Source organism: Macrotis lagotis, chromosome 8 (assembly GCF_037893015.1).
Source record: "Macrotis lagotis isolate mMagLag1 chromosome 8, bilby.v1.9.chrom.fasta, whole genome shotgun sequence".
Classification (NCBI taxonomy): domain Eukaryota; kingdom Metazoa; phylum Chordata; class Mammalia; order Peramelemorphia; family Peramelidae; genus Macrotis; species Macrotis lagotis.
In genome coordinates, this window is record NC_133665.1 from 149475030 (window position 1) to 149619208 (window position 144179).

Here is a 144179-nt window from a genome sequence, read left to right on the forward strand (position 1 = left end):
AGATTTAGCAGTTCAGCCTCTGAAGTTCCTCCAGCAGATTCCAATTATGATTCCTACCTATTAGCTTTCAAGGAAGGATTCCTGTCACTGAGACACCAACGCACACCTCCAAGTGCTCCAATATTTTGGGTTATGGAAGCTGGTCCTCTTATTGGTCATAGACCAATGGAAGAGTCATATCTCCCCTGACTAGGTACCATCTTCCTGGAGCTTAAATTCAGCCATGTCAATAATAATACCTTATATTTGTAAGATTTTCCATAGTGCTTTCACATAAACTTTTTTTTTAATTTAAAAGAAGCTTTAGAGATAGTTGATCATCTCATTTTACCATTGACTTTTATGAGGAGGTCCTTGATGAAAATCCTCCTCCCATGCTTCACCGTTATGTGGGTGAGAATTCTAGAAAGCTCTGACAGAAACAAACCTGGGTGGTTCCTGACAAGCTGGAAAGTCCTTGCCTGAGCCCTGGTGACAGCCCAAGTCAGCTGAATTCTTAGTTTGAAGGACTTGTCAGGTTCTTTATAGGACTATAGGCTTGGCACCCACTGACTGCTGTCTCCCTTGTGTGATTTGGATTGTTTCCTATTTTCTCCATCATCTTGTAGTGACACTATCCTTTGTGATGCTGATACCATGTCTCATAGGAATTTGAAGTTTCACTCCTTTGCAATCAGAATTTCAGGGCTCCCAGCCTCCTGGGAAATGTAGTTCTAAATCAAAAGAAATCAGGTTTGTTTCACAGCACACTGGGAAGTGTAGGCTTGACTTTGTTCAACTTCTATTGTGCCTAAATAATTAAAAAGACAAAGGAGATACCCGGGAAAGAGGTTTCTGAAATAAAAAATAATTAGGGATATAGTCAAAATTAGACCCATCACAACATATACCTCTTGTCTCCCTTCACTATGGGTAAAAAAGGTCATTCATCCATTGTTTCTAATGTCATGCTACCTTTCCCACCTAGCCTTTGATTTCCAACAGATAGGACAGAGCTAAGAAAGAAAGTGCTCATGAAAAAGTATCTAGGAATTTTTTTGGTGGATTAGTTATCTCTCATTTTTCTAATCTTCAGAAAGAAAAGGAACAAAACTATACTAGGAAAGACATTGTGGCAGAATAGATATAAAATTGAACTTGGAGATAGGACATGAGTGCAAATTCTGATTCAAAAACTTAATTTAGTCTTTGGTGCCTTCGTTTCATAATATGAAAAATTAAGAATTTGGACTGCCTTTCAGCTCTAAATCTCTGGGTTTTTGAATTGTGGGTACAAAAGTTAACCACCAAAAATCCCTAAGGGTCTACCAAAAGTAGACAAAGGAGAAGGGAGAAATATACAACATATAGTATATGTAGGTATTTATGGTACATTTATCAATGTATGTGTGTGTTCAAAGCAGCTCTGCTACATTTGAATAGTAAGAGAGACCTACCTTTGAGAAAAGTAAGTCATTGACCTTACTGAGAAATGAAGGGAGGAACACAAAGGAAACCTTTATCAATACCACTTATTGCTCCTATGAAAAGAGTGGAAAATACTAGAGAAAAGAGTATCTTGCGATCTTTAGCCTGAATGAACAGGAGGTGAGGATATTGCTAACCATGAAACTGATATTCCACTTCCTAAGAGCAATGGATGAAACATAGGAGAGTTTGACAAAGTCCTTTGGAGAAGACCTCATCCTAGGTCATAGTTATTGGAGCCAAATCATAGGGTCATAATGGCTAAGAACCAGAAGGGACCTCAGGGGTCAATGAGTCTAATTCCATCATTTCATGAATGTGCAAACTTCAATGGCACAGAGAGGACAAATGACCTGTGTGAGGTCACCCAGATAACAAGTAGGGGAATTGGCTTTCGAACCCAGACCCTCTGATTCAACATCTGGTTTTCTTTCCATTTCATCGTGTTTGCCTATTTATACTGTCCTTTCCTGTAGCTGGTTGGTCAATCTCTTGCCTCTCTTTTACTACTAAACTTATAGAGAAAACAGTCTATCCTCTATGCCTCAGTTTCCCTCATCAACATTCTCTTTCTTGGTTTCCAGTGGATAGAGCACCAGCCTTGGAGTCAGGAGTACCTGGGTTCAAATCTGACCTCATACACTTAATAATTACCTAGCTGTGTGGCCTTGGGCAAGTCATTTAACCCCATTTGCCTTGCAAAAACTAAAAAAAAAGAAATTTCACACTAAAAAAAAAACCTTCAATAATCTATTTTTTATTAAGAATTTAATTTCAACTTTCATTGCCAAGTATGAGTATCTACAACTAAATCAAAGGAGGAAATAGAATAAGAGGGAAATAATTTAAGCACTTTATTTTCTAACTTCCATGGATCTAAGATCTGCTTTGTTGGTCTAGGTCTCAGCTGATTCATACCTTTATTTCCTATGCGATCATCATCTGAATTCTGCCACAAATCCACAGAAGATCAATTCAACATATTGGAGACCTTTCTTTAGAACATTTTATGTCCCAGTAGAGTACTTGGAGATGTTGATCAAACTTGACTCTTCTTTCTAATAATCATATTTCCTCAACTCATTAATCAACAAAAAAATGAAACTTAAAAAGACATCAGAGAAGATTCTATATGTACCCTCTAAACTTATTAATAAATTTCAATGTTTAAAAAATGTAGATACTAACTGAAACTGAAATCATTCAGATTAAAAATGAAGATATTTATTCTACTTATCATCACTTCTTAGGGAAGATTAATAGTTATGAAACCCAAGTCCCAATGCTGCTTCAGCCTCTTCTGGCTTCCAACATCAATGGAGAAGATAACATTACCAACTTCACTTCAAGTTGCTGAAGGGGGAATAAGGCTCTAGGAAGAAATTAAAATGAGAAGAGCTGGCAACCTTCATCATGTCTCTACATCTCCTTCTTGCTACCATAGAGATTTGAGGGAGTTTTTCCCCTTGGATGAGATCTGAGTTACTCTTTTTTGGCTGAACTGAGTTACCTAACTCCCAATGGGAATATTCCTTCATTCTTTATTATTGGGTACATATTCTCCTGGGAAGCTAGGTAAGATGTAGATAGAGTTCAAGACCTTGAGCATGAAGACTCATTGTTCTGACTTCAAATCTGGCCTCAGATAATTACTAACTGTGTGAGACCCTGTTAAAGTATCTTAACTCTTTTTTGCCTCAGTTTCTTCATTTATAAATGAGCTGGAGAAGAAAATGGCAGACTGACTACTCCAGTATCTTGGTCAAGAAAATTCCAAATGGGGTCATGAAGAGTCAGATATGAATGAAAGACTGAACAATATTCTCCTATGAATAATTCCTCTGATTTTTATTTTGCTATCAACTTAGATAAATTAGTTTTCTTTACTACTTACTCTGTGTTCCTTGTAGAACTGGTATTTGGTGGCAAGGGAATCAGACATTGAATATAAAGTTTGTGTCTTCCTTTCCCCATTACAGTAAAGCAACCAGAAGTTTACCCTGGATCTGAAAACTACATCCCTAGAGTAACTAATGATATTTAAGGGAATAGATGGAAGCATTCTAGCCTAGTATCCCCCCTCTCTGATAGGAACAGAATGGAGGAACAGAATGGATAGCCTCTTCCCTCCACCTCCTACTTCACTCCTGGCAAGAATTAGTTGCTCCTGGAGAAGGGTTGGGGGAAGAGACTAGAGACATCTATTTTACCTCCCTTTAAATCACACAATGACACTGCCATGCTATGTATAAGGTACATCCTTATTATAGATATGACATAGTCATATGAGGAGACCAAAAAAAAGAGTTCCAAAATTCTTTCAGCTGACCAATACATAGGCTTCTTGACAAGTAGAGGTGAAACAGCTAAGAGTAACAATAAATTGGAATACATATTCATTTATAAAGTGTTCCAAAGGTATGTAATGAAAGATTACCAACTGTATTGCCTCATAACACTGTAAGGCACTGAAGGAGAAAATTAGACTGCAGTAAGTTTGGCAAGGGAACCAAAGGGGCAAATGGAAGAAATGTTGTGGAGGTACAACTAAAATGACTCAGCAACTAATTAGATAAGGGGAGGACGGCAAGAAGAGAGAGCAGGAAGAATAGTTGATGACTTCCAAGTTTACAAACTCAGCTTACCTGGGATGTTGATACCACCATGATGATGATGATGATGATTGATGAAGAAACTGATGATGATGATGTTTCTCCTTCATTCTTAAGGAAGATCATGACATCAAGGACCTGATGTCATAACAAGCACATGAATTGGATTTGAGTGATATGGATCCAGTGGCCAAATATGAATCAGGATGACTGGAGATGGCCCCGGATGCATGGCAATCAGGGTTGAGCGACTGACTCAAGGTCATACAGCTAGTAAGTATCATGTGTCTGGGGCTGTATTTGAACTCCCATCCTCCTGACTCCAAGGACAGTGCCCTATCCACTGCACCACCTAGCTAACCTGATGATACAACAACAGAAATAGAGGAAGAGTGGGTTTAAGGAGGTAAAATGGTAGATTTAATTTGGGACATGTTGAATCTGATGTGTCAATAGAACATCTAGATGGATATATCTAACAGAGTTATGAAAAAAGATTGAGGATATGTGTTTTTGGGGGGGTTTTTTGTTGTTTTTTTGCAAGGCAATGTGGTTAAGTGACTTGCCAAGGGTCACACAGCTAGGTAATTATTAAATGTCTGAGGCTGAATTTGAACTAAGATCCTCCTTACTCCAGGACCTATCCACTGTGCTATCTAGCTCCCTGATTTGGGATGCATGTAAAGAAATGGGTGTAAATGTATACATAGACATGAGAGTCATCTTTAGGAATGATTATTGAATCCATGGAAATGGAAAAGATTAAAAAGAGAATGCTTCCTGATAAAAGTTCAGCAATAGAGGCAATATTCCAATGGAAGCAATGACCAGAGAAGGGGAAGGTTGAGCTGGATAAGAATGAGAATATAAGGAAAGGGAAGGGTTTCCAATAGGTCATTCACACCCTAATTCTTAACAAATTACCATAACTAAACAGGTGTACTGGAATAGCCCAAAGACAGTTAAGCTATAGAAAAATCATGGAGTACTGTGAAAGTATACTAGAAACAGTCTCCAATATTCAACATTCCAATATGGTAGAGAATCATATTTTACAAAACAAAGTAATTGTCTATGAGTTTTCTCTTCTCTCCTATTCCTCATCTCATATCACTCAGATATCTTCTTCCTTTATTTCTGTCTCACATGAAGAGGTGACCTTACTCCTCACCAAGTTCAGTCCTCCTACCATTCTGTCCCCTTTCCTCCAACAGATTGCTCCCCTTGCCATTCCCACCCCATCACGTATTTCAATGTCTCCCTGTTTACTAGTTTCTTCCCTACCTTACAAACATAGCCATGTCTCACCTTGTCCTGAAAGAAATCTCATTTGTTCTTTCCATTCCCACAAACTATCCTGTCTTCTGCCTTTTGTGGCTAAATTCCTTGAAAAGGTCACATACAATAAATACCTCCACTTTCTTTCCTCTCACTCTCCTCAACTCCTTATAATCTGGTTTCCAACCTCCTCATTCTACCAAAATTGCTCTTTTGGAAGCTATGAATAATCTCTTCATTGCCAAATACAATAGCCTTTTATCTCTTCTTTAATACTATCTTCTCTCTTTTCTGTTTCTCCTGTACCTATTAAATTGCTCCTTATCAGTCTCCTTTGCTGTATTCCCATCATATCCCTTCACCTAGGCAAGAGATTGAACTCAGGTTGTCTTCCTTACTCCAAGTGCAGCATTCTATCCATTGCACAACTTAGTACTTGTAGGTTTAAAGTGTAAGGGAGGATATTGTGAAATCAATTTGCAAAGATAGGTCAGGGTCACAGTATAAAGAAATTTAAGAGATAGCTTATTTTCTCTTAAAGACAATAGGGAGCCCCTGGAGCTTCTTGAGTTCATAGTGACATAATTAATCCAAGTTCTTCAAGAATATCAATTTGGCAGATGTGGAAGATCAATTGGAAAGAGGGGATTGGACAGAGAGAAGACCAATTGGGAGGCAGTTGTAAGATCTGAAATTTTAATGTTTATAATTTGTAATAACTGTAATATGAAGCTAATGAGGGAGTAAATTAAGGTAGAGACCCTGTGAGAGGACTAAAGGGAACAGGTATGACAGGAGCTTGGAGAGAGTATTGATAAAACTTAAAAACTGATTAAATGGGGATGGAATGCTCAAAAGAGAGTGAAGATCAAGGCTGATTTCAAGGTTATGAGTTTGAGTGAATGAAAAAAAAAATTGTAGCCTCAACAGAGATAGGACAGTTAGAATGTTGAAGGGCAAAGATTTAATGAGTTCTGTTTGGGGATATTTTGAGTTTGAGATGCCAAAGGCACATCTAAATAGAGATATGGCATGTCAGATTTGGGATATGTAGATTTGGGAGTCATCTATGTAGAGGTGATCATTGAACCAGGGGAACTGATGAAATCACTGAAAAAGAATCTAGGGAGAGAGGGGTCAAATCAGAGTCCTGGGCTACACTCAGATCTAGTGGTAAGACAGGATAATCAGCAAAGTAGATTGAGAAGGAATGGTGAAACAGATAGGAGAAGAATCAGGTGGGACCAGTGTTATGAAAACCCAAGAAGGGGAGAGAGCATCTAGGAGAAGGAGGGAAAGATTATGAGTGTCAGATTTTGCACAGAAGTCAAAAGGCTAAGATCTGAGAAAAGACCATCATATTTAGCAATTAAGAAATCATTTGTAGCTTTGGTAGGAACAGTTTAATGAATAATGAAGTCAAAAGTCAAATTGCAATCCATACTATACTAAGTAATTCACATGTTCATGTACAATCCTCTTCTGTACAATAGGCATCTGGAAATGCTCGTTTTACATGTAGTGTTTGCTAAATTAAAAATTAAGAAACTAATTCAGATTTTAAAAAGTTAAGAAATAAAAATGAGAAAGTGAGGGTAAAGAATGTAAACAAGCATTTTTCTTTTCTTCATTACATTTTTCTCCTAGGAGGGCCTCCCAGACTGGTCCATGACATAATCCAGTCATGACAAAAGGAGAAAACCCTGGCTTCTAATTTTCCCCACCACATTTTACACACTGGCTTGGCAGATGTATAGTCATTTTCCTGCCCAAATTATCCAGATAATTGCTTTGCTTAGGAAAGGGTAGATATGCCTAAAGAGGAAGCACACTGTGATGAATTAAAAACCCAAGAGAAAAAATTTCTGGGTAATTAATAATGAACGTATTAATTAAGCTAGCTAATAAAAAAAAAATTGAGGGTCAATAATTTCTCTTGGTAACCAAAGCAATGAAACTGAAAATCTTATTATTTAGAAAAGGGGTACCCCTGAGAGGTGAAAATCAACCCTAATTAGTGAACAATTGATGAAGGAGTGGGCTTATTAATGACAAGGTAGCTAAAAGTCCTATAGAAAACTATAACTTGATCATGACACTCAACAGCCTCCAGGAATATAGAAAGGGAAATCCATCTCCATCCAGACCACTCTGGTTGGTTTTCTCCTTTATAAGATGGGTCAACCTATATTCCAATGGAGGGCACAAGGACATTGGCACATTGTTTTGCAATAGGAGTTTACCAAGATTAGATTCTTGTTACATTCTAAACAGAAATCAATTCTCCTAGTCCAGTGGTATCTCCTTTAAAGCAAGTACAGGGGTGGGGGTGGGGGGAGCAGCTAGGTGAGGCAGTAGATAGAGCACTGGCCCTGGAGTCAAGAGGACCTGAATTCAAATGTGACCTCAGACACTTAATAATTGCCTAGCTGTGTGATTTGGGCAAGTCACTTAAAAATCCCATTGCCTCAAATAAATAATTAAAAAATAATAATACGGGGGTCCAAAGGTGCAGAAAATTACTTAAAATGTAAAAGATCAATTTTGCTGAATAATTTTCTTTTTTTCTAAAAAATGTCTTTGTTATCAAAGATAACTTTCAGGAAAGAAAAAGGAGAAGAAGAGAGGAAGAAATGTAGGTTTAGGTTAGGTTAAAACAAAAATAGAAAAATAAAATAAATTCATTGTGACAATAATTTGAGTGTTTGACTTAGCTTACCACCTCTAACATTCACTAGCTGTTTTGATGGACAAGTCACTAAGCCTCAGGTTCCTCATTCATATAATGGGTATAATAGCAGTATCAGCCTAAGAGGGTTGTAATAAGTCTCATATGAGCTAACACATAAAAATTATTTTACAAAGTGCTATATTTTGTTGTTTCAGTGATTTCAAAGAGTGTTCAACTCTTTGTGACCCATTTGGCATTTTCTTGGCAAAAATACTGGAGTAGTTTGTCATCTCCTTCTCTGGTTCATTTCATAGTTGAAGAAACTAAGGTAAACAAGGTGAAGTCATTTGTCCAGGGGTGTATCCTAACCTAATAAGTGTCTGAGGTCAGATTTGAACTCAGGAAAATGAGTCTTCCTGACTTCAGGTCTGAAACTGTGCACTATGGCTCCACCTAGCTTCCCCAAAGTGCTAAATAGGAGTTAATTATTATTATTTAGTACAATTCATTTCATTCCAAGGCAAGAGCATTTTCGCTAGGTTAAAATCAAATCAGCTGTGTGAACACTGAAGCCTATAAAAAGATCATTTTTTTCTTTTCTAAAAAACCTGGGCAACAAGCACACTAGTCCATCATGGCTCACCCACCTAGCTTGAAAGTGGTCATTACCCACCCTAGGAAGGTGGTGTCAAGCAACTTTTATCAAATAATGTATATAAAAGAAATATGATCCTGATGGAAAAGTCCTTTAAGAATGCAGTGTCATTATCATAGTTACCATTATTCATTTTTCAATTAGCATAATGTGTCATCTTTAGCCAAAGTGGTAAAAGACGAGATTCCAGAGAACCATGAAATTGCATTTTTGCACACTGTGTTTTAAACACTGCCAACACTATACCACTGTACTATTAGGTGGTTGAGCCTTTAAAGACGGACAGTATTGCAAAGAATGAAGCAATAGTGGTCTCTTGTGGGAGAAAATTGTATTTACTACTGAAATGTGAGAGAGAGAGAGAGAGAGAGAGAGAGAGAGAGAGAGAGAGAGAGAGAGAGCCTGAGCTATTTAAATCATAAATACATAGAACCAAAGAATAATCATTTAGACCTGGGAAAAACTCTTGGAAATCATTGATTTGCCCAAGGTCATGTAGGTAATAAGGGTCTAAGCAAAAAACTCAGTCTGACACCAAAGCTAGTAAGGGCTCCTTTTCTTTATGCCTTCTCATCTCTTTCTCCTTCCCTCCCCTTCTTCTCGTCTTTCCTCTTCCCCTTCCATTCCTTTTCTTTTTTTACCACCCAGGTAGGAAATCTAGTGACCACTCACTGACCCAATCTCATTACTGATCAGCATGAGAGTTTTGACCTGAGGTCCTCCAGTCCTCCAAACTACACCATTCACCCCCCTCTTTAAGCCAGGACTCACCATATTAATGCCAGATTTAGTCTGGATTAGGACTGGATATTGGTTTTACTTACTACAACTCGGAATTTCTCAGCTTAAGTGATCTATCAGCCTCAGCCTCTGCTAGAGAAGGGATTACAGAGATGGACCTTATTTCCACATTACTATCCATATGAGAAAAGTAATCAATTTGATGATTAGACATTTTGCTTACTGACATATTTATCGCTCCAGTTAAAATTAAGAGCCGTTCAAAACCATTAGTTATAGGTGAATCTGTCTGCAAGTAAGGAGGATAGATAAACCCCTAGTCAAGTGGCATTTCAATCCAATTTAATTCAAGACCATGGAACAAGTGTAAGATGTGTGGGTATATAAATCATGGCTCAAAGGAGCACCACAGTAAACCATCTCAGCAGCCCAGTTAAACCAGAACGGGAATAATGACAGGCCTAAAACCTGTCTGAGTTGATTAAGATTAACCATTATAAAGACTTCCCCTATCAGAATGGGCAGGTAAGAATAATTTGTTACAACAGTCAGAAAAGCAACTGAAATGGGTTCTGTGGAGTGCAGTACTTGGTCAGACACTGATGATGGCAAGGCTATCTACTGCATCTGGGCCATCCCAGTCATCTCGACTTCTGTCTTGCCAGTGGATATGGGTTATTGTGGAAAAGAGAGGCCGATGACTTTGTATAATTCTAACTCACTTAAATCCAATATATGCACAATTCAAGAAACTATGATATCACTGATCCTCTTCAAAAAACAAAGGACCAATAACAATAGCTCAAGCAAGAAATAATCATTGAAAACATGGGAACAGTTGGCATAATGTGTAGTACATAATAAAAGCTTAAAAATTGATTAACTGAGAAAAATATAAAAAAAGGAAAGGAAAAGGAAAGACTAAGGACAGAGCCTCCACTTAGAAAACAGGAAGAAAATGATGAATCACTGGAAACTTAAAAAATGGAGAGCCAGGAGAGAGCAGTGTCATGGGAGTAGGAGGAAAACAAAGGTAGATTTGTAACAATAGAGTGTGCTGGGGCAGCTAGGTGGCAAGTGGTTAGAGCACCAGCCCTGGAGTCAGGAGAACCTGAGTTCAAATATGACCTCAGACACTTAATAATTACCTAGCCATGTGGCCTTGAGCAAACCACTTGACTCCACTGCCTTAAAAAAAACACAAACAAAAAAGTGTAGCATGCTGAAAAATCATCAAAGATCGTGAGGACTTGAATTTAGCAATTAGGAGGATAAAACAATAAATTGATGAGTATTCACTAATTACAACTATGAAAATAAAAGTACCTCAATAGCAGCAAATCCCAGCATAAATATATAGAAAAAAATTTAAGAGGGAGGGGTGTCACAAAAACATGATTAAGTTAATATACGCAGATTTATTTATACATTAAAATTTATAAATAAGGTTAAAGGACACATCTAGAATCTTTTACAATCTTTTTTGTTTCATTTGTTTTTTATTTAATGGGTTGATTCAAAATCATTGAGGAAATAGTATTTATTGAAAGGCTGAGTTTGATCAACATCAAGGTGTGGGTATAAGAGGTATAGTAGATGGACAGTCCAATACTCTATTGGTACCTTCCAAATGTAAAACACTCTAAAGAAAAATCCACTTTATATTGGGTTGACCCTCTTGGAGGAGCTATGGAAGAATACAGAAAAAAATACTGAATCAGTTGAGAAAAAGACCACCAAGGTAGATCTCAGTTTCATAGATCTAAAATAAAGTGTGTAAGTTTTTTTCCTTATCTTGTTTCTTCCTTGATTATAGTTGCAGATATTCATACTTAACAATGAAAGTTACTTAAATTCTTAATTTAAAAAATAAATTATTGAAGACATCAGTGATTACTTTTGTTCATGTAGTGAGAATTCCTGAAGAGCAGTAAGAATGTAAATCAAAAAGGAGAATAAAGCTGGTGAGGTAAGTTGAGGATAGGGGATAGACTTTTGCAATACAAGGGAAGTGAGACATTGGATCACAGGAAAGGATGGTACAAGCAGGCAACATGGTGAAGTGAAAAGAAAACCAGATGTGATATGAGATGATCTGGATTCAAATGTCAGTTCACTCACTTGTCACCTGTTACCTGGGTGAACTCAGACGGGTCACCATCCTCTCTATGCCTCTCAAGTTTTCACATAAAATAATGCAATTGGACTCAATGTCCATTGAGGTACCTTCGGGTTTTTAGTCATTATGATCCTAGAAATTTGAAATTTGTGGGTCTAAATTTGGTGCTGGTTCTGCCAATAACAACCTGGAGGACCTTGGTCATTTGATCATTTTACTTCAGGTTCCTCCTCTATAAAATGAGGCGAAGCATGTGACTTCTACTTTTGCTTGCAGCTATAACCCTTCAGTCTAAAGTGAGAATAATTTCTTTTTTAAGGATAGAGGATACTTGAACAATGTTTAATAAGCAAAGGGAAAAGAATTAGTAAGAAAAAAAGAAATTAAAGGGGATGGGGTAGAGAGAATGGAAACAATGGCAAATGATACAAGAGCTCAGAGAACATGGGAAAGGATGGAGGCAGGAGCAACACAGAATCAGTCTTAGCCAGGAAGAGTCACATCTTCTAAGACTAAAAGAGAAAAGGTTAAGTTAGGTACATTAGGAGGTTACCTTTTCTACCTCATGTTATACTATGAAGACACTAGGTCACTTTTCATATACCCCCAACCCTAGTCCAAGGCCTTGTCTCACTAAATGCATGAGGACTGAAGTCAAAGTATAGATCAGAGGAAAAGAGATGGTCGATGGCTTCAGTGTTCTCAGTAAAATAGGAGATGCATCTTTTGCTAAGATTGGAGGCTGCTACTGTCCCAAAATTGGTATTGTTACTGATCTGCCCAAAAACTCCAGGATTATGATAGGAAAGAAGAGTGAAGTGACTGCTCCACACACACATAGTCCAGGAAGAGGCCTCCAAATGATTTGGCCAACCACAAGTTCCATCAATTCTCCTGTCCCTCAACCATTTCTCTGGTCAACTGTAACTCCATCAGTCTCATGCTTATTAAATTCCTCTTTCTCTGTGTGTGTATGCATCTGTTTCTGTCTCTTGCTTTGAATTCTCTCTCTCATCTGTCACACACACACACACACAGACACAAGTTCACTGAGTCCACAAGTTAGTAAACAAGCCCAGAGAGAACAAAACTAGTAAATATCTAAGAAAGGACTTGATCCTCAACAAACCCAGCACCCTAAGAACTACACCATCCCCTCTCCATGGATTGAACTAATGGAAAGGAAACAAGAATTGAGATTTAAGATCTCTCTGCCATAATCTAGTAAGAATCTTGGGGCAAGCCAAGGTCACAGACTAGCAATAGTGATAGAGGCACTTCCTGAGCAGGAATGGTTCCAATTTTCATGGATCCTGGGTGGAAAGATCTTTAGAATAACATAAAAAGAAAATCCAGCATTGGAAGAATGGGGCGGGGGGGATGGCAGAGAGAGAAAGAACAATTATCTGATACTGTAGGTTCAGGAATGCAACTATGCCCATACATTCACTGTTATCTGGGAGGCAGTCTGGTACAACAAATAAGAATATAGATTCTGGAATTAGAAGCTTTGTTTGGAAATTTGCTATAAATCCGGCTTTGTCATTCATTACCTGTCACCTTGAGGTCGTCCCATCCAGACCTTAGTTTCCTCTCCTATAAAACGAACTTGATGACTTGTGCTGTTGACTTTCAGCTTCAAGTTTTCAATTGTTTATATTTATTTGGCTGTTTCTATAGCCTTAATGATGTCCAGCCAAGAGTAGGTGGATTAATATCTCTTCCAATTCTAAGATTCCGGGGTCATTCAGTCCAAACCACAATGAAACAGGAAACCACTCTTTAAAACGTCTGTCAAATATTCCTCCAGTCTCTGATTAAAGACCTCCAGAGAAGGGGAAATTCGCCTCCTGAGCCAGCCAGTCTTTTCTACTTTTGGACAGCTTTACTGATGACAAACTTGTCCTTATGTCAGAGTCCTTTTCCAACTAGAAGGCTTCCTGGTTTTATCTTTGTGCATTTAAGTGATTTTGTAGGGTGTGGATTTCCCAAAAAGAAACAGTTTACTTAAAACAGTCAAAGAAGATGGGGGTGAGTGGGTGGGAATGGAGCGGAAACATGACTTTTTTATCCATAACGAAAAAGAAGGAACTCTAAATTCTTGGCCAGGACAGGCTTCTAGGGACTCTGGCAACAGCCAATTCTGGACTGTGACTATTATCTCTTTTTATGATAGATTTTTCTCACTATCATTTAACTAGAAGTCATTTTTAGTACCTCAGGGGTTCTTCTCCACTATTCATTTCCCCCCCTCATAGAGTCTCATTAGGACCAGTTAATTTATCAGTTTGACTCAGTTCATAAATCTCTGCCACTCCCTTTGAAGACCAGACTTGCTTAATGACTGTCTAGGAAACTTGAACTTACTTGTAACCAAATTCATGATACAACAAAATTCTCATATAAATGAATGCATAAAGAACATCCCCCCCCAATTCTATTATTTATTAACTCTTCTGGAAAATTACAGAGTATCCCAAAAGTCTTAGGGCTGTTTTAGCTTTACTAGCTATTATTCCATTATTCTATTCTAAATCTCTAATAGTTCCAAATAGAATAAAATAAAAAAGAATGAAAACTTGAACAGCTTTAAATGGCCCCAAATCTTTTGGGATACCTTCTATTTGAAAGTCCCAAGTCATGAAACAGTTTCATAACAGACATTCTTCAAAGAATATTATCTTTGAGTCCCAAACACATCAGAGAATGACTTAGATTTCATATTCTCAGGGACACAGGTTCAAGTACTGCTATAACCAGGATAGGGCAGTCCAACAAGGAGACCACCTGAAACAATGAGAAGAAGACAGGCTCTAGAAACAGGAAGCTAGGTTTCAAAGCCCAATTTTGTCAGATCTTTCTGGATCCTGACATATTTTTGGATAGGATTTGGGGGAGAAGTCAGGACCCAAGAAAGGGTGAAGGAACAGGATCATGAGTCAGAAGACAGCAAGGGGCAAAACTACCCCCTTTCCAAACAAGTATTCAATGCCATTACCACTATATCTTCCTCTACAAGCCCTGGTGGCTTTTGTCCCTAGTCAGGAAGTGTCTGGTAATACCTCTGGGTGCAACTATTACTAAACTGCCCTCTTGAGTCAGCAAGAAGACAACTCCACCTTACTGAGTTTTGGGATGGAAATTGCAGGAAGGCAAGTTCATTTCCAATTTTTGGTTCATGACTATATTTTGCACCTGTATGGGAAGCAATTCCTCAAATATTACAAGGGATTATGTAACCACATTGATCCAACAGGAAGCATGCCAGATTTGCAGTCAGAAAAGCTGGTTGCAAAATGTTGCCTTTGCCAGTCACTGCAGTCCTCCACGCCTATTTCTTCATCTATGATTTTGGTCTTCATAATCTTTAAGGTGCTTCTGATTCCTACGACCCTCTAATCATTCCTTGGTGTTCATAGAATCAATTGACTTCTCTGAGTTGCATCAAGGAGCTAGACTGAGGGTTCAATGTCCCACCTTGTTATGGGAACTGAGGCCCAGAGATAACTGATTTACCCAGTCACACAGGTTGCAAGTGGCCACAGTGAAATGTGAATCCAGATTTTCTGACTCTTAATCTGGCTCAGGATATTTACTCTTCACTACAAAATTAAGTTAGGGCCACCGAAGCCAAGAGAACTTATCCATTCATTCATAGTGAATAGAAACCATCAAGACTTCTAGTCTAGAAGTTTAGACTAGATTCTGTCTCTGTAAGACCAAATCAGCAAGAACATTAATTCGGCAGGCTGGTCTAATATTCTCAGTGTTCCTGGAAACAGGAAGGATTTGTATCATACTCATAGGTGGGAGCACCAGGATTACTTCTTTGCAGGAAACTAGGTCAGAATAATTGCAAACAGCTGAAAGGAACTGAACTCCTCAAAAGCAGATGCCAATCTCCTTTCTTCCCTCCCATTTGCAAGGAGTCAAGTAACAGGATTGAGGAGCTAGACTCTAAGACCCCTTGATGAAGCCAACATGGGGTCATGAATGAAGCTCCAGACTTGGAATCTGCTTCCCATATTCTGGAACTGTCAGACTCTAAAACCTCTGGCTCATACTCTAGTTTCTCTTCAGATCAAATAAAACCTCTGGCTCTTACTTGCCTCACCTATGAAATGAGGCTGCACTTGGAGTTTCTTTCCAGCTCTATGACCCACTACTTTACAAATGAGAAAGACAGAAAATGAAGATGTGAATTCATTTGTTTACCTAGGACCCACAGTGACAGGTCTTCTGACTCAGAATGTGGATGGAGGGTCCTAAGTGTCAGCAACTCTCATTTTGTATTTGCATTCCTAGCATTTGGCACCACAGCTTTGCACAAAAGTACTTAATAAATATATATTGATTGATTCCGACCCTTTTAACCCTAATTCTAACCTTGCTTCAAACTCTCTTTCATACACACACACACACACACATAAAAAAAGGTGACAACTAAAAAAAATCTTTTAATTGAAAATTGTAAAAATTCTAATAAATTTCAAAGAGCAAGATATTCTTCAGATAGTTATAAAAGAACATTTGGTCCTTTTACAAAACAAAAAAGCTCCCCATTAATTTAAACCCATTTCTTATTTACATAGATTAAACATATCATTTATAGTTGCAAATTATATTGCACATTACAGAGTGAGAAGCACAACAGACCTGTATATTCCAACAAGTCGCCCCAGCCGTTTTCAATTCTCAGTTTTGCAAAAACAGATTTGCTTTTCTAGTGCATAATAAATAAAAATGTGCCCTATGATTTGCCATTTAAAAAATAAACAACACTTTCCAAAATGCTTCTTCCCCACCTCCCTCACCTCTAAGAATCAAGAGTTGAGAAATAGGCCGTCTTGGGAAGTGCTACAGCTACCTGACATTTGACCAATTCACATTCATTTCAAGTGCGGTCACTCTTCAAGGCCAGCCCTGTGGCCCCATTGGTGACCAGTGTATACCCAATTTGATCTCATCTCAGTTGGCTTGCTTATCACTTATGGAATGGGGCCCAGCGAATGCCTGAGCCTTTTACTTCTAAGGAGGGTTGTTTAACTGCAAAGCAGAGGCACAATGGTGGGAGTCAGAGGACTGGAGGCAGAGGAGAGATGGTTATGGCAACCAAGACAGGAGAGCTCCTTGGACCTAGCAGCAGACTTTCAAACCTTCAAATTAAAAATATGTATGTACATGATACACCCTGGAATGGCTAAGTGGAAAAGATGCAAGATACCAGGGTATGGACATTCACAGCACAACATGAAGAAAGACTTGACAGTTAACTAGTAACTGCAGCTGGAACGATGGGCAAGACTACCTACCCTACACACCTCCTATACTCAATTCTGAGGGGGGGAAACATACCACTTATAGGTACTGTTAAACTATTTGTATTAAAGCATTCAAATTGGATAACTACTAAAACTTCCCTTCTTAAGGAATTGCATACAATTTTCTTTCATCATTAGCACTTTTTTGCATGTTGGTTTTTTTTAAAGAGAAGTCAGCTAAAGGTTTCAAAACAACTACATCCTAATGCACTGTCACAACTAAGAGATTAAGAGAGGCCACTAAAAGCAGTTGAGAGGAAGATGACAACATGAGGCCCCAGTCAATATTTGATATTAGGAAAGTTTGATGGCACTGAAAGAATGTTTGAAAGTGCAGTGGGTCCTAACTTAAGGTAAGTGCACTGCAAAGCTGGAAGACACTTTTAAAAAACTTAAAAAATATAATTTTCACCAAAAAATTTGGTCATGTTTACAAGAACTGCACACTACGTGCTTTGGAACTTTGGGCAGTCATTTACAAAACATGTCCAGATGTCCAGATGAGAGGACACAAGGCCAAGATGGAGACTAAGACTGTATCTTGTGTCAGCCATCAGCCATTCATGCTTGGTGACTGCCCCTTGGCTCCAGACATGACCTGAAACATGGTGTATTGGCACAATCAGCATCCTCACAGTGACCACATGGCACACAATGCTCTCTGTGGCCAAATCAGGAAGAACATGTCCTCTCCCTGGCAATCACCTTTCTTCTGCCTTCTGAGAGCTGATAACATAGTGAAAGAGGATGGTTAATGACCATCACAAAGTTGGGGCCAGCAACATTCCTACTTGTCTTGTACTGGCACTGACAAAAGGAGAAAATGAAAGCAAGTATACCAGATTCGATTAATACTGTGTCCTTTTTTTAAAAAAGCTATTAGAGATTTGATTCTGCCCTTCCCAATGACAAACCAATGACCCTGGGCACCATAACCGGGGCCTTCCAGAATCAATATTTGAGCCTAAACACCTAGCTTGCAAGGACCTTTAGGATTGGGCAGATCTGGAACACTCAAGGCTTTTGTGAAGCCACTCACTAATCCTCACTAATACTTCTGCACAAAGGTGCAATCCTGGGAGTCATTTCAGGATTGGGGTAGATTAAGTCCCTGAGTTGCATAAATAGCTCAGCAGAGGAGTGGATCGTGACGTCGGGCAGAGATTCCAACAACAGGAGAAGATAGGAGGCGTCAGATCTGCTAGAATGCTGGGAAAGGAAGACATGCAGAGTAGAGGACTGGAAGAGGATGTTACAGTGGCTGTCTCCCACTTTGCCATGGAAACTTGGGATGCAGCAGGGACAAACCCAAAGGAAGGGAAAGCTGGCTGTTCCAGATAACACACAGTGCCTGCTCCTTCTCGTTTCCATAAAGGTTTTTAATCACAAAATTGGGTGGAGAAGGCAATGTGTGATAGCAAAGGTGAAAAAGGAAGGAAAAGTACATGACTGTGAATCATGGAAGACTTTTTTTTAAAGCACAGTATAATAATTGAATGTTCCATCTACATGGCAAATAACTGCAGATCATGAATCAGAAGAGAATAAGGCTTTTGAAAATTAAGCAGTGAAAAGAGCAAAAATTTTACTTTCTTGCTTTTTTAAAAAAGTATATTCTATGTCATAGCAAAGAGTTTTAAAATGAGCTGATGGGTTTCTGAACCACATTATTAAAAATATCCAAGAGTTGAATCTTATATCTAATTCTTAAACACCTAAAACTTATAAAATTTACCCCCAAAAAAGGAATGAAAAATTCCCCAGTTGGTCAATAAATGTGAGAGTTTAGCTATCAATCTGTTTCCCTTTGGAAAAAAGGGTGAAGAAAACTTGAAGTGGGTAGCAGTAAATTAGCAGGAAATACCAAGTCAGGTTGGAGCTCCCTGTGTCTGATGGCCCAGATCACTTCTAGTTTGAATTCAGGAAGGAAAAATACTACCACCAGAGTTTTCTTGTTGTTTCTCGTCATTCCAAAAGTTAGTCTGGTTTTCTGCCTACTTACTTCCCTGGCATAAAATACTGAAAGGCCCATACTATCCACAGCTCCCACCTCCACCACCACCACCAACAAAAATCATTCCTAAGAAATAACATAACAATAATCTATCCATTATAAGGAATAACAATCTATCCATTATTTCATTGTTTTATTCCAGGCCTATCTGTTTCTATGCTAACACCATGAGATCCTAACACAAACTGAGCCTACTAAAAATCAGAAGCAGCTTAGATTTCCAGTGACTCAAAACTGAGTCATTGTAAGGCACTAACTGAAAACTTGGGCGGGAAAAATGCCTAAGAGTAGCATCCTGGTCATTTTTTCTCCCCATCTCCATTCAATGAGCACTAGAAATGAAAATGAACCAAAAAAAAAAAAAGAAATAAAAGGGGGGGACCTTTTTTGTAACCCAAATATGGACAGGATCAAGAAACATAGCCAGCAAGCATGACTACAATCAAAATACTTGAAATCATGAAAAGCCTTGGAGGAGTACTGGGTTTGTGCTCCACCTCAAAGCTCTGGGACTACAGGAGTTCTCCTGGAGAGTCCATGTTACATTAGATTTTAAAACAAGGTCATTTCTTAGTTCCATGATGGGTTCCTTCAGAAGGCATTGGTTAGAATTCAGACATGGCAGTAATGATTAGCAAGGGTTATTAATGAGGGTACACTAGTGGCAAAAGATGGATTTTCTTTCAAAATAAATGTAACCTAAAATCAGGGCAGACAATGGCTTATTGTTGAGCTAGGAGAAGACGGTCTAACTATCCCGCAAGAGAAAATATTGCTGTTTCAAGAAAAGAAGTGATTCCCAGTAAACCCTTCTGCAAATGGATCTTAACCACAATCCCATCACAAAGAGGTAGTGGCATGTCTCTCTGACAAGCAGCCACTCAACACTTGCCTTCTCAAGCAGTCTACTGTAAAATAAAAGTTGTCATTTCAGCTTTGCCCAGTGACTACTGTGGCCAGTAAAGGGACAATCTACAAGCTAATTTTGATTTCAAATCTTAATAAAGAAATACAGGGGACTAAGGTTGGTTGTGTTTTGAACTAGAGAGAATAATTAAAATATTCAAGAACAGAGAGCAAGTATGATGCTGGCCGGACCTGCCATCATCTTCATTATTCATGGTCAGACTTCTGTAGTCCTTCCTCTTCAGTTAGAACTCTGTGTGTGTTTAAATGTCACTGATAGCTCAAATCAGGCCAACCATCTGATCAATCTGTCTCATGTAGACACTCTTGAGGGGCAGAGAATACCTTCTTTCATCAGGAATACGATTGCACTAGGAGGAAAAGAAAATCAAGGGGAAAATTAATTCTGAATTCCAATTCATGGTGCACCAATCCCTCACATAACATGGTTGGTTGGTTGTGTAATTTTGTCCTTTGATACAAAGAAGCTACGGAAGACATAGCTAATAAACTAGTCAGTGTAAGGTGATATCACAAAACATGGGCTGAAAGGGATTTTTGAGAATATTTAAGTCCAATCCCTTCATTTCAAAAATAAGGAAACTGAGGCTGCAAGAAGTCAGCTTATCTAGATCATGAAGCTAATCGAAGACCCAACTGGAAAGAGAAACTGGTTCTCCAACGCCACAATAAAGTAGTCATTCTAGAATTTGAGATGGCAATTCAATTGTCTAAAATCATTCCCCACCCCACTACTTCCTCTATACTGGAATGTTTCAAGTTTCTTCCTTTTACCATTCTGACATCCAAGAGCTAGAAATTGTATGTTCAAACACTTCCCACTGCTATTTTGGAGAAAAAGAGAGGAAAAAGAACAGTACAACAATGGGTGGATTTATATCCTTCAAAGTTTTCAATACATAATGTGATACAGCTATACAGTCCCAAACATTCAGTAATGGCATTATATTGACAAATAGGTTTTTTCCTCTTGTGATCAGATGTGAAGAGATGGAACAGAGACATTCAGAACAGTATGGAATTAAAAGGCTGCATAAGACCCTGATTAAGTCTGATTTTTGAAGCTACCCCATCAAAATACCTCATTCCACTTCAGTCAAATTTAATCTCAAAGATATTAAGTCTTAAAAAATCTTAATTTTTCTACCTTACTCCTATCAGAACATCACATTACATTAAGAAAAGCATAGTTTTAAAATTGGTTTATCACACCAAAAAAAAAAATCACCCCCAATTTAAAATTCCAAGTAACAGTCATTGCTTCCTTGTCCCTCCCTCCTCCAATCTCCTTAAGAACTGATCATCACCAACATTTTTCCTACCTTTCAAACCTCCCTCTTTGAAAAATACTTACATTTAGGCTTGAATTGATGACTTTTAAATCCAAAGGCCTGGGTCGAGGCACATGTTTTTCCTCCTGGTATTCCCCTCCCTCTTCTGAAAGGGATTTTTTCCAGGGAGAGTTTCGAAGATGTTTGTCCACAGCCACAATATGCCCTTCCGTAGTAAACATGTATCTGTTTCCAGACTGGTGCACTGGATTTTCTTCATCAAACAACTAGGGAAGGACATGACACACCCCTTAAGTCACATCTCCTACCCTCAACAAGCCCCATAAAGAAAAGGGGGTTTTTCTTTTTGCTCCGATTCTTCTTTTACAACATGATTAATATGGAAATGTTTAGCATACCTATACACGTGTAACCTATATTACATTGCTCTCTGTCAGGGGAGGGGGGGGGAGGAAAGAGAAGTGGGAGAAAATTGTGGAACTTACCAAAAAATAGTTAAAAATTATCTTTAATGTAGTTGAAAAAATAAATATATTATTTATTAAAATTTTAAAAAGGCAGAGGGGAAACAATAGTAGCAATAAAAATGCATCACTGAATGTGTCTGCTATTTATTTCTAGCACTGTAGTTTTATAACAGAGAGGACAATCATAGGGAGGAGAAGGCAACATGAGACTTTCCCTGAAGTTCATCAGCTTGGACAATGGTGAGAATCAGAACCCATAGAATCATAGAATCTTAGGGATAAAAGTGAATTTAAATTCAATTCAACTCAACAAACACACATAGAATCTTATGAACCAAGCAATATCCTGGGTGATCTTACACACACACACACACACACACACACACACACACCCTACCACAAAAGCTGGTTTACACTTACTACATCACAGAGATGACAAGCAAAGTGACTTGTGAAATTTGAGGAAGGAAAATACAATTACTGCCTAATTTGGAAAGGAGCAGGAGAAAAGATGAAGGTGGGACAATTGAATTAATTTTTTTTTAGGTTTTTTTGAAAGGCAAACGGGGTTAAGTGGCTTGCCCAAGGCCACACAGCTAGGTAATTATTAAGTGTCTGAGACCAGATTTGAACCCAGGCACTCCTGACTCCAGGGCCAGTGCTTTATCCACTACGCCACCCAGCCGCCTCCGAACTAATTTTTATATATAGGATGTGCAACAAGGCTCTCCAGAACATCAAAAACAAAGACATAGAGGAGAAACAATACCAGGAGTTTATATCAAGTTAATCAGCCTAGTACAGAGTATAGAGAATGAAGAAGAGAATAGTAAGAAAGCAGAAAAAGTGAAGTGGTCATTAAGCCAAAAGGTCTCACATTTATCACATGGAAATTAGAAGCCCAGGAAGGGCTCTGAGCAAAGAAGTAGCACAATCAGATTTATGCAAAAGGAAGGGAAACCTGACCAAGTGACAGAGGGTTACACCACACCAGTAGAAACAATAGATCTAGGATGGCTGATTGAGTGGATCCTGAACAGTCTAGGCAGGGAGTAATGACAGCCTAGGTTCTGGCAGCAGCTATGGGAACAGGGAGGAGAGGATACATGCAAGCTATTCCCAAGATGGAATCTACGTGACCTAATCACTGATTACAGAAGAGAAGTGAGGGAAAGGAAAAAGCAGAACCCCAAAGGAGACTGGGCAGCACAGTGACAGAAATGATCACATAATAAGGATAAATAAGGTTAAGGGGGAAAGCTAAGCATAATTATGGACATGTCTGCAAGACAACCAGATAGAAATGTGCATCATTGAAGGGAGAGGTCCAGAGCTCAGGCAATGGGTTCAATTTGGAAATCAGATATTAAGGTTATGTAGTCATGATCATCAACAGAGAGAAGGAGAGGGGAAAAAAATAGGGCAATACAATTTAGGGCTGGAAGCATTCTTGGAGAATCTACCCAAGGTCCCAGAGGTAGTAGCTAACCGTCAACCTGTTCTTTGATCCCAAAGGCAATGCTCACACCATGCCCCCAAACTATGTCTTCAGACTTAGCCAAAGAGATAACAGAACAAGCAGCAAATGGGTACCAGAAGAATCACTGAAGATGAGAGGAAGGAGCATCCAAAAAGAGAGAGCCTGCCAGTGTGTCAAATGCTGACAAGAAATCATTAAGGATGAAGATTAGAGTGGGGGAGAAGTATGTCATATTGGGCAAATGGCAACCACTGCAAGAGGGAGGGGAATTATAAAGCAGATTTAAAATTGTGGAGAAAGACAAAGCATCGGAAAAAGAGATTTTTTTTTCCCAGTGAAGAAGGTAAGATGAGTTAAGATTGTGACAGAAGGATTAATGAAGACTTTTTATGACTAGAGAAACCTTAGTGTTTGCAAATATGATAGGAATTCAATAAAGGACATATTTTTTTAGTTCAGAGATGATAAGTCATTTGTTCAAGATGATCAAGTTAATTTGTGGCAGAACCAGAACTAGCACCCAGTTTCCCAAATTCCTAGTCATGTGTGTGTGTGTGTGTGTGTGTGTGTGCGCGCACGCATGCACATGCACACTCCTGAATGCACTTGTATCTAACTTAACTACTTGCTAGCTGTGTGACCCTAGAGAAGTGTCCCTCATTGTCCTCCTCTATTAAATTGGGATAACAATACCTTTTCCCCAGAATTGTTGTGAAAAATCAAATGAGATATTTATAAAGCACTATTATCAAAACTATGTTCTTTATGTTGGGGGTGGGGAAAATAAGGGAAGGGGAAGAGTTATAGGGTAAAAATTTATAACTGGATGAATGGATGGTTGGAGTATGTCTCCAAAAAAGTTTAGAGATGGGTCAGGAACCAAATAAATGTTACAAACACTGTTCATAGCTTTATTGAAAATGTTATCATTGAGCAAATCCTTTTTGAATGCAATACATACCAGATACAAGTATTTACAGGTCTCACTCAGAAAGAAACTTTCCATCCGGTCCTCTTTTGATTTGTCTATGACATGATGCAATGTAGCATAACCACATCTGCAAAAGAATTGTGCTTTTAATTATTCTCTCCAACTAACTACTAAAATAAACTTCAGAGCTTAAATGCTCTCTAGTCTTATTTGAGAGGGTAGTAAACATACCAATTGGCTAATCTAATGCCAATGGAATGGGCTGCACTGTAGACAAGACCCGGCTTCACTTTTGACCTCCATTCTTAGCTGGAGTAATAAAAGGCTTTTAAGAAGTTTTTTTACATGTAGAATTTGACTGAGGAACAGTAAGTAGGTCTTAACTGGTAACAGACTGTAACTTGAAAAGTAGGCACCAAGAGCAAGATGATGGTACTGATTGCAACCTGAAAGTTTACAAACTAAAACTGAAGATCTTCTACCATGGGATCATGGTATTGTCAATTACCTTCGAAGCCAACAAACTAATATCAAGAGAAAAGATGGAAGTCCAGTTTTGCCCACAGTTCCAGAACTGGCCAATTGTAGAGCCTACATTAGAACTCAAGCCCTCTAACACCTAAGACATTCCATGCCTCCCCTTTTATTTTCAAAAGCAACATTTCAAAGACCAACTCAAAACAGGGCCAAACAGTGGCCAACAAAAAAGAAAGGAAGAAACTTTAAAACTCACTTGACTTTTGTATACTTTTCCAGGCTCTGAAGAATATCCATTCCTACATGCAGGTAAAAGGGATTCTTGGTTGCCTAAAAAGAACAACCAAAAAAGGGAAGACAATCAAGCAAAAGCAATAGAAAAAAACACCTCAAAACATTTATTAGAAAGCCTAGAGCATTAAGTATGGAGATACTAATATTGATCAAAGGAAATTAATCAGAACAAAATTAATGTTTTGGGGTACTTCAAGAATATGGAAGAACTGGGGAAAATTAATTTTTTTAACATGACCATACCCCACATCTATAGTCTGTTTTAAATTTTCAATAGTCTCAGAACATCTAGTTTCAGGGAAATTGACTTCGGTTCTCTGGAGAGTACAAGATCAGGGTCAAAGACAAAAACACAACAATGCTCATTCACTCTACTCATTTCTTACCAGCACAGGGCCAATAGGGAGCTAGACTTTCATTATCTTGAAGGTCAAAGCCAGGTTCTATTTCTCTTTAAATTATTGAAAAAATTAAGAGCAGACAAAACAATACTTCCATCTCTAACCCAGGTAACACCCTAAAAAAGGACACAATCAGGCTCTGGTGACAGCAGGAACTAGGCTTTCCAAGAAAACTTAAAATCAGGTTCTGTTAGAAGTCAGAATCATTAAATTTTGGAGTAACAAGAACTTAAGAAATCATCTTATCTTCAAAATTTCCTTAGAAGTTTCCAGAAAACCTGAGCTCAGTTGATTCAGAGCTTTCACCAACAAATTACTATATTTATACTAAGGGACAAGCTGCTACTTTTCTAGTCATTTAAGGTGAAAATCAAAGGTCCTAATAAATTCAGACACACATGTCATTCATTTTTTTTTTGCAAGGCAATGGGGTTAAGTGGCTTGCCCAATTATTAAGTTTCTGAGGCTGGATTTGAACTCAGTATTCCTGACTCCAGGGCTGGTGCTCTATCCACTGAGCTACCTAGCTGCCTCATATGTGCCATTATAATGTCAAATATGATAGCTTTCTTGTCATTAATAACATGGATTCATTAGTTAGAGGTAAAGAGTTTGAGAAATGCTGTTTTTAAAATGTCATGGATGCACTTGACAAGGGGCTGGGAATGTCTGGCCAGCAGAACATTAAGGTCTTGGAAATCAGTTGGTCTGGCACTGCCACAGCAACCACAGGAAGGACTCAAAATTCAAAAAGTCTAGGAGCTTTTTAGGGGTTAATTAAATGATTGACCAAATACAGCAGGCTAAGTTGATAATTTTGTCTGTAAATGTTGGTAAAAGTATCCAACTGGCTCTTGGAAGAAAAAAGGTTCTCCACTCCTGCACTAGACAAGGATTTAAGTTTGAAAAAGTTAAGAATAGAAGTGAGGAATTAAGTAAAACCAAGAAAAAGTATATAAAGAAAAAAATCTAAAAGTTGGGAAGAAATAAAATTGACACAAAATAGGAAAAAACAGTCTGATGCCAAGATAATCAGTTAAAAATTTACACTTTTACATTGACTATAGCTATTTATAAAAAAAAACTTCAAAAAATTAAGGGAATGGTGTGATCATTTAAAAAAATTGTTTTTCTTTCTGTTAATAATTTAATACCCCAAACCATTACACAAATCATCACCCTCTCCCTCATACCAAGCTCAGGCTCACTTTCTCCATTATTTAGGCAATGGGCTTTTAAAATGTGTGTATCCTCAGAAGATACATCAAATGTAATACACTGGAATAAAATTGCAGCAGGGATGACAGGTCATAATTAAGACTACACTCTAGGTGACAAAGCAGTAACTTCAAAAAACACTGTAACTATCTTTAAACAAGATTCACTAGTGTACTTCTGAAGAGGTGGTTATTTGTATATATATGTATTGTTGTTGGAACTCTGAATTAGTACAATTGTTTTGTAAAGTAAACTGAAATTATGCAGTGATTAAAATGCTATGCTCTTTAATCCAAAGATTCTAGCAATGGGCATATTTTCCAGAATGATTATTGATTTTAAAAAAAGCAAAAAAAACCCCAAAGTTCCCATATATAACAAAATATTTATAGCAGCACTTTTTGTGGTAGCAAAGAACTAGAAAGGAAGCATATGCCCATCAATTGGGGATAGAATAGAATATTACTGTGCTGTAAGAAATGACAAATGTGATAAAAATGTAAGCACAAAAAGACATACATGAATTGATGATGGGTGAAGGAAACAGAATCAAGAAAACAATGTACACAATGACTACAAAATGCAAATTGGAAAGAACAATCACAAAACAATGTAAAATGAATGCAATAGAATTACAAAGACAACATATAGCACCCAAAAAGAAATGAAAAGATATCTTCTCTCATTACTTTACAAATGTGGAATTACTTTGCACATTACACATTACATTACTTTGTACAGGTGGAGAACATTGCAAATCTTCATGTTTTTAAAATATATTTATTTTTCTTTTTTCTCTCATTTTCTTTAAAAAATGTTATATGAGATGATCCTCTGGGAAAGGGAGAAGCAATTTAAAGAGTAAATTTAGGTGACATAAAAAACAAAAAATTTCAACAACTTCTAACAAAAGAAAAAAGATTTAAATAAAAATACTGAACAGGAATATTCTAGTATTCCATTTTGATGGACACAAAAAGCAAAGATTTAGTTTTCTCTGTCTGAATATCCATCTCATGCTAAAACACAATAATGTGGGTGCTTTATTCTGTTTAATATAAATCAACAAATATTTCCTGAAGGCCAAATTTTCACATTAAGCACTTGATGCTCTGTAAATATTTATGGGTATGTGCATTTTTATTTCAGGTGCATATGTATGTATAAACACACATACATGATACATGACAGAATACTGAATACTTGAGAGGAACTCTTTCCATTTACCTAGAGAAGCCCCAGGGAGTTACCTAAGACATAAAAGTGGATTTGTCCAGGGTCAAAAAGTCTCTTTTTTGAGGACTAGATTTAAATTAGGTCTTTCTGATTATAAGACCAGCACTACTCTAGCTACTACAATACACTGTTCTCTTTCTCTCTCCCCCCAATACACATACATATAAAAATATGTGTCCATATATATGTCTACGTAAATATATATATATATATGTACAAGCATATGCATATATAATCCTAAATTATATAATAATTATATTGTGTATAATACATTCATAGAGGGCATTTCCTAAACCAACTAGCCCAGGTCAACTCATACACATTCAGATAATATTTTTACCTGTGAATACATACACACATATATTTTTTTGTCTTCTAAGATGAACTTGCATACCTGGTAAAGGAGATAGGTTGATTCTACTAGCTCTGGCCTCAGTGGGTAAAAGAGAACATCAGGGGCCTGAAGTTGCCAGTTGTATCGCTCTGGGAGGGCACCATATCGCTTCCAGATGGCATAATAAAAAGCATGAAGGCAGATGGCATCTTCCACATCACCTATTAATACCTAGAGAAAAGAGTGAAAGGTAATTTGATTATCACTTCCCTGGGTTGAAAGCTCTTCACTCCAATATGACAGGAATGATCTACTCTCTGTAAGCTTTGCTGTAGCTCATCTACAGACATATTTGGAGACATGCTTCTGCTTGTGAGGAAGCTACACCAGACATCTGAACAAACAGAATTATGTATCCACATTTCATTAAAGAATTTCAAATAGACCAGGAAGTTTTCAGAGGATCTACAAATGAATGGAAAAGCATCTCTCTCTTCCTGTTAATGGAAGAATTCAAAAATTCCATCGCACCAGCCTTTGGAATGCATTTTTGTGGTTATCTGAAAGCGAGAGCATCCGCCATCACCATTGGAGAGAGGGGATCATTTTAAAGTCATACTGTGATGCTAGGTCTTCTGGACTGAGGAGGAACTAAGAAGCTCAGCTTTTCCCTTATGTCAAACGGTTTTACCAGGGCTGATTCTCTGAGCCTGTCTAATTGCCTCCTCTCAAGTCTCCCTGGAAGCTCAGCTTGGGGCATTTTGACTGCAAAGAGCTTCTAAAGAGAATATGTGAGAGAGACAGATGCTTCACTAAGTGCTTTAAATACAAACAGAGGCAGCACAGCATCAACGATGACTGGTTCTGGAAAAGGGAATAACCGACTGAGGAGAACTTTTGTTCTCGCCAACTAGACCTCCACCAATCAATGCAGGGCTGCACTGGCTCTGAAACTGAGGTCCTAGAGAGTTCTCTGGAAATCTGAGAGGTTCAGTAGTTTGTTCAGTAGTTGTCAGCAACAGTGACAGCCTGCTCCAGCCTCTCTTAGTGCAATGGTGCTACAGATGAGATTATAGTTCCAGGGCAAACTGACAGGGGCAATGGGGACTGCCTGCAAGTTCTGCCTTAGATAGGCTGGCCTCTGAAAATACAGAACTATCAAATGAAAACTATTTTAAAAGGAACTCACTGATTTCAAGTAGAACAGGAACAAATCTAAACCTGGCATATAGGAAGTGCTTAATAAATGATGGTTTCATTCACAGGTAGTCTTAGTTATCAAAGTTCAAGCACTGAAAGGAATTAAAGACAGACTGTCCACCCATATATCCAATGGAGGCCTCTGGGGCCTCCCTGATAGGTGGCCTTCTCTATCTCGCCTAACCACCTCCAGGGACTGGTAACTCACAACTACCCTTATGGGGCAGCTAAAGTACATCAATGCTGAAATCTTCCTCCCTCTACTATTCACCCATCATTCCTAGTGAAATGCCTATAAGCCAAAGTACTCCAAATATCTGAACAATGATCAGGCTCTCAGGAAGTGACTATCCAGAGGTAAGCACTAAAAATTCTGTCTTCTGTGGAGATGCTATCCAAGCCAGCACAATCTCACCATGTTTATATACCTGTGACAACATGAGCAAAGATCTGGCAAATCTGTTTATCCAGATCTCATTACCTTGGATATTCTCAAAATTCTCCTGTCTCCTCTCAGCTTCCAACAACCACTGGGTTCTGGCAAATTAGATCAACCAAACCTTAAATGTCCAATCCTGTCTCAATTCAACCAGAAAAGTCAGACCTAGCCCTCATTTTTTAACTATACACTTTGTGAACTCCCTGCAGTAACTAGGGGGCTCCCTTTTTGCCCAGGCCTGCTGTCAGAATTACAGATCTAAGATAGGAAGGAGTCAAAAGGATAGCATCAGGGCCAAAAGGTCAAGTGTCTCAGATATATTTCAGAGATGAAGAGAAACAAAAATTTACTTGTTTGATGTTATTTATATTTATCCCTTTTCTACAGTTGCAAATATTTTTAAGCTTCCCCAACTCCAAGATACATCTGAAAATGCTAGCTTCCAAATTCTTGGTGACTGCAATGGCATTGCCTCAAACTAAATCTTAGTAAAGATATTAATTTAGAGAGGCCAAGGATGACAGGCATCCCAAGTCATCACCAGTCATCTTACTGAACTCCAATGACTCTGGAGTAGAGAGAGGCTAGTGACTGTGCAATTCTGCCTCACCTAAATTCAATTCATTTGCAAGTCAAGCACCATTGTGATATCATTGGTCCTCTTTGAGAACAAAGGACAAAAAGCAACAATAGTTTCCAAACCATTCTATATTGGCTATTCTAGACAAAAGGTTGAAAAAAATCCCTAAACCAATTCTCAAAGGTCATTTTCCTACTGAGGGAAGAGCGGGTAGAGGAACCAAATCCATCCCCAAAAAAGGACCAAACCAAAACAAGGAGTATTCACTCCTTTAGAATATGAGAATTTAACATGAACCTACCTGCAATCCTGGGAAAAAAGCCTGTAGAGAATCAATCCAGGTATTCATCAGTTGCCCACTGAACATATTCACATTCACATATAGTGGAGGGTCTCCTTCACCTTCATTACAAGCTTCCCGGCTACAAAATTAAACAAAGCAACAAGTGCTTTTATAGAACACACAATTTCTGAAGAGTTAAATGTTTATCAGTTAAGTTACTTACTATTTTCCTATCAAAAACATATCCATGGGAGCAGCTAGGTGGTGTAGTGAATAGAGCACCAGCCCTAGAGTCAGGAGGACCTGAGTTCAAATGTAACCTCAGATACTAAACAATTATTTAGCTATGTGAACTTGAACAAGTCACTTAACTGCCCCCCCAATTGTCATGCCAAAAAAAAAAAGGCAGCATCAAAAACACACCCTTTTGAAACTAACTTTCATACTTGGCTTCAATTATTTTCTCTAGAGAAAAGAATTTGGTATAATGCAAATTCAAATTAGACTTCACCCAGAGATATGTCAGGTTCTCTTCTCAGGAGGTCTGAGGAGTTTGAGTGCTAGGTCTATCATCAAGTAGTTTTATGTCCTGGAGTCAGTCAAGGCTTCTCTGAATTTCAATTTCCTCAAATCTAAAAATTCTAGAGCTGAAGGAGGACCTAACATATATACCTAATTCAGGAATCATTCAGGTCCTGTGGCATGAACCCAAAGAATATGTCCTGGGAGCAGTGTGGTACACTAAATTAAAAGTCAGAAAACTTGAGTTGTGGTCCAAATTCCTGAAAAAATTAACTCTGTGACCCTGAGAAAGTAATTCCTCATCTTTGGGTCTCAATTTCTTCTTATATAAAAAGAGACTATGCGTCTTTACTTAGATTCCTTCAAATTCTCAAAAACTAGGATGCTCTAATTACATAAGCAAAGCTCAAGTTTATTTCCCCTTTTCCCTTTCACTGACAAAAATGACCAATCCTAGTCTGTTATAGTATCATATCCCACCTACAAATAGAGCAATTTAAGAGGAAATTCTTACAATAACAAAGATAAATATAATAATAAGAAAAAAAAAACCTTAATCACCACCCAGCAGACCATGGAGTCAGACAGGGTCCACACAAAAATGTGGGCCAAGGAGGCCTCAAAAAGGAAGCCATGACACCGTGGAAAAGGGAAGGGGGAGGGATTAAGCTTTATGCACACTACTTATGTGCCTGTACCTGTGCCAAGAACTTTACAAATATTACAAGTCAGTTAAGTTCTCCCTGGCAATAACCTCCATAGAATAGGTGTGGTTAAGTCACTGTGTAGAGAAAATGTAGATCACTTAGATAAATAATGAGAAGTATCTAGAATAATCTTCAGCAGCACAAAAGCAAAGACCAAAAGAGCTATCAAATGTAGAAATGGAAGGAGGTAGGGAAAGGGGAAGGGAAAATACAGGGGAAAGAGAAAGGGAATAAAGAAATGGAAAGGAAAGATGATGAGCAAGCAGGAAGGGGTTGGGCAAGGGGAGAAAGGAAGGCAACAGCTTGAGATCTGCAATTTCAGAACACCTCTCATTTGTTTTTGCAAAGGCCAAAAGAATTGGGCATTAGATACACATACCCTCTTCTTAAATAGCTCTGAATACTCCGATAGGCAGCATTAAACATCTCTAGGTCATCGTCTTCTCCAAAGAGAATGTAAGATTTCAAGAGGTATTCATAGAAGGAATCCAACCCAGCACCAAGACCACTCTGCTTTCCAACCCAGTGGCCTGTTTGGATGTTCACAACATTCCCTGAGAAAATATACAACATGTCAAGGTTTCATTATCCATGTCTTCTCCCTTTCAACACTCTGTCATCTGGCCTATCAGGGGTAAACCCAGCCAGTGAGAGAAGGGGCAAAACTTTGGTCATTAAAATTTAATTCAGCATATAATTCAGAGGGTAATGAACACTAAATCTGTAGTAAAAGGAGCTAGGTTTAAATTAGACTTCACCCAAAGATGTTTGGTTAGTGAAGTTCATGTAAGTCGGGTTCTCTTCTCAGGAGGTCTGAGGGGTTTGAGTGCTAGGTCTATCATCAAGTAGTTCTATGTCTTGTGTAGCTCTGCTACTTGTGTGATGTTAGGGAAGTCACAACTTCAATTTCTTCATTTATAAAATGAAAGAGTCAAACCAGATAACATCAGAGGCCCATTCTTTAAACCTAGATCCCAAATCTCCAATCAGTGACAGCCCTAATTCTCAACTCTTGGAGAGAGTTGGAGTTGGAGAAAAATAACAGATCACCTGTCACATCAGACTATAATAATATGTATGATATAACTACAACTGGGGGAAAGAGACTATTATGAAGTACAAGAGGTGACTAAATTGTTTTTTTCAATGACTAGCTGTGGTTCACAAGCATCCAGGTCAAGAACAACAAAGACTATATACTTGAAAAATATTTTATAATACAAAGCAATACAAAACACATGTTATGCTTTATATTATAAAATATTTCTCAAGTATATAGACGTATGTTTTATATATGTTCTCACGTATATAGAAACTAAAACCCATTTCCAAACTCCATCTTGACCACTTAGACTACAAAATACATACACACCCTTCAGATTTAAATCAGTCTAGTACTTGAGGTTTGGATATTCCCCCAAAAGAGCAACATCCTTGCCTCTACCAGTACCTATTTAAAATCTAATTTTGAACCCACAGAAAATTTCCTCAGTCATTTCTTTTTATAGTACCCTCATTTATGAGTCATAATGAATTATTTTTTTTTTAAATACTCAATGTCAATTCAGAAGAGAGTCCTGACAGATCTCTCAGCCATGTTCAAGGCAAAAGTTCAAGGGGAAAGAAACAGAGGGGAAATCCAAAAAGATCCTTCCTCCTTACATTCCAATGGTCTGAGGAGAAAATGCAAGGGAAAAAGAGAAGTGAGAGGATAGAGATGGGGAAAATCCAGAGCAGAAGAGGAAAGGAAGAGCAGTCACCACACCTAAGAGCCCAGTGTCGTTGCTGCGTAGATTCCACAGGGCCTTTACGGCTCGCCTTGCCACCCACTCAAATGTCGAGTCCCCCAGCAGTCGGCTAAGAATCCCAAACTCCACCAGCAAGGAGCCAGCTCCAGCAGTGCAAGTCTCATTATTGCTGTCAGGAGGAACACCACTCTTGAGATTCACCTGGAGACAGAACAGCACAGGGGCTGGGTGGGCAAATCTATTCAACAAGACTGTGAAAAGTGTGACATAAAATTATTAGGAGGCCCTGACTTCTGATCCCATTGAGCTACGTGTCCCTGATATTCACCTGCAAGGCGTCCTGAAACTGAGATCTCTGCATACCAAGCTATTCTCAGCAAGATCAGTACCCATACTGAGATATTAAGCTACTAAGAAACCTTGAACCTCTCAGCTTTGTGAAATTATCCACCTGTAACCTTGCTTGGTTCTGGGAAATCCACATTATTTTGCATAAAGAAATATTCTTGGTATGCTTGTACCAGGGCTCAGCTATTCTTAGTCCTACTAAAAAGCACCCTCTTTGCAGATGGTTGAGCCACCTCTAGCCACAACAGGTATAGAACCCCTGGATGGGAATCCCCAGAGAAGGGGATGGCTTGCTATCATATATGCCTGCACCCCTTTTCTGTGAGTATGACCATGTAACTTTGGCTATTTCTGTCCTGTCTTATTTCCTTGAGGTTGCTGGTTATGCCCAGACTCTAGTCCTAGGTCCCCTTCCTCTTCCCATGACCTCACCCTGCAAACAAACTGCTTGCTGAAATATTAGTCTACCATTTTAGGTTTTTATTTCACAGAAATCCTGAACCCCTCCACACTTTTCCCAGTATACTTGCCTTTAGCCCTGGGTCAATAAGAATGGGTTCAAAGCACAACCAATATTTATGTGATCCACAAAGAGATCCCAAAAGGGAAATTAATGAGAAATCTAGACTTCTATATCAATAACAAGAAGCTTTAGGGGAATCATTACCATGCTACTTGCTAAACTATATCCCTGCAGACCTGGTAGATTTCCATGGTTATAGGGAGTCTGAGCACAAGGATCCAGGAAAAAGAGGAGTTATAAAATCCCAAAGAATTCATAGGGTGTTAATGTAATGCTCTAAACTTATTCCCATTTATGTCCAGCACACTTTATTTCATCATCAGTCAGGCTCTAGATTCTGACAGTTCTCATTACCATTCAGGTGTCTAACTCACCCCTCCAAAGGAAGCAGCTCAGAGATGAAATGCTACAAAGACAGTTCTCATATTTAAATCATTAGTGGGACAGTGGATCTGTTGGACTGTATAAGCCATATCTGAAAGAAACTACCCTTAAGGCCTTAGTTTTCAAATCTAAAAAGGGAGGAAATCAGATCAGACGGCCTCTAACTTTAGTTTTAAATTTATAATCTTGAACTCACTCAGCAACCTTTAGCTAGAACCTAATGCATGCAGGAGTATGCTAGGAGGGTCTAGAATAGGTAAGAGTGTGAAATCAAGATACTTGCTCTCAGAAGATTTATTAACAAGTGAAAGATACACCGACACATGAAATGCCTAAAAGACATCCAAAGGGCAATGCAGGCAAAATTAAACTGTAGCACTGGAGGGAAAATCTCCCAGATATATTATTCCCTAATAATTCCCTCCCCTTATTCTGCTTCCCCCACCAAAAAGAAAAGTTTTCAAAGAGTAAAAAGGTATGTTTCATTTCAAGGAAAGATTAAAGACCAATAGAAAGGTGTTCACCTACCCGAGGATAGGGAATTCCAGTTTTTGTATTTTCAAAGGCAGGAAGCAATCTCAATGCCAGATCCCGAGCCATATGCAACAATTCATTATCATAATCCTTAATTGTCATGTCACCAAAAGGCTGTTTGGAGTCAGTTATTATTCTATGAGCAGAAAGGAGACTTCCAAGGACCCTGAATAAGAAAAAAAACAAAGATAGTCTCATGTTATACATATGAATATATACTTATAACCCAAAGGAACTAGACCTCAGTTTCATTATCTGTAAAATAAAGTGGTTAGAGTGGTTGATATCTATACTCCCAGAATAAAATCTGTGATCACTCAGTAGTAGCAGAAGCCTAGGTGTAGGGTTCAATCTGGAGTCAGAAAAAAGCCCTTGTCACCACCTCTGGACATCCTAATGAAACACACTATATTCATGCTGATCTGGGTCACTCAAGTGAAGAAGAGCTGGTTCATGGATAAATCAAAGGATACAAAGTATCAAGAAAGGTTTCACAAAGAAAGTTCAAACTGAGTCTTGAAGGAAGAAATTCTATGGGGCAGAAGCGAGCGGGCAGGGCTGGAAGGTGGGATACTGTATATATAAGGAACAGTGAAGTCAGTTTGGTGGCGTGGGGAAAGGAAATAATGTCTAATGAAGCTAGAAGCATCGGCTAACATTAGTACATGAAAGGCTTCAAAAGCCAAAAAGAGCATTTACATTGATCCTAGCAGTAAAAGAGAACCACTGGAGGAGAGAGAAAAGTGGCAAAGAGGCAAAAGTGGCAAAAAAGATCTGGGCCGAGGGGTAAAAGACCAGTGGGCAGAAGCAGGACAAGACTTGAGGCAGGAAACCCAATCCTGGAAGGCTAGTAAAGTTGGTGGTGTCCTTAAATAGAAATAAGGAAGTCTGGAAAAGGTTTAAGAAAAAAGTTAACGAACCTGCTGTTTTTTAAGATGTCTTTGAGACATCCAATTTGAAATGTCCAGCTGGCAATTATGGATGAAGGCCTGAGAGTCACTGGAGACAAGCTGGATCTACTTATCTCAATCAGCTACATACACAAGACAATCAAACTCATGGGAGCTGATGATGTTATGATGAGGCCTGAAACTCACTGGAGACAGAAGCTGGATGTATTTATCTGAGTCAGCTACATACAGAAGACAATCAAACTCATGGGAGCTGATAATGTTATGATGTGAGAAAATATGGTGGGAAAACAGAAGAGTTTAGAACAGACTTTGGGATTTCACAAAGAAGAGACAAGATATGGAAGAAAAACCAGCAAAAGAAAGTACGAAGAAAAAGTTACACAAGGTAGAAAAAACAGTAGTGAGTAGAGTGAAGACATTCTAAAGAAGAGCTAGTGCTCAGAAGAGGGTTGTCAACACCATCAAATGTAACCCAAGGTCAAGGAGAATGACCATTAGGAAAACTCATCAGATTTGGCAATTCACAGCTCATGGAAGATGGAGAGAGAGGAGTAGAGGAAAAGTCCAAGTGGATACCACAAGAAGTAAGAGAAGCTTGGAACACTTTGAAAGAAGCAAGACTGAAAATCAATTAGGGAAGAATAAAAAGATTGCCTTACGACAGTGAGGGCCCAGACGAAGCTGTTAACGTTTACTAATAACATACCCAAGTAAGCACAGGCTGTAATTTCCTCTGTTTGAAGTACTTTGCAAGTAGGAGCATAGGAGAGGAATAGTGGGAGTCACCCAGGCTGAGATATGGCAAGGGATAGGCAGCAGAGGACAAGGGGAATCAGGAGATTTAGTGAGTCTGAGGGAGCATCAACATGCAGGGTAAGGTTCCCCAATAAATGGGAGGAAATTGTAGAGGATAATTCAATCTTTTTTATTAAAATACTCCTAGTGTGAGCAATAGGATTTATCTTCCTTGAAGCACTAACATATTTCCTCAAAAATTAAAATGCTCCTCTCTGGAAAGAAAAACAGAACTATGCTGTCAGCTACAAAAGTCCATCTCCCAGGGCCCACCCAGGGAGTCTGGCTGTGCTGATAAACAGTAGCTATCTTCTTTACCACTGAGGATGAGCAATTATAAAAAGGAGAGGGAGAAGTGAAAAAACTGACTTCTGAGAAGATTGGTGTTCTCTAATTTAACTGGCATACATCCGGTAGCCCAGCGGTTTCTCAGAATGGGTCTTCCCATGACAAAATTGAAAAAGGTACTTTAACTTAAAAATAACAATTCAGCATGTAACACGTATAAGGAAATGCTGGTCCACAGTCTGTAGTCCTCCTTAAAGCTAAAGGAGGCAATGCAGAATCAGAGATGCAAGGTTTGCAGAGGCCAGGACCCAGAAGGACTTGGGCTGGTGGCCTGTCCAAGCTCTGAGGTAACAACAGATGTGTCACTCACTTCCCTTCTGTTAAAACTTGAATTCATTAACTATGAAAGGAAGATTTTAAGACTTGTCTATAACCCATGGCTGTCAAACCAATATGTCTTTGTAAGCCTTAAAGCACTAGAAAAATGAGCTATGATTAGGAAAGTAAACAAGACTAGTCATCAAGGGAAGCAATCTAAATTGAGCCATTCTTCAAATCAAACAAAAAACATTCCTCTTATCCCAATCCCATATTTAGCTAGTTTGAAACTTCTGGCTTATCATTTGGTAAGTTATGTGATATTTTGGCCACTTCAAATAAGGCAATAAGGTAGCCCAGTGGTTATCCCAGACCTAGAGTCAAGAAGTTCAAGTCCAGCCTTAGATACTGGGTAACCCTGGGCAAATCATGTAATGGCAGTTTGCTTCTACTTCCCAACTATAAATAGGAATAATAATAGTACCCTCTTTCCCACAGTTGCTGTGAGGATCAAATGAAATAATATTTGTTTAATTGTTTCAAACAGTATCTGGCATGCAGGAGGCACTCCATAAATGTTTATCTCCTGCCCCTTCCTTTTACATTCTCCACTTCATAAATGGGGGCACTTTTCATTCTACACAGAAAAAAAGTGTCTTCAATCAATCTTGTTTATGATTACCTGATTGTAGCCTCAAAGACTTGGACAGTGGAGTCTTTGTCAAAAGAAACTGTGTTGATCACTAATTTCACGGCCTTCTGGAACTCAGATGAGTTTCCCATTATCTTGAAAGAGGAACATAAAAAATTAAAACCACTTAAACTGAAATGGAGGCTGCAGATGTTTTAGACAGTTGGGCTCCTCCCCACATAAGCATCTGGATGTGGTGTTGCAATCCATCCAGGCAAAAACAAGAAGTTGAGAATTGCAAAGGGTTCATTTACGTAATATGTCCTATCAGAAAGTTAAAATTCATCCTCTTGTGTATCCAAGTCCTTTTTCCAAAAGACAAAAGCACAAAATTACTCTCCCTTCCCACCCACCCATTCCCTCATACTCAAGATCAGTCCCATCAAAAATGCCTGGCAAACAGAGTCTATAAACAAAAAAATTTAATATCTTGCTTCTTTCTCCATAAATAAATTTATAGGCTATGTCTAAGGGATGCCAAATATCTGGCCTATGATCTTAGAGATACATCATCTAAAAGAAGGGGAGATTTCTTTTTAGCTTTTTATCTAAACATATGGACATCATGATAACAATTAATTGCTACTTTATGTTGTTTAGAGGTTTTTTTGTTTGGTTGGGTTTTTTGCATACCGACCAAAATTCCTAACTCCTTTTCTTAAAGAGCATCCTACAGTACTCATTTCATGTTGTCATGAAATAAATAGAAATTCATTTGCTCTACCAAGAATTTCATGAAATATGTCAGAGGTGTTACACAACCCAAAATCACTTATCCACAGACATTCTTTTCAATTCTGGAATCTGGAAGTGTGGTGGGCAGAGCAGTGGGACACAGTCAGAGGGTTTAAGTTTGAACTCCTAGAGGGGCAATTGTGTAACAAGTCACTTTGTCTTTTCTCAGTTTCCTCAGCTGTAAAATTTGGATAGTAATACTTGAGCTACCTATCATGCAGGGTTAGGATGAGATAAGTGCTTTGCCAAATCCTAAAGTCCACAAAGGCTGTAAACCTTAAAATGTTTATATGAGTGTTCTATTGTTGATGTGATTATGCATTACGGTCTGTTTCTAATTCAAGACAACCATCTTCTCCCCCATAAACTTTTCTACTTCCTCCTTTAACCCAAGTAAAGAAAATAATTTATTTTTTCAGTTTTTATTCCTGCAATGGTGTTAAAAGTCATATAAAAATGAAATCTCTGTGGAACTATACTAAGAAAAAAATAAACTAATATTATATTTGTTGTATCTGTATTTATTTCATTAAACATTTCCCAACTGCTTTTTAATCAGGTTCAGACTGCACTCAGAAGGGAGTGAGTGGGGGATGGGGCTGGTGGTGGGAAGGGAACACTGATTTTGGCACCTCTGCTTTATCAAACCTTTGTGATCAGCTATTTTAATCTTATCTTAGAAAAAGCTAACCCCCAAAGAGAGAAAGTGACTTGTCCAAGGTTACATCACTAATGAGAGGCAGATTCAGGATCTGAACAGAAGCCCTCCTGTTTCCCAATCCCATGTACTTTTCACATCAAGAAGAAACCAGCTTTAATTATCCATGGATCATTATCCCAGAAAACCAGGAATGATCTAAAACATAATTGGAATCAGAATTCTTGTGCCCCCCCCCAATTCCCAGCACTTTGCTCGTTTCCTCTCTTTAAGGACTGTGAAGCAATATCAAGGGGAATTCCCAGACTATCCCCACAATTCATTTGTGAAGTTTCTATGACATTACTAAACAAACCATGGGTGAGAATCATCTCAAAAGTGAAACTGCACCTGCAAATTAAGTATAATTTCAAATATTTAAAGCCCTAATGTTCTACCAAGAAAGCCACCTAGAGAAGGGTTTTTGATTTTTTTTTTTTAAGGGACTTTTGTAAACAGAAGTAGATGGCTGGAGTATGAAGCATTTTGTTTTGTTTTGTTTATTTTTCCAACTATATGCAACAGTAGTTTTCAGCAATCATTTCTTATAAGGTTTTGAGATGTACATTTTTTTCCCTCCCTCCTCCCCTGAACAGAAAGCAATCTACTGTAGGCTGGAATATAAAGAATCTTAACCAGAATTTAAAATGACTCATCTGGATGCATCATCATCATCCAGGGGAGGGTCTGGGTGGCACTTTTCAAAGAGCTGAAGTCAGATGGAAATGAAGGAACTAACAACAAACAGCCTTTGGAAGGGTCACTTTCCCAAATGGATTTCCTTCTGACTTCCGCTAATCAAACATTTACCTAATCACAGCAATCATTCACCAAGCACCTTACTATGGTAAGCACTTATATCTTCTCATTAGATCCTCAAAACAACCCTAAAAAGGAGGTGCTACTATCATTTCTGTTTTACAGATGAGGAAATTGAGGCCAACACAGGCCAAGTGACTTGTGCAGGATGATACAGCTAGGAGGGGTCTTAAGATAGGTTTTGAACTCACATCTTCCTGACTCCGGATCCAGTACTCTCTCCACTATCCTAGCTGGAGAAGAAAATGGTGAACCATTTCAGTATCTTTGCCAAGAAAACCCAAATGGGATCATGGAGAGTCAAACAGGACTAAAACAACTCAACAACAACAACAACAACAACAACAACACCACCACAATTATCTCATTTATTCCTCCCAATAAATCTATAAGGTAGACTCTATTAACCCCCATTTTGTTTTTTAAGGGGAGAAATGAAGGTTTTGAAAGGTTAACAAGAGTTGTTTTTTTGCTTGTGGTCACATAGAGGCATTCTTTAACTGTCTGATTTTCAAAGTTCTCTTGACTCTCACTGTCACACTGTCCTTTTCAACCATCGACCAGTGGTGACAGCAGTAACTGCCCAATTTTGTATTTGTGTTTTTGAGTGTATTGGAAGGTTCTGGATAACAAATGACTCAGGGTCATAGTTAATTTAAAAAGATATGAAAATGAAGTTGTTATGAGTATACTGGTTCAATAATGAAAGGTGAATAAGAGTGGATAAGGAAAAGAGCTTTGGTAGTGGGGATGGGAACTAAAATAAAGGTACATATGATTCAACAAAAGCCTTTCAAATTCCCCCAATCTCTCCCTCCTAGCTGGATAATGAACAACTCTCTCCAAAGCTTATTCAGACCCCAAAACTTCTAACATACCCAAGGCCTAAAAGTAAATGAGTTTAAACTATGAGACTTAATCAAAGGAAGTACTTTCTGATCATAAATGATAAAATAGAAAAAATGGCACTTTGGTTTTCAGATGACAAACCATCCTTGGAAACCATGTCGGAAGGCAGTCTAGCTTCAGAAAATAGACAAAGTAAGCTACCCTGTTTCCCTTCCCCTATTCAAACATCATTGTTACTATGTCACTATATCACTACAGCCTTCCTGAACAGAGATTCCATCTGTCACAGACAATGGTCCTTCCCAAACTCAGGTTCACAGAGTTTGTGTACTTGTCTGTTAATAAAGACTAGTTCCTTCTATAATTCTGAAGGCGAGAAGAAAAGTCTTTCCTTAGACCTTTCTTATCAAAGTACAATAGAGGTAAGATAAGAGAAAAGGGTGCTCTCTCAAAATCTAAGCTATTTCATTTTTAACATGTTCCATATTTCACCTCTCCTTTAAAAAATTTTAAAAAATTTTTTCAGCTCCCAAATTTTTCTCAGCTCCCAAAGAGCAGCAATTTTAATGTTGTGTAGCTGTCATCTTGGCTGGTTTTTGTTCTTATGTTTAAGACATCCTTTGGAAAGATATAATATAATAAAAGTACTACTGAATACCAACTCCTTAATTTAGAGGGTTTAAAAAAAAAAAGTTAAGTTAGCCACTTACTGCAAGTGTATCCAAGGCATCAACCAGGGTTAATGAATAGTTTCCTAGAACATCATTGATGTTCAGATTCGAACTGAAAAACAGAAATACAAACAGAAATAAAGCTGAAGATTAGAAGAGTCACAAATAGTACCTTACATTCATATAGGGATTTACATCTAAAATACAATCATTTTTACAGATTATTTCATTTGATAACAACCAAGTATGGCCAGTAGTGAAAGTACTATAGCCCCTTTTTGCCCAGTAAAGAAACTAAGGCTCAAACAAATTAATCAACTTGCCGAAGAATACAAAGTTGGGAAAGCAGCAGGATTCCAATCCCAGGCTACTGACAAATACAAGATTTTCATTTTTGTTTTAGCTTTTCTCCCAGCTGGTTCATCCTGTATCTTGTTAAGCTAGGGACTTCAAAACAAAAACCAAACACCAAAAACTGCAGGTCTCTTCCTGACAGGCCACTGGCTAGTTCACAGGACTATACCAGCAGTACTCACAGTTAATCAAATCTGGAGCCACATTTGAAGCTGGTGGAAAGAACACTAGATAGCAAGTCAGAAGACTAGCAATCTTGTAGTTCCAGGTCTGTCACTATCCTCTTTGTGAATTGGGCTAATCCTTGGGACTCAGTTTCCTTATCTGTAAAACAAAAATGACTAAACTAGGTCTCCTGGATTTCCTCTCCCTCTAAAATTCTATGATTCACCATCATCACATGTCTATTAAATTCTCTAGTTCGATATCTAAAATCAGAATGTCTCTAGCTAGTAACACATGAAAGAACACAGTGTCTACCACTGTGATTTGAGCATCACCACACTTTTCTGGCATGAACATAGCATAACCTTATGGTTATTTCAGTTGTAATAATTCTTATTATGAAGGTTTTTCAAATAGTGGCTATGCAGAGGTAAGGGTAGTAGGCTCTCACTGGAGTGCCCTACCTAAGTGGGTAAAGGTATAAACAAAGCCTAATAGATACTTGTTGAATGTAGTAAAGATGATCTAATACCTCTGGTTTCCCCTCACTTCCTTTTCTACTTGCTTGTTACTGGACACATCCCCATCCACTTATGTTTGTCCACATCCTCCCAAAGAGTTTCCATTAAAATCTGATCACAGTACACAGAATGCCTTCTTCTAAATCATTTGCCATCTCATGGGTACCAACAGATGGGGACCATCTGTTATCCCAGCATCTCACGCCATGACCAACATAACCTTTGGTTCCAACCTGATGAGTTGAAGGGTAACTAAAGTTCTCCTTTGGTACCCCACAATGGTAGGAGTTGACCCTGGGTTCTCAAAAGTAATGCCAGAAATACACAACGACTGGCTAATTGATTTGCCCAAAGTCACAGAGGTATTCAAATTTAGCTTTTCTGACTCCAAATTCAATACTTTTCTTTGTATCAAAGATCAAATGAAAAAAAGCTGCCAGTTTTGGTGTACCACAAGAAGAACGTAAGTCAACTAACTAATGCAATCTTAGGTTGCCTTAAAAGAAATGTCTTATGTCACCAAAGTTAAAGAACAAATCCCTCCTGTGAATGAAAGATCAATGTTTTCTGAGCATATACTTTGGGGGGGGGGGGGTTATGGTAGAGATACTGGGGATTGGTTGAAGTGTCTACAATATCAAAACAGAACATATTTTCTTGGGAATGTTCAGTATGGAAAAAAGCAACAAACAGTTCCCTTGGTTGCCCTTCACCCTGCCCAGGTCATATCCAGAATACAATGTCCAAGTCTGAGCACCACATCATGGCAAAGGAAGGTGATGAAAAATACTCTTAAGAATAAGTTGAAAGAAATGAGAAGATTTAGACGGGGAAAAAGAACTCAAGAGTAGTTGGGGAGGTTTGTCTTGAAATATTACAAGGGCTGCCGTGTGAAGATGGGGGAGAAGACTTGGGAGGGGTATGAGAAGGCAAATTCTGATCCAAACATCAGACATGTTTGAAACAAGGTGATCCTTCTAGCAGGAGATGGTAAGCATTTTAAAGGGCAAGAATCTTCAGCTGTACAAACTCTGGATCACACACCTGCAGGAAGCGTAGTCTCCATTGATCTTATTAAACAGACTAAACCAGTAGAATTTGAAACTGGGTTTGCAACTTAATTACAGTGTGTCAATTTATTAAAGGTTTTTTTTTTATTTTTGTAGCCCCACTCTTTGGCACACTGCCTCCAAACAGATTTTTAATAAATGCTTGTTGACTTGAAAAATTCGAGAAAAATCTTTGTTTCTGATTAAAGAATAATTTTGAGTAACTTGTCATCTTGATGAGCACTGATTAACAAAGAGATCCTGGACCTTGTTATTAAGAGGTAGGTTCAAGTGTTGCCAGTGACCTACACTGTCCCTGTGTCCCTTGGCCAGTCACCTAATCCCTGGGTGCCCTAGGAAAACAAGAAATTGTAGACAACATACAATCTGTTAGAAGAACTCCCTAGGCACAGGAGCTCCCAAGCCCAATAAAAAGTTTTAGTGCAAATCCAATAAGAATCAACCAACAAAAAACGAAGAGCTTTCAATGCTAGAGATATTTGGTACAAAGCTTTAAAAAGGGAGGGGACTGGGACAGATATGGGCACATTAGAAATAGTCTCCTGGTCTCAGGTGGCATTGAAGGACAGAAGCAATAATGAATTCTATTAAAGAATATAAAGAAAGGCACAATTAAGTGTTAAAATGCTTGGACCTTAAGTTCAATTTTATGAGGAAAGGAGACTCATAAGGAATAGTCAGGGAGAATAAGCTGAATTGTGAAGGCTGGAGAGCACTTATTAGGTTCAGAGGAGGGGGAAGACATCTCAGGCAGGGAAAGCAACCCAAGGAAGGCAGGACTCTAAATCTAATCCCTCTTCAAATACTTTGAAGAAACAAATCAAGTCCCTTTATAAAAAAAAAATAGCTTTGGAGGAAGGGGGGGAGTGAAGGGAGCATAATTCACAGAATATGATGATCAATAATGAAATTACAAATCAACACTTGCATAATTAACATCAAACTATGCCAAAGTGTCCAGAAGTACTACTTCTGTATCCAATAATAACAGAAGCGTTTTAAGAACAAGCTCTGTGATAAGAGCTCAGTTGTATTTCATCTCTGCATTCCTGACACCTATGCCAAAACTTGAATGAATGTGTCAAGGATTCACGATTTATAAGTTTTGGGCATTCTTTCCATTTAATGGATAATCACCCCTGGAAAGTGTTACTGACTCTGGTTCAAATTCTGTTTCTAAAAACCTAGTAACTCAGTGACTTCCCTGGGCCTGTTTCCTTAACTAAAATGAGGTTCTCTTCCAGATCTAAATTTACAATTCAGTAATCCTATAAATTAGAATTCAGGAGTTGACAGAGCCTACAATTGACATGAATGCCAGCAGCAAACCTTTCTGATGTGGCAGCTCCTGCCTATCTTATGCATGCATCAGGAAACTAAGGCAGCCCAATAAATCTTTTCTGTTAAAGGCAGTTCATGTTAGTTTAACTGAATGTTTGTAGCTGTGTTAAGAAGTCAGGTGAAGTGGAAAAGATCTCTGTTAAATGGTCAGGGTCTATTTACTTAATACTAATCTTTCCATTCTCCCCAACTCTAGCAGATAAATACCACAGAAAATGGTAAGCCACAGATGCAGCTACATATTTTTTAAAAGAGGGCTTGCACTTTTAACTTTATGCCTCAGTGTTGTTGCCGTTCAGTCACATCTTCTTAATCCTGTGGACCATATTGTCCATGAGGTTTTCTTGGCAAAGATTCTAGAACAGCTTGCCACTTCTTTCCTTAGTGGATTAAGGCAAACAGAGGTTAAGCGTTGTGCCCAGGATCACACAGTTAATAAGTGTCTGAGACTGGATTTGAATTCAGGTCTTCTTGACTCCAGGCCCAGGGCTCTGTCCACTGTACCAAATAGCTACTTCAACATGACTGTTCTTTTAAATTTTCTTTAAGTTAAAGAGAATGCATTCTAGGCAATAGTTACATCTTAAGAAAAATATAGTGTTATTACTCAAACACAAAGAAGCCCCTTTTTTGAAGGGAGAAAGGGATTCTGGATAGCTCTATTTGAACCTCACTCCTTGGTACAAAAAAGGCTTAATGCATCTCAGAGAAAAGTTTTTAAATGTATTAAGAGTGAAAGAAAAGGAGCTTCCATTACTCTAATCAAAAGGCTTAATGCATCTCTGAGAAAAGTTTTTAAAAGTATCAAGAGTGAAAGAAAGGAAGGAGCTTCCATTACTCTGATCATGCAAAGATTGGCCTTCTTTTAAAAGGGGGAATGGAGGAAAAAAGAACTCCAACACTGACCAATTCTGAAAGAGTGTTTGACCATATGTCAATACGACTAAAAACAAGTTAAACAACTTTGCCTTAAAATAACAATCCATTTTATCAGAACTGTTCTTCCAAAAAAGGATATAACTAGTCCATGAATCTGCCACATAATCATATAATCTTACAGACCATGGAATGTTTAAGGTTTTAAAAAAAGAGATGATGGAATGCGTCAACTGATAATGGGACCTCAGCAACCCAAGTCCAATACCCTTCATTTGGCTGAGGGAGGAAATTGAGTTCCAAGAAGTTAAATGACAAGTGGTTTGCTCAAATATCACTCTCCTTAACTGGCAAAACCTGGACTAAAATTCAATTTACTTAATCTTATTTAATTTATTTAAATGTATTTAATACTAACCTGTAATTGCCCATTCCTCTACCCACTTTATCTGAATAAAAATTCAATTTGAGCTATCTGCAAAACAGGGTAGGGAAATGGTATTAAGATATTCTGTTCCTTAAGAATAGGAACTTCAGCTTTTGTCTTTGTAAACTACTTCCTTCCGCCTCAGTCTAACACATCTACACCCCAGCAAGGAGTGGGGACTTTATAAAGCTGGTTGATGCAATGAATCATGGTTTACTGAATTAAAGATCTGAATCAAAAAGTCTGTGAAGTCAATACTGGCCCACAAATTCACGTTTCAGCCAAAATCTTATCCCAACTTAAATCAAGCAAAACTATCTGCACATTTCACTCCTAATCCCTTGCCTTTTACGGGGAGGGCAGCAGGGAAATGTTGATAGTAAACATAAAACATTCATTTTGGCAACGGAAAAAAGGTTTTCCCGTACTACCCCCCCCAAATGAGAGAAGGCTTAGCAGCAAGACGGACGTGGCTGGGTCAGGCCGAACCTCAGGCCGCTGAAGGACTCGTGGGCTTGAAAAAGGGGCTCTCGGAACCAGGCTCGAGGGGCTCATTCTGGGGTGCCCGGAACAAGTTGGGGGCGGGAGGGGGCGGTGCCGGCGGCTCCACGTCGGAGAAAGGCTGGGGAAGTGTTGGGAAAGGGGCCCCGAGGGCCGCCCGGCCACGGCCTCGCGTCCCTGGCCTCCGGGGTCCGCCGCGGCCAAGCGGGGCCGGCCGTCCCCGGGCCCGGCCCGCCCCCGCGGCCCCCACTCGCGGCTCCCCCACTCGCGGCGCCCCCACTCACGGGTCCCCGCGGCCCGGCCCCCCACTCGCGGCTCCCCCACTCGCGGCGCCCCCACTCGCGGCTCCCCCCACTCGCGGCTCCCCCACTCGCGGCTCCCCCCACTCGCGGCGCCCCCACTCGCGGCGCCCCCACTCGCGGCTCCCCGCGGCCCGGCCCCCCACTCGCGGCTCCCCGCGGCCCGGCCCCCCACTCGCGGCCCCCCACTCACGGGTCCCCGCGGCCCGGCCCCCCACTCGCGGGTCCCCCCACTCGCGCCCCCACTCACGGGTCCCCGCGGTCCGGGCCCCGGCCGCGGCAGTGGATGGGGTTGAGCTCGTCCTCGGGGAAGGCGTGCGCCATGTAGTTGTCGTAGCCGAAGGCGAACATGCCCCGCGCCAGGTCGCGCATGCGCGCCCGCAGCTGCGGCGGGAAGGCCCCGCTGTAGCGCCGCTCGTACTCGTCGCCCCCCGCGGCCCGGGCCCAGGAGGCCTGCGGGCACACGGGCGGCGGCGGGGGCGCGGCGGCCCGGGCCGCGGGGGGCCGCCTCAGGTAGTGCAGGGCCAGGCCCAGGGGGAAGCGCGGGTAGGAGCCCAGGGCCAGCCAGAGCGCGCCGTGCAGGCCGAGCCGCAGCAGCAGCAGCCCCAGGACCAGCGCCTTCCATTGCATGGTGGCCCGGGCTCCGCAGGCATTCTCCCCGAGCGCGGGGCCTCCCCGCCGGCCCGGCGAGCGCGACACAGCGAGCGAGCGCGCGAGGCCGCAGCGGCCGCCCAGCCGCCCCTCGAGCCGCGTCCGCCGCCCGCCCGACGGCGCCCGGACACTTCCCCTGGAAGCGCCGCCCCGCGGCCAACCAGGGACTCGCGCGCGCACGGGCGCCCCGCCCCGCCCCGCCCCCGGGGCGCGGGGGGCGGGCCCGGCCGGGAGCCCTCGGGCCTCATAGGTCCGGCCGCCGGTCGGTCGGCCGGCCAGGCCCCGCCCCCTCCAGGGCAGCGCGGCCCCTCGGGGCGGGGCGGGGCGGAACGCGGGACAGGGCTGTCGTGGCAAGTTGTAGCCACTCGGGCAGCCCGGCCAATGGCGGCGGCGGGAGGAGGCACGCCCCCGGGGAGGCGGGGCTACCGAGCCCATGGAAAAGGAAGGACTGCGCCGGGTGCGGATGCCGCGAATGCATCTTCGCGCACCCGGCAACGAGGCTCACAGGGAGATGCTATCATCCCCACTTTACAGCTGAAGAAACTGAGGCAAACGGGGCTACCAAGTGACGCAAGACTTGATCTCGGTCTCCCAGACTCCAGATCCGGATACGTAACGTGGTGCTTTGCAAACCTTAAAACACTATAAATGTGGGTTATTGATATTACTGTTGCCCAAGCTCAGTCCCCCAAGACAAGATACAAAACTGAAATGTTACATCCAGGCTTGAATGCCGTTTCATCGCTCTCCACCCAGAAGGCCTGGGTTCAATTCCAACTTGCCCGGGTGAAAGCTTGTGCAAGCCACTTAACCATCTCTTTATACCTGTGATATAAAAAAGGTCCACTGGATGACCATCATGTTCTATACAAAGCCAAATACTTTTTAAAAAATTAGGCTAGAGCTAAGAAACAAATGATATTTAAGTTATGTGTTAAGAGTCATTTCACACATTTACTAAGATTTTCCTTTGGGCCAGGCTGAAGGCAGGACAAATGCATGCAGGAGCTCGGGGAAATCATTATCTTATTCAGCAGAATCAAGCTAGTGAATTAGTGGGTCCCTCATGTCTCCTCCTGTCCAAGATGTGTAACCACCTCCCAAGCCAGAAAGGCTGCATCCCTGAACCCTGGCCTGAAAGCTTAAGAGGTGATTACAAGAGGGATGATGGGGCGCGGTTCGAGGAAATGCCCAGTCCCACCCTGGGGCTCAAAGGCTGCTTTGCTGCATAGGACTGGCAGGGCAAAGCACATTCTTCTGTGGGTTGTGTTGTACCAATTACAGTCCCATAATAAAGCATGTCCTACTATGACACCAAGTGCACACCCACCCCTCTGGAAACAGAGGCCGTGTCAGAAAGGCTCTTGACCCAGGATTTGTAGGCGCTGCCCCTGCTAGAATTCCAAAGGCCAGGGATTTTAAAGCGCATCATCATGCCTTTTGCTGGATGCTTTATGGTGTGACTGACTGAAATGCAACTTAAAATGTAAACAGCACCCAAGAGAAACATAGCAGTTTATATACATTAATGACGCAGGGCCTATCCTCACCAGAGGACCAAGCTCTAAACAATAACATATGAAAATACTGGATTTGCAAAAAGAGGATCCAGTTTTGAATTCTATAGCTACTTGGGGCAAATCATTTTAGTATCTCAGGGCCTCAGTTTCCTTCTCTGTAAAATCAGGGAAGGAACCCTAAATGTTATGCTCCCTCAGAACTGAATAAAAGAACTATTTTTCATTTGTAATTCATAAAGGTTGACTGTATTCCTTAAAAAAAAAAAAACTAATAGTACTCTGCAGAACCCGAACTAGTTACTACCTCAGAATTTAGGTTCAAAGTCTGAAAATACAGGCTTCTGAAACTGAAGCCAACAAGAATTATTTTTAAAATGGATATTATTAGCTATAAACTCTTTGACTGTGAGAGTATTAAATTTACAAAATAAGAAACAGGTTAAACAACTTTTCCAAGTCATCAAAGTGGCAGAACCAAAACTAGAACCCAAGTAATAAGAGCTAGCATTTGTACAATGCCTATTAGAGGTTAGACACTGCTTTATTGGCATTCTTATTTTGATCCTTAAAACAACCAAGCTGTTGATCTCCACTTTACAGCTGAGAAAACTGAGGCAAACAGATTAAGCAACTTGCCAATACACATTTTATACCTACTTGAGGCTGGATCTGAACCCAGTTCTTTCTGAATCCAAGCCCAGAACTCTATGCACTGCACCACCTACCTGCTGGTAAAGTTTTATGGGACAACATAAGATATAAATGCTAATCTTTTAACATCAGGAGACCTGGGTCTTCTTCCCAGTACAAAAACTCCAGGAAAATAAGCTACGATTTAATTTAATGAGTTAACCATGAAGCAAAGTCAGTTAGAATTTATCAATATTTACCTAGCATACTTTAATGAGTTGCACAAAACATCTAATTATGAAATGCATTATTCAAAGAATATATCAACTGGTAGAACCAGAGAAACCCTGGTTACTAGAATAATATTCTCTACAATGAATGGCAATGATTCCTAAAGCTAATCAGAGCCCAGTTAAAGTACCTCTTAAGATCATGCAACCTCTCTGGCTTGGAGGCCACACTCATCAAACAAGCTTCAATCACCCAATTCAACTTACAGGAAGCTAATACCAAAATTAGGGCACACCTGCTAGCTAGGAGTACAAGAGTCTGAACTGCAAAAATGAAATCTGTTTGAATGATCTTCGTCTCATGAACTTGGCTAGCACAAACCCATTCCTCAAAGTCTGATTACTTCAGAAAGGCAAGTTTCTGAGCATATAAAATAAAAGATCTTGGACCCATGTTAACTCCATCCCGATTGGGTGCTTCAGGCAGAACTTAACAGTCCTACAAAGATGAAAATTCATCCTAGCAGAAGACATCAGTTGCTATATGATTAAATGAGATAAAATAGACACATTGCAAACCTTAGTAGTTATTTTTTTTAATTCACTGACAAAAACTTTATTTCTAAAATTTTTAAATTTTTTTCTTTTTTAAATGTTTTCCAAAAATGTGAATTTTAAGCTCCTTTGCACTACTTTCTACAAGTCCTGAGGAAATTAAAGCAAAAATACACCAATAAAAGAGGTCTTTTTTTTAGTAGTCCCTATGCAAATGATAACTATGGCTAATTGGTGCTTAGTAATGCATAAGCATTATTGAAGAGGACTTAAGTAGGTGGCTTACTTGGCCTTAATTTGAATGGTGAGGAAAAAGCCAAGAGCTTGCTGAGTAAAAGCAACACAACGTTCTCAAAATAATTAAGTTGTGGCTAAATAGTTTAAAAAGAAATCAGGTAAACTTTTTCTGAAGGACAGAGGTATAAGTACAAGTACAATTTTAGATGTTGAAAGAGGAGAGCTATATAATTGTGACTTGATGTGAAACATTCAGGAATGGCAGAGGTTATAAAGTTACAAGAAACCTAGCTGAACCAGTTATGGTAGACAACACCTTGAGTTACAGTCCATTGTCTACTGTCCATACTACAAACAGAAATCTATTTTATCCTCTCTGATATTCTGAAACCAAGCATTTTCTTACCCATTGTTCTAGAACAGTCTCAAAAGTGAGGGTTTCAGTGAAATGTATTCTTCAGAACCTGCAGTCTCCCTTTTGTTCTCATTGCCTTCTGTATTATAAATTACAGTGAAAGGGCTTGAGCCATTTGAACTACAAGATTCACTTTATTCCATGTGGATCTGCTGTGGATGAGCACATTACTCAGGAAGAAACAACAGTTTTAAAAAATAATAGACAAATTAAACATCCACTAAATATCCACAAAGTCAGTTAAAGTATTATACAATACATATATACTTGTGATTCCCCCCCCCCATCCATTTACTCATGATAGGGTTTAAAGCTAGATACATTGAAATAAAGCAGCCTAGGTTAATTGCTTAGGTTTTTCTTTTTAAATCCTGACAAAGTGAAGAGAAATTTCTTAAAACAAGTGGCTTACTCTATTTTCTGCCCCAGGATATAGTACAAATGTCTCTAGGGAAATTAATATCACTTAATTGGAAAATAAACTTTAAAATTATAGAATCTTAGAAGTCGCTATGTACCTCGAGAGTTACCTTGTTTAACTCTGTCATGTTATGTAAGTAAGGAAATTAAGACCTAAGATGAGTTATGGAATACAGGATGAAACACTGGCTTTGGAGACAGGGAGCCCAACCTCAGACACAAAGTAGCTGTTTAAGGCCAGACAAGTTGCAACCTCCCTGGACCTCCCTTTTCCCATTTGTAAAAATAATAGCACCTATCTCAAAATAGATTCTGTGTAAACATTATACATTTTAACACTGACATTGTAAAATGATCATCTAGGAATTCCTGTCAGCAATTCAGTGATCAAGAACAATCCTGAGAGATCTCTTATGAAACTGCCACTTAAATCCAGACCAAAAATGGAGTCTGAATACAAAGCAAAGCATAGTATGCTCACTTTTTAAAACTTCTTAAAAAAAATAGCTTCTAGGGGAACTAGGTGGCACAATGAATCTAGAGCACTGGCCCTGGAGTCAGGAGGACCTGAACTCAAATCTGGTGTTAGACCCTTACTTAGCTGTGTGACTTTGCAAAAAAAAAAAAAATTCTCTATGTAGAGGGTTTGACAAACCTGAAAGCTAATTCCTAGGAATATCAAAGATAAGATAAAATATACCAGGAAGCTGTTTTCATGACTTTAAATAGTTTCTGCTACCAACAAGTACTAAAATCATCTATTTACAAAACATTTGCAAATCGCTAAATAGGGGCAGCTAGGTGGCGCAGTGGATAGAGCACCGGCCCTGGAGTCAGGAGTACCTGAGTTCAAATCCGACCTCAGACACTTAAAAACTCCCTAGCTGTGTGGCCTGGGGCAAGCCACTTAACCCCACTGCCTTGCAAAAAAAAAAATCGCTAAATATGAAATGACAAGGGGCTATATTTACTAGTTATCAGCAAACAGCTGCAGTGAAGTATCCATCTGGCCTGGTGAGGCCAAATCCATTAGACAGCTTAAGCTCCCAGAATGAAATTGGAGGGATCATGGAGATCAGCTGGTTGGGAGGAACCTTAATTTTTTTATGTGTTGTGAGAATAAAATCATTTTTTTTTCAGATTTTTGCAAGGCAAACAGGGTTAAGTGGCTTGCCCCAGGCCACACAGCTAGGTAATTATTAAGTGTCTGAGACTGGATTTGAACCTAGGTACTCCTGACTCCAAGGACGGTGCTTTATCCACTATGCCACCTAGCCACCCCATAAAATCATATTTGTAAAGAACTATATAAATTTCAAAGCACTGCATAAATACTAGTAGTTTATTACTTTGGGAGTCTGGAAAAACCTATGGATCCTTTATCAGAATGGATTAAAATAAATGAGGGAAATAATAGATTTCAGTTAAGGATGGAGGGAAGAAAGACATCCTCCCCTTCCTCCACCCCCCCCCAAATCTATACATGAATCCATTGGGACCACAGACTCCAAATTAAGAACCTCTCATGTGGTTCAAACCACTCAGTTTGCAGCTCAGAGTACTTCTTGATTCAAAGTCACAGCAATAATACATAGATGAAAGAAAATAGCAACAGCCTAAAAAAAAAAATCACAGTACCAGTTTGATGGGTTATATATCTTAAAAGGTTTATTTCCATTTTTACTGGCCTACAACCCAATTTCTTGGAGGGCTAACAATCTTTCCAACCCTGGATCTCTGGACCTTGTGTTAACCGTGTCTTTACATCCTTTCTTCAATAAAGTCAGCATCATCCATCATGATTCACATTTTGAACAATTCAGCAAGTTAAAATTGCTAATACAACCCTTGAAACGCAAGTTTATTGAATTAAGCTGAGAAATGCAGTAAACAGACAGATGCATCCACCTAAATAAAAAAGTCACTTATTTACAAAGTTCAGTAACTATGTAAGTTTTCACATGCAAAGGTTAATAAATGCACAGGGAAACAGTTGGTAATAGTAGTGTCTGGATGCCTTAAAATGCTGAAAAGCAATGATTTTGACACAAACACTTCAAGTTCGGCTATAGGTCAGTTAATAAAATGTGACCTGGTCCCCACAAAGAGATTCACACATTTTATAGTTCAGTTTCCTCCTTTTAGGCACAAGCAAGTTGCTAAATTAACTGTTGCAATTCATAGAGAACATTAAAGATGTTCCACTATAGCAGCAAGTTAATATCCCCATATCTAACAGAACCCGAACCCCTACCCAAACCCACACCTCGCCAAAATCATCTGGGAAGTATGCAACATGCTTTAAGGGGGAAAAAAAGGACAATTTCATAAAGCCCCAATTTTTCTCTTTTAAAAAAATGCAAATGGAGTGAAACCAAGTAGTGTCTGTGCAACATGGTGCAGTAGTTTGTACAGAATATTAAGGCCATGGCAGTCTATAAATTAAAACGGGTACTCATTAAAAGAAGTCATTGTTGACCACACTTTTGAGTGCTCAACGATTTTGGAAATGCACTGTCTATATTTAAGTGCTGCTAAAAAAAAAAAATCACACACAGTGTGAGGCAACACATAAGCAGGTGTACCAGAGAATTTTATCTCCTACAGTGGTCTACATCAATATTTTACAAATGAACCAGAATTAACAAGTGTGTCCCTTTAAATATATGGAGATCTCTAAAGCTACAAAAACATATCCATTTTTAGTTTTTAACCCACCCATCTCTACCTTATAGAAGTGAATCAATTAACAGGATCAATTAATCAGCTCTCTTGTGCTTAGACACTTCTGTCTCAGACGTCCTACAACCTGTCAACGTGGCGCATGATTACATTACAAAAGCAAACAGGTCTAGAGTTGTCACAATAACCAAGATGTCTGGGGGGAACCAGGCAGTGTTGCCAGGCCTGAAATCAGAGAGAAAAAAAAACCATTTTTTATAGGTTCCTTTTGTGCTGAAAGTCTTATTATGACTGGATATGAAAATTCAATAGTTTGAAAGTCATGCAGCAGCACTGACTTATTGACATGGAGATAGAAAAAACATAGGGCTTTGAGCAGTAACATTCTTCTTCTTAAGTTTTATTTGACTGGAATGCTCTAAAACCTTGGAAGTTTTAGAGGAAAGTCAATTCCCATTCCCTTAAAAAGGAGTTAAACAAACAAACAAAAAAAAGATACAAGTAATGATCTGGACAGCTACAAAATGGTATGCCTTAGTTTCTCCCCCCCTCACAACCACTACTTGTGTGGCTACTAAGCATCACCAGAAAATAGTTTATCTCTAAAAATCCCTGGGTGAGATGCCAGGAGAGAAGAGAAATGGTGACATTGACCTTAACGAGCCTTTTGTGCTCCCTTTGCAAACAATTTCCATTTCTATGGCTTAAAAATATATATATATTTCACATGCATGTGTGAGATAAGAGAAAGAAACAATATTAGGTTTCTATCCCACAGGAGTCAGGCTTAAAAGGTTTCTAAATACTGTAGGTGGAGCTAGAATCCTCATGCTGTCTCAGTATCAAGCTATTGAAATCTAATTAAATATCATAAACACTTGCTGAAAATCAATATAAAAATCTGGCCAGAATCAGCCAAATTGAAATCTGCAATTTCCTTGATTTCAGATGATCAAGACAGCTTTCCACAGCTCTTGGGGGCTGTTGGGGAGCAGCCTTTTTTGTGCTGACTTTATCATGACAACTCTAGGTGATGCTTTGTGACAGGTGAAGGATACACATCTCCAGCAGCGCACAGGAGAAATTAACTCAGACAAAAGGCCATTTCTTGGATGGAGGAAGGACCATATTCTGGGTAGCACGTCAGAGGAACGGACGACAAGTCTGGGATCACAGCCAGCGGGGTAGGGGGTGGGGCTCCAGAGGGTGAAGACCTCAGCTTCTTCTAGATTTCGAATGCTGAATAAGCCACTGAAGAGTGATGTCTAAGTGGATAAAAGAAAAATGGTGTTAAGACAGAGAAGTAAGATCATTGAAAGGACTGAATACAAAGTAAGAGGTAAGCATGGGAACACTGGAACAATGTCTCAAAGATGTAAAAATCAAACCTAAATTAGCTTGAACATCTGAACTCAACTTTTAGAAACATGAAGCAAGAGGCAAAACAAGATATAAAATGCTGACTGGGAGACTCTTGAAACATTTTGCCAAGTCATCCTCCAAAGCCTCACTGTATCAAGAAGAAGAGGTTAGGCTGGACGACCCACTCTTCTTTTTGCAATCAGGGTTACGTGACTTGCCCAGGTCACACGTGTGTGATGCTGTATATTTGAACTCAGATCCTCCTGACTTCAGGGACAGTGCTCTTATTGACTGTACCACTTAGCTGCCCCCATGCCCTACCAAGAGTCAGAGGCAGCTCTTTGTGATCACGACTTGTTTTTTCTAGATGTTTAATAGCTAACCCTTAATAAGACATTATGGAATTTTGCCAGGAACTGAACTCACTAGCCTACAGTTTGGAGGACATTCTTTCCCCTCTCTGATGCCTTTTCCAATTTTGCAACCTATTTTTTACAATATTTCAAAATACCAACAGCAGTATCTCAACCATGACAGCTCCAAATGGTATCAATACCCTACTAAGTAGCTATGTTCTATTGTGCAGAGATAAATAAATACAAAACAAATAGAAAATGTGTTGAGGAGCGAAAGTAGAGGGCAAGGAAAAAAAAAACCTAACAAAGCTTCTCCATTTTCTGGATGTTGCAGGAGGTCTAATGCTAGGACCTAGGTTGTTCCAGAGCCCAATTGCAGACCATATACATCAAATGGTAAATCTAAACATTGAGGATGTATCCTAAAGACTATGAGCCAAGACTTCATTTTCAGAACTAAGTACTATCTCTACTCCCTAGAAAAGTTGCCCAGGGTATTATCTGTGACATCAAGATCTCAAAACAGAACCCTGATTACTGAGTTCAAAGGCTCCCTGGATGCGCTCAGGTTCTTTGACTGTATAGGCAATGTAATAAGACTTGAGTGCACTCAAAAACATTTCTTAAGAACTAATACTGAATTCGCACTTAAGGGGCATATCAAGTTACCAGAATTTCCTGAGTGCCTGCCTTGACTACATCCTTTGCATCAGGCACTAACTCAGTATAGGATCATGAGCAAAGAATCAGCCCGTGCCTGTCAGCAAGTATTTTAATAAATGCCTCCCATGTTGGAGTCGGTGTGCTAAGGGCTTAACCAAGTCATTTTCCCTGTAGGCACTTCAATTTCTTCATCAATAAAATGACAGAGCTGCAGTAGGTAGATTCTGAGATCCCTTCCAGTTAGAGATCTGATCCTAGGATCCACAAATTGATAGGGTGAGACTAAATGATCCCTAAGGCCCCTTTCCAGTTCCAGGTATCTACATGTTTGTATTTCTATCAAGCAGAATATTTAAGTAAAAAGAACACTCCATCCCTTATCATGCAGGAGAAAGTGTTAAAACCTTTATGATCATTAACTGATATCTATGGGGCAGCTAGGTGGCGCAGTGTATAAAGAATCAGCCCTGGAATCAGGAGAACCCAAGTTCAAATCTTATCTCAGACAATAATTGCCTAGCTGTGTGACCCTGGTTAAGTCACTTAATCCCATTGCCTTGCAAAAAAAAAAAAAACCCAAAATAATAATTGATATCTACTAGTAAAGTAATAAAGTGGTGTTAAGACAGAGAAGTAAGATCATTGAAAGGACTGAATACAAAGTAAAAAGTGAGCATGTAAGTAAAAGTTATGGGTTTAGATGGATGAAGGTCTAAGATATTCATTTGGCAATTAAGCAAAGCAACCTGTCCTATTCAACAGCTACAACAGGTCACTGAGGTATATAAGTAGCAAAATAGAATTTGATTAGTTAAGGAATGGGGCAAGACTATATTAGTGAAATGACTGAATTTATCTACTTTTCAATTGTTTTTTCCCCCCACATTTATAATCACTAAACAAAGGACAAGTCCGCAAGTAAGATGAAGAATAAGGCGAAGTCATAGAGATATATATTGGGTTATGCATGCTAATAAGAAATAATACTCCAAGAATGATTTAGTTATCCCCAGAAAGAAGCCATTATACTGAAAATATACTATATTGTTGACAATCTCATAGGAACACCCAAATCTATGAAAAATTATATGCCACTATAAAATTAGTGTTATTAAAACATGCTAAAATGAAGAATAAAGATGAAAGTATAGTGACAAATGTCAAGAGACCAATCATTACACTGATGTGGAACAGAAATTAGAATGTTGGTGTTTCTCCTGGCATTACCCCAAGGGAAAGAGAAGTGTCCTAAGCAGTCAACATGAATATTTCAGGCAACTCATGAGACATTTCTCAAAATAAATAAAATCACATTCCTATTGATCAAAAAGTTTTAAATTTAGTTGGCATTCATTCACTAAGGCCCTTTAAGAACTTTAAAAAGATTCTGAAATAGAAAAACTAGGGATCAGACAAACCTTACTGACCCTACAAATAGCATACTGTAACTTGCAAAGCATTTTCACATAGACTATCAGATTTGATACCCAAAACTATCCTATAGGTTAAAGATGAGAAGGGATCGAGAAAGTAAAAAAAAAAAAAAAAAAAAAAAAATGGAATGAGAGGAAAAGGCTCAAACTTTCCTGAAGTCTAGAAACAAGGCTAACAAATCATCTCTGGGCCATTCCTAAAACACTACACATGGATACTTTTGTTTATGAAATAAATGATTATTCAAGTATATTAAAGCTCATGGGTATTTCTGGCTTATTGCTCCAAAAGTGTGCTAAGATATTACAGTAATATACTCAGTTTTAGCAAATGAAAATTTTTTAGTTCCTCCTGACCAGTCTTTATAAAATCCTATTTCAAAAATACTATTTTAAGACACAGCACAGTTGGATAACAGCACCAAAAAGATTGCTACGATAAGTATCATGCAACAATCTCTTTAAATAGTTAGGAGGAAAGTCTAGCGACGGAATACTCAATGTCAATGAGTTTAAAGTCTCCTCTTCATAAGGGGGAAAAACAATACCCTGCAAGTCTTTTAACCTATAATGAGGAAGGTGAAGAGTACAAAAATAAACAAATAATTCTGAAAGAAGTACTAGACATTACTTACCTATATTATCCTTTTCTTTGCAAGAAATTGAATAGCAGCAAATTTCTCTGTCCTGAATAGCAGAGAGATTCCTAGAAAAGGCAAGATTTACAGATAAGTTTGTATTTAAGAACAGTCTGACGGGCCAATTTTGCTTATATACTTGTGTTAAAAAACAGAATGAAGAGACCACTACTAACCACCACTAAACACAAATAAATAGCTACAATATCTCTTAACATCTTAAAATATCAGAATTTTCAGCTATGAGGATAAAACCATTACAGGTACAAATGCTGAATAAATCTAGGGTTCTATACAATTAAAAGAGCAGCAAAGAGTGCAAAAAAAAATCATCGAATATGAATAAAATAGCCTTTATGCCCAAAGAAATGAAGACTAAGGGAAATTCAAAGAAACCAGTAAAGATGTGCATGAACTGATATAGAGCAATGAAAGCAAAACTAGAAGATATTCATAAATTACTAAAATTAAAAAAATAAAAAATGAAAACCCACATTAAAAGGAAGCCACTTTAGCTTAAGGGAAATTAAGCTTTAGTCAGGTTAACAAATAAGAAAATAGTATCTTTTCAAAAAAGAGGTATGAACTTTATCATTTATGACCAATTTTATTTAATTCTTTTGTTGTTTTAGGGGACAGTTCTATGATTGAGAAGAAACATGTCAAGAAATGATTTGCTAAAATAGCTATCAATAAAAGAATGCAATTTAAGTGAATATGATACAAAAGAAAATGTACGTTGTCAGGAAACATACATTTTTTCAATTAGTTGTTTCTCATCCAAGGCATTGGGTAGGTCTCTCTTGTTTCCAAGTACTAGCACCTTTAAAAAGAAGGGGGAAGAGGACAAGGATTAATGAAAATACCTTAAGTATAGAGTCAAGAAAGATTACCACTTCTACAGAACTTGATACTTAGAATTCAAGATATTTAGATACTTCAACTAGAAGTCCTCTTCACCCTCTTGACACAGGATGAGGCGTTCATGATTCTGTTATTTCCGAGGAGAATCTTTTCACTTGCAGGTGAAGGACTGACTTCTACCATGACTCTAAAATTGTAATCTTGTCTCTGCATTCTACTTGTAATAAATTTCACTGGCTTAGGAATTTTTCATAAAAGTCAATAAAATCAAACTCTAATTTAGGCAAGCTTAGAAATGTATTCGCTAATAACTTTATAATCCGAGCATATCTATTACACAGAATAAATATCTGTATACTATGGATGCACCTGGGTTAGATAAGCAGACCTATGTGAACTACTAAATAATCCTAAAGACTCCAAAATTAGATCAATCAGAAAAGGAGGGCAGCAATCCCGAGCTGGAGACTTTAGTGAGAATACTCAGAGCAGATCCTTTAAGGGTTATCCTGACAGCTCTTCCAGTTTTGCAAATCAACTCATGGCTGCTTCCACCATCCCTCTATAAATGGGATGCCTCTGAAGTTCAGTCTCCACACAGTACGCTCAATTCTAATGCCATGATCACTCTACCTCCCCCCTTTCTTAGGAAGGTCAATCCCTAGCTCAGGCCCCCTTTGTACCACAACTCCTACCCTCAGAATCCCAGAGGACTTGGAATATGCATGCTGGCTGATGTTTCCCCCCAATACTCTTAACTTCCTAGTTTCTCATCTTTCCAGTTCCTAATATTATATTCTCCCACTCCATGTTGGCTACATACAGAGACAGTCATACTTTTGTTATTGTCACCTTGTACAAGTGTTCCTCTTTCATACTTAAATCTAATCATTACTTTTTATCCTTTTGTAAATAACCTAAAACTATTCCTAAATCTATTAGTTGTCCTCACAGTTACCTCTGATTCTTCCATGCCTCAGTATTTCCCAGGCCATCACTCCTGCTCTGTCTACACTCTCCTCCCTTCCCAATCATGAATTATTCAACTAAAAGTCTACCAAATCAACTCTATAATAATCTCTGAAGGAATCAGGAAAGCAAGTAGATAATTGTGAGAAGTGAACAACACCAACTCCATCTTGTGACTCAATTCTGAAGCTAGCTCAGTTCCGTTTCTATTCAATGTTTCTAACCCAAATTTTGTCTAACGAGAAAGTTTATTCAACTGAGGGAACTGGGAGAAAACCTTATTGTACTGTTTGAAGCTAGTCCTGCATCACTAGGAAACTCTCTCCCTGCTATTTAGAGACCCTTAATTAACGACCCAGGTTATACGGACCAGAAACTGAAGTCAGATTCAAAGATTGATGAAAGAAGTTTTCTCACAATTGTCTATCTCAAAGCAATTCAGATATTTATCTGAAAACAGGTCCTGTTCTGCTCAATCAGTTTTTGTTTCCATATTCCTTTAATTAATTATAGATAATTAGGGCAAGTAGGACACCTCTTTTTCTAAATTCAAGGAGCTAATTTATAGTAATATGAAAAAATGGTCTAAATCACTATTGATTGGAGAAATGAAAATTAAAGTAACAAACCATCTCAGACCTTCCAGAATGGTTAATATGAAAGAAAAGGAAAATGACAAATATTGGAGAAGATGTGGGAAAAATTGGAACATTGCATTGTCAATGGAGTTGTGAACTGATCCACCCACTCTGGAGAGCAATTTGGAACTATGTCATAGGGTTATAAAACTGTGCATGACCTTTGATCCAGTAATATCACTACTAGGTCTGTATCCCAAAGAGATCATTAAAAAAAAAAAAGAATAGGATCTACATGGAAAAAAAATATTTATAGTAACTCTTTTTGTGGTGGCAAAAAATTGGAAATTGAGGGGGATGCCATCAATTGGGGAATGACTGAACAAGTTGTGATATATGAACATAATGAAATACTATTGAGCTATAAGAAATGATGAGTAGGTGGATTTCAGAAAAACTTGAGAAGACTTACATGAATTGATGTGGAGTAAAGTAAGTAGAACCAGGAGACATTGTACACACTAATAGCAACATTGTGTAATGGTCACTGTGATTGATTTAGTTCTTCTTAGAAATAAAATCATCCCAGAAAAATTCCAAAAGACTCAGGACAGAAAATGCTATCCATATCCAGAGAACTAGGAAGTCTGAATGCAGATTAAAACATATTATTTTCAAAACTTTTTTGTTGTTTTTTGTGGCTTTTCACTTTTGCTTTTTTTGTTTCTTTTTTCACAACCTGACTTAATGTGGAAACATGTTTCTGTTATTGCACATATATATATATCAGATTACTTGCCATCTTAGAGAAGGAAGAGGAAAAAAGAGGTAGGAAGAAAAATTTGGAACTCAAAACCTTATAAAACTATATGTTGAAAACCAAATCTTATAAAAATATATGTTAAAAACTATTTTACATGTAATTTGAAAAAAAATACTATTTACAATGGATGAATGAATGCAGGTTACTGTACCTATTTCCAACTTGGAAAGTTCTAATATTGTTTCCTTTTAATTATTCTTATTTGACTAACAGTTTTTAAAGTAAAAAAAAGTCTGTCTCCCCGCCCCCATATTCATAGTCCACATCTAAGCTGAGGAGGTCTGTCCCTCTTTGTTGGGCAGTTAGCTAACACTGTTTAATAAGTTAAACTGATATGCTTAAAAGATCAAATCTATGTTTCCTCAAACATTACATCTTTCACCTACCACATCTCCATTTTCAAATCTCTTATCCTATCATATTATACTTTCTAAAGGCAATCCTGGTTGCTCACACCATTCACTTCATTTGCTGCTACTATTCAAGTGATACTGAACAGAACTGAACAAAGTCACAAAACTCTGGTGACTGAATCCACTACAAAAACATGCTATCCAATCTCAACTGGGTCCTCATCATAGCAAAGTAATCCTCCTATTTGGGGCAGCTAGGTGGTAGAGCAAATAGAGTGCCAGGTCAGAAAACTCCTAGTATTGAATTCAAATCTGGCCTCAGACACTTACTAGCTATGTGACCCTGAGCAAGTCACTTCACCCTGTCTGTCTCAGTTTCCTCATCTGTAAAATGAGCTGGAAAAGGAAATGGCAAACCACTCCAGTATCTCTGCCAGGAAAACCCCAAATAGGGTCATGAAGATCTGAACATGGCAGAAACAAATGAACAGCAACAACAAACTGTCCTATCTATAATACTGTATAGAGCTGGAAGTGCTCTTAGAAGTCTTCAAGTCCAACTCCCTTGTTTTACAGATAAGGAAATTAAGTCACTAAGAGATAAGGCAAAGGGTTCAAAGCTAGATAACTAAAAGTATATAAGGCAGGATTTGAAACCAGTTCTTTCTGACTCCAGACCCAGCACTCTATTGTATCAGACTCATCTCTAAACAATTTTCTATTCCATTAACCAGAGGCATTGTTCCAAACCTTCTCTTCTCTCTTGAAGTCTCCTACACTATATAACCTTTGGTGACTCTCTCAAATAAGGAACTTCTCCCTTGTGCTTTCCTAAAAAATTGAGACAATTTTCCATGAGTTCCCTCTTTTCTTCTCATTTCACATCTAGCTGACATCATTCTCCACTGTCTTTCACTTATCTCTAATAAAGAGTGCCCCTTCCCCTTTCAAGGCCAATCCACAAAATATAATCCATCTTCTCCATTACACTGCCTCCATTAACATCGTTCTCTAATCTTTCATTTCTTTCCATTACTTTTCCTTTTCCCTGTTGCCCTTAGAAAACTTCAATACATCTTACAAATAACCGGGCAGCTACTAGTCTTCCACTTCTCATTCTCTTCTAAGCCTTCCAAAATTTTGATTCTGATCTCATTATTCAACTGAAACTATTTTTTCCAATGTTAACAATTTTCCAAGTCAAATATTCTCTCCCTCACTCTTGATCCTTTTTGAACTCTCTGTAGTATCTGACATTGCTATCACTTCCTCTTCCTAGATATGGGGGGGGGGGGGGGGTTCTACTCCTTACCTCTGACAACTCATCAATTTTCTTTGGTAATTTTTAATCAATATCACTGATACCAACTGTGGTTGTGCTCTAAATCTACTTCCCTTTTTCCAGTCTCTCATTTTATGTTCTCGTGTTTCCATGGGTTCAAAAGGTTCAATCACCTCTGGGTATCTAGATGATACCCAGATCAATAGATCTAGCCCAAATTCTTTCCTAAGTTCATATTCCACATCACTATGTGCCTATTGACATCTCAAACTGGAAATCCAAGAGGGATCTCAAACTCACTATGTCTAAAACATAACTCATTATTTTCCCCCCCAAAAGACCTCCTTCTTCAAAACTTCCCCATTTCTGTCAAGAGCACTGCATTCCCTCAATTCACCTAGGTCCTTAACCTTGGGTATCACCCTCAACTTCTCACTCTCTCACCTTACAGATCCACCAATCAGCTGCCTAATCTCATTTCTTTCTCCACACCTTTCATCCCTGGCCCCTTCTTTCTTCCCACAGTCACTACCCTAGTGAAGGCCCTTATCACTTCTTACCTAGACAATTACAATAACCAACTCACTGGTCTCAAGTCTCTCTTCATTCCAATCCACCCCTACACAGCTGCCAAAATGACCAGCCTAAAACATAGGACTGAACAATTCACCCTCCTACTCAGTAAACTATAGAAATTCCCTATTGCATCTAGAACCAAAAATAAAGTTCTCTGACATCTGAAGCTCTTCATAACCTGATCCCTTCCTAGACTTCTAGTTTTTGCCTATATTACTCCCCGTTTGCATTCTAGATAGAGATCTGGTTGCAGAGAACAAACTCACGACTAGTTCCTGGCTTTTGCACTGGATGTTCCCCATCCTTGTATGGCATCATATCCCTCCTCACTTCTGCTTCTTCAGTTTTGCTGTCTTCAACTTGTGCCGGAGGTCTCTCTCCAAACGATAGTGTGCCTTCCCCTCTCAGGTTACTCTGCACCTTCCCTGGGTCTTAGCTGTATTTATGTACATGCAAGTTTGTCTTACAAATTAGAATGAAAGCAGGTACTGTTTTTACCTTTACCTGTCTCCTAATCTTAGCACAAGATCTGACACATACTAAGTGCTTAGTAAATATTACTTGCTTGATTGACAGTATATTGTCATTTTAGAGTCTGGACTACAGCAACTCGTCCTCTCCTGCCTCTTATCTCTGTTCCTTTCCTAGGTGGATGCTCCCTTCAAAGTTTTACATGAAGAAGACAGAAAATGGACAAGATCAGAGATGGGAAAAGCCACCTGACATTCCAGTCCAATTCCCTGCCCTGACTCACTTGCTCCCCCTCAGCTCTCACCTCCTGCTCAGACAAGCCTAAGCCTCTTCTGCCACCAACTTTCAGAACTGGAAAGCCCTTTCCTTCTAGGGTGAATTATCAACACAGAAAGCTCCTCTAACCCAAGGCTTCATAGAGTCACCAGACTTTCAAGATCTTGCTCTGTCCAATGTCAACTCGGACTGCTCTTCATCTTCACCCCACCCCATGCCTTTACCTATACTTATCTCTAACCAGCACAGCAGGGGATAGGGTGACCACCCATTTGACTATCTCCTAGGATACAGCCCCAACAGCCCCTCACCACACAGCCTTTATTTGTGGCCAGTTTAAGTCCTGTCTCAACTTCGAAGCAGCCAAAGTGGCATAGAAAGAACGTGACCTGAAGGAAGCTCGGACAAAATTCCACCAAGTCTGATTCTCTGTATTTCATTTCAAGCCCAGCCCACAGCAGATTCAGAAGCAGCAAATCTGAGAGCAGAAGCAGAAGCATTACTCCAAGCTTCTGTGTCTGTGTGTGTGTGTGTGTGTGTCACTGTGTTTATCTGTGTGTGACAGCTGACAAGGAAAACTACGGGTTAGGACATCCTGCTGCCCATCACTCTCTCCTAACTCTTAGAGTCCTCCTTTGGTGTAATGGAAGATGACAGTTACCTTCAGCCTTTCAACATATCACACCACTCCAAGAGTATACTTCCTTAAGTGATATTTAAACCAGTTCCATTTTATTATATTCACACCTTACATTTTAAGCAACATCTTCTCCCTTTCCTGAAGATCTAGCTCCATTTCAAATGCTAGGGAACTTCATTAATTATAATCAAAAAGCAAACTTCTCAGACTTACTGGAATGCCTTGTAACTGTGGTTTGTCCAGAAGATTATGCAGCTCATTCCGAGAAGCTTCAATCTTTTCACGATCTGCAGCATCCACCATGTAACTTAAGAAGTTGAAGGCAAAATTCCTTATTAATAACATCTATGAGTATTATTCTCTTTAAAAATTGTCCTAAACTATTCAGGGCAGGGGGAAAGACTAGCCAAGAATAGGAGTGTCCAGAGAAGGGAAGAGCTGGGGCAAAAATCCAATCCTAAAAAATTTAATAATAGTAATAATAGAAAGCATTTTTATGGTGCCTGTTTTGCATTGGGTAATCTCTTTAAAAGTTTTACATTAACATCTCCTCTGTTCTTCTCTACGAGAGGCATTATTATTAGCCCCCATTTCACAGGTAAGGAAACTGAGGTAGACAAGTTAAATGATTTGCCCAAGTTTCCACAGCTAGAAAATATCTGGGGCTAGACTGGAACTCCAGTCTTCTTGCCACCAGGCCTCGTATTCATAGCTACTGCAACACCCAGATACCTATTAGGGTACAAGCACCCACAGGGGTACTTATATGTACCCCATTAGTGGCAATTAAGGTCACAGCTGTCATTTAAAGTTTTCAATCCATAGTTTTCTTTCAAATACAAGTCAAATATAATAAAAAATCATGCTCTTACTTTAAATTTTCAAAATTCACTAAAATGAATTTTTAAAAATTTTTACCTTGTGGTCCCCATCTTGGAAAGGAAGGAAAGAGGGAAGGAGGGAAAGTGGGAAAGAAAGGAAGGGAGGGAGGGAGGGGGGAGGGAAGAAAAGAAAGGAAGGAAGGAAGGAAGGAAGGAAGGAAGGAAGGAAGGAAGGAAGGAAGGAAGGAAGGAAGGAACCTTTCCATTGGACTTGTAAACTCTTTTGAAGGAGGGAATCATTTCATTCTTTGCATATCCAGGGCCCAGCCCAACACAGAGTAAGTGCTTGGGCACAGAGTAAGTAAATACTTGCTGCCTGAATCCAATAAAACAACGAGTTTTTCCAAGAGAACAAACTGGAAATCTGCCCCTGCCTCACCCCACTTACACAATTGCATTGACTCCTCTGCAGTACCGTTCCCACATGCTTCGGAATCGTGGTTGCCCTCCTATGTCCCAGATCTTTAAACCAAAATGAGACCAAAACATTTTTTATGAGAAACATTTTGATAAGAGAGAGAGAAAAGATGGAGAAAATTTCAGAAGCATTTCCCAGTTTCTTAGGAAAGATAACTCCATCCCATCCCTCCAAAAAGAAAACTTATTTGCAAGTTTTATGAACACAGTAACATTAGATATAATAGCTTTATCAACCTATGGGTGGCACCCATTGCAACCAACTTGCAATGGGCTCTTGACCATGTGGAACATCAAGAATTCACATCATTAGCATTCCCAAACATTTGCTAAAGGATTCTGTAATTTAAATCAAAGATTTCAATCCTTCTGAATCTTCTTTGAAAAATGATTAATAACCCTAACAAGCCATTCAAAATGCATTAAATCATGTTCATACTACATTAACAATATCTGGATATGAGTACAAGTACTTCCAGGTTTATTAAAGCACATATATGGTATAGTGTCACCTCCACCCAACACAAAGATGGAAACTGACTTTCAGACAAAAAAAAAACATATTGATATGTTTGAAGCTGTATTTATACAGATTCTCCCACCATTCTTTGACAGCTTCACATTTAACTGCATCTCCCACAAAGTCATCTGCCAATTTCTTCCCCATCAATGCTTAAATGTAGCACAAAAGCCCATCAAAGAGACTTCTTACAGTATGATTTCCCCTTTACATATTTGACTCCATCAATAAGCAAAATTTAAATCTCACAAATAGAACAGGAAGGTGGGTAACTTGAGCAGCAGCTTCTCAACCAGGATTTGAACATCAAGAAGACTCCTGAATTTTCAAAGATGTATCATAAAAATAAGAGGCAAACAAACTAGAAGAGAGCTCAGAAGAGTCCCAATGTCCTAAACCAAAGTGATTCCATTCAAACATATATTAAGTGTCTAGGTAAAAGGAAAGGGGGGGGGGGGACAGAAAGATGGCTAAGGACAGGGAAGGGAAGGGAAAAAGCAATAAGATAATGTGCCATGAAGTTTACAAAATTATCTTTTGTTTTGACCTCACAACCCTTTAGTACTACTATTATCTTTATTTTCAGATGAAGAAACTGAGGCAAAGAAACATACATTATGCATCAATCACATTCAAGGTACTGTGCAGGCCCCAGAGATACAAAGACAAAAATCCAACAGTGCCTGCTCTAAAGGAACTCATTCTACAGCAGGATAGAACATGCACACGAGTAAATGCAAAGTATATACAAAAGAATAAAAAAGTGATTTCAAGAGGGAGATTGTATCAACTCACACTGAAGGTCTCACCTGAAGGGTAAATCTTGAGTTCTCCCCTCGGGGGCTCTACAGAGTAAAGGCACAAAGAAGTATGTACAGGGAAGGGGAAAGGAAAGAGATATCCAGAAAGGCACCAGGGCAAAAGATGAACTGCAGCATATGAGAACAGCCAGCAAGCAGATAAGATTAAATAGAATGAAGAATGCAAAATGGGCAATACTATGAAATAAAACTGGAAAGGTAGATGGGACCCAACAGTATAAGTCTTTAAATGTATTTTATTCTAGAACAAAGAGGAAATTACTGGAGATTTCTGAGTAGCAAGCAGATGTGGCCAGATATGTTTCAGAAATGTCATTTGGCAACAATGAGGAAGAAGAATTAGAAAGGAGATTAGAGGCACCAATTATGAGGCAAATTCAGTGGTACCACTGGCAGGATGAATGTTTAGAAGAGGGGGGAGGCATTGTGTAAGTGGAAAGAAGATTATGCAGAAGAGAAATTAAAAGTGGAAGAAAGAAGAAGTCTTGGCAATTGATAGAGGGACTGAGGGAGATGCCAGTGTACACCTTAACTGCAAGATTAGGAATCAAACAGACAAGAAGGATGGCAGAAAAATCACTGGAAATAGTAGGTGTGGCAGGGGGATGGACTTTTTTTTAACTTAACTAATTTTCATTTTTTTTCACTTTTTTCCTTCTTTTTTTAATTTTAAAGATTTTATTTATTTTGAGTTTTACAATTTTTCTCCATTCTTGCTTCCTTCCCCCCACCCCACCCCCCCACAGAAGGCATTTTGTTAGTTTTTCCATTGTTTCCATGGTATACATTGATTTAAGTTGAATGTGATGAGAGAGAAATAATCTCCTTAAGGAAGAAAAATAAAGCATAAGAGATTGAAAAATTACATATTAAGATATCAGGTTTTTTTTCCCCAAAAATTAAAGGTAATAGTCTTTGGTCTTTGTTTAAACTCCACAATTCTTTCTCTAGATACATGGTATTCTCCATCACAGATAGCCCAAAATTGTCCCTGATATTTGCACTGATGGAATAAGCAAGTCCATCAAGGTTGATCATCTCCCCCACACCACCGTCAGGATGTACAATTCTGCTCATCTCGCTCAGCATCAGTTCATGCAAATCCCTCCAGGCTTCCCAGAATTCCCATCCTTCCTGGTTTTTGATAGAACAACAGTGTTCCAGGACATACATATACCACAGTTTATTAAGCCATTTCCCAACTGAAGGACATTTACTTAATTTCCAATTCTTTGCCACCACAAACAGGGCTGCTATGAATATTTTTGTATAAGTGATGTTTTTACCCTTTTTCATCATCTCTTTAGGGTAGAGACCTAGTAATTGCTGGATCAAAGGGTAAGCACATTTTTGTTGCCCCCTGGGCATAATTCCAGATTGTTCTCCAGAAAGGTTGGGTGAATTCACAGCTCCACCAACAATGTCTTAGTGTTCCAGATTTCCCACATCCCTTCCAACATTGATTACTGTCCTTTCTGGTCATATTGGCCAGTCTGAGAGGTGTGAGGTGGTACCTCAGAAATGCTTTAATTTGAATTTCTCTAATAAGTAGTGATTTAGAGCAATTTTTCATATGACTATGGATCACTTTGATTTCATCATCTGTAAACTGTCTTTGCCTATCCTTTGACTATTTGTCAATTGGGGAATGGCTCTTTTTTTTTTGAAAATTTGACTCAGTTCTCTGTATATTTTAGAAATGAGTCCTTTGTCAGAAATACTAGTTGTAAAAATTGTTTCCCAATTTACTACATTTCTTTTGATCTTGGAGGGGGATGGACTTTGAGAGCAGCAGGAGGGTCACTTTAGACCTGTGAGAACAAGGAATAGTGCGCCAGAAGGATAAAAAAGACAAAAATGAAAATGTGATTAAGCACAAGGAAATCTAAAGATAGAATGATATCTGTTGCCTCAGAGGACCAGCATCTTCTGGAAGAAAAGGGACAGGCCAGAAGAGGCCAAGAGCAGAGGCTCAGAGAAGGGACCACAGCATCATGGATCTAGAGCTGTCAAAGACCTCAGAAATAAAGAAAAGAACAATCAGTAGAGCAAGGTGACACAGAATATTTGAATAAAGAGTAATCTGAAGTTGGGGAGGGTCCACTAGAGTCAGAATATGGAAGATGTTAGTTCATTAGGATCATTAATTCTGGCAATTGAGCACCAATAAAGGGTTTTTGTTTATGTGTTTGCTTGTTTTAACTGTAATTAGTGCAATGTATTCAGAAGCTGATTGGGTAGGGTAGGAAGAATGGACTGTAGGAGAGTCTAGAGGCAAAAAGACAGTAAAGAAGCTGTTAACAATATCCTAGGGGAAAAGACTAAAAGCCTAAACTAGGATATAGAAATGGAAAGAAGAGAAGAGAATATTTGCAGAAACAGAATAAAAAGGACCTGGCAATTAGAGTAAAAGAGGATAAAGAAGAAATAATTTTTTTGTTTGAAGGAAGGGGTCTAAACTAAGGTTTTAAGATCAAGTTTCAGAACTGGGAAGATGATGAAAACAATAATAGAAAAATCAGCATAAGAGCAAGATTTCAAGAGCTAAAGATGATCTATTTGGTTTTGGATTTATTTTTTGAGACTTAAGATGTCAATGGGATATCCAGGGAGAGCTATATATAGATTTGGAAGTCTGTACTGTCAAGTCAAGAGAATAAAGGAGATCTCACCAAGAAACAAAGAAAATGAGGCATAAGCAAATTTAACTGCTGAGATTTATGCAAACTCACCACCTCCATAACTACCACAATCCCACTTAAGACTCACTTTTCCATTCTACCCCATTTGACATCATAAAAGCAGCAGTGAGGTTTTAGAATGTTACCTTAGATAGTTATGGCCTAATAGCCATTATAAGATTGTAACTTGAAAAGACATTTTCCAATGAGCAACTGATTTAAAGTTTTTGAAATATAACCTACTTATAATTTGGAGACTTTTAGAATTAAAGAGGGGAGAGGTGAGGGAGAAACAAATCCAAACTATAAGGAACAGAAAATTTAAGTACAATACAGTGTGATTTTTTACATACCTTTATCGTGACGTTACCTTTAGTTACTTTCCTCATGTTAAAGCCCACTGTTGGGATCATATCTTCACTGAACTGACCTGACTGAATAAAAAGAAAAACTGTATTAGACAAATCTGAATTTGTACAGATTACCTAAGCATTAAAACTTCCCTCAATCATTCTACATCTGAGACTGTTCTTGGTAATACACACCAACAATAACAATTTTATTTTTGAAACAACATTTTTCAAAAGCACTGCTTTGAGAGTGTCTTATTATTAAAAACCCATTTAGAAAAGGAAAAGAAATATTTTAGAGATCAGTTATAATCTTCTCCAAGGTTGACTTGGGGTTAGATCACAAAATAGCTGGTGGATAAATGAAGAGTATTCCAATGATTGATATTTGTTGTGGTTCAATCCTTTCATGTCTGACTCTTCTGGGCCCTATTTGGAGCTTTCTTGGAAGAGATACAGGAGTGGTTGCCATTTCCTTCTCCAGCTCATTTGACAGATGAGGAAACTAAGGCAAACAGGGTTTGCCCAAGGTCTGAAGCTAGATTTGAACTCAGGAAGATGGGTCTTCCTGGCTCCAGGCCCAATGCTCTTATCCACTTTACTACCTAGATTCCCTAATAACTGGTTTTAGCAAAGTCAATAATATCTACTATACAGTTATGTATATGGTGTGACAATTAACTAATCAACTGGTATTTGGATCCCTTCACAACCAGTCCCATCTCCCTTTCCAGTCCCCTTCATTTGTGTTTGCTAATTTTTCCTCCTAGCTTCTTCTCTTTACACATAACAATCCATTTTCTGATGCTATCTCTATACCTCTGCTCAGATTATAACCCATTCCTGAAAAAGTCCTCTCATTTCCACATCTTGGCTTCTTTCAAACACAACTTCTAACATGATGACCTTTCCTGATCTCCTAATTGCTAAAGCCTCCCCACTGAAAAATTATTTTGTTTATACAAATAAAGATAACACACATATAAGTTTACAGGTATATATGTAAGTATGAATGTATAAGCATGTTTCCCCTAATGGAATGTAAGCTCCTTGAGGGAAGGGATCTCATCCTCTTTGACTTTGAATTCCCAAAACCTAGCAGGTAAATAATAAATGCCTGCTGATTAATTGGATCTGTAATTGAGAAAAAGGTAAAAGTAAAACATATGTGTGTGTATGTGTATATATATATATATATATGAGAGAGAGAGAGAGAGAGAGAGAGAGAGAGAGAGAGAGAGAGAGTGAGTTAGTTCTCATTTACCTAGCATACGCAGGGAATGCTTGGGATTTGATGATATCCCAAGGACATACAGGATCAGCTATAAGATGGCCAAGCACAAAGGATAAAAAATAGATAGCCCAAGTGACTCAGTGATATGAATGAAATACAAAAAAAACTGACATTCTACATTACAGCATAGCTAACCCATATATATACACACACCACAATAGCAATGTCTGTATTATCAAAGAACTAGAACCAAATTCATGCTCTCTAATTTATGACATAGGAATTAAATGGAATATGATATTCCACAAACAGTAAAACTGCATGAAATTCATCATAGACATGGGAGGACCCAGGAATTGAGGCAAAGTGAAGTAAGAAAACCCCAGAAAATAGATATAATGAATAAAATAATCTAAATGAAAAAAGAACAGCAGTAGCAGCAAAACTCAAAACTGACTGCAACAGAATTATAAAGTTTTGTCCCATAAAATGGATACCAGAAAATACTCCCCCAACTTTTCTTTGAATCATAGCAGCAGAACACAATATATAGTGAGGTACTGACTATACTATTGATGATAGATACTCCTTCCTTCCTTCCTTCTTTTATGTTTGTGCTTCATTAAAGGGAATGACTATTCCAATGGGTAGAGAGGGAATATTGGAAAATGAAGGCAATATAAAAACAAAGATAAATTACATTTTTTTCTAATTTAAAAAAATAAAGAACTTGGTCAAGAATTACAAGATTTCATAAGTTATGGACAAGTTGAGGTCCAAACTAAGGAAAAACTCAAGTGTGATAAGATCACAGATTTAAGTTAAATAATGTTCAATGTCAGTAGGACTATATCTAGTGGAACGCTCTAATGGGTCACTAATCTGAGAGATCTGCTAAACACATTTATTAGAATTGTATTCTGAGGGAACACTTAAATTGCCTCCTCGGTTGTCCAGAACTCTTTTTTACTTCCTATTAAATTGAACAGATACAGACAATAGTTACTGTACAATAACAGTCATATTTATCAGTCAAATGATCTTCCTGATTCTCATCCCTATTGCAGAGAGTTATAATTTGTCATTGAGGAAAAAACTTATATTTTTATCAAAACCTTTCCCTGTGTCAATTTTGAAGTTATAATAGTTAATAAATGCTATTAATTTTAATATTTGATTTCATAAATAACAAATTGCCTAATCACTTGGAGAAATCATTTCTGCTTACTTAAGGTGGTCTTAAACTTCCTTTCATTTGTATGCAGAACCCAGCCCCCTACTACTACCACCACCACCACTACCACACAGTCAAAATGACTCTCCAGGCTCTCAAATCTAAATGTGTAACTAAAATATTATTGGTGGATCTGTCCAATGGTTCAATTGTTTGGAAAAGCAATTTGGAGTTATATCCCAGAGTTTATATCCTGAGGACGAAAAAACTCATTTTTGTAAAGCTATACACAAGTAAAACTCTGGAAAAGCAAAAAGTTGAAAGAACTATGTGTCCAATTAACTAAATAAATTTTAATAATGAGTGAAGAATTTTTAAAATGTGAAAAAAATTGTATAATATGATGCCAAGTGAACAAAAGTCAAAACAACACACAAATTGACTATAATCCTGTGAAATTAATATTAATCAGTAATAAAACATGTCAGACTTAATTTAAAACACACACACTTCCTTTTAAGACAGAAATTACAAATTACATATACTATTATTCTCAGTTGTTCATTTATGCTAATTTTTCTCAATTTTTCAAGCTACCTGGTGTCTCTGGTTTGTGAGTTCTAAGGTTGATTATTGACAACAAAACAATCTATCAATCTTTTTCCATGATGCTAATTAGTATAGAAAATCTACTCTTACCAATACCCTTGTAAGCATCTTGAAAATAAATTAAGGAAGAAATAGAGCACGGAAAATTTCTAAGTTATGAACCCAGACTCTTCCTTCAGATTATTATACTATTATGACACCTCTAATCAAATATTATTATGTGAAAGATAAAGGTAACTTTGAAATTGCTAACAATAGCATGCACAAGTATAAAAATTCAAAGTTAAATTACATTTACTCTTGCAAAGCATTAAGAATTTACTAAATTGTTTCAGAAGAAGTCTTTGGAATAATAGAGGGAAAGGGATCCTCGGAATCAGGAAAACTGGGTTCAAAAACTTAACTCTGAACAAGGATGAGTCCTCTGGTCCTCTGACAGGTGACTTAACTTTTCATCTCAGTTTCCTTTGGCTTTTTTTTTAATAAGATGCTTCAGATTCTCAATTGATTGGGCACTCAAGGCAGCCTCTCAGGCGAGGATGCAACGAAGTATGGATCTATTATCTGCTGCTTGTATTAACTTTGACCTAACAATTAATAGCAAGAAAAATCAGGCTCTCCACAAGCCAGCACCGCATCATTCATAATGGAACTTTGTTCTAGCAATATATGGAGAAGTTTTGAATACTTTGGATATTTTCCAGTATATTTTCTAAGGATGTTCACACAGAAGATGAGTTTGACATATTATTGACACAGCTAACTCAGGAAGCTCTGAAGGAAAGTATGGGATAGAAGAGGTCTTAGACGACTTACCCAACTGAAGGTCTACAAAAAGCCTTTGTGCTGATCTCACTGTCATATACCTGCAAAACCTGGACAGTATACCAGTGCCATTCCAAAAAACTGAATTGCTTCCATTTTACTTATCTACCTGGCAAGAGAAGATACCAGACACTGAGGCCTTTCTCCAGTTAAACTGCTTCCAATTCTACAACAGAGAGCACAGCAACACTAAACTGCCCACACTGTTCAGAGGTCAAATGTACTTCTGCCTAAAAGACTCTTTTATGGAAAACTCACACAAATTCAGCCCTCACATGGAAGTCAGATGAAGCCATACAAGAACACATCAAGGTCTCTCTGAAGAATTTTGGAACCAACTGTGTGACATGGCAGAGATTGGAGCACAAAAGAAGGCGCTGTATTCTATGAGCAATGCAAAATTGCAGTAACTCAAAGAAACATGAGATGCCCATATTTACAGACCTCTCTACTCCAATTGTTCTTAAGGACTATTTGTGCCTAATCTATTTGAGCTACTATTCATCTGGTCAGAGGCAGTCGGACACACTGGACCTTGATTCCAATATAATGTCATTTTGGTCCTCTGAGAATGAAGAACACCAACCAACCAAACAAGGATTCTCAATTGTTAACATATCTAATAATGCCAGAAAGTTAGCCACACCAGTTTAAAAATAAATTTTATGGCAAAATTTAGGCTGAGGGAGACTGTTCAATCTTTAAATTTATTCCTTTGACATCAAACTTTTGAATTACATTTAGTAAACTGAAAGCTTAAAATTCTCACAAGAACTTTTAAAAAAGCAGAATGGCAGAGAAAAATTTCTCCAACTACCAATAAAATCCATTACTGCCATTCTAATTACACTATTCTTGATAGTACTAGTTATAATACCTATAACTAACAGCAATGTTTGACTAGCAGCAAATTCCTTGACAAAGAATTCTTCCTTATATTTTCAATTAACTTAAAACTCCAACTATGACCCTGACAGATTAGGACTGATGCCCTTAATACATACTACATATTGCAATACAACTCAAGAACACTCTAACCTGAGGAACTATTAACGTTTAAAAATAAAATAAAATGCAACTAATATCTGAAAAGCCTTAATGAAAACACAGGAAATAGTCCTTTTTAACAATAAGACATTTAAATGTTATTTTAGGTTTTATCAAATATTTTACATACATTTCGAGGCTCAAAATTTATTTACTTAAGGTCAAAAACTATTAAATTGCGTAACTGTGACTAATCTACATTTTTGGACTACAAATCCAATGTCTTTCTTATTACTCTAAGACAATAACTGTCATTTAGATTCACTGGGATGTTTCTGGTATGTGACACTGAATACAACTAATATCCCTTCTAAGAATAATTAAAGTCAATTCAAAGATAGTCTAGGTTTAGGAAGCAGAGATATTCTTTCTAGTACTGAAAGATTACTAATCTCCCATAGAATCTTATATGACTAAGTTCATGATAAATTTGTGAAAGGAATAACCAAACCTTATGGCTGATAACAGGTCATTCACATTTTTTCTTTTGGATCAGACCACAAAATTCATCTTGTTGGGAGCTCCGGGAAAGGGATTCCCTAAAATGATCAGATCAGCCCTACTCTGCAATTTATTGTTTGAGAGTAACCTAAGGACACTAGGTCCCAGAGACAAGTATGTCAGAGATTGAAACCCAAGTCTTCCTGCTATCCACTCCATACTGCTTCTCATTTGCTCCTTAATGGGAACAGATCTTCTTATTTAATCACTTTTTTCTTGGAAGTAGGTCATCCCAAACCTGATTAAAGCAACTCTTGCCACGTAATTAGCATGGCTCAGCATTCCCTTTCCACTTTGGTGACTGCCCAAGCAACACCACATGCCTGAATCGCACTCCCTCTTCTCCACCTTGGAGGGATCTTTCTCTGGGAGGATGAGCCTCTACACATGGTTAAACAAACACCATATTTCTCACTCCAGGCCCCAAAGAAGGTGGATACAAGGTATCTGCCTGACACTGACCTGTGACCCAAGGACCTCCCATCCATCAACACTCCTTCATCCCGAGCCCTAAACATAAGCTGAGGTCATTATGTTTTGAGGAGTCACAGTTTTCACTGAAGAGAATTAGAAATAGATTACTTTTAACAAACTACTTAGAGCACACAAGTGTATGACATATAAAACTTAACATCTAAGATCTTCAATATAAGCTGTTACCTGTCATAAAAATGCCTAGAACTATAAACTCCCAATAATTTTAAAAGTTTACATCTAAAATCCTTGGTCAACAGGCAATTATCAGTAAGTTGAAGAATATAAAGCAGAAAAAATAACATAAAATCATGTCTTCATGACTCCAAACAACCTTCTTATTTGTAAGGTCAGAACAAGTGACTAATCTCTGGACAATAATCACTATGAAAGTTTTCTTTTTTTCCCCCTTTTTCATGAGTACTAACTTTCCTCCAAACATGTAAAAAAAAAAGCACAAATTCTAATTAAAAATGAAATATGTACTATGAATTTGGATTTCAAGCCAAGACCAAAAGAAAAGAAAAGCAGCCTATTTTCCATTAAGGGCTCTTAAAGCAACTTAGAAGCTAAAGAAAAGGCACAATTAAAAGTTATTTTAACTCCTTTTACAGTAGAAAGAATATGGGATCTAGAGCTAAAAGGAACCTAAGAGGCAAGCTAGTTCATCTTTTTTCATTTTACAGATGAGGATGGTTAACCAACCTGCCACACAAGAAGTAAACATCAGGGCAGGATTTGAATCCAGGTCTTCTGACTAGAGCTCTCTCTAATGCATCATCTAGACAAATCAAGCCTTCTTTTAGGCATATCTTAAATCAAAAATAAGGACTGAGGTAAGTAAAACTAATAAAAAAAATTTTCTTCTAATGTCTCCTCATGGAAAGGAGGTGACTTAGGACTTCTTTAAGGCTATGTTAACAGAACACAAAGTCAAATAGTTATTATCAAGTCTGAAAGGCAAAAGGTGGTCAAACCAAGTTTAGAGAAGTTCATCACTTCAAGGTAATTAATTTTGAGCCATAATTGCTCTCAAAAATCATTTAGCAGAGCAGCTAGGTGGTGCAATAAATAAAGCACCAGTCCTGGAGTTAGAAGGACCTGAGTTCAAATCTATCCTCAGACTGTGTGTGACCTTGGGCAAGTTACTTAACCCCAATGCCTTGCCTTGCCCCCCCCAATAAAAGCACAACCCCAAAAAATAAAACAAAAAGTGGGGGGTGGTGAGGAACATTTACTTCAGTAAGCAAAACTAGCCACAATGAAACTATAAATCCTTGAAATCAAAGCATCTGAAAAAAAATATATTTTATTATAATTGTTATTATTACTTAAAAATAAGAATGACAAATATTTTTACCTATTTGTCTATGACCACTCACTGATTCTACACATATTTTGCTTTGGATAGGAATAAAGTTACTGAGTACCAAGTACTGAGAAAGGGCATTCCAAAACTCCAATGTCCAAGGGAGATAGTAGGAAATATGGTTTGACTGGTTGGTTCTTGTCCTTCATTCTTGAAGAGGACCAAAATGACATCACTATGTCAGATAAGTTATAGTGTGATCAATACAAGCTTAGAATGCTCTATCACAGATCAGGCACAAGTAGTCCATGTGAACCCCTGAATGTGCACATCTCAGGTTTCCTGCATCCATTTTGCCTTGCTCATAGAGCCCAGCACCCTCTCTGAGGAGGGCATGCCATGCTGGGTTGGTCCTGTGCCAGTGTCTCCCATGATGCACGATCAATTCCAAAGTTCTTAAAAGAGACCTTCAGAGTGTCCTGGTTTCCGTTTTTCTGACCTCCCTGGGAGTGCCTGCCCTGTTGTGAGTTCTCCATAAAATAGTCTTGGCAAGTATACATTTGGCATTCTAATATGTCTAGTCCATCATAATTGCACTGTCTGTAGTAATGCTGGAATGCTAAGCAGTTTAGCTCAAGAAAGGACCTGAGTGTCTGGAATCTTCTCCTGCCAGGTGATCTTCAGGATCTTCCTAACACAATTTAAATGGAAGCAATTCAATTTCCTGGAATGGTACTCAGACTGGTTAGGTTTCACAGCCAGACAGCAATGAAATCAATACAAAGACTTTGTAGACCTTCAGTTTGGTAGTCAGTTTGATACCTCTCCTCTCCCACACTTTCCTTCAGAGTCTCAGGTTCAGGCAATGAATTTGTCAGTCTCCTTATCAACATGTGCCTCCCTGAAAAGGGCACTGCCAAGATAAGAGAACTTGTCCACAGTCTACAAAATTTCTCCATTTGCTATAATTACTGGTTCCACAAATGGATGATGTGGTGCTAGCTGATGGAGCACTGGGCTTTCTTGGGATTACTTGCTATCACAAGTTGCAAAGAATTGATCCATACTTGTTGCATCTCAGCTTCAGAGGCTGCACTGAAGGTACAATCATCTGCACCAACCCTCCCTCCACTTTGGTCTTGGCTTGTAGCCTTTTCAAGTTGAAGAAGCTGCCATCAGTGCAGTAGCTGACCTTGAAGCCATGTTCACTCTCAATGAAGGCATTAGATAACATGGCTGGAAACATCTTTCTAAAAAGCATGGGAGCAAGGGCACATCCATGTTTCATTCCACTGGTGACCAGGAAATCTCAAGAGCTTCATCCACTATCCATGGGCCAGGATGGGGTCATGAAACTAACGTAAAACACTGATGAAGTTCTCCATGTAACCAGGGTTAAATGACTTGCCCAAAGTCACACAGTTAATACTTATCAAGTGTCTGAGGTCAAATTTACACTCAGATCCATCTGACTCCGAGGTACCTGGTAGTGGATCTACTCTACCACCTAGCTGCTGCATAGTTATTAGTTATCTGCAAGGACATATTTTAAAATTCCATTATGAAATACACTGTTCTGAGTATGATCAATACTTAAGTAAATCAAGAGGAGATAAATTAAGAAATTGAAAATCTACACTTCAACAACAAAAGGTATTTACAAAAATCCATTAAGATAGCAAAAGTGTGGCACATTAGTCAGAGCTAGTTATGTTGTTTCAGATTTCATAACTAAATACTCAATGTATCTTAGTGAAGGTGATTGTACAAAGGAATGTAAGGTGAAAGCCACTGAAATTCTCTGAATCAAAAGTTTTTTCAAAGTATTTCATTATCATGAAACACTGTCACTGAAAAAATTAATGAAACTGCTGAATTGGATTGGATTGGAAAAACCAATAAAAATTGGAAAATTCTCTGATTTAATCTATTGTGGTCCAGATAGCAAGAAGACTAATACAAAGCAGCCATATTTCTTTGAGCATGTGGCAAAAATCTTACTGTGAATGAAGAATTGTTTGAGATTCTTTCCTCTTAATGCTACAACAGGTGAAGATATTTTAAAGAAAGTATGTGGACTTGAACAAAAGTATAATCTTCCACCATCAAAACTAATGTGTGTAGCTATAGTACAGCAGCAATGACAGAAGATAAATGGATTTGTAGTTCAGTTACTAGCTAAACAGAATAAAGTTGCTCCTGATAGTTCATCATAGTCACTGTATTGTAATACAGCTACAAATGTTGTGTTTAAAAGGAGTGAAAACAGAAAATATGCTTAAGTTTTTAAAAATAATGAATTTTATAGGTTCTCAAGAATTGAACCAATGAGTTTTCTTCATTAGTCTTGGAAAGTTTAGTTTTCTCATACCAAGGTTGGCTAGTTTTGCTGTCACCAGATTCTGAAGCAATCTTAGCAACTTCACCATGAAATCAAAATGTTTTTAGAACTAAATAACATAATGACAAGAACAGCTTTCAGAATCTGGTTTTCATTATAGGCATTTGGGGCAATTAAATGAGTTGAATTTAAACTTTAGGGTCAAAAATGAGGCTGTAACACACCCACACACATAATACATACACACACACACACATACACACACACACACACACACACACACACACACACACACACACACACACACACACACACAACTGCTTTAAAGCATGTAAACTAAAACTTGGTCTTTGGGAAAAGAAATAAAAAGTTTTTTATTTGACTCATTGTCCTATATGAAAAAATTATCAAGAGTTACTTGTAATTTCAGCAAGTGCAGAAACTCTTATTTGAACTTGAAATATAGAGGATTCAAATGAAAACAATCATTTACTATTAATTATCCTTTGATGTTGAGAATGAAAAGTAATTTGCTGAAATTCAATGTAATGGTGGTGCTAAAAATTTAATTCATTTAAGTGTTCCACACTTTTATTTTTCTACCAAGATATTCTGTTGAAATGTGTATATTTGCTACAAAAATCTTAGCAATATGCTTGGCAGTATATACCTAAAGGAGCAGTTATTTTTATCTCTGAAGAATATTAAAAACTTCACAAGGGTAAGATTATCCAATGAGTATTTATCATCCAAACTGAAAACTTCATTGGATAAAAAGTCTTTGAAAACTGAGTGATAAAAGTTTCTAGCAAAAAAAGTTCAGTGATTTTGAATCTTCCTGAAGTAATAATTTGAATTTACTGGATATTAAAAAATCTTTTTTAATCTAACTAGCTCCTATCTGATTTGTTGGCATATAATAATTAGATACACATAAATAGTGAAAACAAATTGTCTAATAATAATAATTAATAATAATAGCTAGTTTTATAAAGCTCACTGTGTGCCAGGACCTGTGCTCTTTACAACTCTTATTTCAACTAAGCTTCCTAATAACCCTAAGAGCTCTTCTTATCACCATTTTGCTGATAAAGGAAACTGAGGCAAATAGAGTTAAGTGACTCAACTGGTCACCTAGTGAGTAAGCATCTGAGGATAGATTTGAACTTGGGGTTTTCTGATTCCAGCGCTGATGCTCTATCCACTGAGACCCCCCCCAGCTGTTCTTATAATAACATAACTATAAATTAATTATAACCTAATATAAGCTGTCCCATAGTAATAATAATATTTATATATTAGTATTAACTAATTTCAATCTAATATTAGTACAACATATTAAAAATATATAAACTTTTGATTTCTGAAATCAATACGCAGCCTGCCTGCAGGAGGGGGATACTTATTTGTAGTCTAGTGGCCTACATTTTTATTGGCGTTTGCCATCATTGTTGGTAAAAGGGCAAGTTTCATTCATTGAAAGCAGAAGATCATTTTCCACATATTAATAGTCTACCAAGTGATAGTGTGCAATACTAAATCACTGAACACTCATCAAATGCCAAATTACCATGTCTTCACACTATCCTATAGATAGCATTTACTCATTAGCCATCTACAATCATGCTTGCAACCACTACAAGAAGCCTAGTGTGGGATAAAGAGCCTGAGAGATTGGGATATGGATGTTCAGTTTGTTGCACAAAATAAAAGAACCATTAAGGAGTTGAAAGGATCCCTGTTAAGGGGTCATTTAGTCCACTATAACATACATCAAGGCTGTCCAAAATACTGTACATGGGTCGCATGAAGTCACAGTGAGATTTTATGTGGCACACAGGTTTTAATTTTCATGAGCAAAAAAATAATTTGTATGGAATCCTTATTAGATTTTTTAAATTTCATCACTAATAAATAATCACATCGATGTTCATTTTCTTTGGTGTTTTTAAGCAGTATTACGGACAGAACATATCACATAGAATTTTCAATCAATCTATGGGATGTGTTCCACCTGACCAAGAAGACATGTCAGTATGCACCTACCTTTATTTATACTGTTGTGCTTGTTTTTGCACTTCACACCTTCATCTGCCATATTGTTAGCACACATTTCCCCCACTTTCTTTTCTTTCTTTTTTTTAAGGTTTTTTGCAAGGCATTGGGGTTAAGTGACTTGCCCAAGGTCACACGGCTAGGTAATTATTAAAGTGTCTAAGGACAGATTTGAACTCAGGTACTCCTAACTCCAGGACCAGCGCTCTATCCACTGTACTGCCTAGCCGCCCTCATTGCCCCACTTTCTAAGAAGTTAAAAGTACCATACTTTTCATAATACTTGTTAAACCTAAGGTAAGATTACAAATTAACTATTATATTAGTGTACAGTATTTCTGAATCCTGGGTGTGACCCTCAAATAATTTATTTTAATTCAGCCCTAAGTTAACCTAAGTTTGGACAGTCCTGAGATACATGACAAAAGTGGTTTGTAGTTTACCCCCCCCCTCTCTCTACAAAGAGATCTCTAAGAAAAAGGAAGGAGCCACCTTTGCTGGAATGCTACACTACTTTTTGACTACTGTAATTGTTAGGATTTTTTTCTGACATCAAGTGTAAATTTATCTCTTTGAAACTTCTATTATTCCTAATTCTTGCCTCCTGAAACCAAAAAGAATAAATCTGATTGGGGCAGGACAGTGAATAGAGCACCAGCTCTGGAGTCAGGAGTACCTAGAGTTCAAATACGACCTTAGACACTTAATAATTGCTAGCTGTGTGACTTTGGGCAAGTCACCCAAACCCCATTGCATTAAATAAATAAAAATTTTTAAAAAAAGAACAAGTCTGATTAATCCTTCTTCCACAGAATCAAAGACAGTTAACTCTTGTTTGCCACCACCTCCACTAACCTCTCTCAGTCTCCCAGGGCCTTATCTTCTCTGGGCTAAACATACCTGGGTTCCTTCAACTACTTCTCAAAGGATCTGGACTTCAGGTCTTTGATCATCCAGCTGCCCTCCTCTGGGCACTCAAGTTTGTTAATATTCTTTTTAAACTAGACACCCTGAAATGAATAATTCAGATGAAAGCAGAGGACAGTGGGACTATAAATTCCCTATTTTTGAAATCTCTGCTTCTCATTGCATTATTAGCTTTTGGCTCCAACATCCTGTGTATTGAGATTGAAGTCCACTAAAACTCTCAGATCAGGGCGGCTAGGTGGCGCAGTGGATAGAGCATTGGCCTTGGAGTCAGGAGTACCTGAGTTCAAATCTGGCCTCAGACACACTTAATAATTACCTAGCCGTGTGGCCTTAGGCAAGCCACTTAACCCCATTGCCTTGCAAAAACTAAAACAAAAAAACCTCAGATCCTTTTCAAAATAATGGCTAACCATGCAGCTGTAAAAGTGATTTTTTTAACCCAATTGTAAATCTTTACATTTACCCCTCCAATTTTAACTTATTAGATTCTACACTGCCAAGTCCTTTTGGATCCTGATTCTTGCCCCTGAATTAGTTTTACCAAGCAAATGAACTATGTATGCCCTCTATACATTTATTCAAGTCACTGATAAAAATATTAACCTGTAAAGAATCAAGCCTTAGATATTCCACCATTTTCTGAATCTAAAAATCCAACCATCTATCTAATGAACTATCTAATCTAGGGGTTTCTAAAGTAGAGATTCTATTAGAATGACTAGAGAAAATGGAGGGAGAGATTTAACCCAATGAGGGGGGGTGATCGACTGCTTCAGAGGGTTAGTCATATTAGTTTGCAATACAATGGCACCATTCTTTCAGTAACTGTCCACTCTGTACCTTCCCCTCACCTCCAGGCTTTCTTCCTATGGATTTACTAGGTAATGGACTTCCATGGCAGTAAGTATCTGAGTCGATTTGACCCAGTTACCTCCACCAAGTGCCCAAGCAAACTACCACCCTCCCAACACTAACCCACCCTGTGTCCCCAACAGCTGCCCCTGGATCATGACGGCTACAGCTTTGCCCTGGGTTACAGCTGCTAATAAGTCAATACCATCACACTTTTTTCATTTTTTAATGTAAATAAATAGCACAGATGAATAAATATAGATGGAAAGCAGTTCTATAATTACCTCCCCCCCCAAAAAAAAAACCCTCTTCTGGAATTTCCTGTTTCCTTAAAGGAAATCACCAGCATTCCACTCTCCCATGCTCCTTCTTCCTGATTTTCACTCTGTTCAAAGCTATCAAGCTCTAATTAAGAGCAATCAGCTAAATCTAAGATCCTTCTCTCAATCTTCATGATTCCTGACCTCTTGTCAACATTTATCCATGCTCTCCTCTCAGATACTTCCTTTCTCCTTCTAGTTTGTCCTGACCCTGATCTCTGTCTTCTTTCCTTGTCTGACCATTTCTCGGTCCCCTCCGCTACATGGTCATCCATACCATGTGTAGAACAAAGTCTTCATCTTCTCATAGTAAATTCTCTCTTATTTCATCAGTTCCCAGGGGTTTAATTAAGATCTAAACACTGGTAATGCCAGAATCTTTCTTCTGAATCCCAGTCCCATAATCATAGACTATCTAATGGGCATTTCAAAATGAATGTAGAAAGAGAAGGGTGGAGAAGGGAGGAGACAGCCAAAGAAACCATTTATGAAACTCCAGGCACAGTGCTCAGGGCTTTACAAAGATGATCTCATTTGATTCTTATGGCAACCTGAGAAGGGGCTTGATTCTCCCCATTTTACAGAAGAGGAAGTTGAGGCAGCTGTCAAATAACTCGCCTCAGATTACCTAGCTAGCATGTATCTGAATCAGAATTTGAATTCAGGTCTTTCTGACTCTATGAAGTAGCAATAGGCATCTCAAACTCAACAGATTAAAATAGAACTCATTTTCTCTCCTCCCAAATACCACTCTTCCAAACTTCCCTTTTATTGATAAGCAAACCAAGAGCCTTCTAGTCAGACAGGTTTGTGACCACTTACCCTGGGTTCCTCACTTTCCTTCAGGACACTTAACTTGTCATTTCTACCTCCAACAACTTCTACAGACTTCCTTTCTACTTACAAAGGTACTACCCCAGTTAAGGACCTCATTGGGCTTTGTGATTCAAAGAGCCCTCTACTCCAATCTCTTCCTACACTTGTCTGCCAAAGAGATTTTCTTTAAAGTACAAGTCGAATGATGTCATTTCCCAAGTATTCATCTTTCCATTTTCTTTAAGTTTTATTATGTACTGTAATACATGTAAATCATTATGAATAAGTAAATACACATTTATTGGTAGTGTTTGCAAAAACTTTTTACTGAGAGATAAGGCACCCAATTAAGAGTTCAGAGACCCCTCCTTGCTCTCATCCACATCTATCTGTTCCACAATAACAGTCTGAGTCATTTTATCAATGCTTTGCTAAAATCTAGGGCAACTGTCTCCCCAGGATTTCCCTTGCCTACTAATTTAATAAAATTGTTAAAAAAGGAAATGAGGTTATTCTAGCTTGACCAGTTCTTGACAAAGTCAGTAAGACTCTTAATAATTACTACTTCCTTTTCTAAATTTTTGCCAACCATCTTTTTAATAATATGTTCTCGAACTTTCCCTGGAATCAAAGCCTAACTGGCTTAGAGTTTGCTTAATTCTGTACTTTAAAAAAAACAAACAAAAAATACTGGGAGATCTGTCCTTCAACACTATATTAGCTCTTCCATTTTCTGTGACCTTTCAGCTCCCAACCCCAGCAGCTAGGGACTTTCAGTCCCTAAGGCTAGAGTTGCCCTGGGACAGGTGACTGCAAGGGCTATAGCAAGGTCTTATTATCTCTCCTTTCTTATCTTCAGTATCACTCCCGGTAAGTAATCTTTGTGCATTAGTTACAAGACAAAAGTAATTCTCCTTGTCAAAACAGAGAGGCAAGTACAGGGTAATTTTATCTTCTCTTTCTTCTTAGTAATCATCAGCCCAAGGATCACCCAAAGCTCCCCCCCACCCAGTCTGAACTTTCTCAGAATCCAGACTTAAAAATCCTTTGGTGTTGTCTTTAGAACCAGTATCAGTCTCAGTTCCTGTTGAGATTCAGCCCCACTGACACAGCATTAACAGGCCACGTTCTTCAACCTCTTTTTTTCTTTTACCTGCTTTGGATCCATTCTCAGTCCATTGCTGTTTTAAATCCAAACTCATTGATCTGTTCCATGCATATCTGCATCATCTCTCCAAAAAATTCCCATTGTTCCTCATAAGAATTCTGCGCAATTTATGAAACCTAGAGAATGCCTCTTTCATCACTCAGTTTTATCACTTTGTCTTGGAATAGTTTTGTGACTTAAGAGATCTCAAATACTTACATGTCTCCACACAATGAAAGGTAACCCAGTATTTGTGGGTAGAGAGCAGGCCTCAAAGCCTGGAAGGTCTGGGTTCAAATCCCACCTCTTGCACATTTCTGGTTATAATGACAATGGGCAAGTCACAATACCTCTGAGTTTAATGGAAGTTACAAAGAAGCAAATTCTATAAGGTTCAAAGCTACAACCTAAATTGGTAACAACAGCTTTGTCACCTGGAAGATTCACCATATCAATGAAATGAAAGGTCCTAGAGGGTTCCTACTCTATTGAAATAATGAGGAGACAAGCTAAATAGGAAAAGGAGATTTTAATAGTATAACTCTTATGTCAAAAAACAAATGAAATTACAGATAGATGAGTGAAAGATATAATGGATATAAACTACTCCATGAATAGTCCCAATCAATTTTTGAACTGGTTAAGTCAGATTGATGAGTTCAGTATATCGAATGGTAAAAACCAGAATGTACAAACACAGGTCCTGAGCGGCTTCTCTCTAGGTGACCACTTGGTTAAACCAAGGTTCTCAATGGGCACATGATCTCTAAGACCCCAGACAAATCAAATTGTCACCTCCAAGACCTTAGAGTGGAATCAGAGCATGTTACCTCAACTCCCAGTCAAAAAGGGCAATTATGAGGTAGTTCAATCCAATGTTTTACAGTAACTGATGATAACATGAGCTGGCTCTTCAAGAGCAGGAAGTAACAGGGTACACAAAGGAACTGAAGAGGACCCAGGGTAGCTCAGTAGAAGACCCAAAACTAACTAGGTATGACATCACGTAACAGGGATCATGCTAGGCTCAAATGGTAAAGTCATCAGTGCTATCATCTGAGTAGAAGGAATATAAAGTAATGAAGGATATCAAAATACAAAGACCTAAGACTTAAGAAACTCAGGAAAGTCCCAGGCATTGACAGCCTATGGGTTTTAAATAGAAATCATTCAAAATGGACTTCTGTGGAAAGACAGTAAACAAATTCAAGTCCCATGTTTTTTGGAAGATGTGGCTATTTCTATTAAAATCTAATAAAAATCTAGTAAGCCTGTAGGTGAGAGAGCCACGTCAGAGGCAGTTATGGGCAGAATACATAGAGCACTAGGGGACCAGAAGTCAGACGTGTCCCAGATACACGGGCTACGAGTCCCTGGGCAAGTCCCTTCACCTCTGCCTGCCTCAAACAATAATAGCACCTACCTTCTATTGTGTTGTAAGGATAAAATGAGATCACGTTTAAGTGCTCTGTTAATCTGAAAGCAGTGAAAGGGTTTTACCCTAGCATTTCTGAGGAACACAATTTAAATTCATGACCTCTTCAGGCTTCATTTTTGGTCACAGAAAATGTGGTTTTGAGTCATTAATATCAGCAATCTGATCATTCAAAAAAATGCTTTCACTGAGAAAGAAGCCCCTAGAACTCACCACCTAGAGAGGAGTCAGATGACTGACACCACAAGTTCCTCCTAAGCCCTGCCCTATTGAAGGGTCTTATGCAGTAAAGGTCTCAAAAGTTGTTTTTTCCACACAGACTTTCCATGAAAAGGCTCTCCCAATATGCAGACCTTTAGTCACCCAACCTTTGGGGTGGCAGTCCCAATGACCTAGTTTCTATCAGGCATTCACAATGTTCCCAATAATGAGAAGTACGGGTCCAGGATGATACATGGGTGCGCTGTCACAGTTTCAGAGCCATTATGACTACATACCTTACCAACACAGGGGTCTGGCGATTGATACCTGTTCCTCTAAAGACTTCCAATAATTTTCACCCTAAACATCTCCTATAATATTTTTCTCTACTCTGAAAAGAAAGCTGTAATTGGGTAATCCATGAGACTAACACAGGGTAAGTCAATAATTTCTATACTGTGAACATTTTTTAAGTCACTGGATGGAGAACGAAATCCCACGGACCTTTCAAGGGCCAATATGCTGCTAAAAGGTGGGAATGAGGGGCAGCTAGGTAGCGAAGTGGATAAAGCACCAGCCCTGGAGTCCAGAGGACCTGAGTTCAAATCCAACCTCAGATACTTATTAATTACTTAGTTGTGTGACCCTGGGCAAGTGACAACCTCACTAACTTGTAAAAAAAATGAGAAAGAAATACAGATAGGAGTTGGTCTCACAGGGACATGAAGTGACGCTGTGTTTACTAACATGGAACCTGGAATCAGGAGATATGATTTCAAATATGACCATGGACAGGCATTTTAAGTTGGGTGACCCTGGTCAAGACTCTTTACCTCAGTCTGCTTCAGTTTCTCCATCTAAAAAGTGGAGATAACATGACCTCCTATAAGTGGTAGTGAAGATCAGGTGCATGATTAAAATGAAATTATGTGTAATAGGATTGTTCATGTATAATCTATATCAGATTGCTTGCTGTTTTGGGGAGGAATAGAAAAAATTTTACAAAAATGAATGTTGATTATAAATGATTATAATGTTGATTATAAAATGATTAATAGGTGACATGTTAAACACCAAAGTACAGGAACAACCTTTACACAGGCTATTTGTTGCATGGGGAGGCGGGGAGAGAAGGGAGGGAAGTAGAAAAAATGTGTATGTAACTCATAACTTTGCAAATTTCTGAATGTTGAAAAATTACTATAGCATATAATTAGGAAAATAAAATTTCAATTTAAAAAAATTAACATTGAAAACTATCTCTACTTGAAAGAGAAAAAAATAAACATCTTAAAAGTTATATCAAAAACAAACACAAAAGCCCACTTCTCTGAAGCACCTCAAAGCACCTTCCCTTTTTTTCAGAGTGGAATCTAAAGTAGTCTATCTTGGGCATTACTGCTGGCACAAAAACATTTGTTAAATATGAAACTTACCCAAATTCTACTTCATCTTAGCTCCCCTTTTGAAAGAGATGCTATGGTTTTCTAGCCAGTGTATAAAATCATACACAGTACTCTAATGGATCTATAATTTTATTGGTAAATACAGATTTTTCTACTTCTTCCCAGCTATATGAAGTGAATACATGAGTATAAAATTCTTCCAATTAAAGTTCTTACTAATACAATCTTAATTAGTTGAATTATCAATGACTTGTAAATTATGTTTGAGTGTTGGAGTTTAAATCATTTTTTCCAAATCCTTATAAGTAATCAAGAGCAGATTGAGAATTTTCTACCTTCCTACTTCAGTTCTGAGAAAATACTCATTAAAACAAGTTATTATTGCAATAATACAACTTCCAGTAATAAAGGTGTCAGGTCTTATTTCATCCTCTAAGATAATCAAATTCGAAGTATAATTATGTGTCTCACACAAATTACTACCCAACCCTGAAATATAATTTGTCTATCTCTTGCAAAGTACCCTATGTTAAGTTTATACATGTTCAGAAATTTCTGAATTAAAATAAACCAAAATAATCCAATTCATAAAGCTAAAAGGTAAATGCGTTTAAAAAAACTACACTCTCAAGAATAATCAATAATCAATCTGAACAATTCTCATTATTATTCAACATTTTCCAAACATAGCTATCACAGAATCTTCACATGCTCAAATTTTGAGACTCAAATTCCTACATCCTTAAAAATGACTTTAACTGGCAAAAAAAGCCTTCAACACTTTTAATTTCTGTGCAAATCACCTTGTAATGTTATCAAAATTAAGTTATGACAATGCAGGATCCTCAATATTAAAGGGCATTTTTCAACCCCTCACATGAAAACAAAGTTCCAATTGCAAAGAGAGATCTAGTAACTGATGCCTATTTCACCAGAAGTTATTTATAGAGGAAAGGAGAGCAGGAAAACAAGATTATTTTTCAACAAATACAAAAACTGATTTTTAAATTAGAAAAACAAAACAGAAAGACCAGTCCACTGCAGGACATCAAAGGGAATATCATCTTTTGAAAAAAGGCTGGTCAAATGCTGAAATCAGATCCAGACGCAAGAGCCATATCTAATTTAAGAAACAGCTAAGTTTAACAACATAACAAAATGGAGTGCTGTGTTTTTACTTAAAGAAACTGACACTTGAACCTAAAATCTTTAACCCCAAACAAGATTTTAATGCAGTTCAAATAGACCTTGGGAAGCAGTATCTAAATCTATCTAAAATTAGTATCTGGTGTGTCATTTAAATCTAAATGACTGGGCGGCTAGGTGGAGTCAGGAGTACCTGGGTTCAAATCCCGTCTCAGACACTTAATAATTACCTAGCTGTGTGGCCTTGGGCAAGCCACTTAACCCTGTTTGCCTTGCAAAAACCTAAATAAAAAAAAAAAAATCTAAATGACTGTGTACCCAAGTTCATGTTTTCCCCCATAATTCAGAAGAAAAAGATTTTACTTCCAATGTTTTCAGTCCCAATATATTAATGTATTTGAAGAGTCAAAGCAACAGTCAAGTAATAATATAACACAAATTTAAAATAACTAAGATTTCAATGTTCTTTTATCACTTCTTCTAGGGGTACAGACACATTCATGTCTTCTCATGCTCTTTATGTCCTTTGTTAAATCCTCCAAAGTAAGGTCTACCCAATATGCTGGGTGGTTCTACTCCTGATCTCTATATTTTGCAGGAATATCAACACAGGCTGTCCATCCATTAAATTTCTACCCTGATATATATTCTCGGATAGCTTTTGACATTCTTTCTGAAATGCAATTCTTCCATGATAACATCACACAACTTGTTTGTGGCCCACCGTGAATCTCTCCATTGCCACGTATGGCCCATACTTTAATCCTTCAGAGATTATGGTATCGCAGGATTCTCAATCAAATGGCACCAACCCAAAGACAATAAATGAAAGATCAGTTTAATAACCTGAAATATTTTCAGAAATAAAGTCTGCTTTGTGAAACTGCTTGGAATTCATCAAAACCCACAGCTGTTCTTAATGTATATCTCCAAATCAGTCAGTGATGTTCCAGCCTCCACCAAAGACCGTGAGGTCAGGTAAGGGATGCAGAGAATAAGTAATATTACTGTCCTGAAAGGTGAACTAACAGTAAAGTCCACTAAGAATTTTAAAGCCAATTAATGCTTCCATAGTACCACAACTACTAGAAAGACTAAGTTATAATTACATAGATTGCTTTCCAACTTAACAAATGAATGGGGGGGCAGGGTGTGTGTGTGTCTGTGTGTGTGTCTGTGTCTGTGTCTGTGTCCCATTTTATAGCCCTAGTCTAATTAGTGATAAGCTTTAGAACAGAGGTGTGTGTCCCACCTGAGTCGATTCACTTAGTTGTGCTCATTAGTGACATGGGTTGCATTATATTCATGAATGGGTATTAAATTCTGTATGTAGCCCTTATGAAGTTTTTGTTGGTTGATGGGGTTCAGAAGAGCTAAAAATTTGGACACCCCTGCTTTAGAAGAATCAATTTAAAACAGGAGAGTGCTATGCTACTGGGCCTTTCTCTCAGAAAAATAAGAAAATCTTACTCAAAAATTCAAAACTTTACAATACCAGAATCTGTTCAGATAATCACCTAAATGACCAAATTTCCTAAATACCAATTCTATTTCCTATAGAAATTCATGAATTTTTAATTGATGTTCAATGGATGGTCCACTTAACATGGAACAAAAGGTTATGATATAACCTCTATAAGGAAGGTAGCAATTTAAAATGCAATAAAAATGGTTTTTAAAAAATTCAGACCTTTGATTTCCTTGATAGTCTAGAAAACATATCAACACAAAAGACAGGCCAGCAGATGAATAAAATTGAGCTAATACCCAAGGGACGAGGGCTGTTTCATCCTTGCCTTTGTTATCCCAGCATATTCAGTAGTGAGGCATATAGGGAGTCCCAATACAAAAGCAGAGTGTGACAATCCTGTGTGATGCTGACATGGTCCGTGTCTTTAAGGAGTTTCCATTCTAGGACAGAAATGGATATACATATATATACATATATATATATATACATATATATGTATATATATGAACAAAAATAACTATAACAAGAAGTAAAAGAAAAGTGCATGCAAGCATTTGAGAGCCAGCAAGGTAGGGGCTGAATCAGAACCTGAGTCAGAACCCTGGCTCTTCAGAGCTTCAGCTCAGCTTGGGGAGGATCACTTAGGCCAGGCCTTCATAATCTCTCTCTCTTGTATAAACATCCCTTTGCAAGTCTGATGAAGACTAAAGATGCTTTCTCAGCAACGTTTTTAAATCCATAGAATAAATACAGAGGAATGCAAAAGAAACAAATTACACAGAGACAGTTTTCAAAATACTGAAAAACCAAATTCCTGAATAATAACTTAAGAACTCCTACCTCTACTAGAGGATCCCTAGAGTCTCTTCCAGCTCTAGGCATATTCCCCTAATCCTTAGGAGTTTTCTAAAGAGGAAGACAATATGTAGCTTCAGAATCCTAAATCTCTTCATTGAAGTCTCCAGAAATAAGAAAATCCTGAACCTCTAGGAAAAACTAACTGCAACTTACATAGTATACTCCATCAACAGATTTCACTCTTTAGTTATCTCTAGATTTGTAATATGTCACTTAAACGTGATTTTCCTTTAACAATTGCTTTGATTACTTTTTTGATGAAAACACTGAGCAACTATTCAATGTATAGTTTAATTGTTGCTTTAAGGACAGTAACTCAATTACTTTCTATGTTAAATTGCTATCTATAACATTTTAAAAGTAACTATTTTCTTCCCTAAATCTTTTCAGAATGGTCTCTATGCTTCCCACTAACTGATAAACAAAGAATGTGAAAGATCTTGATAAACAGACCAGAGAAATGCCAATAAACAGTACCTAAGGGTTTAAAGAACAGTGAGATGACAAAGTAGAGTCTAGTATAAAGATTTGAAATCCAGTCTCAGACATTAGCAGTGTGACTCTGGACAAGTCAATAATCCATCTACCTCAGTTTCCTTATCTAAAAAGTGAGTTGGAAAAGGAAATGACAAACAACTCCACTATCTTTGCTGAGAAAATCTCAAATGGGGTCATGATATGACCAGAGTCAGACATGCCTGATAAACTACTGAACCAAAGGGTTTAGAAAGCAATTCAATACTCCAGCTAGTTTTTGTAGTTATCTAACACTTCTCTCAGTATGCTTTAGAACAAAAACAAAAGCAGAAAAGTCCTATAACATGAGTCAAAGTCAATTGATATAAGAATGTCTGAAAGTCAATGAAGGAAGATCAATCTTGATAGCATAAGCTCAGCCAGAGTTAAAGACACAAAACCTCCAGGCCTCAGCAGGAAACTTTTGCCAAGATTACCTTTTAACACCAATACTATCAAAATGGTAAGGGAGATAACAAAGGCAAATGAAAGCTTATAGAATTTCTAGGATGAAGCAGGCTCACTCATTAAACATACCTCATAAAGAATTTGTGGACTCCATAAATTTCCTAACAATTTAAGACTACTAATTAAAAGGAAATTACTCAACATACATCACACACACATCACATTGTACACAGAGCACATGATTCATTGTGCAACAACTGCTTAAAGAGAAGACTTTGCGTGGCCTTTGAGTTTAGGAGTCTTTCATTCCTAAATACCATGATTAGGAAATTCAAAAAGCAAAAAAGCTTTCCCCCTCAGCCCCCATACATAGAAGGAAAATGGCTGGGTTTCATTTGTAAAAATTTCAGTTTTTAAATTCCTAATTTCCTAAGTTTAGTTTCCCCCTAACCTAAGATCTGTTAACTTATTTTTTTAAATAATGGTATTCCAATCTAATTGGTTTTTCCCTTTGCAACCTTATCTTTTATTTTATATATTTAAAAACATAATTCTGAGGAGGGATCCCATAGGTTCTATCAGATTACCAAAGGGGTCCATGACATACCTTTGCCTTTAAAATTGGTAGTAAGGGTTTATGATTTTTGATCTTTACCACCCCCCACCCCCCACCCCCCACCCCCGCCAAAAAAACACATTTATTTTATTTAAAAGGATTACAAACTAAAGCAAGATTTTGATTTGATTAAAAGCTGATTCACAAGTTTAATGGCTCTAAAATGACCATTATTAGCTTTACCTAAGGCATTAAGTCTTACAATAAGCAAGTACTTAAGATAGGATTAATGAATTAGAATGAACATTTAATTTTTACAAATGACATATTATCTAAATATCTGTATTTACTTCTGAAGTCTAAAAATTAAACTCTGAAAAATCACACAAGGAGACTCTTGTTATTTTTAAGTGTCTGAAAGTCTACATAAATTTTTTAATAAAAAATTGTCCTTTGAAATAAAGTTCAAAAATTAATTCTTTTTATTAAATTTCACACATAACATGAAGTTTAATAAGGTCTCCTTTCTTAAAGAATGAGATATTCATGTGATCTAAAATTACAGTACAGATTTTATCTCAGAACATGAGACAGATACATTAGTATCTAAAGACTATTTGGTATAACTGACTTTTCAATTTAGTTTTTGCAAAGCAATGGGGTTAAGTGACTTGCCAAAGGTCAGACACTTTACAATTGTTAAGTGTCTGAGGCTGGATTTCTTTGAAATCAGGTTCTCCTGGGCTGGTGTTCTATCCACTTGCCACCTAGCTGCTCCTTATAAACAACTTTTCAACCAATTAATTTAACTTAAAAGTCAACCTAGAACTGTAAAAATGGAGTGATTGTGTGGATAGTCATCAAAAAACTGCCCTACTTTTATATGAAATATCAAACAGTATCATCAGAAATCAAAAACAGTTTTCAGAGGTATAAGAAGCTTTCTTAAGATTTCCAAAAGTTAGGGGTGGGTAGAGTACTGGCCCTGGAGTCAGGAGTCTCTGAGTTCAAATCCAGCCTCAGACTTTTAATAATTACCTAGCTATGTGGCCTTGGGCAAGCCACTTAACTTCATTTGCCTTGCTAAAGCTTAAAAAGAATAAAAATTTCCAAAAAGTTAGTGGTTTCTTTAGCACAAAATATGTCTTTTTTGCAAAAGATTATTAATCTTTTTAAAAGGATAAATAAACTCTAAATTTCAAAACAAGTTGGATGATCAGAACAGCCAAAAGAGAATTGTGTTATTTTTGGCTGTTCTGAATCTTCACTGTTGTTTACAATGCATTTAAAATTTGTGCTGTTTTGCTGTGTAATCTTCTGAGTAACCTAAATGTTTACTCATCTGAATGGGAAATAAAGTTATATATATATATATATATAGAGAGAGAGAGAGAGAGAGAGAGAGACATATATATGAAAATATATCTATGTATCTTATTGTCACTCATATATCCATATATTGGCTATGTATATGTAGGGGGGAATTATATATATATATATATATATATATATATATATATATATATATATATATATATATATATATGTATATGTGTATATATATGTATATATGTATATATGTATATGTATATGTATATATATGTATATGATAGACTATATATGATAAACATGATAAACTATATATGGTAAACTATGTATGAAAAACTATATAAACTATATATGATAACTATTTATGATATATATGATAAGTTATTATTTATGATTATAGTTACATAACTATATATGATAAAGTAGATATATGATAAACTATATATAATAAACTACATATATGATAAAGTATATATGGTAAACTAAACTGTGATAAATTATATATATGAGAAAGTATATATGATAAACTGCATATGTGATAAACTACATATTTATATTTATGATAGCCTATGTATGATAAGCTACATATGACAAATATATGCATGCTAAACTATATGTGATAAAGTATATGATAAGCTATGTATGGCAAATTATATGTATAAGTTAAACTATATAGGTGAAAAACTACATATGATAAACTATATATGATAAACTATGTATGGCAAACTATATGTATTAGTTAAGCTATGTATGTGAAAAGGTACATATGATAGACTATATGTGATAAACTAGATATGATAAACTATGTATGGCAAACTATATGTATTAGTTAAGCTATGTATGTGAAAGACTATATGTGATAAACTACATATGACAAACTGTACATGACGAAGCACAGACATGATAAGCCATAGCCATGATGAGCTACACGCATGATAAAGCACCGCTGCCCACGGCAAGCTCCCTGCCCATGGCATGAGCCGTCCACACGCCGGGCCCCGGCCAGGCTCGGAGCTGTCAGTGCCAGGCCCCGGTGCCGGCCCCAGCGGCGCCGCCGCCTCCGCAGCCCCGGGCACGCCGGCGGCCTGCTGCAGCTGCGCCGGGGCGGCCTCGCGGCCCCGGCCCGGCCCGGCCCCCGGAGGCCCCTGCATCATGGCCGCTGCCGAACCGGCCGGGCAGCCCGCGCCGGGCCGGGCCGTCCCCGAGGCCTGCTCCGGCTCCTCCCGGACCTGCCCGCGCCCCGCGGCCCCTCCCCCCGGCCCCGCCCCGCCCCCGGCCCCGCCCCGCCGGCGCTCACCGCGATGACATTGACGAAGGTGGTCTTGCCCGAGTACTGCAGCCCCACCAGCGTCAGCTCCATCTCTTCCTTCCAGAAGAGGGAGCGGAACCAGTCCAGCAGCCGCGAGATGAGCGCCAACATGACGGCGAGGGCGGGCGGCTTCCAGCGAGCGACGGGGCTCCGCGAGCCAACGGCTCGGCCGGTCCGGGCGGCGACGCGGGCGGGGACGGGACTGGGCAGAGGCGGCGGCGGCGGCGGCGGCGGCGGCGGCGCGGGGACGGGACTGGGCAGAGGCGGCGGCGGCGGCGGCGGCGGCGCGGGCGGGGACGGGACTGGGCAGAGACGGCGGCGGCGGCCGGAGCCAGGAAGCCGAGGGCCGGTCACATGACTCGGCCTCCCTCCACGCCCCGCCGGCCCGCGCGCACGCCGAGAGCGGCCCGGCCGCGCAGGCGCGCCCGCCGCGGAGCCCACAGCGCCCCCTGCCGGGCCCCGCCGCCGGAGGCCCAGAGGCGCGGCTCCCGTCACTCACGGGGCCGCCCGGGATCTCAACCCAAACCGCGTTCCGCAAGAGCGGCCCCGCGCGCCCGCGGAGACGCCACGGCATGTCTTTCTCCTCCAAGGGGAGACGTGCGAAAGGAAACCATGCCTTCCGGGCGTCTGCAAAAGCGATTTAAAGCGCCCCTGAGTGGTTCCTTGTTCGTAAAAGATACGATGGGAAGATGGAATAAAAGCGGCAGCAAAGAAACCGACACAGACATGGTTCTCTTCGCCTGCCACGCGATTTTTACGTATAAAAAAAATAGCTATCATTCACCTCCTGATTTGAGATTTCCAAAGATACAGGGGCGGCTAGGTGGCGGGGGGCAGCCGCCCCTTCTGGAGGCAGGAGGGCCCGAGTTCAAATCCGAACTCAGACACTTGGTAGGCTCCAGCTGTGTGGCCTGCCACGTCGCCTTGCCAATGCAAGAAAACAATGCCAAACTTCGGTAATCTGCGGTCATAAGTTAGGTTATTAGTCATCCGTAAAGTTACTCCACATACTATCTCTATTTCCAGACTTGTGCGGTTTACTTGCCACATATGCGTTACACAAATATGCAAAAACACGTCTTCTCTGTGTATGGACACCACGATGCCATAGGCTACTCGTTCGGGCCTCAGCGCACCGGGAGGAGGGCCGCGGCGACGCTCGTGCGGCGGACGGCAAAAACGGGGCTGGAGCGCATTGAGGGGCCAGTCCCGAAGCCGGGCTGCCTGGCCCCGGACTCCGGAGCCCTCCCCGCGGCCGCCCGGCAGCCGCGCCACGGAACTTGGCCTGAGCTCCTCTCTGACCGGGACGAGCCGGTGAACAAGTGGGAGCCGATTAAATACTCTCGCTGTAAAGAACCCACTCGTGAATCCGGGCTTTGCCCTGTGTGGAGCTCCCCTCTGCTGGTGTGGAATCAGATAATGCAGACGCGATCACGAGCGGGAAGGGGACAGAGAGGGTGGGTCACCCAAGAAGGAGGTTTGGGGCTTCAGCGATCTTCCAGCAGCTGGGACCCTCCAAACGGGACAACGCACAAGTCCTGCGGGAACGCATTTAGCTGATTTTATAGTCTCGGGGATATTATCTTTGCTTCAGCTTGGCACACAGTTCTCTGATGCACTTTACTTAACGGTTCAAGGAAAAAACGAATGTCCGTATAAAGATCTCTAGAAACTAAATTAGTACTAAATTCATTCAACATAGATGAATCAATATGAAAATCATAATTCCCTTTGACATACTCAGAAGTCCTGGACTGGGTAATACCAAGGCTCTAACTTCAAATAGTCACCTTACCTGCCCCTCCCCCCCCAGCAAAATAATTATGGGAGAACCATTTAAATTCACAAAACCTCAGTTTCCTTCTTTATAAAAATGGGGAATGGTGAGGTACTAAGAATTAGCCTAGTGTGTAAATAGAGGACCAGTCTTGGTGTGCTCTGAAAAATTCTGACTGTATGACCATTTCTCAGACAACTCTCAAAGATGCTTCATCATAAAAGAGTTATAGATTGGCATCAGGGCAAGGAGTATAAACTGATGAATTTGCAGGTCCAGACTTTTTATATCAACTTTCTCCTCCCATCCCTTCAAAAAAAAAATCAATCCCAACCCCTCCCAAAAACTTGCACTTTCTTCTCATAGAGTTGCTATCTCCCATATTTTGTAAACTTTCAAGGATTGTCACAACATGTGATCTGCATTCAAACAGTTCTAAATATGGTTTGCTTTTCTTTCAGAAAAATACAAGGTACAAGATACAAAGACTTTTCACTTGTTTCCTAAAGGAAAGGACAAGGTAGAAGGAAGCAATATATGAGGAGACTATGCAAACTTTAAAGAACAATTTAATTGTTATTTTTGTATGCTACAAATGGTAAAATGGGAAGAACCCTACTTTTAGAGTGATGGGACCTATGTTCAAATTTTAAAACTAAGGTGCTTAAGTAGCAAGGTAGATAGAGTTCTGGCCCCAAGTCAGGAGGACTTGAGTTCAAATCCTACCTCAAACACTTAGCTGTGTGAATCTGAACAATTCATTTAACTCAACTTGCTTTCCTCATCCCCCCTCAAAATGCAACTCCCTTGTTTACTTTCCATGGAACATTAGAAAGGTCATCCAGTTCCTCTAGGTCCAAGATTACACATCTGTAATATGAAGGGATCAGACCAAACAATTTGTGAAGTTCCTTTGCTCTCTAAATCTATCCTGTAATTCAGTCATTACAAGGATATAAGCGGGTGCTGCCCTCAAGGAGTTTATATTCTACTTAGGAAAATCAATTCTTAATTTTTTTATTTTATTAATTTTGCTTATTTAAGGTAATGGGATTAAGTGACTTGCCCAAGGTCACACACAGCTAGACAATTATTAAGTGCCTGAAGTCAAATTTGAACTCAGATCCTCATGACTCCAGGGCTGGTGCTCCACCTAGCTGCCCCCCAGAAATCAATTCTTAATGCTAGTATCCTGGTTCATATTTTTTCTTAAAGAAAATGACTAATTATGAATTTTTGATCAATCAGTAAAATTTCATCGAAGTATCCATTGCTGAATTTACTAACTAAAGTAGCTGTTTATACTGGAATGAACATTGGTTTCTACCTACTTGAATCCCATCATTTTATAGATTAAAAAAGGTGAAGCCAGAATGGTAAAGGGAGCTGACCAAAGTCATACAGGCAATGAGTATTAGAGTAGGGATTTGAAAACAAGTTTCCAAATTCCAAGTTCCAAGTTGTTTCTGCTTTAATCATAGTATCAAAGAATTCTAGAGTGGTAAATAGGAATGTGCTGATAAGCATTTAATAACTGGCTCTCCAGGAAATAAAATGCACCCAGAATACACTTTTAAATTGAATCTGCTTTATCAGCATTTTCTCCATCACTTTCTTAAGTCTGGACAACCTACAAAACAAGTAATTCCTGACTTGTAACATTTGCCATTTCAGGGGTATAAATACTCACTCTGAATATTTAACAATGGGCTCTTAATGGCCCACGAAGCCCACACAGCCCATAGCGATAAAGAAATCACTAGACTGGACATGCCAAGCCTTTGCCTGCATCCTCCAAAAAGAGGAGACCCCATAAGATCTCAAGGTGACCCCATCCACTTTGGATCTGTACTCATTAATATGGAGTTTTTCTTCACATCAAACGCTTGGCAGCATCCTGTCTTACTCATCCAGTCTTTCTCTTGGTCCTTCCCTGGGGGACCAAGCAGAACAAACCCAATCCCTCAGCTACAGGTACTGGGGAACTATCCATCATCGAACATTAAATCTGTTCCCTGTTAGCCTTCTTAAAAGAAATAAAAACAGAGAGGGGAAAAACTGCAACAATTCTGCATTTTAGGGTTAATTATATGTGTGAATGTTACATATTGATATATATACATACATATGTGTGTATACATATATAAAAGGTCATAAAAAAGCCTGCTGAAATGCCTCAATGAGATTGCGAGGTGCTCTGGGTTCTTTTAGGTTAGGCTAGAAGACCTCAAGATCTGGACTCCACTGGAAAGGTTATTAACTCCTACCTAACCAGATTATAGGCTATAGGGGGAAATGGTGAATTTGGGGCCAAATTCAGTGTCTGCTCATTATTATGTAACGGGGGAGTAGAGCGGTTGTATGCACAGAGCTCTTTCCGATAGTTTCTAAGGGATGGCTAAGGAGCATTCTCCAATAGAAAGTCATGGTTACAATATGTAAAAGAAAGTCCCTCAAGGAGCATGTGTAGCCATTCTATACCACTGGTTCTAGTTACTACTCAGTGGAGAAGAAGCTCTTTGCTTCTTGGGTCTCCTTTATTTGGGGGGGATTCCAGTGATGCCTTCACTCATGCCATCCGATGAAAAACTGCTCTCAGAAGAAAAGGGCTTAGCACAGGTCCTTAATAAATGTTGATTGCTTGGCGGCCTCAAGGGTCATCTACCTAGGTGACCCCAGAAGCAGTCCTCAGATTTTTGGTCTCTATTTTTTTTTCCATTCCAGGTAAAGGGAATATAGGTTCTGCAGTCTTGAAAGCCATGAAAAGGTTAGAGGATACCTTGACTTGTTGGAGATTCAGGCTTGCCAATGTCCTATGGAATAAGGAGCAACCTTTAGGAGTGACTCCAGGCCAACAGTAGCTAAGATAAAGACTCCTCAGATAGAGATGTCCCCTCTAGGCATCATCTTGATAAGACCAATAATATGTAGAACTGAACTAAATTATGCCTTCTTCCCCAAAGACCATTATCGTATGGGGGAGGATATGCCCCGAATGTTTTAGAGGGGGAAATCTTGTACTTTAGTCTTTGAAGAAAAGGAGACATAAAAGTCAACTACTGTAAAGCATTTAAATGTAACTGAGGGGTAGCTAGGTGGCTCAGTGGATAAAGCACTGGCCCTGGAGTCAGGAGTACCTGGGTTCAAATCCGTTCTCAGACACTTAATAATTACCTAGCTGTGTGGCCTTGGGCAAGCCACTTAAGCCCACTGCCTAGCAAAAACCTAAAAAATAAAATAAATGTAACTGAGGCTCTAGACACCAACTCCTAATAATACCAAGGTAAAACCTAGAGGGGCTCAAGCTAGAAGCAGTAGCTAATGGAGAACACTTGACTTCTCAGGCTAACCCAGAGCCCTGAAGAATGATATGCAGCAGATTGGACTCTGGGAGACAAGCACCTTCAACTATATGCCTATGTGACCTGGAGAGGTCACCAAGCTTCTATGAATCTCCATTTACTTGTCTATAAAATGAAAAGATTGAACCAAACCTTTAAGCTCTGAATCTTATAATCCTATGTCTCTGGCAGTGAATACAAAAAAAAAAAAAAAAGCAGGAAAAAAAATACTATTATGTAATGACCCACTTGGTTAAATGCAAAGAGGTTCAGGAAATTAATTATTTTACCCATGAAGAATTTAGAATATTTCCCTGTGTCCATCACGAATGTCTTCTTCAAAAACAGATTCAGGAGATGGTAGACCTGGTAGAATTCTAATGACATCATGATGAAATTAGAATTGATAGAAAGTGACAGGTTAAAGACACATCTATCATTCCAGAATCATCTGTCTGTGCAATCATATTTTTGATCAGTTTGTTGAGACATCAAAGTATATGCAAAATTGGGGGGGGGGGAATCAAGATAAGAATAAATTGTTTGCAATAATGAGATCTCAGTTTGATTTCTTTAAATAAACCCTCTTTAGTAGCAATGACAAAAAAATGGAACAACTGGGGGTTGGTAGAATAAATCATGGTTTCTGAATGTAATAAAATATTATTGTTTCTCTATGAAAGAATGGAAAAAAAATCCAAGATCCAAAAAGACAACATCTAACCTAATTATTTTAAGTCAACAAAGACAACATTAAATAAAGGTAAAAATCAGAATAAATACTATGGTCAGAACATGGCTCTTTTAACAAACAGTAAATGACGAAAGAGTAGCTCTGTATGTGGATTAGGGCCAGTGTGGGAGTCAAGATGACCTGCCTTCAGGTCCTCCTCTGGTACACATTAACTGCTGTTGGACCACGAGCAAGTCACTGAAACGTTCAGTACAACTGGTGGACTCTTTAAGACTATAAATTACAAATGCACTGATGAAGAAACAATTTCTTACAAAGGTGAAATAACAGGAGCAGACAAAAAAAATGACAAAAGTGTACTGTTTTGGGTACTATCAGTCACATAGGGGTCTGTGTATGTTTAATAAGAATTTGGCATGAGGGCTGCCAAGTACCCTTTACTACCTTTGGTGTTCATCTGGTCACCCAACTCTTATTTTCCCAGATCTCTCTGTGCTCTCAGCAAACTTTTCATTTGTTCTACATATCCTTGGCACTTTTCCATTGCCAAGAACTGGTCACTGGTCCACTAAGACCAACTTTCTGTCCTCCATACTTTTACCCCTTGTATTTCAGCGCATTTGTTGTCCTCTAGAGTTCTGCCTGCTGAAGTGACTATAGGCTGAATGGTGAGACGTCATGGTCTAGAGGATGAGACTCTAACCTGGGAGTTAGCTCAACTTAGGGTTCAAATTCCTATTTGGACACATTAGCCATGTGACTCTAGGCAAGTCATTTAAACTCTCCCGGCCTCAGTGACTTCATCTGTAAATTGTAGCTTGACAGATCCTAAAGTCCTTTCTGACTCTAAGACTGTTATCATAAATTAAATTGTCACCACTCTCCAGCATATGGCATTTTTCACTTTCCCCATGAGATCAGCTCTCTAGCAGCTGGTCTGGGTGGAATAATTATTTTGGAATGTGTCTATAGTTCTCAGACACCCCCAGAGTGTTTCCATTCCATTGCTTTTTCACTCAGATCCCAAAGCACTTGCCTTTCAACTGAGGGTCTCTAAGGAATCTGGGAATGTTCTTCTTGAGCTGCTCAAATGAGTACCTATCTTCAAAGTGATGTTAAATTAGTACCTTCTGTCTCTTCTGTCCCCTAGTATTTGGACAGGGTAGTATATCTTCCCCTTGTAATCAATAGCCTATTCCCCTTAGGCTTCAGAGTCCAGGGGAGCACCCTTAATCTCTCTCCACATCTCTCTCCATCCCTAAACATCCCTTGGGATGGTTGGGCGGAGTTATTGAAATTACTGTAGAGCTGCTTCTCCAAAAGGAGAAGGGGGAGGTGGGGTGGGTAGGGCAGAGATACTTGTTTCCAAGAAGAGCTGTGTTTGGGAGAGGAAAAATGAGTGTATTCCCTGATATAGAAGCAATATGAAAAATGTAAGCAGACAGAAGTAGGGCCAGAAAAGATGAGTCAATTATGTAATTGGAGATAATCAATGCACATGGAAAGAGATATAGAAGTCCCTGCCATCTGGGTGGACGTCCTATGAAAGATACATGGAAGTATACTTACAACTGTCATTCGGGATAAAAAATGCAAGGGTTCTGATTTTCATCCTTGGAAGAAATACAGCAATAAGATCACAAATCCAAATTTAAATATGTGCATAAATACATGCACATATATGTATATTTATATCATAAACATATTTTCCTAATATATATGTTAACAATTAAATATACATTTACTAAATAACTATCACATGTCGGCATTGTGCAAGATGCTAAGGATGCCAAGATTAAGCAAAATTTTCCCTTTCTTCAAAAAGCTTCCATTCTATTAACAGGTATATAATCATATTCAAGATGCATGCAGCATAGATATGAGGTGATTTGGGGGAGGAGGGAGAGAAATATGAGGAGCTGGTAAGATAAAGGAAAATCTCCTGCAGAAGGTGGCACCTGAATTGAGATTTCAAATAAATGAGGGATTCTAAAAGGTGGAGGGGGCTAAAGGGAGTACATGGGAGGGGTAGGTAGTGAACAAAGGCACATGCAAAATTCAAATGTAAGCATTCCTTTTCCAGGTGCTATAGATGAACAATGAAATAGACCCAGAATTTGGAAGGAAGATGGGATTTGATGGGATTGAAACGGAACAGAGCAAGCCATTCAGTGTTTGCAAATTACTTGCTATTGTAAAAGTTGAATATTGAAAATATTGGTGTTCAACACCAGTGTTTTCCTGATGATTTCATGTGGCTCCAAATGGAGGACTGTTACAGTCTTACAAGAATCAGGATTATCAATAAATGAATAATGGAATAATTATGGAGGGTGCAAGTAAGTTTGTAGTTTGCCACAAGAAACAACTCATGTCCAAGAAGTCCAACAAAAAAATCTATTCATATATCAAGAATGAGAGCTTAAATGATGTCTGCTTCTCATGAGAAATGAATAAAAACTTTCATTTTGTACCCCCCCAAAAATGAAAGTTTATGGATTAGATGCCCAAGCAGAGAAGCACACCAGTCCTACATTGAGATCTTAAAAGAAACAGAGGAAGGCCTGTAGTATGTTGTGTGTGTCCTCTATGGAAGGCTGTTTGAAAAGCAACAACCTTTAGTAAAACTTTGGTCACAAAGACCCTGAAAGTGGTTATTCTTCCCTGCTTGGGAAAAGACAAAGTCAATACAAGACAAGGATGGGGTGAGTAGATGGCAGGGGGATGGTTTGAAGGGGGAGAGGGGAAGGGGAGGGAAGGGGAGAAGATAAAAAAGAGAGGGGAGGAGAAGAGGGAAGGGGACAGACAAGGAAGGGAAGAAAGGAAAAGAGAAGGGGGAGGAAAAGAAGAGAAGGGAGGGGAGAGGAAATGGAGGGGAAGAGAGAAGAAGAGAAGAAAGGAGAGGGGGAGAGGGGGAGAGGGGAGGAAAGGGGAGGGGAAGAGAGGACAGGAAACAAAAGGAGAGGAAAAGATGGAATGGGAGGGAGTGACTAGGTTGCCCTAGAGTCAGGAGTACCTGGGTTCAAATCTGGCCTCAGACACTTAATAATTACCTAGCTGTGTGGCCTTGGGTAAGCCACTTAACCCCATTGCCTTGCAAAAAAAAAATGTATATAAAAAAAAAAGATGGGATGGGAGAGAGGAAGGAGGAGAGAAGAAGACAAAAGAAGGGGGAAGGGTAGGGAAAGGAAAGGGAAGAGAGGAGGGGAAGGTGAGGGGAGGAGAGAAAAGGAGAAGAGGAGAGGAGAGGAAATAGAAAAGGTAACTGGAAATGCCACAGTAGCATAACAAGTATGGCAGGCAGCCAGTGGTCACAACATCTGCAGTTTCCTTCTTCAAGACCATGAGAATCTAAATGGACAAGTAGAGAAATGTGCACCTTTTTTAAAAAATCACAAACTGAATCGCTAAAAGAAAAACAGACAGAAGGAAAGAGAATTTGGTATTTTTATTTCTTCCTTTCTTATTTCTCCATAATTGCATTATTCTGCTAAAGAATACATTGGATGGATTAAATATTACTTCACAGAAATAACTATGATTGACCCTGCCACTGTGGTGCTTGGCCTACCTTTGTTGGAGAGGGGACAGTGGGAGCCACACAGGAGAGAGGGACCCCTCAGTCCACTGAAAGAGACCTTTTGCTCTCTGACTGTGGACATAAAAATGAGCTACTTCATAGCTTCATGTTCAAGGGTAGAATCGCTATGAACACAGGCTATTTTTTTTTTTTAACAAAACTGCCTTATGGTATAGGAGTCTAATAGTAACCAAGGATGGCAGAAAGAAGAAAAAGACAGAGAGAGAGAGAGAGGTCGCAGTCTTTGACATCAAATATTCATTAATGTATCTAAATCAATGCATGAAGATCAAAGACCCAGTTGTCTTAGGAACAGGAGAGAAGATGGAGGAAAGTTGGGAAGTAGAGGTATGCGCACTACACCACAATAAGGTCTTCAGAATGTTCCAGAAGAGTGATAAAACAATCTGTTATCACTTTTTCCATTCTATTCAAAGCTGCATAAAAATGCAAAGAAGCCTGGTCCCAAAGGCAGGCTGGTGGCCCCAAAGTCCCTGCACAGTACAGGGAATTCCCAGAGCCCCAGATGAAGCAGGAGATATATGCAGACAACTGAACCTCCCAAGCATCCAGGAACAGGAGGGAGATGGAACAAAAAAAAATAATTCTTCATATTATTGCTGCTTATGTCACCAATGTTTTCTTAAATTGCTAGCGTGGGTCTTGTTGCAGAGGCCAGGCACTGATTAAATACTTTGAGATTATAACATTTGTGAGGTAGGGCATTGAAGTAGCATTGGGTCCCTTACCCAAACCCTGGAGAAAGGTTGGAGGGTTCTATCTTGCTTTTCTTATTCATGTTAGAGGCTAAAAAGAATTTAAAGGTGCTCTTGGCAATTGATAATTACTTTATAATGCTCATTGATCACCTAATTTTATCCAATCCCATGATTTTGCGGATGAGCAGATTGAGACTGAGAGATATTTCAAGTCTGAGAATCGAAGATGACAAACTCCTCCAGGACACAAACCATTCCCATACATCATAATCTCCATAGTGCCCAGCACAAATGGGGACTTAATTAATGCCGTTTTTTGAGTGGTTAGTGGGTTGATTGATTGAAACCAAGAAATCTTGGCTCTCAGCGTCTGTTATCTGAACTCCCAGTTGGTTTGCTCTATCCAAGGTGATAATGGTTCTGGCTAAAAAACAAAGCATGTTGGACATATCCCATATGGTCTTCCAGACATGTTGTCATTCTGATGGCATCTTAAAGGGGCAGCACGTGTACTTTTTTGCCAGCATGACTCTGCAACTTGTTAAATGCTAAGGCATAAAAATGTTTTAGAGTTCAGGTCAGCACTTTCTGAATTAGTGTCAAACATTAATTGACTATAGCTACTGTATCAATTAATTTTTTTGCAACCTAGACTCATGGCCCTTTGCCAAGAGTTATTACACTTTAAAGAAAATTAAGGGATAGTGAGAAATTTTGCAAGTGCAGATACTGAAAGGGAGTGGGCATTAAATGAATGAAATAATAATAGATTTAGAGGTTTATTTCTTTTATTTTCAATCTCTCCCGGTGTATTGGCTCCTTGTCTATTGCCCACAAACATGCCCACATCTCCCCTGTCCTTAAAAACACCCTCATTTGATCTTTCCATCCTCACAATTGTTCTAGATGTCTTTGATAGCTAATCTCCACAAAAGGGCCATCAACTATACATACCTCTACTTCCTCTTCTCTCAATCTCTTCGTTACATTTTGACTTCCAACCTCATCATTCTTCCACAATTCTCCAAAGTTACCAGTGATCTCTTAATTGCTAAATCCAGTGGCCTTTTCTCAGTTCTCAATCTCCTTGACCTCTCTGCAGCCTTTGACACAGTTGATCACTCTCTTCTTCAAACTCTCTTCTTTCTTAGTTTTTTGGATACCACTTTCAGCCGCTTCTCCTACCCATCTGACCACTCCCTCTCAACCTCTTTTGTTAGATTTTCATTCATACCGTACCCTCTAACCACAGGTGTCCCTCAGGATTCTGTTCTGGACCCTCTTCTCTTCTCCCTCCATACTACTCCACTTGGTGATCCATCAGCTCCCATGAGATTAATTACCATCCCTATGCTAATAATTCTCAAATCTACCCATCCTGCCCTAACCTGTCTGCTGACTTCCAGTCCCACATTTCCATAAGACTTTCAGACATCTCTACCAGATGTCCAGTAGACATATTAAACTCAATATTTCAAAACCAGAACTCATTCCCTTTCCCCCCTAAATCTTTCCCCTCTCCCAATTTCCCTTTTTCTATCAAGGGCAGCTCCATCCTCCTAATCCCTCATGTTCACAATTTAGGAGTCATCTTCGACTCCCTGCCCCATTACCCAATCTATCAACAAGTTTTTTTTTTATTTCACCTTTGTAATATCTTTCTTCTTACGTAGTCACCCCTGGGGCAGGCTCTCATCACAGATGATGTATCTGCCTGCCTCAAATCTCTTCCCATTCCAATTCATCCTCCACTCAGGTGTCAAAATGGTTTTCCTAAAGTACCAGTCCAATCATATCACCTGTTACTCAAAATACTCTAGTGGCTCCCTATTGCCTCCAGAATAAAAAACAAAAATCCTCTACTTGCAATTCAAAGTCCTTTATAACCTGGCTTCCTCTTACATTCTAGTCTTTTTACCATCTCCAACCAGTACTTTAACAACCTCCTGCCATTTTCTCTGGCTTTGAGATGAGAGCCTGCCCCAGAGGTGTGGCTACGTAGGAAGAAAGATATTACAAAGGTGAAATCAAAAACCTTGCTGATAGATTGGATAATGGGACAGGGAGTCGAAGATGACTCCTAAATTGTGAACCTGAGGATTAGGAGGATAGGGCTGCCCTTGATAGAAATAGGGAAATTGGGAGAGGGGAAGGATTTAGGGGAAAGGTAATGAGTTCTGAAATACTGAATTTAATATGTCTCAATCAGCAATTCTCTCTCTTCAACTCTACCTACTGGTTTCACTGGTTGCCTTTGAGGCCCCACTAAAATCTTCCAGTCAGCCTTCCTCTTAATTCTAATTTCCTTCTGTGAATGATTTCCTATTTATCCTCTATAGAGATGGTATATATTTGTTTATATGTTGTTCTCCCATCGGCTTGCGAGTTCCTTGAGGGAGAGGACTGTCTTTTGTATCTTTTGGTATGCTCAGTATACCAATCTGGCACTCAGCTGGAGATTAATAAATGGTGATTAACTGCCTGACGGATTAGAAGTGTGGAAGTGGAAGGGTCCTTAGCCGTTCAGACATTCCAGTCATGTCTGACTCTGTGCCCCCACTTGGAGTTTTCTTGGTAAGAGATATTGAAGTGTTGTGGCATTTCCTTCTCCAGCTTATTTTGCAGATAAGGGAATTGAGGCAAATAGGTTGTGACTTACCCATAGTCAGAGTAACTGAGGCTGGATTTGAACTCTAAAAGATGAATCTTTCTGACTCCTGGGCAGCATGCTACACACTGTGGCACCACTAAAGGGCATCAAGGTCATGGAGTCCAACCCTCTCATTTTATAGATAAGTAAAACAAGACCCAGAGAGATAAATCAACTCATCCACAGGGGCAGGGCTGGGATTTGAACCTTTCCAGTGAAGCTTCTGCAATATTATTATAGTTATGGTGATACAAATCTAAACAAGGTATTGCAATAATATAATCCAATTACATAGTGTTATTATAACAATAAGTGATAGAAGGGTTTCTCAAGACTATTTGGGGCCCCTGATTTTAATACTCACAAATTTTCATTTCAATCTGTAAGTCAATCAGCAAACATTTAAGAAGCATTGACTAATGTCAGATACCACTAACATTTCCCCCTCCTTTCCATCTCATCAAGCACATACAACTTGATGGTAAATGCAACAGAAAAATCAATTTATTATAAACATAAATAAAAGGCAAATAACAGCAACAAAATATCCTAAGGGGCAAATACTCTCCCATCAACCCATTCTCCCTGTTGCCTCTTCTCTAGGTTACTATCTCATTCCTTCCCCATTCCCCTTGTTTGATTATTCTTTCCAGCACTTCAGGACACAGACTCAATCAATTTTACCACTTTCTAATGAATCCTTGGGTCTCTTAAGATCCCATTAACTAATACATTGGATTTTGAGTTCAAAGCTAGCCTTAGACACTTCCTAGCTGAGTAATCCTGAACAAGTCACTTAATCTCTCCCTGCCTCAGTTTCCTCAGCTGTACAATGGGAACAATAATAGCACCCACCTCTCAGATTTGGAGCACAGACTTGTATTACTGTAAGATTGGAAGCTTTGTCTTGGATTTGAACAGGTAACATTTAGTCATTTTGAAATTATACCTCGGTACTGTTTTCCTTTCCTTTTATTGACTATGAGAGCTACTCCATTTCTTAAAGGATTCTTGCCCAGAGTTAGTGGTCACCTGAATTAAATTCACTCATTCCCCTACATATAAGTTCTCAAATACCCCAGATGTCAATGTTTCATTTTTCCATCTCCTATTTTACCACATTCAGTTTACCTCAGCGCAAATATCTTATATTCCAGGTCCCTATGCAATATTGATCTGTACAGCAAGGAACTTTCTTTTCATCATCAGAAGCATATGCAGCTGAGCCTCCTTTGAACTGTAGCCCACTGGCTTCATTAGTACTGGACCTATTTGTAGTTGTCCTTCACCCTTCCTCAGGAACATATTGAACACCTTTAGATATGCAGCTGAGCTTCCTTTGAACCTTAGCCCAGTGGCTTCACTAATACCGAAGTTAAGAGTAGTTGGCTCCCATTTATCCTTAGGAGTACATTGGACACCTTCTGACCTCTGGGGCTCATCTTCTAATGTCATCTCTTTTGTCATTTTAGTGCTGTCTGTGGAGTTTTCTTGGCAAAAATACTGGAGTGGTTTGTCATTTCCTTCTCTAGTGGGTCACTTTTGCCAGAACTCTCCACGGGTGGGTAATCCTTTATGACAGAGCTCATAGTTTCACTGAGCTACACAAGCCCCTCTGCCACAACAAAGCAATGATTGGGGCGGGGGGGGGGTGGAGAAAAGATCTGTTTGAATAAAAGACAAAATATTCAACATCATACTAATACACATCTAAGGGCACCTAGGCAGCACAGTGGATAAAGTACTGACCTTAGAGTCAGGAGGACAGAAGATCAAATTTGACCTCAGAATACTAGATGTGTGATCTTGGACAAGTCACTTAACCATGACTGCCTCGCATCCAGGGCCATCTCCAGTCTTCCTGATTCATATCTGGCCACTGGACCCTGAGGACTCTGAGGGGGGAAAGTGAGGTTGATGACTTAGTACAGCCCCCCCCCCCCCCACTCAGATCCAATTCTTGTCATGGCATCATCTCCCCTGAAGTCAAGGTCTTCTAGAATGAAGGACAAACATCATCAATACAAATCTACATTTCAACCATTGATGCCAAATAAGCCAAAGTTTGGGGGGGTTTTAGGTTTTTTGCAAGGCAAATGGGGTTAAGTGGCTTGCCCAAGGACACACAGCTAGGTAATTATTAAGTGTCTGAGGCTGGATTTGTACTCAGGTACTCCTGACTACAGGGCACCTAGCCGCCCCCAAAGAAGCCAAAGTTGATCAGTTCTAGGAAGATTTACACCACCTTATAGAAATTACACTAAAAAAATCACATTCATCATAGGGAATTGGAAAATTAATGTCAGAAATAAAAATGATTGAATAAAGAAAAGGCTGCCCATGGAATACAAACTGAAGCAGAACAAAGATTAGTAAAGTTTTGTCAAAATAATTTACTGATCATAACCCTCTTTTTTAATATTCCCAAAAGGCAACTGCACATATGAACCTCACCAGATGATCAATATTGAAATCAGATTGATTATACACTTTGTAGTTAAAAGTAAGGAATCTCAATTCAGTCAGTTAAAACAAGACCTGGGGCTGACTGTGGCAAAGATTATGAGTTTCTTATTGCAAAATCCAGATTTAAATTTAATAAAATAGGGAAAACCATCAGGCCATGCAAGTATGTCCTAAATAACATCCATCATTACTATGAAGTGAATATGAAACTGAAAAGATAAATAGATTTAATGATCAGATAAATAGAAAGCCTGAAGAATTACAGAAAGAGGTTCATAATATTTTTGGGAGACAGCAAACAAAAAAAAAACTCCAAAAAAAAAGAAGGAAACAATATGACTGTCTGATAAAGCTTTACAAATAATTGAGGAAAGGAGGAAAGGGAGAGGTGAAAGAGAAAGAAATACCTAACTGAATGCAGAATTCTAGAGAATAGCAAGGAGAAATAAGTTTTTCTTAAATATGCAATGTAAAGAAATAGAAGAAAACGATAGAATGGAAAAGAGATCTCTGAGAAAATTAGAGATGTGAAATGTGAAAGGCAAAAATGGATGATAAAACAAAAATAGTAGGGATTTAATTGAAGCAGGAAAGATCAAAAGGTGACAAGAAAACTATACAAGAAAGATTTTAACATCCTTATTAACTAGGAAAACATGGTTACTGATTTAGAACTGTACATCCTAAAGAATAAAGATTTTAAAGAATAAAGTCAAATGGGTCTTAGAAAATATTGCTAACAATATGACTAGTGGAAGCGATAAAATTCCAACTTAACTATATACAACCCTAAAAGATGCTCCTGGTAAAGTGCTGCTTCCAATATGCCAGAAACTTTGGAAAATTCAACAGTGGCTACTGGATTGGAAAAATCAATTTATATCACAATCCTAAAGAAGGACAATGCTAAGGAATGTTCAAATGACTGAACAGTTGGGCTCATTTTACATGCCAGCCAGGTTATGCTTAAGATTCTACAAGCTAGGCTTCTTCAATATGTGAACCAAGAATTACCAAAGGAAGAGGTTGCTTTTCCAAGAGTCAGAGGAACCGGAAACCAAATTGCCAACATTTGCTGTATTATGGAGAAAGTAAAGGAGATCCAGAAAAACATTGTCTACACTAAAAAGCCTTTGTGTGGGTAATAACAAAATGTGGCAAGTCTTCAAAGAGATGGGAGCACAAGATAATTTTACTTGTTTCCTGAGGAACTTGTATGTGGGCCAAGAAGCAACAGTTAAAACTGAATATGGAAGAACTGATTAGTTTAAAATTGAAAAAGGAGTGCATAAAGGCTGTGTATTGTCATCTTATTTATTTATCTTATATACAGAATATAAAAGTTGGGATTAAGATTGCCTGAAGAAATAACAATCTCAGGACTCAAATGGTCAAAAGTGAAGTTGTATTAATAAACCACTTGATGAGGTGAAAGAGAGGAGTATAAAGGCTGTCTTGAAGTTTAACATCAAAAAAAAAAGAAAACTAAACACTAAGATGTTGGCAACTGATTCCATCACTACCAGGCAATTAGAGAGATGAAATGTAAGCAGGCAGATTTTATATTCTTGGGCTCGAAGTTCACACAGATGGCTACGGCAGCCTTGAAATTAAAAGATGCTTGCTCCTTCAATGGAAAGTTATGGCAAATCTGGCCAAAGATAACACCTCCTAATAAAGGTCCATAGATCAAAACTGATTTTTCCAGTAGCAATGTATATTTATAAGGGAAGCTGAGTGCCACAGAATTAATGCTTTCAAATTGGTGCTGGAGAAGACTTTTGAGAGTCCCTTGGCCAGCAAGGTGATCAAATTAGTCAATACTTAAAGAAATTAATTCAGGATATTCACAGGAAGATCAAACACCGAAGATGAAACATAAATACTTTGGCCTCTTAATGAGAAGGCAGAACTTACTGGAAAAGACTCTGATGTTGGAAAATATTGAAGGCAAAAGAAAAAAGGGACACCAGAGGATAAGATGGGCAGGTACTGTCATGGAAGTAAGGAATGTGAGTTTGAATTGACTTTGAGAGATAGTGGAAGATGGAAGGACCTGGCAAACCATGGTCCATGGGGACATGAAGATGGTACTAGACTGAACCACTGAACAACAACTTCTCAGGGTTGCTATGAGGATCAAGCGAGATACTTGTAAAACACTTAGCACAGTGCCTCACATAGTAGGTGCCTAATTAATGTGCATTTCTTTCTTCCCCCCCAAGAAAAGAAAGGGAGAAGATCCGAGAAAAGGGATCTGGGTCACTACAGAGAGGAGTTGGGGATCATGCCCTTGTGTCAGGGTTCACTGGCTTCTCAGCATCTACTGCAGGTAGATCAGGGCAACCTTGACAGCTCCTCAGATCTTGTTCCACCTGTGATTCCTTCCCTAGTTTCTAGAAACTTTGCTTTTATACCATCCTTATCCCTAGAGCTGACAGTGCAAAGGGCCAAGCTGCTGCTGCTGCTGCTGCTAGTAAATACCTCATTACCCAAAACCCCAGGAGACACAGCCCTGGGGAAAAGTCCCTGGCTTCGAGGCCACTTTGTCTTCTTTTCTTTCTCTAAGCCTCTAGATAGTCCACAAAGTAAAGAACTAGGCCAGTAATCAGAAGTTGTGAATTCAAATCTTTCTTCAACTACTTAAAACCCCATGTGATCTTTGGAGAAGTCACAAGTACTCCTAGCTTCTGCCTCATTTTATTTATTTATTTGTTTGTTTGTTTGTTTGTTTGTCTATTTATTTATTATTATATTATTCTTTAAAAAGAATAACAATAGCAGCTACTCCCTCTGGGTTGATATGAGGATCAAAAGATGTTGTATGCACAAAATGCTTTGCAAACCTTAGAGGTCCCTCTCCGTGTTCACCACTGCACAACAGATCCTAGATTTAGAGCCATCCAATTCCATTTCCAAACAACTTAACTTGCTGCTGAATTGAAGAAGCATGAACAAAATTATTAAATCAAAGGACCTGCATACACTCACATACTTGGGTCTATGCATTTCATCCTTTAGTTTGAGCTTATGGATGAAGGGAAGGCTGCCAGGGCTTTGTCTGATAGGAAGTGAGTCAGAAATTAGGCTCTGAGCATTGTCTGGGGATCCTTTACAGGCCTGTAGTCAGCATCCAGACAGAATTCAAAGCCAGATGGGAGCTTGCTGTGGGGAAGGAGAAGAAATGCCCAGAAAACAAGACTGGTGACCTGCTCCATGGGGGTGCTGGAGGATAACTGTTTGAGAAGGAAAAAATAAAGTGGTTATTAACAAAATCTAGTTCTCCAAGTGGAAGCCAGCCAATTGCGGGCTGTCTTCCAACAGTTTAATTCAGAGTCCTCTGTGATCCCATTCTGCTTTTATAGAGTCTTTGGCAGATGATGGGGAAAGGAGTCAGGGGATGCAAAGGATTATATCAATCTTCTGCAACCCTTCAAGAAACTTGCCATCTTGAAAGCAATTTTTTAAAAAGATAAAGTAATGTTTAGGGGCAGCTAGGTTTCTCAATGGATAGAGCACCAGCCCTGGAGTCAGGAGTACCTGAGTTCAAATCCAACCTCAGACACTTAATAATTACCTAGCTGTGTGACCTTGGGCAAGCCACTTAACCCTACTGCCTTGCACCACCCCCCAAAAGTAATGTTTCTAAGTTCTTTATTGCCCTTTATTGCCCACCCCTCAACATTAATACTTCAGATTCTTGGAATACTAGAAGAGTGTTGCTACTATCAAAAAAAGAAACTTCCTTTCAAGGACAAATTTTTGTCATTAATAGAACTTTGCAACTCTCTAAAAGATCACTATGAAGATAAAATGAGGGGTAGCTAGGTGGCGCAGTGGATAGAGCACCGACCCTGGAGTCAGGAGTACCTGGGTTCAAATCCGACCTCAGACACTTAATAATTACCTAGCTGTGTGGCCTTGGGCAAACCACTTAACCCCATTTGCCTTGCAAAAACCTAAAATAGAATAAAATGGCATATTTGTAAAATTCTTTGGAAAGCTTAAAATGCTACTATTAATATTAGCATTGTATTTATATTTGTATTTATATTTCTAGTACAGGGAATAATGATAATTAGAATAACAATAACTAACATTTATATGGTACTTACTATGTTCTAGGCAATTTGCAATTGCATAAAAAGAATTTAAATGTTTGTTGATTGATCTGTTGGTTAATCATGAGGTCTGGTTCTAGAAGGGATAGCAGAAGCCAAATTCAAATGCTTTATTTTATAGATGAGGAAACTAAAACAGAAACATTACTAACCATCAATTATGTAAGAGAAGCCATGAAAAATAGATCATCAAAGAGGTATGTTACTGGAAAAAATTGGACTGATCATGTGACGAGAGGGAGGGACAACTCATGGACAGGCCAGTTGCTCCATTGATATCCATGTAATGTCAAGAAAAGTCAATGCAAGATCCTAGTTCTTTGGGTGAAATAATTGAAAATGTATGTAGTCATGAGTTTTTACAGAATGAGAGGACATGGATGGAATATAACCAGCCTCATTAAGAAATGCCCACATCAACAAAATTCGAAATTCATCAGAAGCCTTATTTTTATGCTAAAACAGTTATGGTAAATTAATTTTGGGGGTATACAATTCTTCCAAGAACAAAACCAACATATTTACATTTACATACAAACATTTCAGAGCTGGAACGTTTCAGAGATCATTTGGTCTATTATTCAGTCACGTCTGACTTTTTGTGACCCTACCTGGATTTTTCTTGGCAAATATACTGGCATTGTTAGACATTTCCTTCTCCAGCTTATTTTACAAATGAAGAAATTGAGGCAAGAGAGTTTATAGGTATCTGAGGCCAGATTTGAACTTGGAAAAATGAATCTTCTTGACTTTAGGTTGCATACCATCCACTGTGCCTCCTAGAGACCCTATTTCCCATAGTAGCTCTTTAGTGAAGTTACAGATTGATTTAAAAAAAAAAAGACAAACTGCAATCCAATCTCTATCAGAGATCTTAAATTCCAGTTATTTCCCACAGTTTTAAAGGATTGTGCATAGTTTTTTTTTCCTTTCCTTTGTCTCTGTGGAAACAAAACAAGGATTTCAAAAGGAGAAACTTCAGTTGTTCATTCTCTCTCTCTCTCTCTCTCTCTCTCTCTCTCTCTCTCTCTCTCTCTCTCTCCCCCCGCCCCATCTGTCTCTGTGTATATCTCTGTCTCTGTGTATATGCCTGTCTCTTTCTCTGTCTCTGCGTCTCTTAGACTCTTTCTGTGTGTTTCTCTCTGTCTCTGTTTCTTTGTCTCTCTCTCTATCCTTGTGTCTATCTTTCTCTATGTCTGTTTCCGTCTTTTTTTCTGTATCTCTGTCTCTGTGTATCTCTGTGTGTCTCTGTCTCTCTGTCTGTCTCTCTCTGTCTCTCTCTCTCTCTCTGTCTCTCTCTGTCTCTCTCTGTCTCTCTCTCTCTCTCTCTCTCTCTCTCTCTCTCTCTCTGTTTCTCATCTCTCAGAACAGCAGACCTGTTGGGGCTCAATAATTTCACTTATGTACCAACCCTTTCAAAGAACTCAGATTCTGTTCTGATACATTCTATTCTACTCTGATTCTGCTCTTGAGTTTTTTACTTACTCATTTCCCCATGTATAAGGCACATGCTTTTTCAAAAATTTGGGGTCTAAAAACTGGGAGTATCTTCTACAGTGGTTGTATATTTTTACTTGCATTTCCTGCTTTTTCACTGTTGTCTCTGTGCTCGTTGTTTCACATTTATTACCAATATATTAAGTTATGTTTTTCCACATTCTGCCCAGAAATGGCTCAGAAAAGATTTTCATCCCATGCTGAATTCAAGTTCAAAGTGATCCAGTTTACAAAAGTTAATGGAAATCATGCTGCTGAATGTCAGTCTAGTCCTCCTCCAACTGAGAAAACAATCTGAGCCTGGCTATGGGAAGAAGAAACCCAACTGAAAACTCCCCAGTAGAAGAAGACCATGGGGGCAAGGCAGCCAAATGGCCTGAAGTAGAGCGGTAACGGAGGACACGGATTGAAGAGCAAAGGGCAAGTGGAATTCCTGTGTCCACAAAGATGGTTCAGAAGGAGGCCAAGAATTGCTGATTAAAAAAAAAAAGAGATTGATTTCAAAGGACACCATTGGTACTTCAGGTTCATGAAATGGAATGGACTAAGCATGAGTCCACTCACCAAACTTGCCCAAAAGATGCCTGAAAGCTAGGAGCAAAAGGTCCTTGAATTTCATGATGAATAAACTTGAGTTCAATAATTTTATGCAATACATTTTTTTGATTTGGGGCCCTAAAATTAGGGTGCATCTTATACATGGGGAAATACAGCAAATGGTGCAGTTGTCCCTTTCAAGCTCCTGTACTCACATTTAGAACACTATTTCCACTTGTCATGGAGACTTGTTGGGCCAGCATGGAAGGGAATCAGGGGGGTAGAGAATGGAAACCCTTAGGAGAGTGTTCAGTCTATTTATTAGGACCTTGTGCCTGTGGTCCTCCCTTGTACTTGCCCTTGAACTATAAGAATGGACACTCCTTGAGGGCAGGAATATTGTTCCTTTTTTTCTTTATATCTCTACTGCTTAGTACATTACCTGGTACATGGTAGGCACCTAATAAATTCCTATTGCTTTATTGACCTGTTGTGATGGGGAAAGAGGGAGGAAAATATTGTAGAAATGAATCTGACTTTGTTTTAAGCTAAATTTTCACTGGTTGACTGTCTTTTTGCTGACAGGATTCCAGGACCTCTTTCAGAATATTTGTCAAATAAACTTATCACTGAAAGATTGCTCACCCAATCACTGCATTTCTTCTTTCCATCAACCTCTAAACATACACACTTATGAACCTAAAATTCTGACTTTTAGACCATTTTCACCCTTAATAGCAGAAAAATTAAAAGTGTAATTCAATAATCAATTTCAACCAGCACAGTGTGCCCCTGCAATTAGATTCTGTGATAGGAGCAAAGGTGAATAAAACATGGATCCCTCAGGGCTCCCCAAAATAAGATAGGGGTAAGAGTAGTGATTTCATAAGTTTAGGGAATTTCTAAATGACAAAGTTCCTTCTACCAGTGTAGGTCAGCACTTTCCCTATAACATATTCTTAGAGCACTCAAAAAGTCAAGAGACTTAGGATCCCATAATCAGTATGTATCAGAGGTAGGAGAATTTGAACTCAGGTCTTTCTGGCTTTGAGGCCATAGCTCTACCCAATACTATGATGCTTTCACTCTATATATCCATAACAAAACAAAAACAATATAGTCACCTAATGATAATGCTAAATTATTACTGATATATTTATTATATAAAACACATCGAGTTTATTGAAATGTGTTTCTTCATAAATATATTGACAAACAAGGAGAATTTATAAAGAGGAACAAATAAAGTACTTTTAATATTATTTTAAAGTTTCAAAAGGACTATAATGATAGTAGTAATAACAACTGCCTTTTGTATAGAATTTTGAGACTTGCAGAATGCTTTTGCATCAAATCCAGTGAGATGAGTATTATAGATCAATTAATTAACAAACTTTTAATAAAAACCTACTGTATACCAGAGACACACATACAAAGAATGAAATAACCCTATTCACAAAGAATATACTGAGTATTCTAAGGAGGAAGACCACAAACACAAGTATTAAATATATTCAACCTCAATATAAAAAGAAGAAACACAAAGTTGTTAAATAGAAGTCATTTGGAAGAAAGTGGTTGGGGGACTAGGAAAGTTTTCATGAAGAAAGTAGCTGAAGGTATGAAAAGCAATTAAGAGGCTGTTGTAATAATCCCAGCTGGAGGGGTGGCTAGGTGGTGCAGTGGATAGCACACTGGCCCTAGAGTCAGGAGTACCTGAGTTCAAATCCAGCCTCAGACACTTAATAATTACCTCGCTGTGTGGTCTTTGGCAAGCCACTTAACCCCATTTGCCTTGCAAAACCTAAAAAAAAAAAAAAAATCCTAGCTGGAGGAGAGAATATCCACCACTAAGTAGTGGTTATGAGAGCAGAGATAGAAACAGTAAGATTCCAAACAATTATTTGGAAATATGGGATAGATGAGATGAAGAGTGGAAGGTAACAACATTTTAAATCTAAGAGACTAGAAGAGTAGAAATGCCTTCAATAGATAGAGGGAATTTGAAGCGGATAGGAAAGAATGATGAATTACATTTTTGACAGGTTGAGTTTGCCATGTCTCTGGGCCATCTGGTTTGAAAATTCCAATAGGCAACTGTTGATGCTAGTCTGAAGTTCAAGGGAAGTTCAAGGGAAATATATATATATATATATATATATATATATATATATATATATATATCTGTAATTATCTACATAGACATGCAAGCTAACCCTCAGCTTATTGAGAGAGAGGGTGGAGGGAGAAGAGAAGGCTTCCTAAGACAAAACCCTTGGGGAAACGCCTGCAGTTAGAACAATGCTATAGATGATGAGTCATGGAAGACAGAGAAGGAGAGGTCCTACAGGTAAGAGAAAATTCAGAAAAGAGTGGTGTCATGAAACCCTGGAGAGGAAAAGTTTGCAGAAAAAGAGATGATCAACAATGTCAAAGGAAGATACACTGAAGAATAGGACTACGATAAGATCATCAGACTCGAGAGCACAGCAGGTTTGGAGACAGGAAGACCTGGTTCAATTTCAGCATCAGATTATAGCTTGCATGACAAGTTACTTAACCACTGTCTACCTCAGTTTCCTCAACCATAAAATGAGAATAATAATAGCATCTACCTCTCAAGCTTGTTGTGAACAGCAAATGAGATTAATAATTATAAAGTATTTATCATATCATAGTATTTTTCATTTTTAAAAATCTTTCAGGTTTTGGGGATCTGACTTTTTTTCAGAACATGACTTTAATATGGGATATTGTTTTATTTTTTAATTTATTTTTATTAAAGATATTATTTGAGTTTTACAATTTTCCCCCATCTTACTTCCCTCCCCCCCCCCACAGAAAGCACTCCATCAGTCTTTACTTTGTTTTCATGTTGTACCTTGTTCCAAATTGGGTGTGATGAGAGAGAAATCATATCCTTAGAGAAGAGACAAGAATTCTAAGAGGTAACAAGCTCAGACAATAAGATATCTGTTTTTTTCCTAAATTAAAGGGAATGGTCCTTGCACTTTGTTCAAACTCCACAGCTCCTTATCTGGATGCAGATGGTACTCTCCTTTGCAGACAGCCCAAAATTGTTCCCGATTGTTGCACTGATGGAATGAGCAAGTCCTTCAAGGTTGATCATCACCCCCATGTTACTGTTAGGGTGTACAGTGTTTTTCTGGTTCTGCTCATCTTACTCAGCATCAGTTCATGCAAATCCCTCCAGGCTTCCCTTAATTCCCATCTCTCCTGGTTTCTGATAGAACAGTATTGTTCCATGACATACATAAACCACAGTTTGCTAAGCCATTCCCCAATTGAAGGACATTTACTGGATTTCCAATTCTTTGCCACCACAAACAGGGCTGCTATAAATATTTTTGTCCAAGTAATGTTTTTACCCTTTTTCATCATCTCTTCAGGGTATAGACCCAGTAGTGGTATTGCTGGGTCAAAGGGTATGCACATTTTTGTTGCCCTTTGGGCATGGTTGCAAATAGCTCTCCAGAAGGGTTGGATGAGTTCACAGTTCCACCAACACTGTAAGTGTCCCAGATTTCCCACATCCCTTCCAACAATGATCATTATCCTTCCTGGTCATATTGGCCAATCTGAGAGGTGTGAGGTGGTACCTCAGGGAAGCTTTAATTTGCATTTTTCTAATAATTAATGATTTAGAGCATTTTTTTCATATGGCTATGGATTACTTTGATCTCCTCATCTGTAAATTGCCTTTGCATATCCTTTGACCATTTGTCAATTGGGGAATGGCTTTTTGTTTTAAAGATATGACTCAGTTCTCTGTATATTTTAGAAATGAGTCCTTTGTCAGAATCATTAGTTGTAAAGATTGTTTCCCAATTTACTACATTTCTTTTGATCTTGGTTACATTGGTTTTATCTGTGCAAAAGCTTTTTAATTTAATGTAATCAAAATCATCTAATTGGTTTTTGGTGATGTTCTCCAACTCTTCCTTAGTCATAAACTGTTCCCCTTTCCATAGATCTGACAGGTAGACTAGTCCTTGATCTTCTAATTTGCTTATAGTATTGTTTTTTATGTCTATGTCCTGTAACCATTTGGATCTTATCTTGGTAAAGGGTGTGAGGTGTTGGTCTAATCTAAGTTTCTTCCATACTAACTTCCAATTAACCCAGAAAACTCCCCAAAGAGGGAGTTTTTATCCCAATGGCCAGACTCTTTGGGTTTATCAAACAGCAGATTACTATAATCATCTCCTGCTTTTACACCTAGTCTATTCCACTGGTCCACCACTCTATTTCTTAGCCAATACCAAACAGTTTTGATGACTGATGCTTTATAATATAATTTTAGATTGGGTAGGGCTAAGCCACAGGATATTGTTTTATATGACTGCACGTGTGTAACCTATATTGGATTGTTTGCCATCTAAAGTGGGAGAGAGGAAGGAGAGAGGGAAAAAATTTGGAACTAAAATTTTTAAAAAATTATGAATGGCACATAATAAGTACAATATAAATGTTAGTTATTATCATCATTATTAATATTATTAATTGTCTGAAAAAATCATTTCAGCTGAGCCTTTTGCATCTAAGTTCTTTGAGGTAGCTTTCCCTTTCATCTCTATTCCTCCTCTCACTCTCTCCAATGTGGTTTTCAGTTTCATCCTTTGACCCTACTGTTCTCTCCAAATTTACCAGTGAACTTTTAAATGCCAAAACCAATGAATGGCCTTCTCTCAGACTTATGATCCTCAATTTCTCTTCAGTCTTGACCCTGTCGATCAGCTGCTCCTCTTTGTTATTCCATTCTTTCTAGATTTTTGAGACACAATTCTCTTGGTTCTTCTCTCTGGTCAGTCCTTGGCTTTCTCCCGCTTGATATTCATTCAGGTCACTGTGAATGTCCCACAACTTTGTCGTGGGCCCATCTTCTTTTCCTCTATGCCATTATATTTAGTGATCTCATTGTCTCCCATGGATTTTTATTAATATGCTAATGATTCTCAAATTTACTTCTCTTTCCCTAACCTCTCAGTTGACCTCCAATCTCATATCTCCAAGTATCTATCAGATTTCTCTAATTAGTGGTCTGTAAACATCTTAAACTCATAATGTTCTTTTTTTCCCTTAAATTTGTCTCCCTTCCCAAAACTTCCCAATTACTGTCAAGGGAAATTCCATTCTCCTAGGTCTTCAAACTGGCAACCTAGATGCCATCTTCAGTCTTTATATTTCACCCCATTCCACATCCAATCTCCTGCCAAAGCTTTAGATTTCACCTTTGCAATGGGTCTAGGGTAGGTTCTCATCACCTCGTATCTGAACTATTGCAATAGGCTGCTGGTGGGTGAGCCTGCCTCAAGTTTCTCTCCCCACTGCAATCCATCCTCTATTCAGTCAACAAAGTTATTTTCTGACAATGTTAATCCGTCCTCCCATCCAACTCAGCATACTCTAAGTGGCTCCTTATTACCACTAGGATCAAATATCAAATCCTCTTTTTGGCATTCAAAGATTTTTGTGACCTATGCCCCAACCACCACCACCTTTCTTATCTTCTTCCATTTTTATGCCCTCCTTCCCACCCTATTCTATCACATATTCTTTGAATCACTGACATTAGCCTCCTTGCTATTCCTCAAACACAACATTCCCTAACTCAGCTCCAGGTACTTTTCTGGCTATCTGTTACGCCTGGGATGAATGCCCTCATCTCTGCTTCCTGGCTTCCCTGGCTTCTTTCAAATTCCAAGTAATATACCATTTCCTACAAGCCTTTCCCAATCTTTCTTAATTCTAATGCTTTCTCTCTGCTAATTACTTCCTTATCCTGACCATAGCTTGCTTTATACATATTTTGGGGGCATGTTGTTTCTGTCATTATACTGAGTTCCTCAAAGGTAGCTAGATGACTCCAATGCACTTAGAGCACTAGTGGAATCCGTAACAAGTCAAATCCAGCCTCAAGCACTTACCAGCATTGTGACCCTGGTCAAGTCACTTAATCCTGTTTGCCTCAGTTTCCTCATCTATAAACGTATCTGGAGAAGGAAATGAAAGAACCACTCCAGTATCTTTGCCAAGAAAACACTAAATGGCCTCACAAATAGTTGAATTAGACTCAGAAATGACTAAAACAACAATTCTCAAGGACAAAGAATGTCTTTTACCTCTCTGTATATTCCCAGACTTAGCACAATTCTTTACACACAGTAGACCACTGATTGACTGATTGACCTAATGACTGAGATCAGAAGCCAGATTGCTAAAGGTTGAAAATTAAATGAGAAGTGAAAGCAGTAGTTGGTTGTTTTTTCTGGAATTTGAGAAAGGAAGGCGAGCTATGGAATGTTTTAAGGGCTAGTGTTTGTATGAAGGGTAGGGAAGACTTGGACCTGTTTAGTGGCAGGCAGGAAGACACACTGGTTAGAGAAAGGTTAAAGAATAGAAAGTGAATCTGGAAGGTAAGAAGGAGATGGGATCGGATCCACATGCAGGGAAGTTAACTTGGGCAATGAAGAGGGCCACCATCATCAGAGATTAGGGAAGAGGAGAGAGTGTGTCATGGCATCAAGGAATTTTGAGATGAATAAAATGAGAGAATAGGATGTTTATGGCAAATTATCTCAATTTTCTCGGTAAAGAGACAAACAAAGTCTTTAGCAAAGAGAAGAGAGGGCAGGGTGAAATCTAGGAGGACTGATTTCAGCTTCTCTAGGGATAGAGAACTGGATCTAGAAACAGAAGAACTTGAATTCAAACACAGTCTCAAATACTTACTAGCTGTGTGACCCTGGAGAAGTCACTTAACTCAGTTGTTTCATCAGTAAAATGGGTATAATAATAGCACCTACTTCCCAGAGTTGTTGTTAGGATCAAATGAAATAAAATTTATAAAGTGCTTTGTAAACTTTAAAGAACTCTAGAGAGCTATGTATTATTGTTAATAATAATATATGCATAGACAAGTAAATAAAATATTTATACATATTATATACATAGACAAGTTAATAAAATATTTATACATATTATATACATAGACAAGTAAATAAAATATTTATACATATTATATACATAGACAAGTAAATAAAATATTTATACATATGATATACATAGACAAGTAAATAAAATATTTATACATATGATATACATAGACAAGTAAATAAAATATTTATACATATGATATACATAGACAAGTAAATAAAATATTTATACATATGATATACATAGACAAGTAAATAAAATATTTATACATATGATATACATAGACAAGTAAATAAAATATTTATACATATGATATACATAGACAAGTAAATAAAATATTTATACATATTATATACATAGACAATTAATAAAATATTTATACATATTATATACATAGACAAGTAAATAAAATATTTATACATATGATATACATAGACAAGTAAATAAAATATTTATACATATGATATACATAGACAAGTAAATCAAATATTTATACATATGATATACATAGACAAGTAAATCAAATATTTATACATATGATATACATAGACAAGTAAATCAAATATTTATACATATTATATACATAGACAAGTAAATCAAATATTTATACATATTATATACATAGACAAGTAAATCAAATATTTATACATATTATATACATAGACAAGTAAATAAAATATTTATACATATTATATACATAGACAAGTAAATAAAATATTTATACATATTATATACATAGATAAGTAAATAAAATATGAACAATGTGATTTCAGGGAAAAGAAGTAGCAACAAGTCCAAAGTTTATCAGATGCTCCAAATAGTCACTTAAACTATGTCTGGAAAGGAGGGAGGGATTCCCAAAGGCAAAGGTGAGGAGGAAAAGCATCTCAGGCATAGGGGACAGACAATCTGTGCAAAGAATTTGAGAACTGAAGCATCTCCTGTGCTGGTTGAGTTTATCTCCATTTTACTAACAAAAAAGTAACAAACAGAAGCTGAGAGAGGACTGATGACTTGTCTGTGGTCTCACAGTTAGCAATTGTCAATATTCAATATTTGAACCCAGATCATGCTATCCAAGGCCACCTCTGACCATTGTTATGTCATGTTGCATCTCTTGATGTAATGGAAAGAGCATTGTATTGCGAATCAAAAGACCTGTATTCAAATCCCTGCTCTGCCACTTAAAATACTTAATTTCAGGACAGACAAGTAGTAATGGAGACAAGTCCCTCTCTGGACTTGGATTTCCTCATCTAAGAAAACAATACTTGCATAAGTCACTTTACTGGAGTTTTGGGAGACAAACAGAAACAACTAATGTCCAGGGGCAAGTTTTAGAGCATTATACCAATATATGATATTATTTTCTATGCCAACAACATAGTAATATGTAAAGGTCTATATCTTTACATCCTGGATGACCAGAGATGAAACTGACATTTTCATATTTTTCCACATTTCATTTTTTAAATAATGTTTTAGCCTCCTGGAATTATTTTTGCTGGTCTGCACATTACCCAACACATAGTAAAGGCTTTTTAAAAATGCTTTTTGACTAGCTGTGATGAAAACTACTATATTATATAACCATCTCCTAAATATCCATACAAAGAGTGAGTGAGGTAGGGAAAAGGTGAGGGCAGGGAACTGATCAAAAAACTAATTTCAGATGCTAGAAAAAATCCAAAAATAATTGGTTGGCTAATTGGCTAAATTAAAAACCATTTAAATTTCTTTAGATATGCCAGCTCCCACTCTCACTGGTAGGCCGAGTCCTCAGAAGGTAGTTGACTACTGTTCCCCTCAGGGTTCAACAGATAACCCTCAGAGTTTGTGGCTTTGAATAGTTACTGTTCATCAGTCTCCAAACGTAGTCTCCTCCATGTCTGTCAACCAATTTGTTATAAATTTATATGTCAATTTTTTTATTTATATGATTTGATTATTTTATTTCATGATTATTTTTCTATACATAAACTATATACATTTATTTTATATTATTTTACAAGTCAATAAACTTTTACAAAAAGATATTTGCTCAAATCTAACAATCGTAGCAATAGAGGTTAAAGAAACAGCTCCCCTAAATTGAGGAGTCATTTTCCCCTTGGTATGTGTTTTTTCCTTGCAGAGACATGACACAAACTTAAAGCACAAAAAGCAGAGAGGGAGTCACTACTCAAAGAAATATGGGTGGCTAATGGGCATTTGTAATTAGCCCCATCTTTGGGAGTTCCTTTCTCCCTTTGAGGAGTTCCTACTGTCTTGAAAGAAGGAGATCAATGATCTCCTCCTTATTCAGCTAGACTGGCTTCTCGTGGGCATTCCCCACTGCTGCTATAGACACTAATAGTCTCACTACCTATTTGGGTTACTGAGGGGACCCCTGATGACTCCTGTGACCTTTCAAGGTCATGACTTGGTTAGCTCCATCTTCAGATATTCATTCACCTAAAATCAGAAAATAATAAACCTCAAAGAAACTATATACCACAGAACATAGGATAATTCGGTGGTAGAGGAGAAGGGGTAGTTATCTGACCTTTCTCTCTTAGAGAAATCTCTTAGAGCAATCCTCTCTTAGAGGATACCAAAGAAGAAAAGAGGACATGACCCAACTTTTCAAACCTTTCGTATGCACAGGGTTTGTGCTCTCCTGTATCAATAATTCTTCCAACTCTTCAGCTCCTTTATGAAAATTTACAACGGACATTCCTTACAACATCCCTTCTTATCCTCATTTTACAGATGATAAAATTGAGGCTCAAGGAGCTCCAGTTAGCTTTCCAAATTCACATCTGGTAAGTTATAAAAAAAGCCAGAATATAAAAATCAGGTCTTCTGAGTCCAAGTCCAGTGTTCTTTCCATCATAGAACACTGCCTTTCTTTTAGTGAATCTTCTAGTGGAGGGATCACTACTGGACTCTGGAAGACCATGTAAATATTATGAAAATTGCAGCAGGTTCTACCAAGCTGGATAAGTTATCATTGGCTTGCTGAGCTTTCCAAAAAAGATTCATTCTCAAAGTAACTTCTGCATAATAAACTCTTTGGTCATGGCAACTCATTGTTTTCTCAACACAAACAAATAGAAATACATTTCTAATATCTATCTAATGCTGACTGATCAGAGTGAGGAAGAAAATCCAGCCTAGGTACTTGCAAGTCCACAAAAGCCAGCCCAAATAATCCATAATAAAAATCAGATTATCAAGAGCTGAAGACATGCATACAGATGACATAGAGATCAATTTCGCATAAAGAACAAAAACACAAAGCTAAAATACAATGGTATATGAGTAGGAATTGTCTTTTGCTTTTCTTTCTATTCCTTAGCAGCGTGCTTAAGACATGAATAAATCAATCAATAAACATGCATTCATAAATCAATACAGAAATACAATTAATACATGTTTATTGGATACCCTCCTTGCCCTGCCTCCCCAAAAGAGAGGGGGAACATTAATAATTGTACTACACACTTCATAGAGTTGTTTTGAAGATCCATTGCATGGAATGTAAAATCCCTAGCACCACACATGAACAACTGTACAAAAATAAGCACATTTTAATTCCTCTCCCTTATCATATTTTAGAGGAGGAGGCAATGTTCTAGGAAATCCTTAATGAGATTATTCTCCAAGGAGCTAGAAGGAACTGCTTGTATTCTTGGAAGAGGTTATTGGGAAACAAATGGATAAGCAAATAGATTCTGCATTTCATGAAATCATTGTATGTCAGAGGGGAAAAAAAAAATCACTGGGTTTCACATTGGAAGACCAGGATTTGAATATTGGTTTTGCCACTGTGTGACCAATGTGCATGACTTCTAACCTTGTTCAGTCCTGTGTCAAAACCTCTCTGAACTTCAGTTTTCCTATTTAGAAAACAAGAGAGTTTGATCTCAACGATTGCTAAGATTCCTTCTGACTCTAAATTTAAGACTGCTTGTAGCATCATGGGGATTATCTGATCCAAACCCATAATTTTACAGATGAGGAAACTAAGACCCAAGAAGGGGGAAATGACCTCCAGGTCACACAGGTAGTAAGTGGCACAACTGGGATTCAAATTTAGAATTCTTACTTCCTAATCCAGTATGCTTTCCACTTCCACCACAGATGTCAAAGTCAAGTAAAAATTAGTTTTTGAGTCTTCACACCACTATGTCTATTTAAAAAAATGCTCTTCTCCAATGAGCCTATATCAACCTGAGAAAACAACATGCATGCGTGTATGCATACGTGTACGTACAACATATATACAAAGTAAACACAGTACTTTCAGGGGTAGGGCAGGAGATACAAGTAGCAGGGGTTCATGGAGAAAGCAGAACTTGAGTGGAGCTTTGAAAGAAGCTAGAATAAGGTGAGGAAGCAGGACATTCCAGATAGAGGTAGTAGTAGTATGTGAAAAGGCTGATGAAATGTCACATATGAGACTCAAGCAGCCTAAGTAATCAGAAGTGTCCTGAACATGAAATACAACAATAGCAGATCTGGGATGGATGAATGAAATGGAAAATCCATTGGCAAAGCCCAAATTCATAACTTCTGCTTGGATATGATGACCTTCCTCTTGAACCCCTACTGATTCAGAAGTACCACTGCTGATCTCATGGTGACAGTTTCTACAGCTCACAGTGACAAGAACTATACCATAAAAGAGAAATATTAGTTTCTGAATAAACAGATGACCCTTAAAATCAAACCTTTTCATGGAAGAGAAATTTCCATCTATATTTGAAACATGTCAATTGATCATCTGAAATCATCTAAATCACCAAGAAATGAATTCTCAATATAGTTCTGCTCAATGTGACCTATAATTCTACTTCTCCCCTAAGCAAAATATACTGGCAAAATTTGTTCTTTATATTTGGATTTTTCAAAACTATTATTATTGGGCAGTTAATTCTACCAGAATGGCATGATATATATATACACACACACATATATATATACATGTGTGTGTATGTGTATATGTATATGCATATGTATATGTAGGTTGTATATGTGTGTATATGTATATGTATGTGTATATGTGTCTATCTACACACAGACACACACACACACAGACAAAATAGTCTCTGGAAGATTTAAGAGGATTAAATGATTGGAAGAATTTATTCAATTGACCCTCACCCTAATCCATACAAGAAATTTTGACCTTTTAAAATGTTTGTTCTATTCCAGCTATTTATTCCCCCCAGAATTCTGAGCAGGAAAATTGATTTGGCAGTTTTCTAAGAGATCAAGGTTACTCTTGCCCTTCTGGGTAGAAATGGTTGTACTCAATCCAGGATAACATTGTACACATTAACAGCAACACTGTGCTGAGCTAAGATGAACTTAGCTTCCTCCTCTCAGCACTTCAGTGATCAGGTCTAAAAGACTTGAGATGAAGAATGTCATCCATATACAAAGAAAAAACTATGGAGTCTGAATACAGACTAAACCATATTTTTTCACTTTTTAGAAATTACTTTAAGCTTTTTTTCTTTCTCATTTTTCCCCTTTAGTGATGCTATTTTTTCACAACAGGACTAACATGAAATTATGTTAAACATCCAACTTAGATCAGATTACTCACTGTTGTGGGGAGTGGGGAGGGAAAGGAGGGAGGTAGTAAGCTCAAAGCTTGCAAAAAGATGAATTTTGAAAACTACCTTTGCATGTAATTGGAAAAAATAAAATAAAATAGCATGCCCCCCAAAATATTTGTGATCCAAATAGTGAAGACACATATGTTTTATGACTTAAGTGAACAGATGATAGAAAATAAACTGGTCAACCACATATTTTCTGCAATATTCTTTTTTAAAAATGTATATTTATGAGATAAATTCATGATCTTTCTCATCAATGTGGATTCTCTCTTCAGCAATGAAGATTGGAACCCATATAGACTTGCCATCTTATGACATTCATGTCCATGTCTCTCTATACCTTCTACAGAAGAGACTCTACACTGTGTACTGAGGGCTGCCTTCTGGTATTGCAGATACCAGTAGAGCTCATGGGAGTGGAGCTCAGCAATTATCTCTGATAACCCAAATGTTTTTCCGATTATTCACCTAGTTCATCTTTTCTACCCTTTTGCAAAACTCTCATTTTTTAATGTGCTATACATTGTTTGCGTCCAATGTATATCAGTGGGCAGCAAGATAGAACAGTGCAGAGAGTGCTGAGTCTGAAGTTAAATCTTCACACTTATTAGTTGTGAGATCTTGGGTAAGTCCCTTAACTCTATTTATCTGTTTCATGGTCTATAAAATGAGTTGGAGAAGGAAATGGCACTATTCCAGCATCTTTAGCATGAAAATCCCAAATGGGATCATGAAGTGTTAGACACAACAACAAAAAAAAACTGAAAAACTACTGTCTGTCTGTCATCTATCTATCTATCTATCTATCTATCTATCTATCTATCTATCTATCTATCTATCTATCTACCTATGCTCTGTCAATTTCTTCCACTCTGACCTTAGACTTAAATCCTTGGGGGGGTCTTAGTTTTTACATCTGTAAAAATAGATTGATTTGGTTGAGCACTAATTTCTCTTTCAGTTCTAAATCTATGATTCTGTCATCTTACATTACATCTCCATTGAAAATCAAATTGCAGAAAAATTGTTTTATTGATCATTTTGTTTTGATGAAACATACCTCCAATTGGTCACCCGAACAAATTTCTCCATTAGAAACATTCCTTGAATAATAGTTAAACAAAACTGGTCAACAGTTGGTAGTACCTTTGACTTTCTACTCTTGTAACTTACTGATCCTTAACAAAAAGGAAAGCAACTGAATATTTATCAACAATTTCACTATACTCTTATCTGTTCACTAACAAGTTTCTTTAACAGCAATTAGAGCTTTCTCTCCACAGTTAGTTATAAGATTCAAAATGTAAATACTCCAGAGACCAGTAACATTGACTTAAATTCTCAAGCATGAATAATGATAGTTCATTTCCCAGGAGCAGGTTTGGACAGGATGTAAGGAAATCTCTATTTCTATTGAAAAATTCTCTAATTTTTGGCTAATTTGGTATATGGCTAAAGAATATCTATATACATTTTACTGTAAATTCATTTTATACAAGTTTGAACTTTAAAATCTTGGAAAGGAAGTAGAGGATTTGAGTGACTAAGAAATTGTCTGACTGGGGAAAAGACAGTTAGGAGGACTATAAATATGGATGCTTATAAGAAGGTCATAATTTGCCTTTTTCCAACTTTTAAAAAAGGCCATTTTAAAGGGAGAAATTTTATATGAAGTAGGAAGAGCAAATCCTTCTTGTATAACATCCCCTTTGGGCTACTTCATCCAACTTATACTTTCAAAAGAAGGTAGAATCCCCATAGGATGGTTGCTACTCTCCAATTCTACTGAGAATGAGACCAGAATTCTAAAATGAAGTTTATAAGCCCCCATTGGTGTGCTTTGCATTAATTATTCAAAACAAAGGTATTTAGGATGAATAAAAGGAACTTAAAAATTTCCCTATAAAATGGGGGTACATTCTCCCACAAACACACCATACATCTGAGGGGAAATTGGTCAAAAATCTGTAGTGAAAAAAAAAATAGTAGACACATGTGGCCAAGGTAGTTCATGTATGTACAAAATTTCAATATTCTTTCTATCCCTGTGGAAGTCTCATGTTTTATATTCCCATCTACTTTCCCCCCACCAACACAAAATCTGTGCTAGCTCCATCATTCAGCTGGGCTCCAAGAGCCTATATTCTCTGCCAGTTGACTCTCAATTGGGCTAAAACTCTTGTTTGTCTGAAAGCAAAAGTCTTATCTTTGCTGTCCAAGGTACTGTTCTGTGTGGCTTTTTAGGTCCATTTTTCTATGGCATCTATGCCTACATATTCTAATGAATGCATTGTCTCCAGTGGTTTGAATAATTGTACCAGAAAATCCCATCTCTTCTTTGATATAGGCATTTATAGCTGCAAAGTGGGCCAACAAAACTCAAAAGCCCTCAAGGCTGTGTCCTTTGTATCAAAGTGTTCATACTCTCTAGATGGAGGAAATTGTATTAGCATCTTTTTGTTGTTCGGTTCAGTCCAATCGCATACAATTCTTTATGACCCAATTGGGGGTTTTCTTGACCAAGATTCTGGAGTGGTTTGCCATTTCCTTATCCTGCTCATTTCAGATGCAAACAAGGTTAAGTGACTTGCCCAGGGTCACATCATTAGTAAAATGTCTGAGGCCAGATTTGAATTCAGTCTTTCTGACTCCAGGCCCAGCACTCTATCCACTGTGCCACCTAGATGCCCCATTAGCATCTTAACATATTAATGCCTCATCAATCTATAATTCAAGTCTGGTTGGGGAAATCAGTTGGTGTGGTAACTAATTTCTCCCCTTATACTAGAATTAGTAAAAAAAAAAAAAAAGTAATTATAGATGAGTTATTTTCCTGGGAAAGGTTATATTTCATTGAATATAATGCTTCACTATAAAAGCTTTATATCTCTATCAAGAGCCAATGATACCTATAATATCTAATGAGCTATGGTGACTGCATTTTTTCATGTCCTTTCAGAAGCAATGAATAAAACACAGACCTCTTAGTCCAACTGTTCCTGAAAAAGTTCAAGGTGTGAAATCATGTTTTCTCTTTGAATCAGTAATAGCCTTCATGGGACTTTATTTCCATTATACATGTACAGGAAACAGACCTCTTCCAAAGGGGATGTAGTCTAGAGATGTACCAGGATGGAGAATTCCATGAAAACTGTACAAGGCTCATTTATTAAAAGAGATTTACTCTAGTACAAAATTTCTTAGACAGATGGATATGTTTCTCTTCAGCATGCTCCTCTATTCAATTTTTTTTCAATTCTATGAACTCAGAAAAAATTAGCTACTATCCTCATAACTGATTATCTACAATCAAAGAGGATTCTCATCAACCTTTTAGAAAGTTTCTTTATATATAACTTGGCTCAGACTGTCACCTTTAATTACATATCTATCTATCTATCTATCTATCTATCTATCTATATATCTATCTGTCTGTCTCTCTGTCTATCTTCAAGAAGAGGAAAAATTTTTTAGGATTGAAGTTGTATCTGGAAGGAGATTATTGAACCCATTATTTGTGGGCAGTGAGTTTTGAATAGTTAAACCCCCCCATTCCTCAATCTTCAAGGCTGCCCAATTTCTTTTCTTTGTGAACACCTCTACTATCACATGTGCCTAATTTTGCCTTCTATACCTGATATTGCTCTCTAACTTGCTCAGTCATCAGCTGTCAAATAGATATTGAATATGGGATGAGACTGTGACTCAGGGGATTTCTCATATAGCAAGTGTCATGCCTTAGTGGATTTAGAAGTAATATTACAGTACTGCAAGCCTTTTAACATCCTTGAGAAATAAGCAGAATAGACCAGAGCACCGAGGAAATTGATTTCTCAGTACTTAGAGTTAACTGGAATGACACTTGGGGGAACTTGAGCTCTCTTAAACTGTTCTTGACCGATGCAAGCAGCAACGACATTTCATTACTCCCAGTGGACTGGGAATTGTCTATAGAGCTGGTCTTTATGAGAAGGCTTCCAAGGCCTGGTGACTCACTTCAGACGTCCCCAGTTAACAGATGGCGATAATGCCGTGACTTAATAGTGTAGCTTGGTTAATCAACATGGCATGTTTCCCCACTTCTCAGATGCTTATTTCTAAACATTATGTAAAAATGATGTTTTGACTATTTCTCTTTTGGTTGAGTCATAAGGAACTAGGTTGCATCCCGCCTGTGTGTTAGATCTCACCCTCATGTCAGGAAAATGAATTAAAATATGCTGATCTGAAAGAGGGAAAGGTTCATCAGCCTTCATTTTCTCATGGGTTTAGATAGGCCAAACTACTAAATGGATATGAAACTAGAAATTCATGGCTGAAGTGATTTTCACAAGATTGTCATCTTTAATTACATATCTATCTATCTGTCTATCTGATTATCATATATATATATATCCATATATAGTTACAAATATATGAATATATATATATATGTATTTGTGCATACATGTATATGTGTGTGTATGTGTATATATGGGACTGCTGACCTGACAAATAGTGGACATTTTAAGATTTGCAATACAATACACACACACACACACACACACATTATCTTATTTGAGCTCTACAGTAACTGAAGATAGGGATAGGGGACAAATACTATGGTATTGTTATCCCTAGTTTATTGATGAGGAAACTGAGATTCAGAGAGGTTAAAATATATTCACACAGCTCATCTGGGTCAGAGGTAATTAAAATTTGGTTCAGTGCTTTTTCCCCTAATCATTTTGTCTCTCCACAGGGCCCCTTCATTTCAACAATTCAGTATGACAGAGAGGTCATATACCCCCCCCAAATATTCATTTTATAATTTTTCTTTGCTTTTTTGTTTGGCTATACATTGATTTAAAATTACAAATAGTGTCCACTTTAAATCCAATGTACTTTCATTATTTTCTTCAATAATTATTCCTTATTCATTCTAAAGCACAGTGGTATTAATAGTTGTCCTACCCCATCAAGCCAGTAAACTGGCAGTGTGGTTTAGTCCTTGAATTTTAATTCAGAGCAACACAAATGCATAACAATAAATTATTTTGGAGTAAATATGGCATAACAAGATAAGCATACTTAAAAAAGTAATCTGTCCCATCCCCAATGAATAGACTTCAACTTAAATACATAGTTACATAGGTTAACAAAGCAAATTTTCACACTGACCGTAACTGAATGTGCATATCTCTGTATTCATCTTTTCTCTCTCAGAGTCGAATGTCCAATGTCATCTTCATGCTTTTGGATTCATAGTTTGCCATCGTGCTTTTAGTTCTAAAATATTTCAGAGTTGTTTTTCTCTGTAACATTGTTTTCAATGTGTAAATTGTTTTCCTACTTCTGCTCACTTTGCTCTGAATCAATTCATAGAGGTCATCCCAATTTCCTCATTTCATCATTTCCCCATAATATATTACTATTTCATTATACTTCCTTACTACAATTTTTTTAACCCCAATAAGATGCCATCTTGTTAGTTTCTGATTTTTGACTACCAGTAAAAACATTGCTAAAAATATTTTGGTACATTTAGTTCCTTTTCCTCTTTCTTTAGTCTCTTTGGGGTATAATGGCACAGTTGAATAGATACCCACTCTGGTAACTTTAGGGGCATAGTTCCAAATTCAAAGTATCAATGTAGCATTTGGGGTGGAGCAAAAAGTGGCAACAAAGTCAATACCCAATGATTAAGAAAGGTTGGATAAATTATTATATAAATATTATGAAATATTTGTACAATAAGAAGCAACAGAGTTGAGAATGAAAAACAAAGAAAACAGTCTATACAATGACAATAACAAATGGGAAGAACAGTAAAATGAAACCAAATACTGGGTGATTATTAGGACCAAGTTTGGTCCTTAAAAGAATTGAGAAAATGTCTGCACCTTCCTTTATTACAAGTGTGAAGCTTGGTTGTATAATACTGCATATGCTATCAGACACAGTTGATGTGATGGTTGGTTTTACTATTTTTTTCTCTTTCCTTTTTTAATCTTTGTTATACTGTTTTGCTTTCCAGGTAAAATCAAGAAGAAATATTTGGACATTAATATGATATAAAAACAAAAAGCATCAAGTTAAAAATCTTAATAGAAAACATTTGTTTGGCATGTAGCCAAGATGTACTGTTTTATTTTGTTAGCATTTTCCCCTCCAAATGGTAACTGTATGGGCTGATGATGAGAAATGAATATTTCAGACAATGAATAATTAAAGCAAATCTTCTCTCCCTCCCCTCTTCTTCCACATATACATATTTTAACCCTAACTACCCTCAATTCATTTTTGTCCTTCAGTGATATTTCTTTCTCTTTGGCTGCTTTTTTTCTCACCAACATAATATTATTGATGATACTAAGTTAAACAAAATAGACTGGGAAGTAAGAATGAGGAGGAAATGACAAAATGCTAGATACTTCACAACTTGGTAAAGTATCAGGCCAAATTTATAGGAACATAGAACTGTCAGTTTAGAGCTGGGAAGCGATCATTTTGAATATAATTAGCCTTTTGGCCATGCCTACACTGGATAAGAGACTTGAGAGGAGGGACACACTGCTGCTGGAAGAGTGACCTTGAATTCCCTTTGCAAAAGGGGTCTGTGGGTAAGGAAAAAAAAGTCAATTAAGCAGCATGAAGAGACACAATATAAAAGCATGGAGGGTGGATAGCATCTGAAAGATCACCCAAGAAGACCTATCAAAAATTCTGAATTGGGGCGGCTAGGTGGCACAGTGGATAAAGCACCGGCCCTGGAGTCAGGAGTACCTGGGTTCAAATCCAGTCTCAGACACTTAATAATTACCTAGCTGTGTGGCCTTGGGCAAGCCACTTAACCCCATTTGCCTTGCAAAAACCTAAAAAAAAATTCTGAATTGTTCCTGTGCTAGGATCACAGTATAGTGAGAGGACCAGAGTCAACCATCTATTGCCTTAGAGTGATAAGATATGATTGAGGAATAGGGCTGATCCTGAAATGAAATCCCTTCTGCCTCTAACAGATCTGCTTATCCTTTTTTTCACTTAACCAGGAAAATTTAAGCTTGTTAGTTACTTTTCTGTTCTATTAATCCAGATTTTGTTCATCTACCACAAAACCCAATTGGACAGCAGAAATGCTAAACTATGAGTATACTTTACTTAATGCTTATGTATCAGGTGTTTGGACCCAGGTCAGCTAAGGTAGAGCTGCTCCTCTTGGGGACTCTGTGAAGTTGTCTCAGCAGGCTAGGCAGCCAGAATTGGCTGTGTGTTTTAAGCCACCCCATGAAGCACAGCCTCTCTGTTTCCAATGATATACAGGTATGAAGGACTTCTTCACTCATGGGAGGGATAGCAAGTAGAAAGCTGATGAAGAAAGAGCCAAAGGTCTACTTTCTCTTCTTCTGTACCTGAAAAATGGGCTCTGGATTTTAGTTTCCTGAACCAGAATCTTGGCAATCTTGGCGTCCAGACCAGATGTGGCAATCAGTCAAACAGAAGTCAGGATACCTGGATGCAAGCTGAAGTGGGGAAGGTGGAGAGGGAAGACTTTGGGGTGGGAATAATACTATATAGGAATTGACTCAAGCTGTAAAACCTAACTCCCCTCTGCTCTCCAAAGGGGGAAAATTATGCCCTTCTAGTTTGGGGGAAAATGTATGGTTTTTTTCCCTTGTTTTGTCTTTGAAGCAAATATACCTCTAACACTAATTTTATTGCCTGCCCAGTGGTTAAATGAAACTGGGGTGTTTAGGAAAAAATTCGGAAACATAACTGATAGGAGTTTGAGTCAGTGGCAAGGATGCTAGACAACCCTAGGGGTGAAATGTAATACATGAAGGTTAATGAAATCCATGTTACATTTAGAAATAGAAATGACAAGAGAGCACCCCTTATTCCCCAGAGATGAGATCTTTACGTCAGATTGAACCCAAGCATGTGGAACAATTTGAAACAATTGGGCAAAGCAGAGAGACCAGAATTAGCCTGGCAAAGAAATCATAATTCAGATACCCCCAAAACACAATTACTGATAATAATAGAAGTCTTATAAAAGAGTAAAACCAAATATTTTCCTTCATTTCCATTACTTTCTTGTTAGCAGTCCTTTGCCATGTCAGGCTTTGGGGAAAAAAATACATACCCTTGAGAGAGAGTGAATTGCTTGGAAGGGAAATCTATTCCTCTGAAATAGAATAAGCCACTAGGGAAACAAGTTATGTGATCAATACCCAAGAGTTCCTCTGCTTAATGAACGATTGACAGAGGGTTCAACCTACCTAGCTTGCCTCTATCACTTGCAGCTTCCAGACAGATGAGGAAATTGAAGCCCACAAATATTAAGCAATTTGCCCTTTGCTAGGATTTGAAACCACAGCCCTCTTTCCAATGTGCCAATTTCTTTCCCAGGTACTGTTTGTCCTAGGCAAGAAGCTAGGAGAGTTTTGGAGACTTAGAAATTTAGCAAACTAGCCAATGCTGCTAAAAATCAATAGGCATTTGATGCAGCACATTAGAACTCACAGATGAAAAATCACCTGAAATGAGGCCCTCGTGACAAGAAATAATGGAGGGTGTGCAGAAGATATATTAAGATCATGGTACCCTCTTTTGAAAAATAGTTAAAACCAAACAGGATTCATCCACCATTTAGCCATAAGGGGGAGCCCGAGCCTTGGGTGAGATTATCTCTTGGCTTTAACAAGAAAACAGGATCAACAATCATGAATGAAGCATCTCTTACAGGTAGGTCCAACCCGAGGCCAGTGGGCCACGTGAGACCCTCAAAGCCTATTCATGAGGCCTATGAAGCATAACCTGAAAATGAAGGGACAGGTGAACGTATATGCCAATGTTACTACGTCACAGACCAGCTTACCCCTTAACTAACACGACTTGATTTTTTTCATACAACTAATATTATGTGGTTTCCCAAACTGCTAAAAGTTTTTGTTTGTTTGTTTCTTTTTGGTTTTGGTTTTGAGCTTTTTTCAAACAAAAGATATGAACATAGAAATTAGAATCTTTATTTTTAAAAGTTTATGATTCATCGTAGTTGCGGTATTATGCAGAATTAATTGCTATTTTGTTACAGTTTGAGAATAGATTTCAAAATTTTAGAAAACACCAAGTATATTTCAGTATATTTTCTATTCCACTCCTAGTAGACATATTGCCTGCAAACTAGCAAATAGAATGCACAGAGTAGCAAACAGATATGCAACTTAGAGAAAAATGTATTGGGTTTTTATAAGTTGTACCTGTCAAAAGAAAAACACCCCATTTCATGAGCATGCCTTGTCCAGGCTGTCTCTTTTGGGAAGTATGTATATTTGCAAATAACTTTTTTCCCATATGAGGCCAAAAAATTAGAATTAGGACAAAAATTTCAGCCAAGCATCATAAAAAATATTCCCCTCATTGCTATAACTTCTATCAAATCACATATAGGTACACAGATATCGAAAAAGCAGGTCTAGTGAAATTTAGATTGTTTAAAAAGTAAAGATTTTATTATTATATTCATTATTTTATACTTTATTACATCCTCTGATTATGCTCATTGATAATATGGGTTACATTGTAATCAAAAATAAATATTAAAATTCTATATGCAGCCCTTGACAAATTTTGTGGAATGATTTTGACCCAGAAGAGCTAAGAGGTTGGACACCCATGCTAGACCCAGCCCTTCTAATTCTGTCATTTCTCACTCCTCTCAGTTTGGGGGGGACTTAAGTTTTCCCACAAATTGAGGTTACTTGTAGTTAAAGAAGACCAAATATTTTACAAAGAGGGGCAAGGTCTCCATTAGTTTCATACCTCCTGTGGCCCAGGCAGTTGGGCACCAATTCACAAAAAGTCATGGAGTAGCTAGGTGGTACAAGTGGCAAAGTGGATAGAGCACTGGAGTCAGGAAGACTATTTTCCTGAGTTTGAATCTGGCCTCAGATGCTAAGTAGTTGTGTAACCCTGGGCAAGTCATTTCATCTGTTTGCTTATTCCTCCTTTGTAAAATGAGTTAGTGAAGGAAATGGCAATCAATTCCAATATCTATGCCAAGAAAACCCCAAATTGGTTGCAAAGAGTCTGAACAACAAAAGCAAAGAACTAATCATTCCCAGTAAGGAGTAGAAATGTCCAGAGTGAGGGTACTAGGTAGGAATAGAAGAATAGAGGAGAGACATATATATATATATATATATATATATATATATATATATATATATATGTGTGTGTGTGTGTGTGTGTGTGTGTGTGTGTGTGTGTGTGTGTGTGTGTGAGATTGTTTTTGTTCCCACCCACCACAAAATCTGATCTATTTTCTTTTTTTAACATTAAATCTGGACTCAAAACTTGCATGAGATCCAATCATCTAACCATTGTTCTGTACCAACCCTGGTGTAGCCATCAAATAAGAGAAAGAAGATCTGTTACTTTTTTCAGTTTCCGGAACTTGCAGTTATGTCATATGCCTGAGTTTGAATGACAGTTGGAATATTCATTCATTCATTAAGAAAATCAATAAACAAACATTTATTGAAGCATATGGGGGTTCAAAACAACGTTCTATGTAAAACTGAAAATTGGCTTTAATTCTATTTCCAAGACTTACTCAAACTAGATTTAATATTCTGCTTCATAGTAAGTTTTACTCAAGTAACCTCCTGTCACTTGTCTCACATCTTGCATCTCCACCAAAACTTACTAAAGTCAAGCTTTTGTCTTGTAAATTTGTGCTTCACTAATTTTCAATGGTGTTTGTCTCTTCTAATGCCATTTGGGGTTTTCTTGACAAAGATACTGGAGTGGTTTGCTATTTTTACAAATTGTTCATGATTCAGATGAAGAAATTGGGGTAAACAAGGTTATGACTTGGCCAGGGTCACATAGCAGGTAAATGTCTGAGGTCAGAGTTGAACTCAAGAAGATGAGTCTCCAGGTTCAAAACTCTATCCACAGTACCAGTGGATATTATATTATCAATGATAACTGCCCTTCCACCTTTGTAAACCACTTCCACCCAATCATCCACTTTCCAGAGAATCTTGACTAACCTTAAAGGTCTAATTTTTTTTAGGTTTTTTTTTTCAAGGCAATAGGGTTAAGTGGCTTGCCCAAGGCCACACGGCTAGGTAATTATTAAGTGTCTGAGGTTGGATTTGAACCCAAGTTCTCCTGACTCCAAGGCCATTGCTCTATTCACTGAGCCACCTAATTGCCCCCAAAGGTCTAATTTCAATTAAACTGCTGTAGCAACTCACATCCCCTGATAACTACTCCCATCACCTGGAAATCTTTGTCCTATATTTTGAATCATATGATTCCCTGGTAAAGGGAGCTCCAATTAATGAAATCTAAATTCTAGCTGAGCCATTAATAGTCAATCAGAAGACACCCGTGTTGTTTGAAATTTTATTCTGTCATCTTGCTTATTTTTATAATAGACCCTGTAAGCCCACACACACACACACAATCTCTTGCATAGCTGAGACATCGGCCCTCTTTATTAATTGTCATGTTCAATTACTAAGTGCTGGGAATTTTGTACCTCAGAGTACCTTATTTTCAGCCTTGGCACAAGGTGCTGATAGGGCACAAGCAAAGATATAAAATCTACAACTCTGACATCTAAGAACTTAACTATACCACACCAAGGCACAGCTAGGTCCACCTGTGTCCATCACAGAGATCTGAGATGTTAATCTTCAGTGCAGGCATAGCCTTCATTAATTTGGGTTACCACTAGTGCTCTCCAAGGAAAAGAGGAACTAAATAATAAACATCACAAAATTCAAAATGTTTTGCATGACAGATGGCAGAGAAAGAATGAGAGAACATTTTTCCCCATTTCTGAAATAACCTGCTTTGGGGGAACATAGCAAAAGTTAATCCTTCAAACTTCAAGCGGAAATCTGAAGATAACAATTTTAATCCATTCTCCCCTTCATTCTTCTACTACTTTAAAAGGTCTGTGATCATATCATTGTGGATAATTTCTCCTGTCCATGCAGATGATATCAACCTATTTTTCCCATCTAGGAGATTTTTTAAAAATGTTATTTATTTAAGGCAATGGGGTTAAATGATTTGCCCAAGGTCACACAGTTAGAAAATTATTAAGTGTCTGAGATCAAATTTGAACTCAGGTC

At 38.3% G+C, this 144179-nt stretch overlaps 2 protein-coding genes across 2 annotated transcripts; both read right to left on the reverse strand.

Annotated features, from left to right (window-relative positions):
- Positions 1 to 9030: 9030 nt before the first annotated feature.
- EDEM1 (ER degradation enhancing alpha-mannosidase like protein 1) lies at positions 9031 to 48620 on the reverse strand. Its single transcript, XM_074199047.1, has 12 exons — positions 47785 to 48620; positions 42020 to 42092; positions 38201 to 38304; positions 35198 to 35369; positions 33432 to 33615; positions 32046 to 32220; positions 30456 to 30576; positions 27996 to 28166; positions 24709 to 24782; positions 24006 to 24102; positions 21160 to 21363; positions 9031 to 20155 (listed from the first exon to the last, which is right to left on the reverse strand). The coding sequence occupies exons 1-12, from the start codon at positions 48618 to 48620 to the stop codon at positions 20066 to 20068; spliced, it is 2301 nt and encodes a 766-aa protein (XP_074055148.1). The 3' UTR covers positions 9031 to 20065.
- A 4832-nt stretch (positions 48621 to 53452) lies between these two features.
- On the reverse strand, positions 53453 to 98347 carry ARL8B (ARF like GTPase 8B). The gene is made up of 7 exons (XM_074198673.1): positions 98086 to 98347; positions 71832 to 71912; positions 67428 to 67501; positions 66372 to 66465; positions 60082 to 60149; positions 59324 to 59394; positions 53453 to 56139 (listed from the first exon to the last, which is right to left on the reverse strand). The coding sequence occupies exons 1-7, from the start codon at positions 98206 to 98208 to the stop codon at positions 56090 to 56092; spliced, it is 561 nt and encodes a 186-aa protein (XP_074054774.1). The 5' UTR covers positions 98209 to 98347; the 3' UTR covers positions 53453 to 56089.
- Between the last annotated feature and the right edge of the window lie 45832 nt (positions 98348 to 144179).

Excerpts from the sequence above, each read along its gene's own strand:
- EDEM1 (XM_074199047.1), bottom strand. The coding sequence starts at position 48,620 with ATGGGCTCGGTAGCCCCGCCTCCCCGGGGGCGTGCCTCCTCCCGCCGC. Across the intron at positions 42,093-47,784 it reads GGCCCGGACCGCGGGGACCC|TTCGAATCTGAACATCAATG; the intron begins GTGAGTGGGGGC and ends TCTGTTTTTCAG. Across the intron at positions 24,783-27,995 it reads CAACCTATCTCCTTTACCAG|GCAACCAAGAATCCCTTTTA; the intron begins GTATGCAAGTTC and ends TGTTCTTTTTAG.
- ARL8B (XM_074198673.1), bottom strand. The coding sequence starts at position 98,208 with ATGTTGGCGCTCATCTCGCGGCTGCTGGACTGGTTCCGCTCCCTCTTC. Across the intron at positions 66,466-67,427 it reads AGAGGAGTCAATGCAATTGT|TTACATGGTGGATGCTGCAG; the intron begins GTAAGTGGGGTG and ends CAACTTCTTAAG. Across the intron at positions 56,140-59,323 it reads CAAAGAAAAGGATAATATAG|ACATCACTCTTCAGTGGCTT; the intron begins GTAAGTAATGTC and ends TTATCCACTTAG.